General features: G+C 43.5%; 1 protein-coding gene across 1 annotated transcript; it reads right to left on the bottom strand.

Annotated features, from left to right (window-relative positions):
* Positions 1-49,186: 49,186 nt before the first annotated feature.
* Positions 49,187-138,694, bottom strand: PAMR1 (peptidase domain containing associated with muscle regeneration 1). The gene is made up of 11 exons (XM_080931662.1): positions 138,583-138,694; positions 106,949-107,125; positions 100,947-101,075; positions 84,756-84,870; positions 82,941-83,158; positions 79,091-79,198; positions 57,535-57,747; positions 55,806-55,872; positions 52,585-52,817; positions 51,071-51,363; positions 49,187-50,121 (listed from the first exon to the last, which is right to left on the bottom strand). The coding sequence occupies exons 1-11, from the start codon at positions 138,653-138,655 to the stop codon at positions 49,585-49,587; spliced, it is 2,163 nt and encodes a 720-aa protein (XP_080787788.1). The 5' UTR covers positions 138,656-138,694; the 3' UTR covers positions 49,187-49,584.
* Positions 138,695-144,179: the final 5,485 nt, after the last annotated feature.

The following is a 144,179-nucleotide window of genomic DNA, read 5'->3' as shown; positions in this document are numbered from 1 at the left end:
AAAGCTCAGGTGGGAGTTACCCACCTGTGGGAATTTCTGAGTAGTAGCTACATACATTTCTCCTTTCTGCCACCCATCCATTTTGTCCTCTCGGAATCTCTTTGGAGAAACACATTATGTGCTCCACAGATAGCTATAATCCATAGCAAGTCAATCAAAATGAACTTTTCCTCACTGGTCACACCAAGAGTGAATGAAGCTGGAGTTCACCCAACTAGAGTCTTCCCTGGGGGCCCTTCCTGGAAGCATCAGAGGAAAATAAAAGGCAGTTTTTGTTGCTGTGATTACTGTGAAGGCATGGTATGCCTTGAGCTGTCAGGATCCATCATTGCCTGAAACAAAACTCAGAACCAAGCTCAGCTAAGAGACTCGGTAATGCAGATCAGCCCTCATTCCTGCTACATCCAAATCTGCGGAATCCCTGAACACCTCAGCCTCAGTTACATCCACCAATAAGATTCCCTCCTCTTTACCTTTTGTGTGGCACCAAGAATACTTGAAGGAATTTGGGTACAGGGCTGCCATTCAATGTTTTGAGTTTTAAAAATCGTTAGAGCAGAGAGCCAATAAGTAACACACAAACCTGTGCACTGATACCCACTGTGCTGGTTCAGAGGTCCCTATATCGCCTTTATCTCCTACAGAAAATGTGAGACCTTAAGCCCCCTTTTGTACTTCCAGAAAACAACAGGCTCCACAGTTCATTGGCTGCCTGTCTAAGAAAAGCCAAGCATCCACGGTGGTCTTCAGGCGCTACACATAGAGGGTAAAAATGAGACTTAGCAAACATTTCCTTCAGGGAGGGGAGATGACAAGCGGAACAACGTAACCAATGACAGTGGCCTGCACGCATCCACCCGCAGACTCACATCCTCTTAATGTTAAATGCTCACCGTGACCTTGTGAAGCAGGTATCTCAACAGGACCACTTGACAGATGGAGACACTGGAACTCAGAAGGATTGGCCAACGTGTGCAAGATTCCACAGCAAGTAGGATGTGAGCCAGGCTAAGATGTGCCACAAAGGATGTGTTCAGCCACCGTGTTGACCTTTCTACGGATTCACCTGCTGATTGTGGACCTTTATAGTCTTCCTGTCACACTGCCCTCCTCGCCCTTAGCAACGTTTAAAGTTTTCACAACAGAGAATCAGCGACTCATAAAAATGTGCTTAATATTTGTGAAAGTACAAATTATGCAGCTTCACGTTTATCCTAAAACATCGAGGACTCGGACTTTGTTTCAAACATTTGAAACATCAGTTTCCCATGATGCAGTACTGAAAGTAACTTAAAAGGTTTGGTACAGGGGATTAGACTCAGCACATAGTAGGGCAAGCACTGTTCCACCCAGCTATATCCCCAGTCCTCAAATATTCCCTCTGAACCTTAGTCTTTGGTCTGATTTCGCTTTTGCTGCCAGAATACCACAAAAGCTAAAAATCTACAACCAGCTGAGTAAATCATCAAACACATAGAGGAACGTGCACAAAGAGATTCATCCAAGTGTCGAGCAGTTAATGAGGTCTTAGAAGTTACAAAAATGTCTAACAGTAGAGCACTGACAAACTCTATTGTAACAACACAAGAGTTCAGCAAAGACCTATGCTTTTTTCCTCTTTTCTAGTCAATACTTTCTTCAGTTGCTTGAAGAATAAACATTCCTGGGTATGAAGAAGAGCGTGGCATTGCTAAGCATAGCCATCTCATGGGATTCCAGAACATGAAACAGAATGATAGCAGAATCTGTCTTGTCAAATGCGATCTGCAGCTGTGGTTGGACTATAATCAACAGTTAGAGCTGGGAATAATTTTTTGATGATATCATAATTTTATAGATATTTAAACTCCAAAGCAGGAGAATGACTCTTGCCAAACTTAGGATGAACGTGGATGTCACAGGGGACATGGAAAATAACCATTCTGCTCTGATCTCATCCTTGAGTTCCATGAGAAGGAATGTATAGATAATGTGCCTCCACCCTTTCAAATAAAAAAGACCCACTTAGAGGACATCTGTACAACACATGGACATAAATCAAACCAGCAAGCACACATTGGACCCAAGAATCCTAAAGGAGTCTCAGACAGCTTTGGTTTTCTGATCCATGGATTAAGGAGATCAGCTCATCAGACCATTGAAGACACTTGTCGGCTGGCTGGAGATGCCTGGTCACATGCCAAGGATGTGACCAGGCATCTTCATTTCCAAGTCTCCAGAAAGGAAAGAAATACCATCATAAAAGCTTAGGCCCTTGTATGTTGGTTCCACTGGACATCTAGCTATACAGAAACTTTCAGTCATGGGACTGGGAACTTAAGATGATTTTAGAAATTCAAGGTTCACTCTCCCACAAGAAGACTAGAGAAGAGGTTGTTGGAGGTCTTAAGAATAAGGAGTTGACAGTTTCAGAGTTCCAGTCAATGGTTTTCCTATGATACCACCTCAACCACCCCACGTATAGATGGCATGATCTGCTAGGTTGGAGGCATTAGCTTAGAGATCTCAGAAATATGTAGTTCATGCAAAGTTAAGGTCAAGCAGTGTGGTGCTGATGATTTACCCTCTGCCCTCCATGGCCAGCTCAGACTCCATCTGAACAACATGACTTCTAGAGACCCCACAGGGAGAAAGGAAGTGAGACACAAATCTCCTAGTTGCTTTCTGAGTTGAAAGACCAGTCAATCTCCCAGTCAAATTAGGAAAATGGGCAACTTTTTCAGAACAGAAGGAAGACAGCAGGTGCTCAAATTTCCTACCACAATAGGCTCATGTGACAGGAGTTCTCACTGCAAGGAAAAATGCATTGTTTGCCTTTTCCAATAGGGCAGAAAGCGGATCAGAAAGACTGAGAGGTTGAGCCATTTGCCCAAGGTCCCAGCTCCTGGGCATCCAGGTCTAAAGCAAACGTGCTTTGACCTCCTCTGCTGCTTGCTCTCCCTCCAGCAAGCAGTGATGCAGAGAGTAGCAAGAGCAGATCGGTCCAGAAAGCCATAGAGAGACATGGGCCCGACCCACTGGGGTCAGAATGCCAGGTCTGCAGGAAGCTAGGGCAGCCACATGCTGGGCTACTTAATTCTCCCTAAACTTGTTCTTCAACGCTGAGTCTTCTTTTTCAGGGTTTCCTGGATTACCAGGCAATTCCTCAGTACATAGCAGAACTAACTACAAGCCTCTTTTTATAGTTTTCTCTTTTAACATGGGGTCCACTAGTAGCCTGGGTTGGCCCTAAACTCACTCTGAAGCCATAGCCGATCTTGAACTTTCTATCTCCTTGCTTCCACTTCCAAATCTCTGGGATAGCAGACCTGTAACAGCAGGCTGACCTCAGACTCACTACATGGCTGAAGATGACCATCAACTTCTGACCTTCCTGCCTCTACTTTGCAAGTTCTGAGATCACAGATGTGCACCATCACACTCAAGGACTTTTTTAAATCTTGGAACCTGCAGGTCCTGTGCTTGAAGCTCTATGTAAAACTGGTTTTAGCGTAATATTTTTAAACGGCAATAAAAAGCAAGCACACTTAAGCCTTAAAATAACGTTTTTATTTGCTTTATCTCCGAAGCTTAGTCTCTTCTTTAATTCTTTCTGAAAGCAAGGTTGCCTCTTCAATACAGGGTCTGCAGTCTAAGGCTGCCACCTTCCCATCTCTCATCCTTACTCTTATGCTGCATCCGAAATAAAGAGAAAACATGCCTTCTATATTAGAGGCTAGAGAGATGGCTCAGTGGTTGGGGGCACTGACTGTTCTTGCAGAGGACCCGGGTTCAAATCTTAGCACCCACATGGAAGCTCATAAGTGTCTGTAACTCCAAGATCTGACACTCTTACAGAGACATACATGCAGGCAAAATACCAATGCCCATAAAATAAAGCTAAATAAATAAAAATGTACATATATATTAGTATAGATTCATTCTGTGAAATAATAGATCTTGCTTTTTAAACTAGTTACTTATTCCAGATACCTTCAGACATTTTTACCAACAAAGTGCAGTACAAGCCAGAATTCAATCTTGAAGAAACTGTAGAAGAAAGGGCGATCAAAGGCTGTTCCTTGGTTGACAGCTCCAAGTACGCTCTTTGGCAAGAACAGAAAAGAAAATTAGTATTTATTTGTAAAAAATGGAAGATGTACGGTGAGGAAATGAGTCAAGCAGTAGAGTACTTTGATGAACACCTGAGTGAGATGCTCAGTACCACAGTCAAACAATATAAAATAAAGAAACAGACCTGAGGAAGCAAAGACAGCTGACCCCAAGGCTCTGTATGCAGGAGCCGAGCTTAGCGGGTGAACTGCAGGATCCGTAAGAGATACTGTTTCCAAAAAAGAGAAAAGGGCGGGAAAGAATTGAGGAAGACATCTAATGTGGACCTATGCCCTCCAAATACACATGCATACTCATGTGCTTGCTCCTGTGCATGAGCCCACCTGCTCGTGCGTGTGCACCCACACACACATACACACACAAAGGAAACCAAAGTTGTACTCTATACTTTGAATATCAGCAGAAGTGGGAGGATTGTCATGAGTCCAGGGCCAGCCTGGGCTACATAGGGAGTTACAGACCAGCCTAAGATACAGTGAACTCCTGTGTCAAAGCCCTACCTCAAAAGACAGTTCTAGCCTAAGAGATTTCAGGAGCTCAATACCAGAGAAATGTGAGGAATTGCCCAGGGAAAAGTCATCTGAACAGCTAATGCAGGCACACAGAGGGGCTTATGGGTGTGAGCCTTCAAGTTCCTCACCACCACTAATAAACGTTTCAACTTAAACCCACCTTACACGTGTGAAAACAGAGGCTTGGAAAGCTTAAGAAGACTGTGGTAAAATTCTCTTATCTGCGATACTTAACCCCTCACTAAAGTCCAATCCCTTTTATTGTTAGATCAAAATGAGGAGTAGGAATTTATAACTCAATCTGTTGCACAAACACAGAGGTTTTCCCCTTCTATCATCTTTCAGAGCTAGAACGTGAGCATGGTTCTGGTCAGCCCGTTACCGGAAATGAGGCCTTCATCTGTGGGAGAGGGTTATCTAAGCAGGGGTGAGTCAAGTCTTCAGGAGGACAGAGAAAGCAGCGGGTAGATCTGGGGCCAGTTTAAACAATCTACTTCTAAAATCAGGGGTCACTCTTTTGTGCAACTCTCAAATGCCAGGGGAATAAGGCCCTTGCTGGTGAACAGGACCCAAGGTGAACAGCTGGTCCCTGCAGACCCCTCCCCATTAGATGGAACAGCAAGGAACACTGCCCAGCACAGTGACCACATTTTACCTCCTCATGAAAACACCCAGTGTGCTTACCAACTGTGTGCTCGACAAAGCTCATTAATAATTCACTTAGGATGATTGACAGGGGAGTGTTTGGCTGCCATAGTAACAACAGTGAGAAGGCCTGTTTGAGTGCTTTAAAACAACTGTGTGGAGTATCTGGGAGACGCTTTTGTTTTGTTTGGTTTTTCATGAGTGTTGAATTCCTAAAGCAACTGTGCATGGCATGCGTGGATGTGATAGGAGATGTGGAGAAGAGATGTCTTTACACTGTAGTCTCTGAGCTACTAAATGGCAGGCCATTACGACGGAGGAGGAGGCAAGTGTCTTTCTCAGCTTCACACTGCACCCTCCTGGAAGGAAAAGGAAACAACAGAAATACATCCTATCACTGGATATAATTAGCTTGTTATTATGAAACTTTAATCATATTTTTTTAAAACACATATAAAGCATACTTAATCTTTTCCTTCATTTACTTAATACTTATTTATTTCCAGTTCTATAACTGCATGTGTTTGTGTGTGACTGTGCACATGGGCGTTGATGTCCATGGGAGCCAGTGACATCAGACATCCTGGAGCAGGTGGCCGAGAGCCTCCTGAGAAAGGTGCTGGGAACCAAACTGATTATATTCTAGCTGTTTCTGACATTTTTGCTTATGGAACTGCAAGATGACATCAAAAGCTTTTTCTTTGCTCCATCGTGGGTCCCTCTGCCCTCCCTCCGACTGATGGCTTCTTCAGGATATGAACTGTTTGTGCTTCCTAGCACAGGACATGCCTGACACTCCACACATGTTTCCCAGCTAATGACTCTCCCAAGATGCTCAGAAATCAGTATCTCTTCACCCTCGGCTCTCCAGGATCAATACATCAAGCCACATCTTCAAGTGCATGAAAGTCACTGGTTGACTCGGTTTCCCCTTAGGGTGCCTAGGAAGATAGGGAAGTTTAGAGGAAGGAGTTATCCTGACTGAGCACATGGACTTCCTTCTGGTAAAGTATCTTCCAGAGGTTCATGTTTCTCTTATGCCATCAGCTGTCCAGTTTGTGTTCTGTCAAGTGACGATTTGTTTTCTCAGGGAGTGACATTCACAGCTAGTGATGTTGATTTGTAATTGTAAATGACCACCATTACACTCAATAGCTGGTTTAGTTATACACATTCATTTGGACAGTGGGAAACTTTGCCCGTACCGCAGCAGAGCTTGGAGTACAGAGGTGGGGGACGGAGAGCAACCCAGTCTCACGTGGAACTCAGTAAACAATGCAGAAACAACTTAGCACTGAATTTCACATGTTTGGCCACAGGAAGAATACATGTGATCTCTTTCCCACTGTGACCTAGACCACACATACTAACACACATACAAACACACACACACACACACACACACACACACACGCACCACGGATGTGCAGAAAGCAACCCCTCCCCTTTCCACACATGGACATATGGGATCCACCGGTATTTCCTTGTCCCTCATCCAGAGGCACTTGCTGCCGGTTTAGATATGCTGTGCTCCTCCTGAACAACCCTGTGACTGATAAAATGTAACTTCCAGTCAAACACACTACAAGATCCACAACAATAACTAACAATAAAATAGAACAACCAAAAACAACATTCTATAATAAAGTGGTTCTTCCCCCACCCCCAGTCTGCAGGACAACTGGACTCTGATAGTTCATTAATGGCTTGTTTTGCTTTTTGTTTTTGTAAGAAAATCAGTCCTATCACTCTATTCCACAGTCTTGGGACCTGCATTGTGAGAAGCATACGCCGTAGCATGTTCTCGGACGTACAGCTATGTAAGGAGACCAAATATGCTAGAGGTCAAAAGCACACGCAAGATTTTTGAAAATGATCCCAAAAACAGGTAAGGGGCTGGGGAGGTGGCTTGGTGGGTAGAGCACTTGCTGTGTAAGCATGAGGGTCAGACGCTGGATCCCCAGAATCCACACAAAAGCCAGGAGGGTGTAGCCATCCTACAACCCCAGCTCTGGAGACAGAGACAAGGAGCATCTGGGGCGGGAGCATTCAGGCCGGTCCGACTATCCAAAGAACAAGCTCCACGCTCAGGGAGAGACCAACCTCAATATAGAAGATGAAGTAGAGGAAGAGACTCAAGCATCCACACATGGGCATACACAGTTGCACGGGTGTGTGCCCACACACAAGCAAATACTCATACACATATTAAAAGGTAAAGCAAATAAAAAGTAAAAATAAAATATCTAGCCATTGGCTTTTCATATTTGCTGCATGTGTGGAGCAACAGGAATTTGTGTGCTTTGAGGTAAACACACTCTTAGCACTAAATTCATCTCTTCTTTCATTTATTTTTATTACTGTGGTTGTGAGAAAATCGGCATTATGTATGTGACTCAATTATTTATCTATGAGACAGGATGATGTTTGAATTGTCATTTTTATACTCTGTGTTCACAGTACTGGGTTACAGAATGACATTTGATGCAAGTCTATGTTATATGTTGAGTGTGTGCACTTCCTGCTCCTTCTGCCCCACCCTCCTGTCACTTCCCTTTCTTTTCCTACGTCGTTTTATTTCTACTTTTATGTTATGCACACAAACAAAAATGTGTCTTTATAAATCTAGAAACTACACTTTAGAGAAAATACTCTGTCTTTCTGAGACTGAATAGGTTTGCTTAGCAAGATTATCTCCATTTGTATCCAAAGCATCAGCCTACCATGGTCCACTGGTCCAATATGCCCTGTCAACTGTGTATGTAAATAAAGTTTTATTGAAACAAAGCCACACCCATTCACTGACATCTTGGCATCCATGCTGCAATGGCAGAGTCCAATGGAACCAGCACAGACTGTACTTCCATTCACAAACTCTAAAATGTTCACAAGCCCTTTGAGGAGAAATAGTCACCTCTTGAATGGAACTGGGTGGCTCCAGGTTCTTCCATGAATGTTGAAATCTGCAAATGCTCAGATGCCTCCAATACAACTGTGAGTACAGTATTTTCACATAACCTGTGAACACCTTCCTGGGCAATCTAACCCACCTGCTAATAACACCCACTACAGTCTAAATCCTGAGCTGTGATACTTAATTATAATGGTTGCTAAGTCGTGTTGCTTGGGGGATAATGACAGGAAAACATCGGTATAAGTTTGGTGCAGATGAGACGGAGTGTTTTTCAAATATCAAGAGATATGTTTGGTTGAATCCATGCACATTGTACACATTGTTACCCACTTGGGAAACAGGAAACAGAACCAGAACTGGTTTCAACACATACATGTTCAGGTACATGCACAGGAACACACGTGGTTACTCAGTTACACATACAAATAAAACATTAGTCAATCTTGGGAAGGCCTGAGTCACCATCTCTGCCACATGCACACTTTCTCCAAGCTCAAAGCACTCATCCAATCTAGACATCAGTACAAAAAAAAAGTCCACTTCTGTAATACCACCCACATAAGCTCCAGTCGGCCCAGAAAGAAGGGGAGACAGGTGTAGATTCCCCTGAAAGGATCTTCCAGAAAACTGAAGGGTTTAAATTGTTCTTCCATTTCAGATAAACTGTCAGCATGCTTTCTCCTGGGCATGCCAGAAAATGCTGTCCTTTGTAGCACCTTCTGTCCCCCTTTTCGCTTCTGCCCCGCTTGGTCAAAGTGGAAGGTGTCTACACCTGTCCTGGACTCCACATTCAACCCTCAGATGTCTCAATTATTCAAAGTATCTTTGACAACAATGTATGGAAAAGGTTTTCTGGGTTGTTTTGTTTTTTTTAAGGCACACGGAAAATAATGAAACTGTAGAATGATACCTCATCTCAGCGACCAGGTACCAATTACTCATAACAGGTGTGTGTGTGTGTGTGTGTGTCTATGTGTGTGTGTGTGTGTGTGTGTACCTGTACATGTATGCACTGAACACCTTTCTCAAAGAGTGAATGAGATTCTTTTTGCTTACATCCACTTTCAACTTTTTTCTATTGTGAAAAGTCATTTACTTGTATAATTTTTTGTTCCTGGTTGGGAAGAGCACTGTGAAAAGAGTCTGGGGAAGGTAGAGGTAGGCATTGAACCCATTGCCAGGCTCCCACTGACTTCTATAGGAAGACACACAACATGACTTCAGGCTAGTATAGAGGAAAACTGATGATAAACAAATTCAGCAAAGTGGCAGAATATAAAATTAACTCATACAAATTAGTAGCCTTCCTCTACTCAAAAGTCAAACACGCTGAGAAAGAAATTAGGGAAAAGATACCCTTCACAATAGTCACAAACAATATAAAATACCTTGGTGTGACTCTAACTAAGCAAGTGAAGGACCTGTATGACAAGAACTTCAAATCTATGAAGAAGGAAATCGAGAAAGATCTCAGAAAATGGAAAGATCTCCCGTGCTCATGGATTGGAAGGATCAACATTGTAAAAATGGCCATCTTACCAAAAGCAATCTACAGATTCAATGCAATCCTCATCAAAATTCCAACTCAATTCTTCATAGAGTTGGAAAGAGCAATTTGTAAATTCTTCTGGAATAACAAAAGACCTAGAATACTGAAATCTATTCTCAACAACAAGAAAACATCTGTGGGAATCACCATCCCTGACCTCAAGCTATATTACAAGGCAATTGTGTTAAAAACCACATGGTACTGGTACAGAGATAGGTAGACAGATCAATGGAACAGAATAGAAGATCCAGAAATAAACTCTCACACATATGGTCACTTGATCTTTGACAAAGGAGCTGAAAATATTCAATGGAAAAAGGACAGCCTCTTCAACAAATGGTGTTGGCTCAACTGGCACTCAGCATGCAGAAGAATGAAAATAGACCCTTTCTTATCTCTTAATATGCAGTCACTGATAATTGGATACTAGCCCCAGAAAGTTCTGAATACCCCAGAAACAACTCACAGGCCATATGAATATCAAAAAAAAGACCAAAAAGTGAAAGCCACAGTCCTTCTTAGGAAAAATAAATAAGTAAATAAGTGTATAGCACCCTCTCAGAGTGTGGTACACCTAGACCTTAAATCATTAATAATCCAAAAGCTAGAAATATAGTCTTGTGGCAATTTTTGGTATTCAAAAATCATTATGTTTAATCTATACACACCAAGAAAACTCTGTTTTTATGTTACATTCTGTTCTTCATGTACTTTATGCTTATGGTAACTAGTAAGATTTCAATGCATACTATCAAATCTTTAAAAGAATCAAGTACTGACAAAAATAAATTCATATAGTTTTATGCCAAAATGCTTTTAAAACTTTGTACGTGTATCTCTCTTTTTTAAATAAAGTTGTAAGGGAAAAAAAAGGTTCAGTTGGAGAGGATAGCCAGCCAGCTTTGAGCAAAAGAGAGGCTGCAGCGCCCCCCTGTGTCAGGGCAGTGGAAGTCCCAGGCGCAAGCAGAAGAAGCCGGCTTCTTTGCATCTCATGAGAGCCGGCCCTGTGGGGCAATCCTGTACAAGCTGTGGTTTCCAGAGCCAAAAAGCACTTAAAGCCTTCTTGAGTTTGTTGTTCATATTTCTTCTTACCTGATAAGACATCTGAAAAGCCCAAGGCCTGTCCTTTGGCCGCTCACAGAAAAGTACCAATGTTCCCACATTCATTTTTCCCCCAAGGGAGCATAGGGTTTTGGGAAAGCCTACTGAGGAGCTACCCTGGTCCCTTCAGTGTTTGGACAGCCTTGGCGTCTGCAGGACCTCCTTTTCGAGAAGATCCAGAACCAGTGAGGTACACACGTTTGCTTGGAGGGAGAGAGTAATAAATACATCATTGACACGGGGTGACAGATGTTTACTTCCGGAGGGCTCAGTTTTCTGTGTTTTAGGAAAATATATACATCACTAGACTTAAGCAGTAATAATCGATAAGTTAAATCAGCCACCTTTCCTAAGCATCTTTGTGTTCCAGCACAAGCCCAAATGTCCCCCAAGGCATCTGCCATTATTCTGAATGTATAGTAACCTTGTATGAGGAGCCTGCGTTTCCATGAGGCTAAATCACATGTTCAGGAAGTAGCTTTCACTAAATTCAAACACCTTGAGGTTCACCATTGGTGCTACGTGTCTTACACTAAGGCCAAGGTAACATGTTCTGGAGCGGAAAACACAGACTGAGTTCTCTCAGCACAGAGGCTGTTCTCTGTGTGGATGGCAGATGTCAAGTCACCCAGAAGGCCATCTCTAGCACCTAGCAGAGGGCCAGCGGATCTGCAAGCATCTGTCAAGTGAATGACTGGGAAGTTAAGTTAACTCCCAAACCTGGGTTCATTATTAAGTCTTGAGTCAGACTGGAATTTGGCAATGAGCAGGGGGCATCCAGACAACAGCTGAAAGGACCATTTACAAACACGGAAAAAAGTCACCCACCGCTCCCATTTCCGATTTGAGCATGTGCTCCTGGATTTTACATCTTCCCTAGAAAAGTTACCAAATAAAATTTATGAGTAAATCAAAAAAAAAAGAAAATAAAGAAAGAAAGAAAGAAATGGAGGTCACCTGATCATTCCGTTGATACACCTGATAAATGCACACCACAGCTTCAACAAGACTTGTGTGTGCGCTGAGACCTTCTACAGTGGCCTACATTTGAGCAAACTCGTCTGAAATGAGGCGTATTCTAAAATGGCATTGAATATCTTACACAACGTTCTGCCTACTGTATTAAAAAGGAATAGCAAAATCAGCATTTGAGTGTACTCTTACCATCATGAAGCCAAAACCACAAGTCGAGACATCTTAAGTCAGGGACCATCTGGTTACCTAAAGTGGACCAAGCAACCCTCCCCTTCACGTGACTGAGAACCTTCTGTGTTTGAGTGTTTCCTCCCTTAGCTTCACTCTCACTCTGTTTCCAACACCTCTTCTTGACCCACTGAACAAGCATCACTTCCATTCCAAGATCCATGTTCTTCTTCCTTAAAAGGGCAGACCTTCTCACTTCCCCTGCGCAGGTAGCCTCGTTGTCCTCTTAGGACATTTGCTGCGCATGTATTAGATAGATACCCTGTCCCTGATGTAATGTCAGCTGGCTATAGGGGGACCAAAGTCACATTTAGGTCCCCAAAGCCTCTGTTTGCTGTGCCAATGCCACAGGAACAGGAACAGACTCCTTGTTATCAGCATCCATAGCCTTGGTCCTACGGATGGTGGATATGCAGATAGGAGAGCTTGAACTTGAACATGCTGATGTGAAATGATACCTTGCAAATACACCAAATACATGAAAGTTCCAATAGCTGATTGAATTCTCCTGGTTGGAAACAACAATAAACCTAAGTTCTGCTCAAAGAATGGTAAACACTGTCCTATTTAAAACATCGGTGTGATCCAGTAATGACTGACCAGATGTGCAGATACCTGCTTGTCCCTGGAAAATGCATCCCATAGTCTCACCTTCCCTTAATTCCACAGATGCTGCAAGTTTTGCCAATCCACTGGCCACGAGGAGATGGAAAGCCAGAGATTGTGTCAGTCCATTAGGACTGACCAGGGCCATTTGCCCCTTGACTTGGAGAGCCTCAATACCGTGTTTCATTTCTATCACAGAGGAGACTATTGATAAAGGAAGAAAGGGCTTTATCCAAAAGCCTGGGTCCTCTTTGTGATGCCCAAGTAACTCAGATGCAAACTGCATTATCTGAGAAAAGTATTCCTCCCCTTTGTGGGCTTGGACAGTACCCAGGCCCTAAGGACCACTGACTGCCCTCGAAACCTGGCACCATGAGGAAAGTGAGGGTTCATTCAGAGAGGGGGAAGCTTTCACAGGGAGCAAAGGCAGCCTGTGCCTCTGCATCTCTCACAGGGATTAGCCCTGACTACAAGAGCAGCCCACACTGAACAAGTATGGGTGTCCTGTGGGGAGGAAAGGGTTCAAGCCAGGCACTCATATTAAGTTATCTCTCAGGAGATCACCCATATAAAGCTTCTGAGGTTTTTTTTTTTTTAAACGCTGAAAACAGCCACATTTATATTTACCATTATGATGTTATTTTATTTGTCTTTAGTAGAATCTGTACGTTGGCATCAAAGCTATATGTGAGAGGCTGAAACCAAAAGGGTCGGGGAAAACAAAGGGAACCTGAACTTTCCCATCTCACTCAGGAGGAGCCTACATCCAGCCTCTGGGGGGGGGGGGACAGCCTCACCCTCACGGGAAAGGAGAGGCCAGGGCACAAACTGCCCAGGTAAGGGATCTACGAAAGTGTGTATGCTGGACAGAGAAAGAGAAGGTTCATAGCCTTTCTGAACCACAGCTGGAAGCTTTGGGCACAGTACTGTGATTCTGTGTATGTGTCCCCCAGAGTGTACATGTTGAAACACGAGTCTCTTAAGGGACAGATAGTATTCGGTACTGGGTCACTGAATAGCCATGGGTTCACATGAGTAAGTCCTTGGGAGTAGGATTAGCACCATAATGAAAGAAGCCAAAGGAGCCTGTCCTTCCTTTCCTGTGGACACAGGTAAAAAATGTCATCTGCCTTACCAGACCCTAAATCTGCCACCTCCATTACTCAGCCTCCAGAAGCCCAGAAATCTGTATTATTCCTTAGCCACCCAGTTTATGGAAACTTTTGAAAGTGGTCCAAATAAAATAAAATGTTGGAGAAGCTAATTTTTTTTTATCTTTTCCCCAGTCTTCAAAACTCAGAAGGCATACTGTGAGACAGACAGCACATCATAAAGGCTGTTTGGTCCAGCAGCCAGGGAGACGAGGATCAAAACACTAGCCTTTCCTCTCACTTTGACCTTGAACTTCAGGATCATAAAGAGACAGGCCAAGTGTTCCGGAACATTCTGAGTCCATGGTGACCACCATTAGAAGCCTTGTAGTATCCCTAACAGTGTATACATCAGTTGGGCATCCACTTTCTACTCTCACATGCACTGAACACTCTTAGTTTGGGAAGGTGGAAACCAGAAGATGATGTAGCACGAGGAAACATAACCTAATGTCCGGCCAGCATGGCCATTCCATTTCCAAAAGCCCACTGTTTAGTCTACGGCATCACCACACTGTTAACTGGAGGCTGTTCCAGTAGGTGTTTGGATCTCTCCAGTCTGACTCAGATTCGTAAATCAGCCCACAGTCTGACTATCTCGGAGGTGATGTGAATGACTTAATCCCCCCTGTGTGTGTGAGTGTATACACACGTGTGTTTGTGTGTATGTGTGTGTGTGTTTGTGTGTGTGAGGGTTTGTGTGTGTATGTACACACATGTGGGGGGGTTGTGTGTGTGTCTGTGGGTCTGTGTGTGAGTGTACACACAAGTGTGTGTGAGGGGGTGGGGGCAGAGGACAACCTTCAGTGTCATCCCCCAGACACGATCCACCTTATTTATTACAATGGTATTTCACTGAACTCACCAAATAGGCTAAGTTGATTGGCCAACAGAGACCTGCATGTTTCTGTCTCTCTAACTCTGGGATTACTCCAAACTTTTGACAAGGATGCTGTGTCCTTGGACAAGGCACACATTCTACCGACCTCACCTCAGAAGTGCTGAACCGAGGCATTGGGAGGCAGAAGCCACTTTATTTACTCAGCTCTCACCCCTGTGAGTGTAAGGGGGTCTTTCCGAAGAGTCACCCAGCAACACCTAGGAAGGGACACCTCACTAGGCCTGCAGCATCTGTCTGTAGTTGGGCCACCTTGTTGTTCATGGAGACACACCATTTATGCAAGTGTATTTCCATCAGCCTAGAAGTTGCTTCCAAAATAAAAATGCTTGGCTTGCAATCTGTTCCTACAGTGTGGAAAGGGCAGGCCCACCCACATTTGCCTTTAGCATGTCCTTATGTTTCCTCTCCTCCTTCTCCTACCCCTCATCCTGCCATCTGACCAGTTTAGGCTCCTTTCATCCCTAAGAAAGCCAACAGTTGACTTTTAACAGACTAAGGCTTCCCACAGACATGTCCTAAATCACAAGGGAAAGTACGGTAAGTATTTTCAATCATTCAGTCTAGTCACCTTGCCTTTGACCTACCCAGACACTGCACTGAACTGACCTCTTTCTTCTGCTTACCCTATAGACTTGGCACAAAATCTTGACAGCCATCACAGGAGGCAGTGAGGTGACTGGGGAGGGGCGGGGCTAGGCCTTAAGGCTTGGTGACAGTGGTTAGGTGATGGTGGCTGTACTGTGGAAGAAGCAGTTCCTTCAGCAGCATATTCCCACTCATAAGGATAACTGGATGGATGGATGGATGGATAGATGGATGGATGGATGGATGGATGGATGGATAGATGGATGGATAGATGGATGGATGGGAGGATGGATGGATGGGTGGGTGGATGGATGGATGGATGGATGGATGGGTGGGTGGGTGGGTGGGTGGGTGGGTGAATGGATGGATGGATGGATGGGTGGGTGGTGGGTGGGTGGGTGGGTGGGTGGATGGATGGATGGGTGGGTGGGTGGGTGGGTGGATGGACGGTACAGACAGACAGATGGATGAGAAGTACAGAATTCCTTGCTTGAAGGGACTCTGAGAATACAAGGAGTTTATATAATTTTTAAAAAGTATTTATTCTTTGTCTCTAGTTCCTGGCACACAATCCTAAAATCTTTAGAATCCCATTGGGATGATAAGTGCTATGGGTCTGCTAACTGTCTGTATATGCTGAGGAGATAACTGGCAGCCAAGGATCTCTTAGATAGTTTCAGGTAATGGCCATTCACTAGAAAGATCCAAGACTGGAAGTTTTAGCACTACCCCAAGCTCCCAAGGGCCTACGATTCAGTCAGTGGTACCTACACAGCTAAACCTCCCTAAGAGAACACACGAGAAGTTTTATGGTAGAGGGCTAACGTGTGGGAGGGGTACCGCCAAAGGCCAGGGCATCCTCCTCTGCACCTGGCCTATGCTTCTTTCTTTGGCTGTTCATAGTTTTCCATCCTCTGACCTGCTCTAGTTATGAAGTATAAGGAGGAGCTTGGGACCCACCAGACACTGAACCAAACTGATCATCTATAAGCATCTACGGTTATAATGGAGGTCCCTAACTGGATACTAACTTCTCAGTGTATGGCGTCAGGATAAAACTGTCTGTCTGGTGTTGGAAAAGAAACCTGTATATTTGGAATGAGGTGTGTACTAATTAAAACAAATGAGGAGCTGAAAGCACAGGAAAGGGGGGATATGTTCTGGCCGCTCACAAGTGCAAACACACCACTCACACCATCAAAGACGCCGGGGCCGGCTTTTCTAATCTTATCACCAATAACTTTATGGAAAAGGCCTAGCAAACATACTTAAGGGTGCAGAGTATGTGCTACCAAGTAATCTAGAAAGTCAGGAGGCAGGTGATAAAACCCAAGCTAAGCACAGCAGGCTACAGGTAACCAGAGAGTTACAATTCCAAAAACAATGAAGTTACCATTACTGGGAGATGCCCATAACCCCGGCCCAGAGTGTTTCACATATACTTTCTAGGCCAAACCCTGTTGAGCAGGTGGCATTGCTCCTTTAAAAAAAAAAAAAAAAGACACCCAACCTTAAAGAGGTTCATTAACTTTCCTGAAGTCTTGAGCTAAAAGACAGGTTTTTCTTAGTTTTAAGTGAGGATTCAAATTTCCTCCTAACTGCAATGCTGGCTCCTAGAAGCTCTTTTATGCAAAGCATCTGGCTGTCAGCTACTCTAGCATACCCTGAAGTGGCAGGTGAGGCCTATTCTCATCTTTTAGCTTCACCATGAGGTCGAGCAAGACTGCACATACGCTGTGGCTCCCTGAAGTGGGGGGACACCAACTGTGGGCTACAGAGCAAAGTCACAAGTGGAAGCCACTTGTTATTCAAAGGTTCAGCCAAGCACTGCAGCAATGCCTGTGATGTTGGAAGGCCCTACTTCTCCGGTCCTCTCTGTTCCCAAGTAACCCGAGATGCTCTTGATGAAGAAGTCTGAAGTCCTTATGATAAAGCCTCCTCTAACCAGCGTCCTCTCCAGAGACTCCTGCTCACTTACCCATTCAGCAAACATCCTGCGAGCCCGCGGCAGAAGCATCCGAAGCTACACTTAGAATGCCTTCAGTGAGACATTGAAGCTACATCTAGGGCAGAACAATGTCTTTCCTGCTTTCAGAATGTGGGCAAGTCTCCCCCTCACTGGCTTGTCTCCTTAACTTAGCCACGGGCAAAGGGGGAAAGCCCTTGAGAGGACATATGGAAGTTGACCCCTACGGGAGAGTACCCTTTAACTAAAACAGTGTTTCCATGCCCACTTTAATCTTGTTGCCAACTGGCTTGAAACCCAAGTGAGCCCTCAGGGGTGCCTGGTTAGTCATTTTGAAAAGAATATCTGCTTCCATGCCTCCTTTCTCGAACTATTTATTCTGGGGCTCCTCCAAGAGTACAAATGTCTTTATTTCCTCAAGTCCCTTTCCCTTTCGGGTCAGCTTTAGAGCAGACTCCTGTTCTATTCTGCGCTCGCCCCTTCACCTTACACGAGTTTGTCAAGAACCCAGACAGAAACATATTGCACATACCTGTCCGGAACTAAGGATCTTTCTTGAGTTTTGCTGAGGAGAATCCAGGAGGGTGAGAGCAAGATGAAAAAGAGGATCTAGAGCCAAATGGGTAAAAAAAAAAAAACAAGGCTGCCAACTCTCTTCCCAGTCTAAGGTTCTATCAGTTGGCTGTAGTCCCCGAAGAATTCTGGATCTCTCTGGCTGATTTGACAACTCAGAGTAGCTTGGAATGCATGAAAATCAAAGTATCGGGGTTTTTCTTCTTTAGAATCTAGGGGTCAGCTGGTGCAGGACTGAGAAAGAAGGATTCACCCTCTGGTTTTTGCTTCAGAGTGGCAGGAAAATCCCATTGCCCGGCTGTGGTCATGCAGCCCCACAGCGCCCCCTGCTGGGAGCAAAGGTTGGGTTCGTTTGTGGAACAGTGGTGGATGTCCTGGACACTGGTTTGACTAGGCATGTACAAGAGTCTTCCAAGGAAGAAGACAATATGTGATGTGTGCTTGGTTCGTGGGACTTAAATGGCCTCTGTGTCAGAGGAAACTAGAAATGAAGAGTTTACACTTTGATTCTATTTTCATTTCACAAGCTGCAGACTTGGATTTGAATCTAGCACCTATCAACCATGAGGAAGTCTGCTGCTAAAGACTTCCCTAGGAGGCTCATATGCTGGCTCGTCTTTCATAATCCAAAAGAACAAATACCACCAAACACAGCTAAACACCAGAAAAGTAAATCAAAGGACTATTCCACAGGAGAAATGAGAGAGACAGACAGACAGACATCCTTCTTTGACTTAGCAGCAAACACACATACTTAAATACGTCATTTCTTTACCTGCAGGAAGTCACATAAGGAGACTCCATTGGGAATGATTAAATGCTCTAAGAAGCTCCTTAGTAATCAGAATCAACAATTTAGCCACGGTACTGGCAGCTTCTAGTAACTGTTCTTCTTCTAAATCGGCTTTATAAGCAGTTAAACTGTCAAGCCCCAAGTTTTATTCACTGATGCAATTTAAGTACCAACTTTGACTCAGATCACTTCTTTGTCTCTGAATGTCTAATTCATTCCAGTTTCTTGTCTTGTTTTGCAGAGAACAAGGAAAGAGAAAAGACAAGATTGTGAAGGGAGACAGGCAGTCTCGGGAAAGACGAGGGCTCAGTGATACTCATCTGACCAGAATCTGCTGCATTCTGTGAGGAGTGCAGAGAGAGGAATTTGGGATTTCCCAGGCAGTAGAGCAGGGGCACAATGGACCATGGCAAATCTATTTTTGGCTTCAGGAGATGAGCTGCTGCCCATAGGATGGCTTGGTAACCTACTTGAACCCTGATAACTCTTAACAACCAGAAGGCTGGGTATTAGTGCTGGGCAGGGATATTTCACTGGCCACCAGCACCCTATAAAGATCACCTCTTAAGAAGCACAAAGACACATCTTCCCAACCCTGGCCATATCACTGGCTTAAGCCTGTTTCTTCTCTCCCCTCTATGTCCTTGTGAGTCTCTTTCCCAAAGTAGACAATTTAATTACACCGACATTCCCTGGGATAGAGATAGTAAGAGAAACTGAAAATAAATTAAGATAGTCCTGATCCTTGGAGAGATCTGAAAGACAGTGAGCAGGCGGACCAGAAAACACTTGGCACTATCTAATCTAATGACATGCTAAGCGAGGTCTGAACAAAGCATAGCAGGACAGCCTCCCTGAAAGAAGGAAGCCCAACTAAGATGTCACCCTCTTAAGAATCTATCCCTGTTCCCCTCAGACTGGTATAACCATCTATTTACTCATGGGTGATTGCTAAGTGCACTGTGTTAATCCTAACATAGAATTTTGCAAAAATCAACTGGTCCTCGATTTTCTTACAGCCCATGGGTGAAATACAAAGAAGAGGATAAATAATCAAGATATTTGAAAGCAGTAATTGTTGCCATGAAGAAAGGAAATATGAGGCCTGGGGTAGGATTGAGAAAGGGAGACCCATTCTATATGGAGTGGGGAGGGCAGGGAGAGAAGCCACTCTAGAAAATGACCTTGAAGCTGAACATCAAAGCATGCTCTAGAAGAAGGCGCCAACTAGCTGAGGACTGGCAGGAGAACAAAGGTCTTGTGAGGAAGATGGGTAGGCAAGATGCAGGTATGGGGAGATCTGGAAGGTTGGAAGCTATGCAGCCTCCAAAAAAGCAATGGCCACTGCCTGGGCTAAAGCCATACCTGTGACAATGTGGAGAATGGGTGAGGCTTAAGAAACCATTTGCAGAGAAGGATTTACCTGCTGAGCTGGCAGATCAGAGCTGTGAGGAGACAAAGCCAGAGACAAAGCTTGACTTCAGTGTTGTGGCAGCCCTGTTGGCTGAGATGGGGTGGAGAGGAAGGCACGAAGCTTGTAAGGAAGTGGGGGTGAGTAGACAGGGAAAATATCAGCAGCTCCACTACATTATGTTCATTCCCATGCATCCAGACATTAAACAAATAGGAACACCAAGTACGCCACGAGATCTGCCGGTCTACGGGTAGGAAAAGACCTGAGAGAGTAACATTCTTCTGAAGGTATCAAGGGGACAGCGGCATGGGAATGTTCCAGAAAGAATCCAAAGAGAATGCAGAGCCCAAAGGGTGACTGAAATAAGACTGAACCCAGGAGGCTGGGAGATGGCTCAGTGGTTAAACTTCTTGCTGTATAAGCATGAGAACCAGAACACAAACCCTGAGCATGCGCGTTAAGACCCAAGTGTGGCAGGCAGCATGTCTGCAACTCTGGCACTTAGATGAATGGGGTGGGGGGTGGGGGGACAGGAGGATCCTGGGACCTGCTACTTGCTAGACAAGCAATCTAGCAACGTGGTGATCTCTGTGTTCAGTGGGAGATTCTGCTTCAAAAAATAAGTTTGAGAGTGGTAGAGGAAGATGTCTGATGCTAACTTACAGTCTCCACATGCACATAAAGGGGTTTCAGTATTCACATATGTATATACTACACACAGAGAGACACAGACACCCACAGACACACAGACACACACACACACACACACACACACACACACACACATGACTAAGTCTAAGAAAGTCTTCTACACAAATGTTACATAATGACCTGGATCTACGGGGAGAAAAAGAACTACTCCAGCATAGGAGATATAAGAAGTTGTGTAGGGGTGGGTGTAGAAGAAAATATCAACCACTGCCCAATAAGGCTATCGTAGCCAGACTTTTGACAATGATAGTACAAAGGCCGGATGAACTGACTGCCTACATCTTCAGGACATTCATTGACTACATGGGTTTGTCAACTTAGGTAATGTTTCCCTTCTTCTCCACTGTGAGTCATTCTCCCTGTGTGTGCTGGCTGGTCTTATGTCAACGTGACACAAGCTAGTGTTATCTGAAATGAGGGAGCCTCAATTGAGAGGATGCTTCCATAAGATCCAGCTGTAAGTCAGCGTCTTAATTGGTGATAAATGGAGGAGGTCCCAGCCTAGTGTGGTTGGTGGCATCCCTGGGCTGGGGGTCCTGAGTTATATAGGTTAACTAAGCTATAAGGAGCAAGCCAATAAGCAGGGCTTCTCCATGGCTTCTGCATCAGCTCCTGGCCCCAGGTTCCTGTCTTGTCTTTGTTCCTTTCCTGACTTCCTTGGATGAGTAACAGTGATGTGGACATGTGAGCCAGATAAATCCTTTCCGCCCCAACTTGCTTTTTGGTCCTGGTGTTTTGCCATAGCAGTAGATTGGGATTGGCTAAGCATGCTGTAGGAAGCCTCATCTGAGAATTCCCTGGAGACACCGGGCTCTCCCCTACAGAAAGCCCAAAGCAAGCAATAAGCTGATTTCAGTTCTGATTCCTTGCTTCAACCTAATCTTCCATGAAGATTAATCTAAATGCCTTCCCTGACCCAGCATTTCCCTCCCCATAGGAACATGCTGCACGCACTCACTCTCAAGCTCACACAGAGACTCCAAGGTGCAACTGTGTCCAGTGCATCAAATTCCCTATTCACACCCTCTTCTTGATCACCACTCAAAATAATGAGTATGATAATGTCAAGGTGGAGGGGTGTCTCACAGGTTAAAAGCATTTCATATACTTGCAGAGGATCCAAGTGCCCAGCACCCATCTCTGGCCCCTAACAACCACCCAGAATTTGAGCCCCAGAGGACTTAATGACCTCTTCTGGAGGCACCTATGACACCTGTGACACACTTGTGCACACATCCCCAACACACACACATGCACATAAATAAAAACAGACGAAAACCCTGTTCATTTTTGCTCTACCCATTCACAACCTACACCAGCAGCAGGATGGGAACCACGTCACTGGTTCTGGTCTGGCAAAGGCAGCCTCAAGACTGATTCATCTAATGACCACTTGGCAAAATCACACATTTCAGTGTGTCCCTAAAAGGTGCTCTGAGACACCTGTCCCTTCTGATCCCTCTCCTCATGTCCCCACGCGTCACCGTTTTAATTACACTCACCAGCAACCTTTGCAGACGTGACAGCGCCCAGGATCCTTTCTCGGCCCCATCCTTTCCTTGTTTCATGACCAGTGAGAACGTGTTTATTGCCTCTACCAGTACAGGATCCCTCCATAAAGACTCAATGCTCACGTGAGCATCTCTGACTGGTCTCCTGAAAACTGAACATTTTAGCCCAGCACATGAGATAAATTCTTTATCTTCTGCCTTTCAGGGACCATTCCTGCCCTGGATTTCTTCTCTGCACTCATCCTACCCCTGATTTGCTTAAACCAGAAATCTGAGAGCGGCCTCTATGCTCTGCTGGCCTCTGTAGACACCTGGTCATCCAGTACCCCTGACAACCCCGGGCATTCACCTCCTGTTCTAATTCTTCCCAAGATCTTCTCAGCATGTTCACCTGCATTATCCCTCTTGTCTTCCCATTGGTCTCAATGACCCTGCCTCATGCTTCCCTTCACCCAGATCCCACCAACTTTAAAATAACAAAGACTCAGCAATAACCACAGGTCTGGAAAAGGCCGGTTACATTGATTGCTAAATAACCCTACTGTGATTTACTATTAGGAATTGAAATATGTGTTTTATATGTAGTACAGATTACACATAAGTAATATCCCACAAACTTATACACTTGAAGTATTGGGTAAATAAACAACTAGTTACAATAGTCTGTATAGAACATCCTAATTTGCATATTAAAATTAAGATGTTTACATGTGCACAGAAAAATGTTCCAAACATAAAGAGAATTTCAAGGGAGCAGGATCAGAGCTGGAGATATGCTTGGCCTTTATGCCTGTCTATAAAATACGTTTGTTTTTAAGAATGCCCATATTTTGTCTTATGTGGGAGAATGGCAAAATATTTATTAAAAACAATGTCAGTGGCTACCAAGTTCTTCAGACCAATGTATTATTTCTATAAGCAAAATATAGTAAGTATATATTGAGTCTATTCCATGACCTCTTTTCCCAGACCCTGGAAAAAATACATTATATCTATCTTCCTTGGCAAATAGTGGGTGTTATTTATTTCTTTAAAATGGGTGTAAAAAGGAAGAAAAATAATTTCTAATAAAATTGGCTAGCTTGCTTTACTCGCCACTGCCCTGCAGTTGAGCTCCTTGAACTGAGCTTGACTGCTAAAAACACAAACACAGTGACCACCAGCGTCATGGACTCAGAACAGAGCCGGGGGATGTGAGAAAATGAAGTAACACCCGAGAAAGTATCATCTCAAAGACTTGGATTACGTGCAAACATGTCTTTCCATCTCAGAACACATCTTCATCTCCACCAGTGGAGCAGAGGCGGAAATGCACAGGGGGCCTTGAGGATGCTGACAAAGTGCTTGACCTGGGTCACCAGAGCAGCACAGCAGATGCTCCAGAAGGGGCTCGTCCAGTTTATTGCTTACTTTCCCCGTAGTAAGGGATCCGGGGATTACAGCAGTAGAAAGAGAGAAACAGCTGCTGTCAAGCCTGCGAGAATCAACAGCGGTTATACCCTGGCTCACCTCATTAAACTCACTGTGCCTGACAGGAGTCGGACACATGTAACCAGAGTTGATTTCCCTCTCTACAACATTTCAGATTGCATCTCCTCGCTGGGCTAGGCTTCCTTGGAAGGACTTGAGCTGACAGCTCTGTGGGTTGTAGCTAAAACTTAGGAGGATGAGAACTTCTAATCTTCTCTATTTCCCCCAATAAGGATCCATTCCCCTTCTATTTTCTCCTACTACACCCTCATTTAAGACTTGATTAAATAATTGGCTTACCTCTAATTGTAATGTACTTGTGGGTTACAATATATATATGAGACTATAGTCCCAGTAATTTTTAAATATACAATAAAGTGCTGTTAGCTGTGGTGCTCATGTTGTGATCTGGGAATTTGAGCAAGAAAGAGAGAATAGCAGATGAAGTGGTTGCCATATAAGCCCCGGGGCAGGAGCCTGGACTCCCAGCACACAGACAAATGGAGAGCAGAGAGGTTATGGCAGCTGCCTGTATACCCAGCACTCGGCGAGCCTAGCCAGGGGACCTTTGGGATGAACTGACTACTGAAGTGAGTGAATATGTGCATTCTGGGTTCAGATGAAGAGACCCCATATTATACAAGGTGGAAAGCAGCTAAGAAACACACCCAACACCAACTTTGGAACAGCACACACATGGGAACACACGCACACACCTTTGACTTTATGCATCCTGTCGGCCTGCCTGACGTTTTGGATGCTCTGTTGTCATTGGCTGGCATAGCTCATCCTTTTGCTGCAGAGGACAGCACTGGGAAGGCTGAAGGAGGCTGTGATGGTCACATCACTGTTTCTCAGACACATGAGGAAGAAAATGGCTACTGTAGCTCACTACCTAGATGTCTTCAACTTCAGAAAAGAAAGATTCCTTAGCTTAGCTGTTAGAACTGGACTGACAGCTCTTGGTTATTGCTTTTTCTAAAACGTTACATTTATCCATCTAGAGCTGTGACTCTGTCCCAGACGAATGGTTCATCAAAGCAGGAGTCGAATCATATCTTTCCCTCTCAGGGACACCCCATGTGCCTTCCTCATCCTGAGGTGGGCTGAGGTGGTGGCTGAGTTTCTCCATCTGTCCATCCCTGCTTCCTTTACTCCAACCGCCCAGACTTGCAATAAGCCTCACACACATCCACCTCCAGCTCAGACTAAGCTCCCTGGGAGCTACCAGCACCACAGCGAATAACAATCCAAACTTATGGTTTCCTTCAGGTAAACTCCAGCAGCGATCCGTTCTTGATTTAAAATGTTCGCATTTGATCTATGAGCATACCACCCCGAGCACACCGATCTCATCTGAAATGCTTATGGTCATGACCCTAAAATCGATGGTTAGCTCAGTTTTATGACTCCACAAGGATCTAAGAAATGTTGGCTAATGGATGACTTTGAATTCCAAGAAAATGCTGGGAATTAGATCCCGTCTACAGTTCCATCACTCCTGACTCCATCCTTAGACCTTAGTCCAGTTTTTGTTGTGGCATTTGTTTTCTTGAGCTCATTCTGCATACGGATATAAACCGCGAGACTGCAGCCACCTCCAGCACCATCCATCGGTCCCTACGGAACATCTCAGTGCCCGCCCATTTCAGCCCTAAGCACTTCTCTTAGAGCGGCTTCCCCCCACTTTCCTATGTAATCTGGCCATCGAATCCCAACTGGCCATTTAGATAAAGACTGAGATAGAAACAAGCAAAAACAACAATCCCGGAGGTTTAGAAGGCTGACTTCCCCTGGTACTTAACAGGGGTCGCTGCCCTTCCTTCGTGTGTCCCTCTTTCTTATCTCCCCTTAGCATGGCTGAAATTCCTCCGTCTCGATGTCTACAGACTGGGAAATGACAATGGTTTGCCATTACCTAAACTTCCTCTGACGTGGTTTTACAGTGCCATTTTCTCTGAGGCATCCTCATTCAGAGATAAGCTAATTTCTTTCCTTCTTGGGCATAGCTTGTGACATTTGTCATAATCTTGTTTCTCCAGGGACACTTGCTTTCTTTTATCCAAACGACTGGGGACATGCACTCACCAAAATGAAAAAAAAAGAATAGGAAGGAAGGTTTATTAAAGTTGAAGGAAATGTGGAATAACTGTAAAATGTAGAAAATGCTACAATTAGATGACAAAGGGTGGAGGGTGGGGGCTAGGAACCCAGTAACTGCATTTAATCGAAGTTTCCGTGTCTATATATAAAATAAACATAATATTATGAGCTTTTCAAAGATATAGTTAAGTCACAGACATGCAGTCATGTGAAGTTGACATCTTCCAACATTACTATCAGACTGTGTGTGTGTGTGTGTGTGTGTGTGTGTGTGTGTGTGTGTGTGTGTGTGTGTGTTGGAGAAACTCTGTTTAACCAAAAGCGAATGGGATGCTGTGCTGTGCTGTACCGTGGGACTTGAGGTTTCCTCAGGGTGAAGGGCTTGCTAAGGGAGACACATTTCCATTGACATTCACTGCTCTCTACTGCCCCCTGTTGGGTGATCAGCAAACTGCAGGTATAGTGAGCACAGCACTTGTTTTTTCAGAGGACCAGAATTCAGATCCTATACTGGGCAGCTCACAACAGCTTGTGACTCTACCTCCAGGGAACCCAGTGCCCTTTTCTGTCTTCCTCCAGTATGGGCAGACCCCCTTCCCCCACACACAAATACAGATAAATAAAAGTAAATCTTAAAACTACGTCACACAGATCTAGATTCAGAAGGTATCTGAGGTCATCACCATCTGCACTATGGAAAAATATTGAGTCACTGCCCTGAGTTAACTACATTTGATGACCCTGAAGGCTCAGCTTCATTTGCCACAGAGAAGCAGAGAAGCACAGCTCGGCAGTCAGCCCACGTGATCATCCCAGTGCTGTTCTAAGTCACTGTGTAGAGATGAGACAGAGCCATTAGCTTTGTAGAAATCAATAATTATGAAGGGTCCCTATTAAGTGCAACCCAGAGCAAAGGTAAAGGAAACAAGGAGTGGTTGGGGAAGGAGTGGTTACGGGTTTAAAAGAAAAACGGGGGCTGTGGGGATGGCTCCAAGGTCTTCAGCCTTCCTATTGCTCCTTTATGTTGTGGTGGGTGACCCTCAGCCAGAAGATTATTTTTGGTGCTTCTTCATACATGTAATTTTGCTACTGTTATGAATCATAATGTAAATATTTTTTGGAGATAAAGGTTTACCAAATGGGTCATGGCCCACGGGTTGAGAACCACTGGCTTACAAGTTTCTGTTCTTGCAATGAACCTGGGTTCTGTATCCTGCATTTACACGATCACTTACACCATCTCTATCGATTTCCAGTCCCAGGGTGTCAAAAGACCTCTTCTGACTTCTGTGGGCACCAAGCACATGTGTGACACACACATGTATGCAGACAGGCATTTGAACACATAAAAATAAATAAATCGTTTGAAGCTTCTTGAATTACATAGCATGCTGACAAAGGCTTGTAAGCTTGAACTGTGAAAGCACTAAAGCAACAGAATGCAGTAGCAATGCGGAACCAAGCTTGCCTGCTCGGATGCTGCCCCAGAGATCGGGGTAAGCGGGTACTCATAGGGTATTCATAGCGGGTACTCATGGCCTCCCAACGGCTGTGCCCACCATGAATGGCACGTGTTCTGCCTTAGGGTCCCACCAGTCCTGATCTCCAGCTAACCACTGCCACAGAGAGAAAGGAGCGTGGCCCACTAGTTAAGGGCACAGCTCCGTGACTTCACAGAGCTGAATTTAAGATCTAAGACATTTGGGGTTAATTACTAAATTATCTTATGCCACACTTGCTATTTCTAGAAAAACAGGACCAATCGTAATGCTGTATCATATATTATAAGAATTAAGTTGCTTTGCAGCTACTAAAGCTGTAGGACCCGGTGGATGGCACAGGCCTGTAATCCTGGTTTTCTCAAGAGGCTAAGGCAGGAGGGATAGCAAGTTCAAGGCCTGCCTGGGCTGAGTGTGAGTTCAAGGCCAGCCTGATTACCTTACAGAAACTTTGTCTGGACATTGAGCCAGGGGGTCAGGTGAGGTGGAGCAGACGTGAAAACGGAATGGTTTGTAGTTCAAAGGTAGAATCCTGCCCTACTGGGTGAAATCTGTAGTACGAAACACATATTCATACATGTATGAATGCATACCTACACACGCCCACACACAAGACACTGACTTGTAATCACATAAATGTATTGACAGAAAAGTTAGTTCTATTGGCTTGTTATCACATGATAAATGTATTAAGGCAGAAAATCAAGTTCTCTGTAACCAGATCTCCAATTTTCTAGAGAAGTAAAGTCAGGAATTTGGGACTGGAAAGATGGCTCGACCATTAAGAGAGCTGGCTGCTCCTAGAAGACCTGGGTTCGATTCTGAGCACCCACATGACAACTCACAACCACCTGTAACTACAGTTCCAGGGGCTTTGACACCCTCTTCTGGCCTCCATGGGAGCCAACGCAAGCATATGGCACTCAGACACACCTGCAGGCAAAACACCCAAAGACATAAAAACAAACAAACAAACAGAAGAAAAACGCAAGAAAAAAGATCTGCACTGGGAATTGTTTTCCAAGGAGGCAAATAATTCTGACATCTTCAAGATCCTCTGAGATCCAAAAGGACGCACTTCTGGGCCACACGTGATCTGTGCTGTCCACCACTTCACTTTCAAGGTTACACGGAAAGCCACGCCAAGGCAGATAGGGGCTCTGACTCTGGCTCCAGTTCTGTGATGCTAAGAGAAAGCAGAGGCCAGAGACAGGAATGGGAGCTCAGGATTCAAAGTCCCATGCCAGACTAGGGACTGTAAGGACAGATGGTCGTCTGGACCAATGTAACAAAAGAAAACCCCGCCAGTCATTAAAATGAATTCTTTAATAGACATGACGCACCGCACCGCATCTACAGCTTTGTCCCTGAGGACTTCCTTATGATCTTTGCCACCATCTATCCTAGCGGGGACTGGGGTTGACACAGATCAAGTCCAGCTGCCCAAGTGGAGTTCATTCCCTTCCTTCTCTTTTCAAAGGCCAGTCCTTGCTCAATGAGTCTATAATCCAAGGCAGCTGGCGACATCACTGAGAGCTCCAGATGACAGTTCAGCAGACAGTCACCCCATCTGCTGGTCTCAGTGACACATCAAGTGCACAAATGAAAGAAAATTTAAAAAAAAAAAAGCGATGCCTTTGAGAAATAATCTTGAAAACGCAACAAAACACTATGGGGAAAAAAAGGTACATCCTTTAAAAGATTTAGACCCTGCCTTTCGATGACTGGGGCCCATTGTCTTCTCTGATGTCATATGAAGCCAACCAGACAGGTTCTTGGTGAGATATCAGTCCTTTCCTCTTCTGCTGGCAAATAGGCAGCCCATCTGCCTCCAATCAATAACAAAGCACGTGGAGACGGAGCCAGGAGATATTTTTAAACACTCCCCCTAATTAATTCATTCTAAGGACTTGGCACTTGGAAAGCTGGGGTGAAAGGCGGGCAGAGGGAGGGAAGAGCAATCCCACAACCTTGGTAAATAAAGAGATTTGCTATAATCTGGATTCCAAACCCTTTCAGGGAAGCATGCCTCCTGCCCTCACTCCCTCCCCCGCCCCCACCTTCAACAAGCTGTTAAGGGCAGAGAAGGGGCAACTGTAAGCAAGCCTGACATGGGTCAGATGTATTGTTCGGACTCTGCAGACAAGTTCTTGAAATGCAAACCTAAATGAGATTTTTTTTAAATCCCAAGGACTGTGCTTCTGCCTACTAAGGCTAGGCGATTTTAAGTTATCTATGTTTCATTAGATTCAAATAATAATAGCAGCCAATTGAAATGACGATTTAATTCATTCCAAGAGGCGAGGCAATCCAGTGAGAGAAACAATTTACTCTAGAAACCAATTTACTTTGCCTTTAAAGGGAGGAAACTCAGACATCTTTACAATGATGCAGCCATAGGAGAAAGTGCACAGGGAATTGTCAAGGAATTAGCTTGTGCCTAGCTTCGGACTGTGAGGAAGCCAAGCAGATCTGGAACTGAAGGCTCCATGGAGCACTACCCCAGAGCATGCTGGAGCACCGCTTGCTTTCGTGGCCAGGGTCTCCTCTCTTAAGGACCCTGCCAGGTCTGACACATTACCTAGTGCAGAAGCCAAAGGAGAGGGCACCTCGTCATCCAATGGGAGGGGTAAACAAGGGACTCAGACCCTCCACTTGGTTTGTAATGAGATGCCATTTCTACTTCACAAGTCCCGTTTGGATTTAGAAATTATTTCTGGAGAATTAAGTTCTCAACTGCTCACAGGAGACTGCCTTGGTAAGCACGGACTGGTTTCATCACAGCTCTGCTCCTGTCCATTTTAGCCAAGGAAGACAATTTTAATATTCTTGAGAAACAGAAATGAATTCCAGAGGAGCCTGAGTCATGCAATGTGCAAGTGCTTCTAGTCCCCCACCTCCCCTGCCCTCCACTCACCCTCTACTGAGCCCACTCCACGTGCTCAGGCTCCTCCTCCCTCCAGTTTCATTCTTGGAGGGGGGCTGTGGGGGGGGTAAGGCAAACGCTGTGCTTATCCTCATGCACTGGGAATCATAAATTCAGGGGTCTCCCTTGGCAGGGCATTTTTGCTGTCAGCAGTTTTCAGCTTCACTAGCTCTCTACGTCAGCCTGAAACCCAAGCCTTCCTGATTGGCGCAGCCCTGACCCCTTGGCTCCTGGGAGCTGATCAGAAGACGGATTGCCAGGAGTCTCTGATGAATGTGGAGACCTGGCCATCCCTAGCCCCTAGAAACATATTTCTAAAATGGTTGTCTCTTCAGTATCTGGTCACTCGGCTGTAACCCAGTCAGTAACAGACACCACCCTGCCTGTCACTGGCGACTCATAATCTCTTTGTAATTTGGGTCAGGAACCTAAAAGCCATCTATCATGGTGATTCCAGTCATGCCCAGGGCTCAGCAGCAAAAACAACACAAAGCAAAAGACACTCGACTGTCAAACCGATTCTTGCTTTTATAGGAAAACACTTCTCAGAACCGGGAAGCTATAAGAACCACTGCTGTGTTTTACGAAAGCCATGCTGATATTCCTAGTGAAACACAACCAGAAACGTCAGCTAACTGAGCGGTGGTTGGCATGCTCCGTCAGACGGCAAAGATCAAACACAGAAGCTATGAAGATATTCTAAACGGCCACTTGCTGCAGAGAGAGAGAGAGAGAGAGAGAGAGAGAGAGAGAGAGAGAGAGAGAAAGCCGACAATAGGCACCAGCCATGGCTGACAAGCTCATTACTGACAACTGATATTTCCAGATGAAATCCCAAAGCTATGCCAAATCCCAGAATTGTCCTGGAAAGACTACATTTTGTTGCGCACAGTTTTGAGCCTCCAAGTCTATTTCATTGGATCACCTACTTCATGGAGCTATTGAAAGGACTGAATGTAAAAATATACAAACAAGCTTTGAAGGGTGCTGAGCAAATGTATCTATTGCCTCTAATAACTCTATAAGAGGGGTAATTAGCATATGCTGTGGGTGACAACTTGAATAAACATTCACCAGATCAATTGGTTTAATATACCATCCCATTGCCCCAGCATTCTGGAGCTGAGTTGAGCTGAACATGTATAAACCAAAAGCATATAATTACACTGCTATTTCAGTAACCTTCTAAGTAATGTATATTTCAGGAAAAAAAATAAACAGCTTTAATATTGTTAGAAGACAAAGACTAACAAAAGAAACCATCCTGGGGATGCTTCCTGAATTTCTGTTACAAGGTGCATTACCCAAAGATATCAGAAGGGGCCAACAGATCTCACCAGCCCAGGACAACAATTTAGTCCTAAAAGTCTCCACTGAGACAGCCTTCAGAAAGCCCTCTGCAACGCTGTTTGTGCCTCTTTATCTTCACCAGAAAGCCTAGCGGGTGCATTCTACCCAACAGAGACTCTGCAAAGGCTTCTGGGAAAAAAGAAGAATGTTTCCAGGTAACTGATGGTTGCACTTAAATAATATATTTTCCTGCATTTGTTTCCGAGTTTTCAGATTTTTTTCCAATTCTCCCATCTCTTAAATACATGTTCCTTTGACAATCATTTTCTAACCCTGCACAATGCACAAAGATGGCACTAGCTGGACTAGAAATGCTTCCGGTCCTGAAAATCGAATCTGCTTTGTTTTGAATTCCAAACCATTTGGCAGCTCTCACTTAGGACAAGGGCAAAAAAAAAAAAAAAAAAACCCAGCACAGAGTTTGGGGAGGTTTGTTGTCCTCTCTTTTCTCTTTCTGCCATCAGAATAGACAGTAAGTTGGATGCGGTATTTGGAAGACAATATTTTTTCGAAGATGTTTTCCAACTGTTGATTTTGAAGGCAGAAGTAATCCTGGAGAGGTCTTGTAGATAGCCAGAAATACCTTTATACCTATTCTAAGATGAAAGCCTTCTAAACCAAACACAGGAGTGCTGACATTATTAAGTCATGTGGGTTCCTAATATGTGTTTCTAGAGATGTGTTTGAGCACAATACTGCCTTCCTTGCAAACAAGCACCAAATTAGGGCACCTTTTCAAATAAGAACTACTCCAAAGGTCCACATTGGTTTAAAAAAAATTTTTTAAAGCAATGTAAAGAAATTTTGTTAGACAAGATGCTAGGCACCTTTGGAAAGATTCGGAAGATGAGAGAAATAGACAGATAGGGTCTTTCTCTTGGATGTAGATGGGCAGGTGTGGAAGTATTTTCTTTGTCTGAGTTTGGAATCTCAAAGTCAGGCTCTAACCAGCATCTCTTCAGTCCTGATTAAATGAACACCACCCACCAAAGTTGGTGGAGTTTGATTTCTATAAAACATGTTCCAGAAAATGCCAGAACCAAAGACTCAAGTACATAGTCGGAGAAGCCCCCATCCTTGTTTTTGAGGTCACATGTGGGCCCACTGATCTCTTGAAAGTAGCTAGTGCCATTTGTGGAATAACCCAAAAGCTGGGGTCCCTCAATTATCCTTTATTCCGCTCTAGGTTCCAAAAAGCTTGAGAAGTGTTTTTGGGAGACAGGACCAGGATGCCTTGGAGTGAGTATTCAAGGGACTCTTACATCCTCCATGCTCCCCTTGCTAAGTACAGTTGTCCTTCTACCACAGAAGTGACCAGCATGCCAACTGCAGCCTCAAGAGGCAAGGGGCGACCCCAAGGCCACAGGCAAAATAAAAAAGCCAGTGATAGCCCAGATAGAGTTTGGAAACTCTTGTCTTGCTCCGAGCTACAGGTTTTCTCCCCTCTCTCGGGAAGCACCCAAATCTCTTCCATTCTTCCTTGCAGCTAGCCAGGGAGATTCCGATGTTCAAAGGCAAAGATCTCTTGGGCTGGGGGCTTGTCCTAGCATTGTCCTCCCAAAGCTAGCATTCAGGGCTGTGCGCTTCTCTTCGCCCCGCCCAGGCTCTGTGCTGGTTCATTCATTCTGACTGGTCCCCACCTTGCAGCCCAGTCAGTCTCCTGCAGGCTCCATGGACAATCCTTTATTATTTTTAAATCTCTGAAGTAACCACTACGGTTTCTTTTGACACTTTTTTTCACACCCTGACAGTAATTCACCCCTTTCATTAGATCCTCCCGCATCCTCAAAGGACAACTAGACCACCAAAGAAACCAGACCCCTTCCCCACCACCTCCAGCCTGGCGGGCGCTCTGCTAGGGTTTCAGAGGTCCGGGTCACACAGTTCTCTGTCCCCTTCTCGGATAGGGCAGCACCACCCAGCGCGAGGCTCCCGCTTCCCCACAGGTACCCAGAAAAGCTCTCACCCCTCCGTTGATGCCATGGCGTGGGGAACGCCCCCTCCTCCCGGGCAGGGTCTGGAGACAGTGGCGGCGAGCTGGGTGAGCCCGGAGTGCGGCGGGGAGCGGTATTTAACGGGCAGCCTCTCTCCGCCCTCGCACCCCCCTCCTGGGTAAGCCCTTTAGCGCCTCAGCGCGCGCGGGAGGCTGCTGCGGGCGCTAATCCACGTCCCGGCTTTCCACCGCGCGCGGTCCGCGTTCCCGAGAACGGCTCGCGGCTAGCGCTCCGAGGGGCGCTGCGGGGATCCTACACCGGCTCCGGCGAGGTCGCGCTGGCCGCAGGGCTGCAGGAACACGCACCCCGCCTTCCAGCCGCCACCTGTGTGTACGTGTGTGCTTCGCCGCGGGGCAGACCGGTGCCGCGTCTGGCCCTCACGGAGCAATATGGGGGAAGACCGGGAGAGCGAGTGCGGGGGAGTGTGTGCGTGCGTGCGCGTGTGCTGGTGTGTGCGCGCCGGGGGAGGCGGTGGAGACCGCTGCGCCCTGGCTCGGCGCCGGCCGAAGAAGGATTGCAAGGTTTAGTCCCGCCGGAGCTGGGGATTTGCAGGCGATCCCTCTCTATTTTTGTCCAGAGCTGACATCACCCGCGCCGCAGCCTGGGGCGACTTCTTTAACCGTCGCCCCTGCCCCCCATCTTTAGACGCTGTCCCTCTCCTGTTGTCCCTCCCCCACCAGTCTCCAGCCATAAATTAGCCAAAAAAAAAAAAAAAAAAAAAAAAAAAAAAAAAAAAAAAAGGCCCTGCTGGTAGTCCGGGAACGCTTTGGACAGCCAGTGGCAGGATCCCAGGGTCTAAGGAGTCGCTATTGTTTCCTCTCGAGTGGCCCCGGGTCACCCTGTGCTGGGCCAAGCGCGCTGAGACCCGGGATGCCCCTCCGTCCCCAATCCTTGGAGAAGCCTTGGCGCTCCCCATCACTCCCTGGACATCTGCTCGGGCTCACATCACACAGACCGGCACACCCACCCTCATCCTACCACTTCTGGGATGGGGAGTCCCACAGAATCTGAGCTGCAGAAACACTCAGGTGGCCGGAAGGAACTGCGACCCAGCTGCGGGTCCTTCTTCGCCGAGGCCCGAATAAATCCCGAACATTTAATCATTTGTCTAGATTAATATTAATGTGGTTCCCCGAGGGCGGGCAGGGTGTAAGGGAGGTCGTAATCCTCCCTCCCTCCCTCCCTCCGTCCCTCCCTCTCTCTCTTTCTCTCCTCTGGGCCAAGGGCTGGAGATGCTTCTCTTCTCACCCGGGGCTCAGTTCTCTGCAGGCCTTCGAGCGTGGGGGAGGCGCGCAAAGACAGATGGGCTCTTGCAAAGGAGAGTCCAAGCCTCCTGCCCAGCTTTGCATAATAATGACAAGTTCTGCTCAGCTTTTATTATCTCGGAGACTGGGACGCAGCAGACACCTACAGGTCCTCCACCTGCTAACCCCGTGGCCACCCGAAAGGCAAAACCTTCTTTTCCTCTGCTGGACAATGGAACTCAAAACCACCATCCTTGCAGGACACTGATGAGAATTAAACAGACTCGTCTGAGAGGTTTGCAAAGTGTAAACAAAGATGTCAAAAGGTGTGAGCTGGGACCTGCCAGGCTCCACTAAGCAGCATCTCAGAACTCCAGCATTCTTTTCCTCTTGTGGTCCCCTCCAGGATCCTAGCCCATAGGCATTCTCACCCTCATCCACGATCCACATCTTTGCTACTTTGCATCCACAGCAACTGGAGGTATCACCTTCATTCTCAATAACTAAATGAAAACATTCAAAAACTGTTCTGTCAAACCAGGTGTATGCTTGTAATCCCAAGCTGAAGTAGGAGCCTCAAGTTCAAGACTCATGTGGGCTACAGGATTAGCGCATGCCTCAGAAACCAAAAGAAAAAAAAATTTTTTTTACTTAATTTTAAGGCATCTTCAGAGGATTGTTTCCTGGGCAAAGGAAGACTAGGCAGATGAAAAATAGGAAGAAATACGTGGGGTGGGGCTAACCAAGGTTAGCTCCCCTCTCCTGTTTTTGTTTTGGGGGGTCTGGTTTTTGTTTGTTCGGTTTTTTGTTGTTGTTTCTTTTTTTTTTTTTCTTTTTTTTTCTTTTTCCTTTTCCTTTTTTTTTTTTTTTTTTTTTTTTCCTGCCAAATACGTTGTGTTCCCTTCAGCCAGAGAGTATAAAGAATCTGACTCCAATTTAGAGATGGCCATTACAGAGGGCCTTGGTTAGATCCTAGTGCCCACTTGGCAGCTCATAACTGTCTGCAACTCCCTTCTGACACCTCCCGACCTCCACACGTTCCTGTATGTGCACTGCTCCTAGTGCACAGACACAGAACGTAAGAATAAAAGTCAAAAAAAGATGAATCAGAATTACCTTAACTTGTACTTTCTTTAAAGAATAAAACCTTTAATTGTCCCTTCATACTTGGGATTTTAACTTTCAATAATAATAATAATAATAATAATAATAATAATAATAATAATAATAATGTGTGTGTGTGTGTGTGTGTGTGTGTGTGTGTGTGTAAAACTGGTGTTTTGAAATTTGGCAATGGCCTTGATATCACCCACTCAGAAGCCCTGCAGACTGTGACTTTGTATCTGAGATTGTCACTTACTATTTAGGGGTTTTCCTGGTTTTTCTGCTGGGTTGGCAGCTGGAGAACAAAGCCACAAGACTCTCATAGGCTGGGTACTAAGAACCCCAGGAGCATGCCTCTGTTGCCAGCATCCCCTTTAGGCAGAGCCTAATGAACTGCAGTATAATAGCAACCCCTCAGCATCCACAGAGCCCCAGAGGGCTCAGCTGCTCCATTCACCAGCTAGCAGCAGGCTCCTGACTCCCCTGATGCAAAACAAGTTAAAAGATAGGGAAAGAAACACAATGGTTTCCATTAAAAACAAACTCATTGCATTGAAAATTATTCTTAATCATGTTGTTCATGGTGAGGACCTCAGAGGATTCAGGTGATTGAATCATTAAGTATGCAGGATTAGATAGGTAGTCATTCTGACTTGCAAACTTCCCAGTTAATGGTTGTATCTGGGTGTCCTGCCACCACCTGCTGTGTCAGAGAAAGCATTTGCATTTGGTTGTCTGGGAGATTATGTCTATCAGTCCTGAGGACTAGCCACAAATGACTCTGGCTCAGAAGAAACTGGTTCTCTGTTGACCGCCCACCCCCACCCACCACAGACCTGTGAACATTCAGTGTTGTTCCAGCATTGAGTTGCAAACGTAATATTCTGGCAAAGTCTTAATTTGGTTTGGTTTGGTTTAAACTAGAATATTCAGGTTGCTTTCTTGAGATTTGGTTCTGTCAGTCTAGAAAAGGTGTTTGGTATCTTCCCCCACCCCCAGGTAAAAACTGAATAGTCACATATAAAAAATTAAACCCACATCTCCGTCTCTCAAATTTAATCAGAAAGGACCAGAGACATTTAGTGCAGAAGCCGAACATGGGAAACTGCCAGTGGAAAACACTCCAACATCTTGGCATAAGCAAGACCCCAACATCTCAGGAAGTAGCAAGAAGACCTGGCAGATAAGATCGCATGAAGTTAAAAAATTCAGAGTGAAGAAAAGCCTACAGAGTGGAGGAAATTCTTTGCCAGCAACACATCTGGCACAGGAATGTCTAGAATCTATAAAGAACTTAAAACACCAAAAACAGTCATGAAATGAATAAATGGGCAAATGGATTGAATAGTTTTCTAAAGAAGCACAGAGAGCCAATAAATATGTGACAAGAAGTCTGACATCTAACCCATTATAAGAATTCAAAACTACCTTGAAACTCATAATGGCTTCCATGAAGAAAACAAATGAATATCCATACTGTTGGGGATGTTGCAGAAGAGAAACACATGCAAGTTAGTGGGTTCACTATAGAGACTGGCATGAAGGCTCCTCAAAAAGTAAAACTAGAACAACCTTACAATTCCCCTGTATCAGTCCTGGATACATACATACACATGCACGCACACATGCACATATTGATGAACTACTTAAAATAGCCAAGATATGGAAACAGCAGAGAGGTCGATCAACAGATGAATGGATAATGAAAATGGGGCACATATTCACAATGAAATTTTGTTCAGCCATAAAAAAGAATGAAGTCACATAGTTGTCAGGAAAACGATGTAATGTAACCAGAGATCATTATGTTAAGCAAAATAAGCCAGACTCAGAAAAGCAAATATTGCGTAACCTCTTTCACATACAGATTCTAGAAAATATATGTGAATCTAGAGTGGTGATAACCTTCTCGGTAGTCCACTTTTCCCAGCCAGCCTCTACCGTGTGAGCGCCCCACAGTCTCCAAAGTGAGGGACTTCGTATTGACAAACACGAGCTTATGAGGAGCATTTTAGAATCGAGCACAGCCACAGAGGCCACCGAAGATTGTCCTGAAGATTAGATAGGATAACATGTAGGATGATCTCAGCCTTACACATCAAGAGGTCTCTCAGACACGTGCACAAAGGCGCACACACCGAACTGTCTTTACTAGTCAACTCAATTATGAAGCCAGTCTCCCCAACCCAAAGTATGACCTGCTGTCTCCTTTAACCCTGATGGCAGTCCCTACAAAGTAAGCAGATAGAGCCTCGATTCTGAGAACAAGGTTACCCTTCCAGGTACTGGGGTCATTTTTTAAGCGTCTGTCTCCTTGGGATTCCGTACTGCACCGTGGTAGAATGCTCTGACATTTGCACACACACTTATCTTCCTAAGTCAAGCTCACGTATCCGCCAGTGTCAACTTAAAACTATTCTCAGAGCTGAATAAAAAAAATCAACTATATGCTCTCTGATAGGTGACTGGAGAGATTTTTTTTTAAGTAAAGAGTATTTTCTTTTTGTTTTATTGACTTGTGACTTTAAAAACTTGCCAGTGTTGTAGGAAGTGACTTAAAGATGCATTAAGGTCGTGTTTGAACATCTTCCTGATAGTCAGAGCATTACAATAACATTTACTGAGGGCTTACAATGTAAGGGAAGGCCCTCATGTTTAAAGGCTGTTTTATTCTCAAAATAACCTTCTACAAAAGACATTAAAATTGTTCCCAGTTCACAGAGCAGGAAATTGAGACCAAAGAGATTAACTGAGTTCTTAAAGCTACATAATCATTAGTTGTCTTAGCCTTCAGAGACCATTTTGAAGGTACAAGGAGAGTGTTGGAGAAATTCTTAGAGCTAGGACAGGTCAGTGCTAGTAACAATGTAACACAATTATCTCTGCAGAGTGGGGAAAAGAGATTGCCTACCAGTTTTCAGAACCCCAAAGAAAGTGTGGAGAAGGCCACCTGAGAGAGTCTGAGGCCTTGGGACTACAGCAGTTCACTGGAAGGGGACACTTCTACCATGTCCTTTCTTCCTCCATCCTTCCCTCTCCACAGGGCTTCTCAGTGCCTGGAAGGTGGAGAGTGAGACCCAGCAACAGCTTACAAAACATCCTTGTATTTCCTCCTTCCAGACAACAAGAGAGGAAAAGAACAGTACAGGAGATATTCAGGGTGACAGAAGAGGCTGGAGTTTGAGCACAAACTGTCTTCTTGAAGAACCTGTTTTTGTCCCCTCGGTGCTGTAATACTTATTGTGGCAACAGTGTCGTTCACTGTCTTAGGTAGCGTTTCACTGCTGTGAACAGACACCATGACCAAGGCAAGTCTTATAAAGGACAACATATATTTAGGGCTAGCTTACAGGTTCAGAGGTTCAGTCTATTATCATTAAGGTGGGAACATGGCAGCATCCAGGCAGGCATGGTGCAGCAGAGCTGAGAGTTCTACATCTTTATCTGAAAGCTGTTAGCAGAATGCTGGCTTTCAGGACACTAGCACAAGAGTCTTAAAGTCCACACCCAGAGTGACACACCTACTCCAACAAAGCCACCTCTACTTCAACAGGACCTCACCCCCTATAGTGTTACTCCCTGGACTGAGCAAACACATATTCACTATTCGGGGTAGTACAGGCTGCCCCTATAATATTCAGGGACGCCCTAAATTGTTGGCAGAGAAACTGATTTAGTCAGATCATTTGTTAGAGACCAGAAAAATGTACATTTGTATCATGAGATGATTTGCTAAAGGGCCCCAGAGGATCCAGCCCTAAATTCCACGATCTCCAAGGTCTTCTCCAATGATTATGGGGAGCTTAGTTAAACCAAGGAAGTAACAAAGATTATATTTCTACCTTGCTTTTCATCCTAAGTGTTTGAGAGCTAGGCCAGAAAGGTGGGTCTCCTAAGACAGGAAAGAAAAACATCCTGTGTGGCTTTCCCATAAAAGACTGGTGAATTACACCATTCTCCTCATGGAGACAAAAGAGAAGAAATGTTTTAAACTTCAAAGCTTATCAGAATAAAATGACCTAAAGAGAGAAGTAAACACCAGGGTACTCCAAGGTTATTCATTACAGAAAGACTATGGGACTTGCTCTCCCATAGACATGCATGTTCGCACACTTGGTCTCTAGGGACGTTATAGGACCTTTATAGGGAGAGAGTCGGAACTAGAGAAGGTTGGTCACTAGGGGTGGACTTTAAATGCTGTTGCTCTCTCTGCTGGCCCCATCTCTGCTTTCTGGACAGTGTCACCTTGGTACATGAAGTAGCACCTTCCTGCCACCATGGAGAGAGTATATCAAGCCATTGCCCCTGCAATGGACTCTACTATCATGAACTGTCAGTCCAAATAAACCCTCCTTGTCTAATATAACTTCCGTCAGGTATTTAGTTACATGAGAAAGATAACTGACACACCCTGTCAATGGGACTGCCCTTTGTCATGTTTGAGAAATATGCATTCAGTTCTTCCCCCAATACAATTACTGTTTTCTCTACACTGTTCTTTCTAATGATGCATGCTCTTCAAAACTTAGTAACTAGAAAATCGCCCACCACCAGCTCATTAAACAACAGTGTTTGCAGTTCTTCACAAAGTCAGAGCCACCCAGAGAACAAATTTAGTCTTTCTCAAGTGTCTCGGTAGGTGCTATTAGAAAGCAAGACTGTGTTTGAATCCCAACACCTCCACAAATAACGCCGAGCACGGCACTGAATGTATTACCCAACTCCTTTGATTCTAAGCTCTGGCCTTTGTAAAATAGAAGTTATTCTTGTAGCTCTAAAATTATACTTGTAAAATGGCTGCCATAGGACCTGGCATATACTATAAACCCATTAAATGTCTGTGCTTTGACCTCCATACATACTTGATAAATTATAAGCTGTGTCAGTTTGATCCAAGCTGAGCAAGGTGGCACACCCCTGTAACCTCAACTCTCACGAGGCTGAGGCAGGAGGATTGCCACCCTGAGTCATGTGATGAGACCCTTATTTCAAAGAACCCCAAAATATAAACAAGATTACCAAACTAATTACAGCTGTAGATATTTGCAGGTTTTTATAAATTAATAAAACATAAGTTTCTCTCATAAATGAACAGAAGTAATAAAGATCAGTGTAGGGTTTCTATTTTGGGAAAAGGAGATGTTAAACTCTTCTTTACAACATTGGCTCAGAAACCATGTGCAGTTAAGATAGGAACCAGAAATGCCTGACGGTCTTAGAGAAGGGTGATGGGGTGATAAAAGGCAGGAGGAGGATTTCTGCTGATGGTCCCTGCTCACCCCCAGAGCAAGATTGGAAAGAATGAGCCCTGATGCTGTAATGTGACTCTCAGAATTAAAATTAGCCTGGGGAACCATCCACCCCAAGTATGCTTGGAGCCCTGAGACACAGCTGATTTTACCATCTTCTCTTTCTATTTTGAATGACCATGAATACGTCCCTGAGTCCTGTGGCCATCCATGAGTGTAGTAATTACTGTCACACAAAGCTCTTGGCACAGTCCCAGGCACATGGAAGTAACAATTGTCACCTCTATTATGCCATCTTCCCGGGTTCACCATTCAGAAAGTCAGTAATAGACCTTTGAATCCAACCACACAGTGCCACCAACAGTCCCACAGCCTTGTCTATCCAATGTGGCTACTGAACAGAAAAGAAAGGAGGTTATTCTGTCGTAAATGTGTGGAGCTTCAAGATACAATTTGAGTTCATTCATTCTTTTTTCCTTGTGAGCACACATTAGCAAACGACAAATGAAGACATTCTATTTTCGTCTCACTCTCCAAGCTAATGAGAAAAGAGATGTTATTTCAGTGTAGCTTCAGTTCAGATTGAAAGCTTGGTCTAAATATAATCTCCACAGGCTTAAACCCTCTCATTAAATACCCAGAAGGTTGCAACATTCCACATCTACACTTATTGCCTAATGAATTCTAATAGAAACACTGAATTCATTCTTGCTTAGACAGAGGAGGTGGGAGGGAAGATACTGCAAAAAGGTGAATTGTGAGGTCTCTGCCTGTCATTCCCAAATCAGCACTTTTAGTACAAGATCTCTTGGGGCCCAGTGTCAAGGTTAGCTCAGATTCACTTGTGTGCACTATAAAAATCACAGCCTTTTGAATTAGAGTGTCTGTCTCTTTCTTGGTAAGTTGATATTATATAAAATGGGGAGAGATTTTGAGACTGAGTGTTGGTATTTGGATCTCTACACTCAGTTTCTCCCCATTCATGGCAAAGGTATAACATTCCCTCATGTCATGCCCTCCCAAACAGTAAGAGGAGAAAAGAACTGTCTTGTCTTCCAGGGGATTTACTTGACACCGGTTCCTTATGACCAAATGCTATATGAAATAGAAAAAGACTGGACCAAAAACCTAGGCCTGGTCCTGGTACCTCCAGAAAACTTAAAGATGTTCTGTTTGCTCTATTTACTTCTTACAGAACTCCCTAATAATTATGGAGAAGCTGTGTAGCTCATCCCAAAACATTTTTTCTTAAAAGATGACTTCCATTAATAAGAGAGAACTAGATCCTAGACTCACACATAATGTTTAGACACTAAAGGCGGAAGACCTACATTGTGCCTTGGCATACTCCAGCAGGCCAGTACTTGCCACCCCAGTTTGCTTCAAAGATCTGTCATTCATACCTGGACACCATGTCCCCTTCAACTTCAAATAAACTTCCTGAGTCCAATTAGTAGCTTTTTTTTCTTTCTCTCCTGTGTTAAATTACATTCCTAGAAACCGTAAGCACAAGGACATAACCAGCTGTGGTTTTTATTTTCCTCAAAGAATTCAATGTGGAATTTTTTTCTTCATTTGAAAACATTGTCCCCCAACTTGATGTCCTTGTTTTGTTTACTTGGTTAACAGCAGTCTTGCTCCCAAGCCTAGACCAAGTCCCTGGATAAACACTGAGCGAATTGGGTTACAAACGTGAAGTGAGCCCTTAAAAAACTCAGCCATTGAGACAGTCTTCTTAAAATGCTGGGCCTCAACTGCACATCCGGGCAGAGCCCTGCCAGGGAAAGCAAGGGCATCTGCCAAGAAAAGCAGAGGCAGACCACAAACCAAACCAAATGTTCTCTCTCCAACAGTGCAGAAAACATAAACTTCCCCAAGCCCCAGGGATCCAAAGTATCTCAAGCAGGATCCCAAAGAAGGTGAATCTGGTGGGGGTGACTAGTGGCCTCCTTCCTCTCACCTGCCACAGTTGTCAGCTTTCCTCATGAACTTATCTCTCTCATGTAAGATAATTCTATATTACAACAGGTCAGTGCTGTGGCCAGCTTAGTTCACACCGGGGCTGAACAACAGAAAAATCCAGAGCCAGGGGATATGCCTGATTTAAGGCCTCATTACTAACCCCCAGAGCACGTTCTAGGAATTAATAGGATTCAGTGGGTACAGTTCCCCTACCCCGGTGTGCACAGTGCTCTCTGATTCAATCCTCCCAGCTCCCAGATCTGATCTTTCCAGTATGGCTCCATGTCCTGTGATTCGACCTCTAGCCTCACACTCCACCAGTCTGCCTGCCTTATTTTACTCTAAAGCCTTTCTGACGTTCCATTCTGTTCTGAAAATAAGTCAGAAGTCTACCTCAAGATTTCTGCCCATGTTCTTCTCTCCTTCTGGAATGTTCTTTCTAGTACTTACATCGTCAGCTCAGCTTACTTACTTACTTACTTACAGCTCAGCTTCAGGAAGGCAAGGCTATTTCCTGCAGTCCTACCAGGTTAAATCAACGCCTTCAAGCCCAAACTATTTATCTTTAAAGCATGCTGCCTTTTCCTCTCCGGTACTGACAGTGTCTTTCTGTCTCTGTCAATAGATTGGAGAAAACTGATTTTCTTCTGCTAACAAGTACCAATTGTTGATAGCTTCTTGGTTAAGGGTGGGACTTTATGCCTAATTTCTGTTCTCTAGGAGATTTTTGTCTGGATTGAACTCCCTCTTGATCCACAGGCAGCAAAAAGAAGACTGTCACACTGGGTGTGGCCTGAGCCTACCCCATAGTGGCACACTTCCTCCAACACAGCCACACATTCTAATAGTGCCACCACCATGGGCCTATGGGGACCACTTTTGTTAAAAACCACCTCAGTGGGTACCATACTGTAAAGAAGGTTTGATGACTGTAAACTCTGAATCAGCTGAGTCTAGTCCCTCTTAATAAGTCCAGTATATACCACTCTGGTCCCACCCTACCTCTTCACAGAGAGGAATGTTTTCAAAATCCCTGTAAGCCCTGGCTGCTTGTCGCAGGAACTCATCTAGATGACTCGTAACTCTTAAGACTCTTTGACCCTTGACCTCATGAGTTTCCATTCATCTTTTCTAGTGATTAACCCTACTCTAAGCTTACTTCCATATGCTCAGACCTCAAATACATTCTAAATCTTCCTTTCCCCTGAGCATCCCCTGCCCCCCACATCCTTTTTACACTTCTCATAAATGGTTTCTTGAATTCCAGTCTTTTCCTCTTGGGGAAGAGAAACAAAACAACCACTGCTTTAATAGCAGATAATATTTTTAGAGTGCAATAGGTCGGGTGCTGGTCACATCCTTAGCCCTTAGAAGCATTGTCTCACTGACCTAAAATTATGTCACTCCTGTGCAGATGAGTGGGCTAGATAGACATGTGTCCTGCGCAGGGTCTCCTCATGTAAATGACAGAGCTGGGACTTGAGCTCAGGCCAGATTTTCTAGCCCCAGTCCATAAAGACCTTTCTAGAGCCAAGCTTCTGTCTTTTTACCCCTCTAACAAAAGGAATGCTGAACAAAGATACAAGAAGCACATTACTGTTGGAGATGGCCCAGTGACTGAAGTGGCCACCCTGGAAGTACAAGGACCTGAGTTCAGATCTCAGAGCCTACCTTAAAAGCTGAGCCAGCTTTGTCTGCTAGGGAGGCTAAGGCAGGAGGATTCCTGGCACTCCTTGGCCAGATATTCTTGCTGCACTGTGAACTCTATATCAAAATACAAGATGAAGGGGTTGAGGATGGTGCCACATGCCTCCAACGCAGCATTCCAGAGACAGAGGTAGATGGAGTTCTCTGGGTGTGAGGCCAACTTAATCTCCATAACTAGTTTCAGACATGTCTTGGAAAGAGGAAGATCGTGACAGAAGAAGATACCCAATGCCAATGTTTGTCATCACACAAGGTGCAGAGTGAAATTGATTGTTATCTTCATCCACCATGCTTACAGAATGGCCCTTCATGTATAGTCATTCTTGGACATGACTTTAAAACATAACACCCCAGCCTTTCTAATAAAGACCCCCAACCACTATACACACAAGCCTAGCCAATAGAATACTTAATATAAGGAATTACACATGTATTTAAGGACTAGAACGAAGCCTATGAGGCGGCTCTGTGATGAAGGCACTTGCTGCTAAGCCTGACAACCTAAATTCCATTCCTGGAGCCCACATGGTAGGAAAAAGGATTGACTCCCACTAGTTGTCCTCTGACCTCCAGATGCACGCCACAGCATGTGTGCACTTGGGCAGCACATGCATACACAGGCACATACACCCAAAAGTAAATAATAAATAAATGTTCGGCATATTGAAAAATAAACAGAAGGAACTATTGAAAATGCGGACCAAACTGCTGTAGATAAAACAGAGGTATCTTGGCCTTTCCCTATGATACCCTGAGTTGAGTGCCATTTTCCAGGGCTAGCAATCCACAACTTGTCCTGGCTTTATACTATGCCAACCCAAGGAAAGTGCAGCTATGCTGCAGAGTTCTTTGTCCTATATGGGTCCATATTAGAGTAGGCATAAGAGAAACATGGGGTCTGAAAAGAAGGACATGACTATCTTCACACTGGGAAAGTTGATACAGTCCAAGTGATACTGTAACACTTGTCACTGTAAGCTCATCTTGCAAGGGTGGGAAAGCACCCAGATACTGGATCCTCCAGCACCTATTGTAAATCTTCTTCTGCCTTCTGTGAATTCTGGACCATGTGAGAAGGACTGTATTCTCCAGCAGGTCACTTACCATAGTCAGCAAAAGACAAACAGAGTTCTTATTTGATTACGTAAAATTCAGTTTGTCTTTATTCTGCAAAATTCATATCATTTTTCCCAAGTGCTGGCCCAATTGATTTGGATCAATCATCAGAAACAAAGGCAATGGCCTTGTACATACATCTTGGCATGTCACTAATGCTGCATATGGTGATCAAAAACCTTTATTTTAGATGACACTTAAGAGGTCTGGTTTTTAAAGAAGACTCTGGGTGATGGAAACTCCAAATTTTCAGTTTAGAGGAACCTCTCAGCCTTGGAGTCCAGTTGGAGAATTCTACACCCAAGACTGAGAATATTCTAGCAGCATCCAGATATGGCCAACAGAGAGGCTGTCTCTGAGTCTCAAATCCTGATTTGAGTCATAGTGTTGTGGATGCAGAGACATAGCTGTTACCTTGAAGATGGCAAGAGATAATTTATTTTAAGTCAAGTACATGAGTATGTTCCTTTGTGGAAATAATTAGGAGATATTTTACTACGTATAGAACAAGAAAGCCATAAATCCAGGCACTTCCTGAATATGTTGATGGGCCACACCAATAGGTGAGTCACAGCAAATCAGGGAAACTCTGCTAGAGGTTTCTGATGACATCTGATGACATTCTTAGCTTTTGAATTAGTGGACAATGATTGTTTGCTAAAAATACATTTTAAAGGTTCTGCTCATCACAAGGATGTTAGGTCAGACACAGAGGTGAACAATAAATGTCTTTCAAAGGGACTAAAAATAGCCCAAGATCATTGGTTTTGGCCTGTAACAGTTTAACTCCATGGTTGTGATTTTCACTCACTTGGCCTTGTAGAATATTTAATTAATATTTGTCCTTTTTTCCTGGAAACTTCAGTTTGCAGTGCAACTGCATACTTACAAGAGTCTACAAGAGCAGTGCTAGGTAGAGAGGTCTGGGAGTAGGCACTGCTGGGGATGTCTGTGGCCAGGAACCATGAGCCAAGCACTTGGTTGATATGGTGTTTGTGACCTCATGGGAAGAGTCTATTCATCTCAGACAGAGCACTGACAACAAACGAAAGAAACTATGACACCATGTCTAGTCTAGTGAACCAGTGGGTTTATAGGGCTACTTTCAGGAGCATGGCTGAGGGGTTACTAACAGGTACGTGGGTGGCTCAGAGGCAACTGAGTTAACCAAAAGCCCATTCCTACCTCAGATGAAACTATTCTCCAATTTCTAACATGTCCAGACTGAGTGAGAATAAATGGGTCTTCTTTTTAAGTCACCAAATGTCGGTTAACTTGTAATAAGTAATCAATATGTTGCCCTTTGATTAAGCCATGATGAGGAAGAGAAGGATTGTACGAAGGAGTTGGAGTGAGGGGTGACTCATAAGAAGTCTCAGGAAGGTATGATAAAAGAGAAAGCAGATAAAAGAGAAAGCAGATGTCATTCTTTTCTGGCTCAGAGAAATGTTTAGAGGCCCAAAGGTGAGGCTGGAGAACCTGACTACAATGTATCTTAGGATGGAAGTCATTTAGGTTAAAGTTCTCTGACACAGATAGAGGGAGAATAATGCTCCAGATGGAGAGATAGGAAGCTAAGTCTTCTAGGATGATCTGTAACGGGTCTGGGTTCTCCCTTCTTGTATGAAACAAAAAAATAATTATAAGGCCCCACAAGCTCCCAAAGTAAGAAAAGGATACCACTGGGAATGTGGCCGAGAAGTCTCTACCGAAGATGTCACTGTGGCCAGGAAGTTGAGTTACCCAGATCAAGGTCAAATAATAATCCACAGCAGATCTAGAAATGCCAGTCCCCACTAGGGCTGAGGAGAAGCTGGGTCACCAGGAAGAACCACAGAGCCACATGGAAACCAAACAGACCCTATACTAAATATTAGGAAAACACCGGAGAATTGGAAAGACCCACCACACACACCCAAGAACCAGCATGAACTCAGGAGTTCCCCCATTGTCTCAATGCTTAGTGATGCAAGCCTCTAAGACACTCTGTGGGCAAGAAAACTTATGACGAGAAAAGAGGGCAAACCATCACAAGTGTTAGCCCCTAAGAGAAATCATACTGGGAGGATCAGAGAAGGTATTTTTCAGATTGAATTTGCTTTTTTCTCCATTCTAGTAGGAAATGATGGGGTCTTTCAAGGACACTCACATGCATTGTAAAAAACCGTGAAGCCTTGGACTTTTGACAGATCAACTCGGCTGTAAGAAAACATGGGATTCTAATTCAAATGCCACCAAGCCCGATGATTTGAGTTTGATCCCTGGGCCCACAGGATGAGAAAACTCACCTTTAAAGTTTTCTTCTGACCACACACACACACACACACACACACACACACACACACACACAGGCACACTAAATAAATAAAAACATACACACAATAATAAACATACATACATACAATACATATACATACAAAGATACATACATACATATATACATACATACATACTTGTATAAAAATGTTTAAAGATTTTTGGGCGATCAAGGCAGTTTTACACAGAATCAGGGAGACACTTGGAATTAGCTACACTACATTAAGCATTCTTGTGCTGTAATCTGAGAGAAATAATGGAAGACAAGGTTCTTTTTGATCATGGTCTCAGAGGTTTCATTTCATCATGATGGGAATTACATGGGAAAAGGTAGCAGCTTGCACCATGGATGCCAGGAAGCAGAGAGAAAATGCCTGCATTGGCTGGCTTTCTGCTTCTTCACATTCGTTCCACCTGAGCTAAGAATGTAGGAAACTTCCCACTCTCGGAATAAGTCTTCTTAATTAATCTTCCCGGGAAACAGCTTTACAGACACCTAGAGCTGTGCTTTACCAATCCACGCACCTCTGGTCCAACTGAGATTGTCGTCAAGATCAACCAACACATAACTCATATTTTGCTCCCTATGTGTTATCTGACTTGCTTGTCTGTCCCACGACCTTCCAGGTTCCAATGACTGCATAGAAAAGACTGCACTTGACAGACACATTGGAAAATTATACCCATTTTTGTTAAAGTGCCCTCACCAAATCATTAACCCAAATGCATGGAACTCATGAAAACAGCATGCAAACAATTGAGAGCAGCACTTTTGTTTTGTAGGTCAGAAGCCAGACCTTGTTTTATTGGAATGTGTACAGAAGATTGGAAAGAAAACGTATCGGAAAATCTTGTGACACTGTACACAGGGGCACATGCCACATCCACGCTTCTCTGCCCTGGGATGTCACGAAAGCTGTTCTTTGGAACTTGGACTGAAGCGGGTTGCAGCCCAGGCCTCCCCAAGTCAACCTTCTCCACCCAAACTGATTGACAGTCACATCTCTCTGAGTGAAGAAGGAGCAAGAGGCTGTCGTCCTATTCACATGGTCTTTTTGAAGAAATCCAGTTCTTGCAAGACCTGACATCTTTTCAATGATCGCCAAGCAGTCAGGAAGACAATTCCCTGACAGAAAGTAAACTCTATTTACCCCCCATTGAGATAAATCCTTGAAGCCAGAAGCCTTTCAATAGCCAAGGTCATGGGCAACGTTACACTTCAGGTCCACACTGTTCCATACACCTTATGTACAGATGGGTGCGAGGAAAAAGCTTCTCAGTGGCCTTGTGGTTGGTTCATTTCATATTTCTCTCAATCCAGTCCTTGAAAGGCAACACCTTTGTGAAGGCTGTAGATAGGCCGTTGCTACATGTCTTGTCATAGCTCCAGCTGACCAGCCCCACCAAATGCCAACGCGGCTCAGGGGATGCTCGGCCTGGGAAAGACAAAGCAGCGATGCCCCCTGTCTCTGCAGTGCAGATGTCAGAAGGGGTACTGGGCTCCTTGCTGGCACAGAACATGTTGTCAGTGACACTAACCGGGATGCCATGGTCTTCATGTTGTTCCTCACAAAGCATTGAGTCTACCACCCTGACCGTTCCATAATGTAGGGTGTCATTCTTAAAGCCAGGACTCCTTACATCTGCCAAGATGTTCCAGCCAGCCACAGTGATGTGGGATTCCTGAAAAGACATGCTGAGGTCCCGAGTGGTAGCCAGGCAGATGGGTTGGACACGGGTACTGATGCGGGCCTTGTCTAGGAGCTTCAGAACAGCGATGTCAGTGTCAAGCAGGATAGGGTCATAGTTGGGGTGCAGAATGATAGCAGAAATCTACAAATGTAAAGAAGAGATACCATGGTAAACAGCCAGCTCTGGTGTGGTCAAGTTAGGGGTCAAATTATTGAAAGAAGCTGTCTAAGTAACAGCCACAAATTTTAGGAAGACACTTTATTCAAGGAATCCTAGGAAGTAATTGTTGTATTTCCATAGTTGTCAACTCAAATGCCTACTGGACCCCAGAAGGTGGTATCAAATAAGTAGAGTCCTTAAGAAGGCCACAGAAGTGGGTGTCAATGTCCCATCTAAAGGGCAGATGGCAATTTGTACTCTACTGTACGGAGATGTGGCAAGCTTTCTGACTTTACCAGAAGATGGACTCCAAGGCTTTCTCAGAAATCCCTTAAATGTTTAATGTCTGATCAACTGACTAAGCACACATAAGTTAGTTAGCAGGATTCATGCACCAGCCCTACAAGTAACTGGTTTACCATCTGTATCCCACTGCAAGCACTTCATGTTCCTTTAAGGATGTATAAGAAGAATGGATAGGCAGGTGGAAAGAATAACAGGGTAGAATTACAGATGGACAGATGGACGAATGGAAGGAGGGCACATCACAAGTGAGAAGTATATTGTAGTCAAGAGTAACTTTGAGGTCTTGGATAAAATTTGTGTCCTCACAGCCTACTTGTGATAAATTCCCAAATCCAAATATGATAGGCAGTTACTTCCCTTTTGTATTCAAGAAACAGCCATTAATCTATCTTGACTTGGGTCCCTAGAACAAACAATTTCAAACAGAAATATCCAAACGCATAGCTTCATCAGTGAATAGCATACTGTAGTCTACAGTGCATGGTTATAGATAAAGTGACGAGCCCCTGCCAGGCATCGGGATGGATAGTGACATCTAAAGTGGCGGGGCTAACACAGGCCCTGTTCTTCTGTCCTCTTGACTGGTTCATTCAAAGCTCCAGTTTCCAAGGAAGCCCTTTCTTACCCGTAAATTCTGGATGGTCTTCTCATCCCGATCATCATCCCTGTAGAATTTTCCCAAGACAACTTTGAGGTCTGCCGTCTTGATTATGGTGACCTTCCCCAGCTCAGTCACACAGTGGGCAGCCACAACCACAGTACGCTCATTCACCAGGGCACCACTGCAGACCAAGAACCATGCACCTTTGTGCAGACCACCATCATGTGCACCACTGGTCCTCCGGTAGATGGCTGCCTGCCACGGCCAGCGGGTCCCTTGGGTCTTTGGAGAAGCAACATTCTCGATTTTCCCACAGACTGTGGAGAAAACATCGGTTTGATAGGATTAACTCAGACCGTAATTATCTGAACACAAGTGGGTCACTCAACCAAGACAGTACAGATCTGAAAAAGAGAACGCACTAAGTAAGCCTGCTTTGTTTTCTTTTCGGTTTAGTTAGTGTGTGTACTGTATCCACACACATACATACAAACTCTTGTTTATGTGTGTACTCATGTGAGTACTAATACGCAGATATATGTGTGCATATGTATGTGAAGGTAGGTGGTGAATGTAGGTCTTAATCACTTTCTTGATTTCTTGTCACATAATTTTGAGACAGGGTCTCTCACTGACTCTGAAGCTCACCAATTTGGCTGAGCTGACTAGGGTCCTTCTTCCTCTGTCACTCACAGATCACAGACACATGTCCCTGTACCCAGCCAAACTCATGACCCTCATAGTTGTACAGCAAGTCCTGACCTGCCAGGTTATCTCCTTAGCAACCCTCCTTTGGTATTCATCAGCCACCTCACATGTCATTGGCTATAAAGTCTACAGTTACAAGTGAACGGTTTTTAGTTCAGTGAAACCATAGGACTTTGAAGAAATTGTCTGGCACCTTAGAACCTTGGCTTCTTTGTCTAGAAAATGTACAGGGAAATAATAATGACTTCAGGGGCTTTTTGAGTGGCCTAAATGGGATGATGTAACAGACAAAAATCCCACAACTGTTTCCATAAACACAGCTACAACAAACTTAGTCACACTCTTCCCTTTTCTCAAAGAGGATGAGGAGGGTTGTTGAAAATGTGCAAGCCTCTAATAAAGAACTCCCACATACTGTCTCATGTTATCTACCATCACATCACTATTTAATTTGTGTCAGTTAATTAATTGATTGGAGATTGAGTGTGAAAGTGGAGCTTTGTCGGGGTGGAGTCCTCTTCCAGTTTTAGCTTTGTCCCCACTTGGTATTAATCACTGGACCTTTCTTTTTCTAGATACGATGAATCGTGTACAAGAAACAATTCTTCTAAGATCTTATGAGTCAATTTCTTCTGAATAGTAAGTTTAAGCCAAAAGGAGGGTGCTTTAATTGCAGAATTCCAAAGGTTCCTAAACTAAGGGAATCGACGGGAGAAAATCCCCTTGCTCAACTAAGCTTTCCGTAAAAGCCTTCCACAATACTAGCAGCAGTTCTCAAGTGGCTGTGGAAAAGGAAAGAGGTTCAAACTCAAAGATAAGCCTTGACTCACTTGGGATACAGGATGGGGCTCGTCCACTCCACTTCCCAGTCCTCAGGCATGTTCTCCTGCTGCTTCCCAGGCGGCGGTAGAAGGGCGAGAGGCATTCATACTGGACCTGGGTGTGCACATGCTGGTACCCAGGGGGCAGCTCTCCAAACGGAAGGGCTGGCTTTTTGGTAGACGCATCCTGCAGTTTCTGCTTGCTGAAAGCCGTAGAATAAAGCTGGTGTAATGGTGTCTCTCTGGATCAAGGCACACAGGACCAGGGAAAGAACAAAAGCAAGGCTTTAGCATCCAGTTCCCATGCTGATGTTGGTTATAGGAGAGAAAACCACCTCCCGTCTCCATTTTCTCTCTCTGTCCTTTCCTGCTTGTCTTTGTCTAGCCACGTTTTCTTGCTCTTCTCTGTTTTTTTCCCTCCCCCTTTCTCTCCTTCTCTCCTTCTCTCTTTCTCCTTCCCCCTTTCTCATTCTTTCTTCTTTTGCAACTGAATAAATTTTCTTTATGTCACTCAATATTGTAGTCCTTTGCACCTGGCATTCTTCCAACTACCTAAGATTTTTAAACCAAACAGAATAAAGTCTGACATAATATTATGACCCAAACGTATGCTTTGTGTAGACACACACTGAGGGCTGAGGGGAGAGAATAGAGAAAGGGGGTGCATTTAATTGCAAAGATAAACAGGAAAATGAGTTAATTTGAGTGAGAGAAAGCCAGGCACGTTCTTTTCTCCAAACATTACCATAATGTGGCAATATTAGGAATTGACTTGAACTAAGTTGTGTTGGTACAGTAGCTTGATTTGCCAATTAGAAAATGTAATTAGTTCACCTCAGAGATTAGAACTTTCTCTCAGGCAACACTGCTTGGGAGAAATACAAAAACTTGCATGTAAATGGGAAGAGAGGCATTAATGAGCTTGAAGTTGACCCCCTAGAGACTGTCTGTGGGGGACACCCATCCTGCAGCTTGGGATGCTTTACGTGGGTACATAATGACTGTCAGGCAGCAGACTGGGGTTCCTTCAGGAATTGATATCTTCATCCCCGTGTAATAATGAACGGGGACATGAAGCCCAGAGAGACACTTGTGGGGGAGGGGTGCTTTGGGGCACAGTAAAGAAAGATGACACCCAAGATAGCATTTAACAGTCCCCATTTCCATCCTAGTGTTTCTATCATATCAATTTCATGTTGTTTAAGATTAAATCCATTTCTTGTATCTCTCTATGGTGTTTGGCTCAGGAAACATTCAGTCCATGGTGACTTCATTCAACAGATATCCTTGCGATGTTTATAGCCAGGTCTAGGAACTTCTTGATGTACAGAGTACTTACCTTTTGGTCACTGAAGTTGATACTTGTTTCCGAAAGCTACAGAACCTAAGAATCCCTCCATGTCAGCAGCTTGTCTTCCAGAAAGCTACTTCAACTAGATTTTAGGCTTGCTTTCTCAATTATAGGACTCACCTAGCACCTTGCTACCCAATCTCCCACTAAAACTGCTACATCTGTAGGAAGCCCTATTGTCTCTTTGTGAAGTTCAGGGTTCCTGTACAGGTGGCATCGCCTAAACAGAAAAAGCTTTGTACTTAGCAGAGAGCCCACTTCAGGGAAGCCACAGAAACAGAGATGAGTCAGAGTCTGTATTCTATGGCCCTTGTTTCCAAGGGAACACCTCAACTGGAGAAAGGCAAACATGGCTGAGAACCTGAGCAGGGGTGAGGTGTGGTTAGCAACCTTCACCGAAGGACAATCCAAGTCAGTTCTGCTTTAGACTGACATCTTGTTCTAGAAATCACTTAACTTCTTAGAACCTCAGTTCTCACAAATTCAAGGATATGTTAATAAGATGCAAATAATAATGTGCCCAGCTTCTGAGGTACTGTGAGAACTAAGTAAACTGATCTATGTAAAGTGACAAGAGCAGCAGCTGCCATTCAGCTTCAGTGTTATCTGTCAGTGTGGTTTCAATCCTTACAGCAATCCTCAGGGACCATTATTAATCACCCCTGCTTTTTCAAAAGAGAAGACAAAGGCCCATTTAACATCATGAAATTGTTTAAACATAACTAGGATTAAAGAGAGGCAGAAGCAAGTTTTGGACCTTTGATTATCAGTTCAGTTAACTCATTCAAGAACTATTTACTGATTGGCTTCTATGTGGCAGTCATGGTGGCAGGGGAGAGAGAGGGGGAGGGGGATGAAGGGAGGAAGGTAGGGAGAGAGAAGGAGGAGGAAAGGGAGGGAGAGAGAAGGAGGAGGAGGGAGAGAGAGAGAGGGAGAGAGAAAGAGGGGGGAGGGAGGGAGGAAGAGAGGGAGGGAGGGAGAAAGAGAGAGAGAGAGAGAGAGAGAGAGAGAGAGAGAGAGAGAGAGAGAGAACAAAGGATAATGGAAACAGCTCTATGTGGTGTCAGGGCACATGTGATGTTACCAGTTTTATTTAAAATGATACCTGAAGGGGCTGGGGACATAGTAGAGTATTTATCTAGCACAAAGGGGCAGTCAGAGATGATCTCTTTGCTAGGTGAAAAAGCAGAGGACTGAACGGTGGGGTGGCGTAAGGCTCCGTGAGATCCAGTAGAAAGTTTTCAGACTGAAGGAGCCGCAAGTTTAACATTTCTTAAGCAGAATTATGCTTGGCCTGGTAGAAAAAAAGCAAGGAAATCTGTGGAACCACAGTAGAGACTGATGATGAGGTTGTGTGAGAGAGTGGACGTGGCCTCCTTTCTCACTAGCAGGCAGGACTCATCTTTCTTCCCAAGAGCAACATTGAGTATACGCAAGAGTTCACGTCTCTCTTATTTATCATCTCCAACTCTTGGGTTCCATCAGTCTGCCCCCATCTGACCATCTTCCTAAATCCTAGCAGGCTGCATGATTTATCAGGATTGCCAGCTCCTAGAAGCTGCCACAATAAAGAAACTATCATTTCGGGAAGACTAAAGTATTAAAACCCAACTCCTCAAAGATCATCAGGGAAGCCTCGCTTCTTCTCACCAACCATCTGCTTTCCCACGATCCAATAAAACTTGTACTTCTTCCAATAGTAGTTTTCTCTTAGCCAAAAGCAGCTGGCTAATAAGCCTCCATTTAACAAGCCCCATTCTTTCATGACCAGTTAGCACTAAATGTCCCTTAGAAATGCCAGGCTGTCTTTGGCCAAATGCAAGTGGAGAAGGGAAATAACCATTAGCCTTCAAAGAGGAGTTCAGGTGCTTGGCCTCACCTTGACTGAACTTGCATGGAAAGGACTCTCCTTCTCACCAGGTCTGAGATCTTCGGTTCCCGACAGGCTAGAAACAAATAAATCACGCTGTATGACGTTTTTCCATCCATGAGTGACTGGTCACATCACTCCATCCAGAATAACACCCCACTCCCATCCTCCCAAGCATCCACAGGTCTCAGGGGCTGCCTGGGTTAGAAACATTTCAACAGTGTACTTAGCAAGATTCCAACTGCCTTGCACCTGGGAGATGCTTCTGTAGGACCTAGGAGTCCCCTCTGAAAAACTGTTCTTTCGAGGGGACTTGGGACCAGTGGCAGTTAATAGATTAGGGCCATCTGTTCATGGGAATGGTGTCAGCAAACTAGATCAGAGTGGAATAAAACTCAGAGTGAAGGATCCAAAATAGAGCCCACAGAGGGAATTAGGAAGTCCTTGTTTGAAACAAGACTTGCAGTGCCAATTATAAAGGAGTCTTGAGTAACCAACCACTCCTTGTCCCGTCTCTGCAATGAAGGTCCCTAGCAGTCACCAGAGGACAACTCAGAGCCCAGTTTCAATACACTGAAATCTTTTTTTTTTCTTCCAGGGAAAACGAATCCTTCCCATCTCTCTTTTCCAATCTAGCGGCCAACATTTGTCTAATTAGCAACTTAGAGTACTTTGGTTGTATTAATTTGTAAGAGAAAAGTTGACAAAAAACTCTCCAAGGACATATGCAACACCGTTCCCATACTTAATGAAATAAAACATCAGGCCTTGTGCTGGGAGGATGAAAGTTGCTTCTGGCAAAAGTCTAAAGTGATTTATCCCTTTCATATTTATCCCTTTTTTCCCTTTCATTCCTTTCCCTGTGATTCAGGTTGTTGACAAACACCCAGCAGAGAGGGTGACTGGTAGGGCCAATGGTCTTGACAATCTAGGACACAAGCACACTTTCCTTCTCAGTAAAGAAGGTGTCAGCCTGAAACAACCAACGAATAAAGCCAGGGCAAAGCTGCACCTGCACTGTGGAGGGCTCTAACTCCCTACACAATGGTCCAGGGTTTTTTGCTTCCAACCTATATTTTAGATGTTACTTCCGAAATGGCTTGCCTTGAGCTTACCATAAGACAGATGTTTCCACTTCCGCCTATACCTACTTCTTTATCCTGTCTTTCATCTGGAATATCATCCCAGCTCTTCCTAGCATCCTTAAGTCCCTCCTGACTACGGCCAGTCCTACCAACCTCACACTATCACCTCTATTCTGGGAACACTGATCTCTCTCTGTTTTCCAAAATACTCATTCATTTATTAGAGGTTTGAAGGTCTCTTACCTTTGGTTCTAGCCATCTACATCTGTAGAATCCCCTCATATAGGTGACCAGGTAGGTACATGAGCTTGTTGGCTCTTTTATTAAAGACAATACAAAAACAAATGTTGCAAACATTTTGGCTTGCAACGTCTGTCACTGGATTTCCATATCTAAAACCCAGCCTCTGCATCTTCCCCAAAGATGCTCTTCTCCATCATCTTAGATAAGATGAGAGTGAGGTCGTTTTGGGATCCAGGAAACAAGACATTGTGTTTTGAAAAGATATTCTCCAAGCCAGGAGTTACATATAGTTTAAGGATGAGCCTACATGAAAACATTATTCCAGAGATTTAAAGCAAGCATCCATGGGAGCTGTCAAAAATTACAAATGCTATGCACATCTGTAGAATCCAGAAATGACTGTGAGTTACCTTTCATGCACACAGGCTGCTTTCCTGACCACTCTCCATTCTGCTGGCAAGTTCTTTTCTCGTTGCCACTTAGAACATATGAGCCATTACAAAAGAAAGACACAACTGTGCCAATTTTTACTTGGTGCTCATTGAGAAGTCCAGGGCCTCCTGTGATTTTCTTGTACCCATTGACTGGGTCCCCAAGGTCTGAGCAGTTTCTTTCTTCAAGGACTAGAAGAGAAAGGATAAGAGGGGAGGGAAGAACTGTTAAAAGTCTGAGTCATCCAGTTTTAGAATAGATTCTTTTCACATTTCATTGAATTAAAAATACACTGACAGGGAGCCTGCTAACAGCAGTGCTTAGAAGAGTCTCCCAGAGAAAATTCATTGTGAAGAAGCATGTGTTAGGCATGTCATCTGCTTGTTTCATGACTTATTCTTAAATGGAGAAACCATTCATTGGAAATATAATTAAGTCTGACACTAAATCTGGGCCCTAGATGATATTTGTTTATTTCTTTCTCAAACTGCAGAAACCGGGCAAGTCTGAACAAATGTAAATATGGCACCCAGATTTCTCAATCAGTATATGGTTATTATTTTTGATGGTGGTGTTCTATATGTTTCATCTCCTAACACTTAGGCAATTAGCCCACACTCCACCATTTTTCTACTTATGGTGGTGTGTTCTCAGGAAGTAGAATTGATTTGAAACAAGAGTGTATATCTAAAATGGATTTAGACTTTCAATTTCAACTCCACAAGAAAGAAAATGGTTTGCTGAAACTTTTAGTTAAAAAAAAAAAAAAAGCAACCAAACAACAACAAAACAGCCAGAGTACAGGGTTTGGGGTGCTGCAGGAGAGATAACTCAGGAATTGAGAGCACTGGCTGTTCTTCCAGAGGACTGGGGTTCCCAGCATCCACATGGTAGCTCCCAACTGTCTGTAACCTCTATTCCAGGAGCCCTCAGCAATCAGGCATGGAAATGGTTCACAGGCATAGATGCAGTCAAAGCACCACAACACAAAATAAAATCAAACAAAACAACACTATGCAATTGTAGCTCTAACAGCCTTCCCCCATCTCCAAACAGTCTTTTACCTGCACACTTAGCAATCATTACAAAGAAATTTCTATTCTTTTGTTACGGCCGGACAGAGACTTAAAGTCAAACAGGGCATCAGCAGCTATTCAGAAAGTGTTACCTGCAGCCTGGAAGTATCTCATTAATCGTCTTAGACTATGGCAGAACAATGAATATAAGCAAGGATGTGTGTGTGCCACATGAGTGCCTTCTGCAAGCCATGTGAGAAGAAGGGGATCAAATAACTACATTTTTGAGAGCCACCCACAGAACCTAGGTTCACTGTAAAACAAAACATGAGCCATCTCTCCAGCATCTATCCCTTCTTTTCTGTCATTTCTTCCCAGGCACAGACTCACTCCCCTGGAACAGTCTCCAAGCAATTGTACACTCAACAGGCCTTGTTCCCTAGAACCTCCCCAATCACCTTCCCAGCAACAAGCTTATATGCGCCCACACACGAAGAGGATTTCCATTTGGACAACACCTCTAAATTATTCAAAAATCAAAAATCAAATACGTATTGTTTTTACATGCCACTTGGGAAGATTTCTAGAGCTAGGCAAATGAGTGTCTTGACCTTCTTGGAAGACTGTCCATGGGCCATATGGTAATAGGTCAGGCACAGGCTGTGTGCCTTGGGGGTTATGTGATACAATCGAGTCCTCTTGTGAGCAAATCCTAAGCTCCTATTATGAATGGAAGGAACGGGACCTCACTGAGTGAGCTGTTCAAAAATGCTAAGATGCCGTAACAAGGACATGCAGTTCTAACCGTCAAGTGGACTCAGCAAACCTCAGTGATGTGTTTTGGGGATGGCACTGGTGTGGGATAAACAGGCAGAGGAAGCATCAAGCGAGGCCACCTTCATCCAGTACGAATGCTTTAGCTCTGAACGCACAGCAGAAAGTCCACTGCTGGGGCTTGGAGGCTCTAATGAAGGCAGTGTATCCCACACCCATGTTCAAACCTGTGGACTTAGTCATAGCATGGAAACTGGGAGATCTTAAGTCAAGTTACTGACCTTTAAAATGACTCAAGACTGAGATGCTTAGATCTGTGCTTCCATATAATAACATTTAGAGTTTGGAGTTGACAAGTACTGCTTTGCCTACATGGGACAGTTATTTATTTGGCCCTGACCCATGACAACTAGACAGTAGCTTTTACCTAAATCTATGCCCAATTTGTTGATGTAGGAGCTGGAGTTTTGTAAGAGCATTTACAAGTGCTATTCTTCATCTATTTTGAGCTTTGCTTGTGGCTGAGAGAGAAAGAGGGTGGTATTAAGGCTAGTCCTGAAACACAGAGAACTAAACATCTAAACTGTAGCCACATCAGCTTCATCAGAAAGTAAAAAATCCTTCCTGCTGATGGTTTGGACAGGTAAGCCTGAGAGCTGGCTTTTCTTACTTTGGAAGAAGGCATTTTCATGGTCTGATACTCTTGCATCCTGATTTGTCATGGGCTAGGCCCTCAGGGTGTGCACAGCTGTTACATTTACTGTGGGTTTGAACATGGAGAAGTTCTTGAACTTTTGGAGAAAATATAGATTTATGGTTTTCAAGTCATTTGCTTCTCTCACTGGGAAAGCTTTAAAATAAGAATGAAAGAGAAGCTAATTTGGAATATATCGCCACCTCTACCCAGGATGTGAGAGTGTGACTCTTTTCCCATAATTTTTCAGTGTATACATTTTCCCAAATAACATTTGTCAAATCAGATCATATGTAATATTTACATATAGCACACCTTGCTTCTGAACTAAGAAAAGCCACAGGTACCAGAGCAGCTGAAACTTGGTGAGACCTTAAGATGGAGAATTCTGAGATCATGTGGTATATTTTTTCTATATATAATGTCACCAGGATGGAGCTAAGCATACTTCTAAGTGAAGTTTCACTGAAGTGAACGGTTGGTGCCTCCCTCAAAATTCTTCTGTAGAGATCTTAACTACTTCCGTGTGCAATACTCAAAGGTGGGATGCTGAGAAATAATTGGATTGTGAGGATAGAACCCTTGAGTGATAGTATTGCCTCCCTAAAATGGAATCCAGAGCGTTGTTTCCCCTCAATCCCTTCATGTAAGGAGATGATTGAACAACAAGATTGAACACCTATAAATTAGAAAGTGGGTCTTTACTAGACAAATCATCTAGATGCTAGTGTCTTGATCTTGGACTTCCTAGCCTCTATAACTATGAGAAATAAACATTAGTCAGTGTGTGCCATTCCATTAGCAGCCTCAACTGACCAAATTGAAAGACAAGACCATGTTACTGAAAATCAAGAGAAACACAGACCAAAGAAGGAGAGTCATAAAGCTCTAGATAATGTTGTTACTTTAAAATGTAACTATGCCAAATATTCTCAAGGAAACTAAGGACAAGATGGATAAGTTTAGCAGAAAACTATAAGCCTAAAAATATAACCACAGGAAACGTCTAAAATGGAAAAGTACAATGATGAAATAAAAGATTCAGTGGATAATTTAATAGGAAATCTGATGAGGCTGACAAGTACTAATAAGCTGAAAGAATACTTACATGAAAAGAATCATAAGGAAGCCTAAATGGCCAAAAAGGTGAAAATGGATAGGAAAATAAATAAATATGTATGTAAATTGATGTCCCTGCATGAGAGGAAATGGAGACTGGGACAGAAGCAATAATGAGCTTCCAAAAGCCAGTAGACTCAGACTTCCGGGTACCACATGCAGTGTCTCTTCTCTTTAACCGCTTTAATCCTGCATACTGAAGCCTTAAATTCTCACTCCTATACCAAACAATACCTGGACATTGTCTCCTCTCTCCTGTTCCCTGCATTTTCCAAAACTGCATTCCTACTTAAGATGCTTTTGAAGAGAGTCTTAAGACTTGGTCTGTCGACCATTGTTTCTCCTCATTTAGACATCCCCCTGGTGGGTACACAGACCTTAGCATCTCATGCAGTTTCAAAGCAATCTCCAATCCTCCATGTGTTCTCTTTTTAGAAACCTTTGTATCTCCCCAATTGGACAGATTCATGAGTCTTTTCTGTTTGATTTTTTTCTAAGGGCTTTATGTTTCATTTCACCCCAGTGCTACAAATACTTCAGACAAAGCCAATAGAGAATTTAAAATATCTCTATCTCTGGCATAAAGGAGCTAGAAGTCCTGCTTTGCTAAGTAGAACACCCCATGATTAATAGTAAATAGCACATTGCCTTGTTCTTTTTGATACCCAGCCTGAGAACAGAAACACATTAAATTGAGCATGTCCTTATATGCTAATTCATGAACAAAACTGTCACCAGAGGGGCACTTCTCTGGAATATTGTTTCAGATGAACATTTAATGACCTTCTATATTCTTAGCCTCTACGTCCCCAAAGAGCACTGTATGAGGTGGTTTGTTATGGGGCCATTTTACCAGCACACATGTTACAGCTTTGTAACTACTCTCATCTTGAATTCTACAGGTTCTTTGTATTCCTGTACCAATACAAAGGACCTGCCTTGGGTTCTCCAGGTGTGTCATGCTGCTTATAGCTGTCACCTGCATCCTTCATTGAACTGTCTTTGGGGGTGAGAACTAGCTTGCCCAACTGAAGAGAGATGAAAATTTCCTTGATTTTGTCTCATTTTTTACTCAAACAAAGGTTTGCCAATGGATGGGCATATCCTTTGAAGTGTAATTTTTGCCTCTCAGACCCCTGTGGGATCAGGCCAAACTTGTAAACGCTCTTGGCTGAGTTCTTCACCTTCTGTCTTCTTTGGTTCCCTTATTGTCTGATCCTGGGAATGCTTCATTTAACAAAAAAACAAGTCCCAAATGCTTGCTCCAGGATAAACTAGCCTGAGGTGGCATTGCTGTTTTCTAAGCCCCTGGTACCAGGGCTTCTCATGCCTTCCTTTCTTAGCTCCTTATCTTATCAATGATAGGAGCCCAATAAGGCAATGTCACAGAGCCATCAGCATGGCTATGTAATGAAGAATACAGATAGGAAAACAACAGGTAGACCCTTAGAGAAGGGCTTCTGTCTCCAAAAACAATCTCATGCTCAAAGCCAGATCCATTCCAGCCAAGCTATTGTCTATGAAGAGACCAGGTAGTGCAGACAATGGGATTTCTCAAGATGAATAACAAGGACTTGCTCAGGATTCTCCCTGATGGCTTCATGCTGTCTACCTCACGTGATTCTGTATAGCCTGTGGCATGAAGAAGCCTCCTGCAATGACCAATACTGAAGTTCCAATTATAGATCTGAGTGCTGTATTTAAGTTGATGTAAAGCAGATACAGTTACACTGTTTTTCTCCCTTCTGATTAGTACAGTAAGAATCACCACTGAGAGCCGAGATGACCAAGGTCAGAGATCTAGTGGACATGAAGATGGCAGCATTATACAGAATGCCACAACCTTATGGTGTTGTCTCCAGGAAGAGTGGTTCTTTGCTACACACTAACAACAGCACTTTCTGGTGTCCTCTGGGCCAAGTCTATGACAGAAGTTCACACTGCAACTGCCTCACCGTTCCCTGATAGTTAGCAGGCCCTGAGGCAGAGCTTGGAAAGACAACCTGCCCTCTCCCCTTATATCATTATCAAATGATATTCCTGTCCATAAAGTAAATATATTTTATGAATGAATCTAAATTTTTAATGTGACATACTAATCTTCTATGAATATTCATTTATCACTTTCCTTTGGCTTAAATCTCCAAGCTGTGAGTTCAGATTTTTAAGAAAAACTGGTTAGAAAGCTGCTCAAGAACAAAGAGCCACTTAGTTTGTCTTTGCAAACTCTGTCATGTCCATCTTTGGAGGACTGAGGAAGTGCTGATTGATCACATAATGTTTAACAAGTGACCGCACCCAGGTATCCTTTAAAAATAGTTTTACTGTCTCAAAAATAAATAATGAATATAATGCATTGTGATGAGTCTACTTCATTCCCTCCCTCCATTTTCTTCCCTATTCCCTAACCCCACCATTTCCCTCCTATTTTATTCTCCCCCTCCTCCTCCTCCCCTCCCTCTCTTCCCCCCTCCCTTTCCCTCCCTCCCTCTGTCCACTCCTCCTCTCAAAGCTAGATAGTGCTACTTGTATGTGCCCAAGTACAGAGCCATCTACTGAAGCATGGGTAGCCTTTCAGGGGCTGCATCCCTGGATAAAACTGATTTTTCTCTAACCAAACAAGTGAAAGATCTCTATAACAAGAACTTCAAGTCTCTCAAGAAAGAAATGGAAGAAGACCTCTATAAATGGAGAGATTTCCCATGCTCGTGGATTGGTAAGACTTAGTAAAAATGGTCATTCTACCAAAAGCAATCTATAGATTCAACTCAACCGCCATCAAAATTCCAACACAGTTCTTTAAAGACATGGAAAAAACAATTCTCAATTTTATATGGAAAAGCATAAAATCCAGGATAGCAAAAAAATCTTTTTTTTAAAGATTTATTTAATGTATATGTGTACACTGTAGCTGTCAGACACACCAGAATAGGTGTCAGATCGCATAACAGATGGTTGTTAGCCACCATGCAGTTTCTGGGAATTGAACTCAGGGCCTTTGGAAGATCAGTAAGTGCTCTTAACCAGCCCCAGCATATGCAATTCTTAATAAAGGAAATTCTGGGGGAATGATTTTCTCCGATCTCCATCTGTACTACAGAGCAATAGTGACAGAAACTGCATGGTATTGGTACAGAAACAGACATGGTGATCAATGCAATGAAATTGAAAACCCAGAAATAAAACTTACACACTTACAGTCACTTGATCTTTGACAAAAAATCCAAAATATACAATGGAAAATAGAAAACATCTTCAATAAATGATGCTGGTCTAACTGGCTGTCTGTATTAAAAAAATGAAAATACACTTGTATTTGTCACCTTGCACAAAGCTCAAGTCCAAGTGGATTAAGGACCCCAACATAAAGCCAGATACACTGAATCTAACAGAAGAGAAAGTGGGAAAGAGCCTGGAACTCATTGATGAAGGAGAATTTTCTAAGCAGAACTCCAATGGTTCAGGCTCTAGGATCAAGAACTGATAAATGGGACCTCATGAAACCCAAAAGCTTCTGGAAGGCAAAGGACATAGTGAATAAGACAAATTGGCAACCTACAAATTGGGAAGAAAATCATCACTCACTTCACATCTGCTAGAGGGCTAATATCCAAAATATATAAAGAACTCAAGAAGCTAACTTCCTAAAAACCAAACAACTAAATTAAAAAGTTGGGCATAGAACTAAACAGAGGATTCACAACAGAGGAAACTCAAATGGACAAGACGCACTTAAAGAAATGTTCAAAGTCCTTAGTGATCGGGGAAATGCAAATCAAAACAGTTTTGATATTCCGCCATACACTAATCAGAATGGCTAAGATCAAAAACCCAGGTGACAGCACATGCTGGCAAGGATGTAGAGAAAGAGGAACACTCTTCCATTGATGGTAGGACTGCAAACTGCTACAACCACACTGGAAATCAATCTGGAGGTTCCTCAGAAAATTGGAAATAGCTCTACCTGAAGACCCAACTATACCATTCTTGGGTATATACTCTAAAGATGCCCCGTTATACCACAGGGGCATGTGCTCTACTATGTTCATAACAGCCTTATCTGTGATAGCCATCAGCTGGGAACAACCCAGATGTCCCACAACAGAAGAATGGATACAGAAAATGTGGTTCGTTTACACAATAGAATACTATTACAAAGACATCATGAGTTTTGCACACAAATTGATGGAGCTAGAAAAATATCATCCTGAGTAAAGTAACTCAGATCTAAAAGGACCCAAATGCTATGTACTCATTAATGAGTATTAGCCAGAAAAGTACAGAATGCCCAGGATACAGTTCACAGAACTCAAGGTTAACAAGCTAAAGAGAACAAGTGAGGATTCCTCAATCCCACTTGGGTAGGAGAAGAAAGCAACCACAAGGGCGAAGGGAAGAAAAGAGCTGAGTGGGTGTGGGAGGGAAACAGGAGAGAAGACCTGAGGGCCAGCAGAAAGAATGAAAATATATAACCCGAGGGGATTGGAGGGGGATTCTCTAGAAGGTACCAGAGACCTAGGAGGTGAAAGACTCTCAGGACTCAAAGGGAGGGACCTTAGATGAAATGCCCAACAATGGGAAGAGGGGACTGGTAGAGTCCATCTCCAATAGAAAGACAGTGGAGGCATCAAGTAGAAGAGTTAGGCTGCCATCCCTCAGCCAAAAGCTTGACCCAGAATTGTATCTGTCTAAAACAACTGCACGAACAAAAATGGAGAAGAGACTGAGATAAAAGATGTCCAGTGACAGGCCAAAATTAGAATCCAGCTCAAGGGGAGGCTCCAAGACACTGATGCTATGGTGGGCTTACAGACAGGAGCCTAGCCTGGCTGTCCTCTGAGAGGCCCAGAAAGCAGCTGACTGTGACAGATGCAGATACTTACACCCAACCAGTGGACTGAAGTTGGGGACCTCTGTAATTGAACTAGGGAAAGGCTGGAAAAAGTTGAGGAAGAGGGCAACTCCATAAGAAGACCAGCATCCTCAACTAACCTGGACCGCTGAGATCTCTCAGACACTGAGCCACCAACAAGGCAGCACACACCAGTTGATCTGAGGCCCTGGACACATATGCAGCAGAAAACTGCCTGGTCTGGTCTCAGTGAAAGAAGATGTGCCTAACTCTCAACAGACTCGAGGCCCCAAGGAGGGTAAGGGGGAGATATCCTCTTGGAGACAAGGGGACCATCAGCCATCGATAGCTTCTCAGCTGGGGTAGAACTTCATGAGCACTTCTCCCATCCATGCTGGGCATTGACCAGCTTGATTTTGTGCAGGTCCCATGTAACTGCTGTGAGTTCATGTGTAAAGACAGACTTTTTTTTTTCACTTCAAAACCAGACATACAAGTGGTGTTGGTTCCAGCTTATTCTAAAGGCACGTGTGCCCAGTCTCTCCTCAGCCTCACTTAAGCACTTGCAAATAAAAAGGATTCACGGCATCCACCAAGTTATTCTTTGTGATAGCCATCGCACATTCTCTGGGTCTGAATTTTACCAAGCAAAATCTTTGTCAGTGAAGTAAATCCTAAGCCAGGCCTGGTAGATTCCCAGGGACTGAATAGGGGAACACTAAACGTCCAAGACTAGCCTGGGCTATAGCAGAGGTTCAGTGTCAGCCCAACGTAAACCCTGCCTCAAAATTAAAAATGAAAGTGTCTGGCCATATGGTCTAGTAGCAAAGTGCTTCCCCAAGCACATATGAGATCCTACATTTAACCCCCAGTCCTGTAAAAATAAAGAAAAATTTCAGTAGTTCAATAAGATGTTAAAGGGCTGTCACTGTAAGAAACTCAGTATCATGTCTTTAATCTAACTGACTCCACTCCTTCTGACAGAGAAAAACAAGATACAAGTGAGGATGGAGAAGTAAATATACATACCTTTCTCATTAGCGCCAGGTTGCCTGTGACTGATGCTTTTATTCTAAAATCGCATCAAAAGATAGCATGCTATCTTTTAGGTAAGGTAGCCATGGAGGCTTTAGGTCAACTTGAATAGGGTGCAAAGGACTTCAGGAAGTACTAGCTAATAACAGAAGTTGTTATTTGGGAGCAACAAAGACTCACTGCATTCGGTAAAATTGCTGGAACTGCCTTGATACCACGTAGCCAGCTGTGTGGTGTGAAAGGAAGCTTCTGAATCTACAGATAGAGAGCCAAATAAAATGAACGCAGATTCGAAGTTGGATGCTCTGCCCAGAATGAGTACTGGAGACTGGTCATTAGAATTTCCAGTTTTATCACATTTGTGTCATCTCTAAGGTACTGGACAGTGGCAGCCACTTAGCCAGGGCATGTGCTGTAAGCAGTGCAGTGTGACCAGTGTATCAGGCACAAGTCCACAGTGCAAAGATGAGACATTGAGAAAAGACTTAGAAACTCTTCCCTGTGAGAGAAGCACCTATGTACCACACTGTCCGGCATTTTGAATAATCTTTAAGATGCTATCAAGTCCATTGAGAGACAATATTGACTCTCTCCACGAGTATTGCTGTGGCCTCTACTCATTCCTATGACCTTAAAAGTCTGTGTGTATCTACCTATCTTAATATCTACATACCTACCTATCTACTTCATCTGTCTATGTATCTATCTGTCTGTCTATCATCTATCTATCTATCATATATCTATAATCCATCATCTATCTGTGTGCTTGCCTGTCACATGTGTATATGTGCACACATTAAAAAAATCTCAAATCTAATAGGTCTTTTTAATCAACAATACAGATGTTTCATGTTTTGAGTACCCTTCAAATAACAAAACCCCAAAACACATACAACCACTTAACATTCATTAAAGGTTATCCAATATTTTAGAAGCCTAAACAGATGATGATCTATCTAATTTACTAACCATCATAATTCTATCCCTTATCAACTGACACCCAAACATCACTTTTAAACCACACAATGTCACTCCTTCCCCCTAAATGATTCATGTCCATTTCATAACACAAAACAAACTCACTTTATTCCTTAAGTCCCAATAATCTTTACATTGTCACTACTGTTCAAGAACTCAAAGTATCTTCTGAGACTAATACAACATATGAGCCACTGTGCAATCAAAAGGTTCTATACATCTAATATCAGCATAGAGTAAACATTTCCATGGAAAAGAGAGGTGGAACCAGAGCAAGACCAAAACCCAGTACAGCAAAAGTCAACCACTGTAGTTTTGTGTAGTATCTGGGGAATGTTCTTTATGAGCTCCAAGAGGCTTAAGAAGGCCTGGTCCTGTAGCCTTCTGGTTTATAGCTCTCATGGCCACATGATTGGCTCTCCGTCCTCCAAACTTCATCACCAGATGGGGTTCCCAGTTGCAGTCATTTAAATGTGTGTGTGTGTGTGTGTGTGTGTGTGTGTGTGTGTGTGTGTGTGTGTGTATTACATAAAGAGAGAAAGAGTGTGTTTGTATGTAAAACACACACATGTATACACACACACAGGATATAGAGCAGAAAGAAATTCAGGTCAGAATAAAATAAATGTTTACATCTCTAGATAAACTTGTGGTGACTTGTGGCTAATCTCTCCTCACCATCTTTTTCTAATTTTTATCCTAGTTTGCATTCTACTTATTATCTTAAACTAATTATTATGTATATTCTTCTTGATTTCACAAATGGTCTATAGTGAATCACAATATAATGTAGGAAGAAGTGCATTTGCCTTTTGGAAAATATTAGTCATAAAATATTTGTGAAAGCCAGGTTACCCACTGAGGAAATTTGGAGGTGGTATTCATTCTCCACAAGAGTTCCTGAGCATTAAACAACAAAGGACTCGGGCCCAACATTACTAGAAGTCATTATCCTGTGATCTTGCTGTGATCAGAGCTGGGTCAGCAGGGTATTCGTTTTAGTTCTTAGCATCCTCTTCAAATCTGCCCAATCTCATCATCACCAAAAGCAAGGAGACAGCTTGTGACAGTTTGGATTGTGTTTGGGAAAAGCATAATGTTCTCACTGAGGCTTTGTGAATTCTGAAACCCAACTTAACACAAAGCCAGTGCTCACAGACAAGTGGGTGGTGGCCTCTTTCTTTCTACACTTTTTCTTGTTGAGTTCACGCTTGACTTTGGTGCTTCTGGGCTAAAGCACATGTGTTGTACTCTCAAAGGTCATCATTAACCAGAAATAATGGCACCAACTGATTAAGAGACTTCACCAAAGTCTCTTTTTAATCCTTTCCAGCCAATAGAATTCTGTTTTTCATCCCTCTGTGGGTGTGAATGAGGTGCTACCCATGTGAAGTTATGCTTGGATGGCACACACTGCTGTTTCTTCATCCAGCAGCAATTTGGAGACTGGGGTTTAATTGGCTATTTGATCTTAATCAACATTGTCCTGGGCCTCTGGGACACTGTGTCTTTCAAATAGCTCTTTCCGGTGCTTGGATGGCCTATTTAAAAACTGCCCATGTCCAAGAACAGTCAACATTGACCAATTTTTCAGAACATCTTAGTTTAATTTCTTATTCCAAGTCAACCTGTCATAGAGTAAGTATTACTTACATGATCTGAGAAGCTCAATAGATCTGTTACTGTATCTGCTTATAGTTATAGTCTTTTTTAGTTTTTCCCAAATTTTAGAGATTATATTTTTTAGTCATCATTAAGATGTATATAGACCAGGAAAGATAGCTCAGTAAGATATTTGTTATGCAAGTGTGAGGACCTGAGTTCAAGCCTCAGACTAGCAAAGTCAGTGAGAGACACTCTGAAAAAGAAGGTAGATATCTCCTGGAGAAGATACCTAAGGTTGACCTCTGACCCCTACAGGTACATCTGAACATGTCATATGTGCACAGACATATAAACACCACAGGTACACAGCATGCACACACAGAGAGAGAGAGAGAGAGAGAGAGAGAGAGAGAGAGAGAGAGAGAGAGAGAGAGAGAGAGAGAAAGAGAGAGAGAGAGAGAGAGATTCTACTGGGTGAAATATCTCCCAGTAGTTAGTAGTGCCAACCTTTCAAAGTACAAGAAATAATGAACATCCCTGGACAATTCTGGTGCTTAGCCGTGAGTGTGATGGGAATTATCTTGAAAAATGGTCCTGAGTTGCCTAGCACATTCAGTCCTTGGAGATTCTAGCCAGTGTCTGACATATAAGAGGCATTCAGTGCCCAATGTATTATGTTAGCACTGGGGATTCTGAAGTGGGAGGATCTTGAGCTCAAGGCCATCTTGGGATAGCTAGTGAGACTCCCATTCATTAGTCTTCACCACCACTACCAAACTTCTTGCTAGTGAAAGTCCTTGCCAGGAAATCTACATGTACCCTTTCCTCTGTACTAGGAAAGTGCTAAGGTTAAGAGTGTCTTATGGCTTTGTCAAAGGAGGAGACAACATGCATTATATCCCTCTGTCTTCCCCAGTATCCAGTTTAATGGGCACCCAAAATATTTCTAAATTAATCAGTAAAGGGACAGTTATCCAAGTATCTATTGTGCTGTAATGTTGATAAAATTGAGGGGATAAAATTACATGAAGCCCAGAGGCTGGGCTATGTTAAGAATAGACATGCTGAGTATAGAATTATACTCATTATAGATGCTGACATCTGTAATCCTAGTGCTTAGAAGCCAAAGGCAGGACTTCTGAGATTTATACATCACCCTGGGATATAGAATGAGTTCTAGGACCAGCCTGGGCTACAGAGTGAAATCTATCTAAGAAAATAGAATCTTAAAATATATAGAAAAAGTGAGGAAGTTCAGGAGCTAGTTTAGCCAGTTAAAGTGCCTGCCACAAAGGCATGCAGACCTAAGTTTGGATCCTCAGCACCCACTTACCATCTGAATATGGTAATGCACTTTGCAAACTCAGTACTTAGTGGGTGGAGATAGGCAGATCCCCAACATTCACAGGCTAGTCGATCTAGTCAAGAAGTGAGCTATTTCCATGACAAACCTTGTCTCAAATATATAAAGTGGAGAGGGATTGAGAAAGACACCAGATGTTGACTTCTGGACTCCACAGGTACATGTTCACCCATGCATATACTACATGAACATGCACACAGACACACAGACACAGACACAGACACACACACACACACACACACACAGAGAGAGAGAGAGAGAGAGAGAGAGAGAGAGAGAGAGAGAGAGAATGACACTTTTACCTTTTGATGTTGGGCAAAGAATGTTCTCACAGGCCGGCCTTCAAGAAAGACAGGAGTTTTGTGGCCTATGTCTAGGGCTGGAGTTCATCTGAGGTTGTGGCCACAGAAATATTTGTCTCCATTTCAGGTTAATTCTTTGGTGCCTCTGCTCTCAGTGGGCAGGCAGCCCATCCCAGCCCTAATGGATTACCTCTTAACCCAGGACCTACAGAAAATCTGCTCCTGCATTAAGTCCTGCCTCAGTGACCTCATATGCCAAAACAAAAGCCAAAGGACCAGGACAAGGAACAGGCAAATGGATACAGCCCAAGCAGCCTTCCCACGTGGTCTGTTCCATCCCATGTTTGTGGGAAGAGTTCATCTAGTGAGTAATTTCTATGTGGTCCCCCAGGCTTTGGGGGAACTCTGTTTGCTAAGTTCTGACTAACAAAATACTTTCCCCCCATCACATGAACTCTCCAGAACTTTACCCTGCATGAAACAAGAGACAGAAGGGAGGAAGAGCGGGGATGCAGAGTAGATGGGCATAATCAATGAATGATCAATGATCTATCTATGCATGTATAGACATATCACGTACTAGTACATTAACTATATTTTAAGAGGGGGGAAAAGGGGAGGGAAAACTGTGGTCAGGATGTATTAAATGAAAGAAGAATCTGGTTTCAGTAAAAATTTTCAAAAATCTTTTAGATCTATAGGCAAGAACATTTAATTTAAAAATAAAATATTAGATTATAAAATGAAAAGAGAAAGGTCTATAGTATAGCCATTCTTTCCTTCATGTACCAAATCTTAGTAAGATTCTACCCCAATGCATCATTTACATTACTGTCATTACTCGTCATTATAAATAACGAGGAATATTTTAGTGATTTATTTACTGTAACTTTATAATAAATTTTAAATGGCATTTTAGTTAAATGGGGGTGTTGATAATCATAATTTGAAAATAATTGCTCCTCATACTCTGACTTACATGAATCACTAAGCTTCATCCCCGCAATAACCTAACATTATTTTTCTATGATTTCTAACTGGAAAATAGAAGCTCATAAATGTTAAATCACTCATTCAAGGCTGAGAAATGCAGACACACAGTCTGTCCAAAGCCATTCACCTTACACCTTTACCCTGGTGCGCACCATCTCCCATTAGAAAAGAATGTACCTATTTCCCATATTTCAGGAATAGAGACGTCTTTAGAATTGAGAAAAGGGTGGTGATTCTATTTTTAAGTTGCTCCACCTGCTTGTCTCTAGATATCTATATCAATCTCACCATATTCATTTACTTATCTAAGATGGGAGACACTGCTGCTGCCCTTGTCCATCTATGATGGAAGACATGGCTGCTGCCCACTGGGGTCTCCTACGTTCTCTTTGCATCAACACTCTTGTTTCCATGGACCCTCCCAAAGTTCCCAGTGGCTCATTCTGATGAGAAACTCTGGTTGCTGCTTTGAAGCTCAGGAATAATGTGAGCTTCTCATCCTGCCCTTTCTCCCTGGTCCTTGGGACAGACCAGTGGGAAACCTTCTGAGACTCCAAAATCCCCAATGAGTCTAGATTCACCGTTTTACTTTAATTGGGGAAGACCGATTCGTTTTGTTCCAAGCAGCGTCAGAACTTGCAGTGTGAACATTGTGACTGAGGATTTAGCCCATTTCATTGGCCTTCATTAGGATGCAGGGGGAGAGCCCAGCTCTGTCAACTGGGCCAGAGGAACAAAGGCAACATGGAAATTGGAGCAGGCGATGAATCTCTTACTCTCCACTTTTTCAAAACAAGATTCGGACCATTTACTAGAAGACCTGCTTTGTCCTTGTGCTCTATACAATGAAACAGGAACCCTCAGAGGAAAGAAAGGGCCTTGGTTTCTCACACGGTGGCCCAGGGATCCTGGAGGTCATTGAGGGTGTTGGCAGGAGGCTAGCTGGGCCTGAGGTCTAAGGAGGGGCCATTCCTCCCAGTTAGGTTTCTGAGAAGGTCACTGGGGAGTAGGGGAAACATTGCCATCTTGGGAAAAGGTTTGGGAAGGTGAGACTGGGAGGGTAACATCTACAGGCTACTCTGTCCGAAGCTTTGGCATCCTCCAGACCACTGGAGTGAAGTCAAACCTGATGAATCTAATCAGGAACTCTCCTCAGACCAAGGGGTTCCTTTGAGTAGGAATCCATTTCCAGTCTGAGGAGAACAGCATCTTGTTTCTGAGACACAGGGCCCAGTTGGTATTCTGAAGAGCGGTGGTTGCACGAACAGATCATCCTGTAGACTTGGTGCAACAGTGGGAAAGGCCCATTAAAGGAAAACTAGTGACTTATGGTCAAGGCAATGACATGTCAAGCCGGGTGGAACCACAGCATTCCAAGCTACCCCAAGTATAAAGATTTAATCTCGATGGATTGGCCAATCTGCTGGCTAAGGACCATTTTAGGAATGCATATTTCCTAAAGGCAGGCTCACTTTAAACTGTGCTAAAGAAATAGGGAACAATTACCCCTGTAATGAGTGTTTATACTTTTTCCTTCCCAGAACCCTAGCATACTCTGTAGAAGAGCACACAGTCTGCCTGCTTTTCTGAATCACTCACAAAGCCCGGCCTCTATTTAATGCCTTTTCCAACCATGCTTTCCCTAACACTGGGGCTTCATTCTCTCTCTAACCCCACTCTGTACTGTGTCTACTGCCAGGGCTGCCTCCATGCTGGCTGGCTTAACTCTCTCTCTCTCTCTCTCTCTCTCTCTCTTTCTATCTCTATCTCTATCTCTATCTCTATCTATCTATCTATCTATCTATCTATCTATCTCTGTGTCTCTCTGTCTCTCTGTGTCTCTCTCTATCTCTATGTCTCTCTGTATCTCTTTGTCTCTCCATCTCTCTCTGTCTCTGTCTCTTTCTGTCTCTCTCTCTCTCTCTCTCTCTCTCTCTCTCTCTCTCTCTCTCTCGCTTGCTCTCTCTCTCTCTCCTTTCTTTTGTTTTTCTCTTCTCCATTCTCCTCCTCTTGCCTGATCTGGAATTTTTTCTTTTAAACTCTAATAAAATTGTCCTCTTTGAATAAATATTGGCTTTGCTTGACTTTCAAACTTCTCCTGGCTTTTAATTCTTTAATCAACAGAGAAAAGGAGTCCATTCCTACAACTCTAGATAATATCAGATTGGCTAAAAGCAAATCTTCTAGTGCCCTTTTGGCAATGTCTCTCAAAAATATAACTATGTATGCTCTCTGAACAAACAGTACAGCATCTGGGAATCAGATCACAGGTGAACAACAAAATAATGTAAGGATATGGATTATGGCCCCCTTCATAATAACAAAATATTTAGAACAATATTAATTCCATCTAAGGAATTAAATGAATGCATATTTTCATATTCACTGTAGAATAGTCAGCAATTATTTTGTATGGGGAAAAGCCTATAACACGGTCACTGGCAACTTATTGAAAGTTCATATGCGTGCTTTAGTCTGCTTTTTTAAAATTAGGGTCTCCCCATTTTGTTACTGCTGACACTGGGACCAGATAACAGCAGCAGGATGTTTCCTGTGTCTTGAAGGATGATCAGCAGCATCCCTCTGCCCACAGGATGCATCATCACCAGTTTGCATCCAAGTTACCTTCTTCCAATGTTACCAAATGCCATCTATATGTGAAGATGGAGGGCAACTTCACCCCAGTTGAGAATCACTGATTTAAAGTATGATTTAAGTAACTAACTTATCTTTGCATATCTTAGAAAAATGCTGAGATAGACCTAGTGTTCCTCAAAGGGGATCCTCTGAAAACAAAGATGGCTGAGGGGAAAAAAATGCATTATTTTCATTTTATGCTTCTGAGATGTTCAACTACTTAAAATTAAAGGTGTATGATGTATGTATGTGTATTAATGTGCATACTAATGTGTATGCACAGGTCATGGGCACATGTGTAGAAAACAAAACATACCACCATCACCACCACCACATACGCAGACTGCATATACCAGGCCCACCAGCTTTCAGAAATTCTTCTGTCTCTACCTCTGATATCCTCTCAGGAGCACAGAGATTACAGAAATACACACTAATGCGTCTGGCTTTTTGTGAGTACTGGGGCATTAAACTGAGGTCCTTGCACTTGGGTAGGAAACACCTTATCCATGGAGCTACCTTGCAAGCCCCCATTTGACTTTGTACATCTATGTTTCTTCTGGTGTTGGGTGGAAGAAAATCTATTCTTATTCCACTGTCATTCATAGACCTAAGAGATGAGGACAATGACTAATGTCAAGGACTGTGTTTGGAGTAGTGGCATAGATGAACCTCATTTAGGGGAAAGGACTCAGAGGTTATCAATCACCTGGACTCTCACCACACTACCTGGTAATACCTGCATCTGAAATAACACGAACTATGTGAGAAATGTGTGATTTTGCCTCCTGGCTCTGAATTTGCTGAGGACCAGGTTTAAAGACACATCCATAAAGGACAGGACTCTCGTGCACGAGGGCTTTGAGGATCCTTGAAGCTGCTTTGAAAAACAGGTTTCTGGTCCAATTTGGGTATTTCGGGATTTGAAAGTTCTCCAAACGTTTGCTTGTGTTTCTTGTTAATTTTGGAAAGAATTCCCTCTGGGGAGATAGTTCCAGCCCAATGATAACCTCAGGGGGAAACAGAAGTGCCACCCCAATGGTTCTTGCTCTCCTTTTGCGCAGACTGGCATGAACAGTGCCTTTCTGTTCATAAACAAGGTAAACTGCCACGGCTGGAGTTTTGTGATGTCTCCCTAACTGAATGAGTTAGAATTCACCCCGAACTTCCTATCAAAAAAAAGCAGACCTAGATCTTCCTGAAAATAATAAAAATTTAACTTCCCTTACTGTTGTTAGCAAGTGACAGATGAGATGCCCACACTCAGCTCTTCACCCAGTTGCGACTACATGGTAGTGGGGGAGGGGGATGGGGAGGGGTTACAGTTTCTGAGCTGTATTGTGAAAATTGGAAATGGAGAATTAATTCCTTTGACCATCTCCCTAAGTGGCCGTGTTTTGCTTTCTGGCTTTTATCTATCTGTGGCTTTGTTGTTTGCAGTGCTGGGGGTCCATCCCCAAGCCTTTCACAGCTGGCAAATGCTCCATCACAGAGCTATGCCCCAGTCCGGCCTGGTATTTAATGCAATTTGGCATCATGTGTGAATCAAGCTACAATCCATGTGCCTTATGCTACAATATCACTTCATGATTCTTGTTTTCCTTTTGATAGAATAACTTTACTGAGAAATCCAGTTTTGACTCACAAGTTACCCATGCATAGTTTAGTCATAACTGTGGAACAATTTACTTTTCTCTCTGGATTTGAAACAGGCTTTTTAGAGGCTTCTCTGGTTTCTATGGTCATGTTTTTGCTTTTTCCTAGTGCTCCCTCTGTTTATCCAAACTCTAGCTAGTCATTCAGAAATAGAGCTTTCTTTCTTTTCTTTATTTCCCTTTCTGAATATTTCAGAGTTGGCCGTTGTGGAGATTCTAGACTGTATATAAAGATCCTTAAAACAAGGAAGGCGTCCACTCCTCTCAGCTGCCCCATGTAACACAGAAGCCTCAAATGAAGGAGGGTCCATGAGTTCCCATAACATTTTCTAAGCCTCTTACATTCAGGCCAGCTGTGCCAAACCAGGGTTTTTAGCAGGACACAAGGGCATGCTCAGAGACCCACTGTTGAAACCGCTTTCCCCATCTACGCTGTTTGTAAGGAATGATTACTGTAGTACCTGAAAGACGTATCAGCTTTCCAGACAGCAGAGGACAGGGCGTGCACGTGCTGGTTAGAAATGAGTAGAGCAGGCACTGTCGATTCCCTGCCCTGGAAGTCCTTCCTCCAGTTCTGATGCCCACCCCCTTTCGTTGTGTGGCCTGTATGTTTGCAGGAAACTGATCCTGGGTCCCTGTAACTGTACTGCACATCTGCTCAGGAAGCTAGGCATATGTTCTGGTTTCCTTCCCGTTGCTGGGATAAAGCACTCTGACCAAAAATAACTTAGGGAGGAAAGCTTTTATATATCTTACAGTTTTCGGGTCGCAGTATATCACGGAGGAAAGTCAAGACAGGAACTCAAGTCAGGAACCTGAAAGCAGGGTAGTTTGTTGTTCCACTTGGCATTACCTCCATGCAGGGACCTCACTTGAGGCTAAGGAAGTGCATCAGCAACCATGGAAGAGGCTACCTGCTGGCTCATGTGTATGCTCATGCCTGGCTAGCTTTTCTTAGCCCAGGAACAGCCCAGAGAATGGTGTCAAGCATAGTAGGCTGGGCTCTGCTACATGGATTAGCAATGGAAGCAATCCCCCCCTCCAGATATGCCCATAGAGCTATTTGATCTGGGTAATCCCTCTACTGAGACTCCCTTCTCAGGAGGTTCTAGGCTTTGTCAAGTTGACAGTCAAGCTGAGACAGCATGTCTGAGTCACATTTCCTTCCCTCCCCAAGGCAGCCTTGGCTACTGACTAATTGCTATGTTGCTAGACAAGCCCAGTGCCCATGCCTTTACTTCATTGGCATTTCCTATTTCACCATCACCAAGCACTGGGCTTCTGATTTTTCTTGAAATTGCTTTTCACCTGACTTCTTTCCATTTCCAGGCCAGTTCTCTCAAGCCAGAACAGCACCTCTGGGAAGCTTGTCCTTACAGCCTTACTTCCACACATCCACCTCTGGATCCTTGCCTAGGACGTCCTGCTTCTCTGCTTGTCCTCAAGCCTCTATTCTTGCTCTGCTCCTCTCATCCTGCGTGTTTCTCATCACAGGGTGATAGATGTAAACAGTGTCTCTATAATTTTAGGTCTCAAATGTTTGTTAGAAAACACATTGTACACATCTTGGTTACCAGAAACCATAACGCATAATTTCTGATCATGCTAGTGAAGTTCTTCTCTGTCAATGGCATGATCTTCAGCACCACACAGCAGGGCTGGGCAGTTGTGGTGTCATTGTACACATGATACTTCCCAAGACAAAGGACATGCCCTGCTAAATGTATGCTTAAACTTAGTGGGTTCAAGTTTCTCTCTCCTCTGGCAAAAACTCAAATCTAATATCAAAAGGGAACTGTTTGCAGCCCCATCCCTTATTTTTGTGTACATCATATTTTCAAGTTGGTTTCTTCTGGTTTACATTATTTGGAGGGCCCCAGGTAACTGGGGACTGTTATTACTCTGCTTTTGTCTGTCCATAAAACCCAAAGATCTAGTGATTGAACTGTCAGGCCAAGACATGCCACCAGGATTTAAACTGTACCTCCGTAGAAAGACATGTGCTTTGCATGCATGAAACCTGGATTCAGGCTCTAGCATGCAAATCAAGAGAAAGGCATGAGGAGGGAAAAGGAAAGAGAGGAAGGAGGATGAATGTGGCTTATGGGGCTGGGAGGGTGGCTCTGTGGTTGGACTGCTTGCTCTACAGGCATGATGACATGAACTTAGCATCCATTTATTTAAAAGTCTCCATGACAGTGCACATCTACAGGGCCAGCACTCTGAGAAGCAAACAGGAAGATGGCCATGTTGTCTAGCCGTAGTAGCCAATCAGTGAGTCCCAGAGTCAATGGAGAAAATTGAGAGGGATAGAGGAAAATACCCAACATCCCTGGTCACACGTGTGCAGAAGCACACACAAACACCATGATGGTGACTACCACCCAGCCACCCATGTGATGTTTCATCTCAGGCACACCACTGAAGACACCAAACACCCACAGTGCTGTGAGCCCCCAACTCTCTTTGCATCCCACTAACACCTTTAATCCTACCAATAAGCATACTCACGGTTTTCACAGCGTGGCCCAGTGTAGCCAGACAGACAGGCACACTTGAAAGACCCAGCTGTGTCAAGGAGGCATGTGCCATCGTGGAAACAAGGGGATGAGGAACACGCTGAAATAGAAGGTATCTGTCAGTGTCACCACCCAAAATGCATCCACCTCTCCAAGCCTGTAATCTAGACCAATACATTTTCCCCAACTTCTTACAATGTTTTTGTTTCTTTTACTGAATTCGTGCTGCTGCGATTTTACAATGCAAAAAAACACATAGCTATTAAATGCCAAATGATGCTGATACTATTTGATATGTCTGAAGCAGCCAAAAGTGTGCTCAAGGCATCCACATGTGGTCTGAGAAACATAAGGCAACCCACAGGAGCACTGCACCAGTGAAAGCAGCATCATGAAACGTCTCTCCCACAGGGACTCAGTAGCTTCTTCCTCTAGGTTATACAATCAGCAAACAAATGCTGGAAAAAAAGAAAATCTTCAGTGGTGTAGCTGCCTGCAAATTGCAAAGGCGGCTCCAGTGGAGCCTTTGGGAAGCAATCATCCATGCTGGCAGATGCTATCAGAGCGGCACTCACTAATGCTCCTGCAAGAACCCTAAATAACTCACTGTTTCACTAAGCCAGAACCAAATGGGATATACTTTAGACTCCCCAAGACTCAATAGATAATGGCTTAGATTTCATTTCTGCACAACTTCTTAGTTCAGTGGCCCACTGTGCGTACAAAGTTCTAACAACACACATAATATTTGCTCTTTCCAAATCTTACTGAAACTCAATCTGTGGTTTACTGAGCATCTTAGGGTGTAGGTTCCTGTTAAGGCGATACATAATTGGACATGAGATAGGCAGAAAAGGTCTAGGAACAGAAAGTGGAAGCAGGATGAGGAGATAGAGATAGAGATAGAAATAGAGATATAGATAGATAGATAGATAGATAGATAGATAGATAGATAGATAGATAGAGAGAAAGAGAGAGAGAGAGAGAGAGAGAGAGAGAGAGAGAGAGTGGATTTCAGGGAGGAACAAATATAGAGGCAGATGTTTTTGTCTCTCTTGGTGCATCTCTTCATATACAAGGTTGTTATAAATGTTTTATAAGGAATAGAATTGTACAAGATCATTTGACTTAGAAAGGTTAGCAAACTATACTATATCTATTGGATCAGGGTAGTTTTGTGTGTTCTTTGATGTGACTACTTGAGTTCAAAGGATGTAGTGGCAGAACACATAAAGCATACCACAGAGTTGGGATGTGTGTGTCTAAAGTTTGGCAACAACACACTAAGGGGAAGTGAGTGAGAACAACATGACAGGGCGGTCATATGCACCTGGGACAGAAACAACAAGGGCGGTGGAGAGAAGCACACCAGAATTCATAGAGGCTGTGTAAGGCCACCAATTTAGAGAGCCCCCAAGTACCAGATGGACCTGAGCAGGAATCAGCAAAGTGCGGGTTGAAAGGTTAAAACAATTTTAATATGTACTGCAACATTAGGGACTTTTTTTTCTGCAAAAGCCAATGAGAAACATTAGTGTATGTGTTAGCCATCATTCCTGATTAATTTTTGCTTTGTATAAGAATTGTTTCCTTTGACCTGGTTCAGTGAAGAAGTAATAAGGGCCCTGGAGAAATACAGAGATACACAGGACTTCCTATTTACAAAATCAAGGCTTTAGAAAGAAAAAATAGACAATGATTTCAACCTGAAGCATAATGTAGCTAGTTTACTGTGGACAAGAGAAGAGCTGCAGGACAGTCAACAAAAGGAAAAAAACAGAGCTCAATGGGGAAAGAGAAGGGTAGCAGAGGAGAGAGAATTTGATGATGCAGAGCCTGCAGGATTTTGAAGTGTGGGTTTGGGACCTGTGAGCTTAGCCAGAGGGAATAACTGAAGGATCAGCACATAGTTGGGAGTGCTTGAGGACAGGAGGTGGTACTATCTGCTGTTGGCCAATGCTCCTCAGAGGTGAAAGATGCTTCTTCAGTCACAGGGCCATAGACTAATGAGCTGCTACTTTCCACACTGACTACCTCAACAGCCAGCTCTGGCTGCTTGTTCCAAATACCCACAGATGCCTCCTGCTTGTCTTTTCAGTCTATTCTGAGGGGCTATTACTGAATGGGGGGTCTAGCCACAGGCTGACCATCCTCCACTCTGGCAATAAAGCATATTTCCCTGCAGAGCACCATGGGACATAGCATGGGAGGAAGCCAGACACTTGGACAATCAGGTACAACTGTGCAAAGCTGCTGTGAGAACCACCTTTAAGGAAGGGAAGACTGGGCAGCCAGGATGCTGACCTTGGTGGAAGGGCATGGCTGAAGGACCTCTAATCCTAACCCCTCACCTTCTCTTTCCCTGAGACTCTCACAGTAGATATCCCTCCCAAGGCCTTCTGGGTAACCAGACTGCCACTTTCTATTAGTCTCCTATTCTCACTCAGTAGCTTTGAAAAATGACCTTAAAGCAGAAGCTTGTTGTGGAAAACGTGAGCAATTCAGACTCACAACAGGAAGAGCTGAAGCTATACCTTAGGTTCAGTGTTTTGTCCCAGAAGGTCAAATCCTATCTCAAGACAGGACCAGATGGGAGCAGAAAGAACAGGATCGAAGTTGATCTTGCAGTAATCAGTAAATGATATTTAGTACTGTAGTTTAAGCCTTTTTTTTTTCTGAGCCTGGAGAGATGACTTAGAGGCTCAGAGAACTCGTTGCTCTTCCAGAGGACCCAGGGTCAATTTCTAGCACCCATGTGGCAGTTCACAACTGTCTGTCACTCCATCCCAGGTGATCTGATGCCCTCTGTGAGCACCAGGAACAAATGCTGTACACACGTGTTCAGACCAAACACCCGTACACGTAAAATAAGTAACTTTTTAAAATTTTAAAGATTTATCGATGTATTTTATGTATATGAGTATGCTGTCTCTGTCTTTAGACACATCAAAAGAAGACATCGAATCCCATTATATTACAGATGGTTGTGAGCCCTTACGTGGTTCTTGGGAATTGAACTCAGGACCTCTGGAAGAGCTCTCAGTGCTCTTAGCCACTGAGCTATCTCTCCAGCCCCAAATAAATATTTTTAAATCTTTACTTTTTGACAATTCCGCACATAGACATGATATATTTTGATTATGTTTGCACCCCCATCAGCCTTTCATGCCCCCTCCTAGTCTTACTAAACCCCTTTCTACTTTCCTGTCTTGTTGTGTTCATTTTTGTGACCTTCTGAGTTTAATTAGGATTTCCTGAACACAAGTGGGAGTTATTACCGGAGCATGGCCTGGTACTTACAGTTTTTGATACCTGTTTACAGACTCCTGGTTTAGGAAGTAACTGCATATTTAAATTGTACGAGCTTTTTCCTCTAGAATTTCTTTACAGATCAGCCTATCTTTTTGTTGCTGTTGTTATTTCTTAGAAAACTGAGACTCAAAAAGGCAGAAGAATCTTTCCAAAGTCATGAAGCTCGCATCACAATGCTTCCACAAGTGATTTCTTCACATGATTGTTAAAGTCCAAAGCTTTAATTAAGAAAAAAAAAAAATCCTAGGCTCCACCGTTATACCTGTGGGTTCCCAGTATATAACACAGCCCTTCTGAGCTCCGGCCATCTCTTCTACATGAAGGAGGCATAATTCCTGGTTCTAGTTTTGGATGAGCTTTGATGAAGAAATAAAAGAAAAGTCCTTATCATTCCTCTTTTGTCCTCACTTTGTGAGCTGCTTCTGAGAGTTGGGCATCCTAACTTTGAAATAAAGACGAACAAGAAGACATAGAAAGGTGCTTTTATAAAGCAAGCCATCCACAGCTAAATTTGTCTCTGTGCTCTTTACCTGTGATCTCCTCAAAGACAGCATGGAAGCCATCGAAGTTCTTGGAGCCATCAGAATGGAAAAGGACATGGAGTGAAGAGCCAGTGCTCCTGATGGGAGCTGGCCTCTCGTTGCCACAGAAACGCTTGATAATGGGGCTGTCCCTGTTATCCCCATCACGGACCTCAACGTAGTCATATTGGCACATGTAGTCAAACTCCAGGCTCAACATGCCAAACCTGCATGGGAAAAGGATGATAGAAGGAGCAGGTGGGCCCAGGTCTATCCTGGAGGTGAGTTCAAGGTCAGATGATGGCTTCACAGAGATACTCAATATAGAAAAGAGATGATAAAGAAAGAGACATGTCACAGGTGCCAAATAAACTGGATAAGAGTAGAAATTAACTCTAGTGGAGAAAAAGAAAAGTCTACCATCAAGTAAGGCCTTTCTGAAAACCTGATTTTTGAGCCAAGATTCAAGTATTGCAAAAGAGTCAGACTCATGACGGTCATGAGCAAGTGTGGTCCAGGGAGGAGAATCTCTGGGTGTAGACGTCCTGGTGGCAGGAACGAGTGTTGCATGGATGAGGACCTGAAAAAACGTCAAGACTACTGCAAGGCTGTGAGTGAAGGAACAGTGCTGAGGCCAACCATGAGAGCCAGAGTTTTATCCTGCATTCTGGGGAGACCCAGTTTCCTTGGGTATCTAGTAGTTGGGCACTGGCAGGTTTCAACAAGAGTGTGATGGCTAGATTTCCACTGTATAAAGACCATGGTAGCCCTATGTGGAGGGAAATGGTAGCATTGGTCAAAGTAGAAGCAAGAAGACTAGGCAGGATCCAGGATCCATCACCAGGAGAATTGGTGATGCTTGTGGTAAAATTGTGACAGTGGACACAAAGGTTTGTGGGTAGCCTTGAGATTATTTTATGGCCAGGGAGACAGACTTCCATAGCCGTGTGGCTCTGGTGGGGTGCTGGAAATAGAGTGTTGGGGATGAGCTTTGCGGAAAGCATTCTACATATGTCCCCAAATGTCTTCACTGTTTCAGCTGTCCCTGGCCAGGAGGCCCATATTTAAATAAGAGAAAAGAGCTCCCATGATTCAGTGCTTCTCTGGAACTCCTGAATAGCTGACACATTTCTAGATCTTATATTTTATTCTAGGAGAAGTTTATTTTTGTGCCCTGAGTCTTGGAGACACCCTCGGAGGCTCTGAAATAACCATTTGTCTTGGTCCCTGAACTACTGAAATATTAACTTGTGGCATTTAGCACCTCTTGCTCATCTCCACAGATCCAGTTCAGAACCCATTAAACAGGAAGACTATGGGCTCTCACTGGCTCCTTGGACCAGCTTTCCTCTAGGAAACCCCAATCACTGAACCTTGTTTCCAAGCACAAGTCCTCCAGCTGAGGAGGCACCAGATACCAAGTATTTGGTTCTAGAGAGGATTTAGAAAGGGATCTAGCTTGCTTCTCCCTTTCAGTGATTGGTACCACATTGCTCCTATGATGGGCAGGAAGACATCTAAGAAGCTAGATAGCATGAATTGGTTCACTTGGAAAATACTGAAAGCTCATAACTCAGAGGACCAGGGGTTTTAACCTCCTCCACCTTCCCTCACCACTTGTTAGAGAAGAACAACATCCTCAGATATGCTATGAGTGATAGAATCATCCACTCCCCTGGGAAGGAAAAAAAGAAGTGCTTCTAGGAGGCAGAATGGAGGAGAATGATGTCTGTGTCTTATCCCTGGTCACTGGGTCACAGGACTTTCCAGCCTACCAGTGTCCTTATAGGCTCGTATGCTTTATATTTGGGTCCAGCTTCTTACCTCAGCTGGATGATAAACCCAGGACTGGCATGAATGGTCCATTCACAGTGAGCATTTAAGGGATAGCTCTCCAACAAGATCTGACCCTTTGAAGCTCGAAGAACCTGGCCACATCCTGAAAAGAGAAAAAAAATATTGACACACAGATAATGAGGTCAACAGAAAAACTGTGGGAGAAGTATGTTTTAGTCACATTTATCAAAGGACACTAAAGGTCAACAAATGAAAGGACAAAAGGAAGGAGAATGTTAATAGGTCTTAGTCAAGAAGATTTACATAATTTAACCCATTCATTCCACTTAATCATATGGGATAGGTGGCACCATTCCAGTTTTTCAGTCTCACCACTGAGAGACTAAGGCTGAGCTACACCTGATGTAAAGTCCACACACAGGATCTGCTGCCTCCCCGTGACTCCACTCATTCTCCTGTTACCTCCACATGAGACCCAGACTGCCCCACATCACCTCTGTCCCCTTCCCACATGGTTAGACCATATATGTGTTTCCATGCTCTGTGACCAGTTGTGAATCCGTTCTGTGACAAACTATGTTATAAATTCTTCTTTAATGCCTAACACTGGAAAGGACAAATGATCTTCCACCAAGGAAACCAGATTAATGATTTTCACTTTTTCCTCACCTCCAAGTTCACTTGTTCAAGCTCTCATTAAGTCTAACTACTAAAAATGCAAACTATAGATAAAAAGCAAGTTCCTGGCTAGAGCCAGAAGCATCCCACTGCCTGCTTCCCTGGTCCCATAAACTTCTTCAAAAGGTAGCACTAAGGTTTAGAAGTCCCTAACAGAGGAGTTCTTCCAGTTCCATGTTAACATAGTGTTAAAATGCACCCTGTTTTTGAAAGTTGGTTTGTGATAAACATTTTCAGTTGACTTTATAGAAAAAAAAATCACATGAATAATATAAATAAATGGTTTTCTTCATCTGATCTTGGCAAATTGTGACTCAATGAGCCAAATGGAATCTATTTCCTGTTGCTATAAATGAAGTCTCATAGGGCTGGGTGTGGGTGTGCACACCTGTAATCTCAGTACCCAAGGAGACTGAGGCAAGAAGAATGTACATTTAAGGATAGCCTAAGTTTCAAAGCAAAACATCATAAAAGGCAACACATTTTCTTGCCCACAACCATGTTCATCCACTGGTATATTGTATTTGGTTCTTTGGCCAAATTCACAATAGTAGCAGAGTTGAGAAGTCATGAGCTATAGTCGGATCTCAACAAATGAAAATACTATCTAGACTCCCATAGGAAAAAGTTATTTACTCCAGTTCTAGACAGAGATCAAAATCTAGAAACTAGATATACAGTAGGTCCATTCCAGAGCCAATCCTCTGAAAAGCGACTAAGAAAAATGGTAACATCAGTAGGTGTTATCCATGGCCATATGACAGTAGAAATGTATCCTAGGAAAAGAGCCTAAACCCTGCTTTTGTCAAGGATGAGGCCCAAGGCTTTTGTGAATGACTAAGATGTCTAATTTGTCTCTTCACTGAGATGTGTAGCACTACCTTGCTCTACCATAAAAAGTGGTAGACTCCTGAGAAGGCCCAGTCTCCTCCAAGCCGTCCTGCATGTATCTTTAACACCCAGCATTCTATTCTCCCCATAGCTGCCAGATGTGTCTTCACCATCTTAAATTATGATAATAATGATAATGATGATGATGATGATGATGATGATGATGATGATGATAATAATAATAATAATAATAATAATAATAATAAACTACTCATATGGTTGTACTCTTGGTTTAAGCTGACCAAGGGCCATCCCCTGTGGGAGCATCTTCTCATGTGTTGTATAGCATTGAAACGTCCTGTCTGGAAAGAAAAGGATGATAAGTCAAATGAAAAAAAGGGAAGCATGTATGATGCAAGAAGTTAACGAAACTTACAAGGCTGAGGATGCTCCAGAAATTTACAAGGCCCCTTATAAAAGCACTAACAATTGCTGAGCAGAGGACACTCTCCAATGAGTGAAGCTGCCTATAACTTGTGCAGCATGTGGTTGCCTACTCTAGGACCTTTATTTATTTTATATTTAATTTTAATTTTATTTTTATGATGCAGCTGTCTTTGAGTCAGTTATCCGCATTCCTATAAATAATTCCACATATGTACTCCTCCCGTAAGTAACCCAGGCAAACTCACTGACTCATCCATGACCTGTCTGGAGTGGACAGACATTTGTTCACATCTCCCCAGGGAAAATCACACAACACAGTGACGTCACAGCCTTGCCTTGATGACTGTGTAATGTCACCTCTTAATCACAGCCATCTGCCTGCCCGTTCGGCGCCAATCACACTAACCTTCCTAATGTCTGGCCTTGAGCTTGCTTCAAGTTCAACCTAAGAAGATCATGGTCTCCCTCCTTCTGCCCAGTAGCCTCAGCTGTCACTTATTCAACAAGCCTCTTTTCAGTTACCCATGGAGACACCTGCCCCCTGTCCTACAGTCCAACTTCACTATGTTTTGTCTTCATTATAACACACATCACAACGTTGAAATTTTTGGCTTCTCTTTCCATCACATGGTGCTGAATACTGTGGGTAAGAGGGTAATGCTCCCAAGCTCTGATGGCCAACAGAGGACCCTGCAAGGCTCTCAGTGAGGACAGAACTGTCCCTTGAGACTCAGCTTCAGCTTTACTAGCTGTGCAGCTTTGGATAGGTTACTTCACCTCTGCAAACCTCAGTCAACCCCAGTCCCGTGTAAATAAAGTATACTTAGGCTGTATGGTTCCTGAGGCTTCAGGCAGATTATGCGTGAAAGTGGTAACAGAAAAAAAAAAATCAGTGAAAATCAGCGGTTGCTACTGAGTGGCGGAACAGGGATTTGGATGTGGATCTGTAATTGTCTTGAATGAGACATTGCTCTACCTTAGGGACTTTCTGATCTAAGCCTCTGTCACTGCATCAGGAAGCAGAAAGACCTTTCCTCCTCTTCCAGAGTCCCACACGTGAAGTGTCTCCCACCCGAAGCACACATTCTTCCTGCACACCTCACTCTCTCGCCCACATCTGCCCATCTGTTACAAGACTAAGGAAGTGCTACGTGCTACCCTGGGTGTGAGAGACAAAATAGAAGCTTCCCTCCCTGTACAGCCTCAGCCCTCTAGAGCCTGGCAGCTTCCTAGCCTAGGTGTTAAGTCTCAGCTCCCCCTACAAATCTCCTGCTGGGAGCCCCCCAGTCCCTGGAGGAGAAGCAGCTTGAAGGCTGCCAGCCTGTTTCTGGTTGCATCCTTCCTCCTTTCTCTGTGTGGAAGCTGGAGTCAGACAGCCTGTGTCTGAAGGTCCTCTCATCTTGGTCTCCTTCATGAAGCTAGGAAGCTCCAGGGTTTCATGCAGACTCTGGACTGCTTGGAGCCCCCAGTCCCACCCAGGGTAGGCTGGACCACTAATGTCTGCCCTAGAGTTGGCCTCCAGAGGTAGCCAGCATTGCAAAACATATGCAGGGGCTGGGCTTTTCAGCCTGCTCTTCCCTCTTACTCTGAAGGGGAGGGACTATTTGGCTTCAAGAGGAGGAAATTTCCAGCCACCCAAAGACAAAGAGGCCAATTTCTGAAAATGTGCTTGGAGAAGGGGCACTGGGCAGAAAGGAAGAGACCCACTCTCTCCTCTATTAGGGGCTCCCTCTGCTCTTTCCCACTTCTGCCTCTCCTCTGGAGGTGGCTGATCTGGGTGCAGAGACAAACTAATACACCTCTCTGCCCAGGACAGAACAGTGAATAGAGCCAGAGTCCCTGCCAAGGAAGTGCCACTGGCCAACCAGGCAGGTGGTCCTGAGTTAAAAGACCAGAGCAGGCTCAGGGCCCAGAAGATGTGCTTAAGTTCCCTAATGATGTTTTACAGTGCATCGTGTGTGTGTGTGTGTGTGTGTGTGTGTGTGTGTGTGTGTGTATACCTGTGTCTGTGTGTAGGTGTCTCTGTGTGTATGTCTCTGTCTCTCTCTTTTTCTCTCTGTCTCTCTGTGTGAAGGTGTCTATGTGTGTATCTCTGTTTCTCTTTCTGTATTTCTGTCTCCGTTTCTCTGTGTGTGTGTGTATGTGTACGTCTCTGTCTCTGTTTCTCTGTATTTTTCTTTCTTTGTCTCTCTGTCTCTCTCTGTCTCTGTTTCTCTGTCTCTCTCTGTTTCTCTGTATTTCTCTCTTTGTCTCTCTGTCTCTCTCTGGTTCTCTCTGTGTATTTCTCTCTGTCTCTCTCTTTGTCTTTATGTCTCTCTGTGTATTTCTCTCTGTCTCTGTCTGTATCTGCCTGTGTGTGTATCTGTTTCTCTCTCTGTATTTCTCTCTGTCTCTGTCTCTCTCTTTGTCTCTCTGTCTCTCTCTCTGTTTCTCTGTCTGTGTCTGTGCGTGTTGTGTGTATGTGTGTGTGCATGCTTGTTTGTGTGTGTGTGTGTGTGTGTGTGTGTGTGTGTGTGTGTCTAGACCATGCCCCAATTCTTCCAAACCCTGGACTCACCTCTGTTCTGCTGCAGCCCAACATGAACAGAACAGGCAGACAGACAGACAGACCTTTGCTTCCGTTTACAGAGTTAAAAGGAAGTCTTTCTCAAATTCCAAACTAGTGAGAGAACTGGAAGGTTCTCACAGAAACGAGCACCTCCAACACTCACACATGTCTCATCATCGCCGGCATTGGGGGTGGGGTAGCAAGAGAGACACACGCTTCTGAGAAGTGGTTTGATTTTGTTATTTTTCATCTTCCCTCTTGGGGAAGCAGGTACTCTTTCAACTGAGCTCTAACTCCAGTCCAGCACAGCACCCGCTTCCTATAGATGCTCTGTAAATGACAATCATTTTGTTCTTTCTATTGAGCCCTGTGTGGGTCACAGACACACTCTTAGTGTAAGATTCCCAGGGAAGCTCAGGTTCTGCCCTATAGTTCAGATCCTATAGAGCCAAATGATGACACTGCCTATAACCCAGCAGACTCAGTGGGTCCACAGTTGACAGAGACAAGGCCTAATGGTGGTATGCTAATTTACCAGCACCCTAGGTCAGGGGCAGAAAAGCCTGAGCCCTCTGTGTGACTCCAGTTATCCCACCATCACCTTCTAGGTCCTCAGACGGTCCCTCAGAGCCGTGACCTCGGCTGTGAGAAAGGTAGCACCGGTTCTGGTGCCAGGCTTCTGCACTCATATATGGGTCCACTCACAGCTCCCTGAGCACATCAGTGTTCCTGTCTATAAAATGGTTCTAATGAGGACCATAGAGCAGGCTAAAGGAGACTGAGCATGGTGTTTAGAACAGCACCTCTTCAGCACAACACAGCAAGGAGCAGGAGAAGGCACTGAGTTGAGTGGAACTCTTGTCTTCACCAGGGACACTAGACCTTCCAAGCTGGGATTTGGCCTAAAAAAGCAGCCAGCCTGGCACTTTATGAAGACTGCTGATCGAATTATTTCTGTACTTAATAGCACAGCTTTGCGAGGGCAGGGACATTGCCTTGTTCACCTCTTTGTAAGTATCAAGCTGAAGCTCCATGAACTGTTAACCAAATGGGTGACTATATCAAATAATTCAATAGGTCGCTGCCAAATCAAAGCATTTCAAAGCCCTGTCTCCCTAGACCACATGTGTCATGCCTTTAGTTAAAAATAACTGTTGAGCAAAAAACATATATACCACTCTGAGGCAGCAGATATTTCCACTCTGAAACTTCAAGGGTCCTCTCCAAAAATGCACACTATCAGCTTGCTAATCCAGCCAAAAAGATAGGAACTGGAGGGGGTTGAAAAGAAAGCTGGATTGACTGTATTCCACCCCCATTATTCTATTTTGCCACCTCCACTAGGTCCCTCCCTCAATCTACTTCTTGCATATATATATATATATATATATATATATATATATATATATATATATATATATCACAGTGAAACTAGTATTTTTTACAACTAATATATACTAATAAAAATTAACATAGATGATTTTGTATATATTGTCTCTATACTTTATTTTGGCTGATATTTTTCATTTTCTTTTTATTAGATACTCTGTATTAACATTTGAGATGTTATCCCTTTCCTTTCACCCTGCTTCAATTCCCCCTCCCCCTCCATTTGCCTTTACAAAGGCGCACTCCCTCCTGATCCCCCTCTCCACCCCTTTGCCTTGGCATTCCCCTAAACCTGGAAAACATGCCCTCCCTGGACAAAAAGCCTCTTCTCACACTGATGCCAGACACTGGTATCTTCAGCTACATATGCAACTGGATCAACAGGTCTCTCAAAGTGCACACAAAGGTTGGTGTTTTAGTCCATGAGAGTTTTGGAGGGTTTTGTTGGTTGATAATGTTGTTATCTTCCCATGAGGTTGCAACCTCTTTCAGCTCCCTTAGGTCCTTTCTTTAGCAACCTCATTGGGGTCCCCTAATTCAGACCAATGGTTAGCTGCAAGCATGCTCAGCTGTATCTATATGACTCTAACATAGTCGCTGAGGGGGCATCTCTACTGGTTCCTGCCAATAAGTCTTCTTGGGATCAGCTATAGTGCTTGGATTTAGTGGCTGCATATATAGTGGATCCCAAGGTGAGGTGGCTTCTAAGTGATCTTTTCTTCAATCCTTGCTCCTATATTTGACCTTGCATTTCCTTCCGTGGGTGTTTTGTTCTCCCTTCTAAGAAATACTAAGACATCCCCATTTTGGCCTTCCTTTTTTTTTTTTTTTTTTTTTTTTTTTAGCTTTATAATGTCTATGAATTTTTTCTTGGGTATTCAGAGCTTTCTGGGGCTAGTATCCGCCTTATCAGTGGGAGCATACCATGTGTGTTCTTTTGTGACTGGGTTACCTCACTCAGGATGATAGTCTCTAGTTCCATCCATTTATTTTGGCTGACTTTTGTTAGCCTATTTTTAATTATCTGATTCTTCCTTCTCCTTGATTTCTTGACCTTTTTTTGTTGTTAATTTCAAATATGGTGTTCATAGTTCTTGCATGTTTGCTTTGTTCTTTAATTTTTTAAATCTCAATTGACATTTCTCATGTTTATTCATAAGAACCATATTTTCTTATAGATCCTTTAATATAATTTATTTAAAGTTATTCACAGTTCTGATCTGGAAGTTCCACAACTAGATTATCTAGAAACTATTTCATTTGGCTAATTGTTCTCTTTACTGTGGTTTTGTTTGTTTTACAACAGTAAAACACAAAAGGTCCATCACTTCTTTCAAGCAGGAATTCGATCACCTTTATTAGCTATGTAAGATGAAGATTGTTTAGCTTAACTTGATCAGGTCGGGAGTTAGTGTCTGGGTCAGGACTAAGGCTAGAATCCCACCAGAGAGCATTTGAAATCCAAGCACCAGAAGCCCTATAAAATCTCCTCTTTCTGACTCGCACCACTTTCTAGACTACAAAACTAAGACACTGTGGAAGTAAGAGGTCGTGAGACCACAGGGTTGTGAACTTGCAATGGCAACATCCTTTAGAGATCTGCTGTCTCACCTAACTCTGCTCAACTAGCAGAACTCTGTTTCAGAAAACAGACAGCTTGTATTTGCTTTAGATTTCTGCTCCAACGTGCTGGCTTGTTGGATCACCAAAAGCCTGGCTTCTGGTTTTTCTCTGGAAGACATGGCAACCTAAGGGAGAAAGATTCCTTTGGCTTACAGTTCCACGTTGCAGAGCATCATAACAGAAAAGTCACAGTGCGGGGGCTTGGGGCAGCTATTCACATCCACAGACAAAACCAGAGAAAAGCTACTCATACACACACGCTTGCTTGCTAGCTTTCTCCTCTCTTATATTGTTCAGGATCCACTGCCTAAAGAATGGTACCACCCATGATAGGCTGGTCTTCCTATGCTACTTAACAATCAAGGCAATCTTTCACAGATGTGCCTATAAGCCAATCTGATCTAGATACATTCTCTTTAAGACTTTGTCCCCTGGATGATTCTAAGGTGTATCAAGTGGATAGTTAAAACTAATCAGCATAATCATTAACTATGTATTGAGTATTTATTATTTCTTAAACTAAGGGATTTATAGGCAGCATATGATTTGACTGTTTTACACACACACACACACACACACACACACACACACACACACACACACAAATTCTCTAAGGACCATTCTTGTTTTGTCTCTATTCATAAAAGAGAAATCATGATTTCCAATTTTGTAAGGTTCAAGTCCAGGCTGTTAGACATTTCACAATGCCCTCCTCACTGTAAACCCAACTGCACATTGTTCTTTCCCTAAAGTCAGGACACAGATGATCTGGTTTTCAATGAGTGATCCCTGAAGTGGAAACTCAAGGGTTCTTTAGAGACTCAGGTTTGTTGGGTCATGTTTTGCTGGGGCAAACACGTGGAGTGTTTTCCTGAAGTGGACAGAGGTGTGAAAGGCAAAGGCAGACTTGTGAAACAGACACAGGATGCTCTTCTAAAGCAAGCCTGTGTAAAGACACTGGATGAAGGATTCTTTGCTAACAACATGCAAGTATTGGTTCGCCTGACATTTATAGTTGAATTCCATTTGTTAGGAATCCGATGATTCGGGCTAATTGGATGTACATGCTAAGGCAAGACATGTGATGTTTGGAGGGTATAAATAGGACTCCACGGAGTGATGGGACAGAACTTGGCTTGCTAGTACAGCTAGCTGTGTAATGCTTGTGGGTCTTCGATGATCTTCGCTTCCCCAAGTGAGGTACAGACAAGAATTTCTGGTGTTCTGGCTGGTCCCTACTGCTGACTCAAGCCAAGGCTGAGGCCTGGCTGTCTCAGGTCATGTCACCGCTGTTGCTAACCCAACTCAACTGAACCAGACTGCTGGTGTTTGTGGGAGGTGTTTGTGAATGGACCAAGCTGCTGCCGCCTGCCAGCCTGTAAACTGATGGGAGTTGCTCCAAAGAACCTTTCTAAATAGGTCCACTTCCCCCGTATCCTTTCTTTTCTACTACCTGGTAGGTGGTGGGCTACAAGAGAGATTAAAGCATTTAACAACCATCATTAAAAATAAGATTTGAAAAAATTAAAGTTACAGATCCCTGTCTCCCTTGTCTCTGTTCCTGGCTCCCACCCAACCCTTCTTTCTTCCTCTGATCCTTCCCATCTCAATTTTTCTTAATCTTATCTGAATATGGCTCATGCATTCACCTGCACACACATCATCTCAGATATTCTAGCTCTCAAACATTTTGGGGCATGGCTCACAGCCAAGTCTTCTGTTCCTCTGACTTTGTCCAAAACACAAGTAAGAAGATAAACGTATTAGGGGAACATAATCTCTCCCCATAAATCCTCTCATATGGGTTGCTTTCCTAACCTCCTTAGATCCCCAGTATCCTTCAGAGGTTGAAGCCTTGGGATCCATGTAGTTTTGGCTACAATATCACACAGTAATATCCTCAGGGCTTCAGGTCTTCCTGAAGCTCACATGTGTGGGTGAGCAAGGAGCAGGCTGGGGGTCAAGTTAAGTAAATACCATTCTAAGATGAAACTAGATCCATGTCCCTTGTCCTGTATAAAAATCAACACAAAATGGATTTAAGATCTTAATGTAGAACCTGAATACTCTGAATGTATTAGGGAAAGTAGGGAAATGATTCAAGACACAGGAATAGGCAAAGACTTTCTGAATAAGACTTAAGTCAACTGAGGAAATGACAGTTGAGAAACAGCACCTTGTGAGATTACAGATTCTTGCACAGCAAAGTATGCATATGATCAAATGGGAAAGGATTCACAGAATTGTAGGAAAATCGTCAGTAGCTCCATATCTGAGATAAGATTAATATGTAGAATATACAAGGAACTAAAAAAATTAAACAGCAAGAAACTGAACAATGCAGTCAATAAATGGGCTAATGAAATGGACAGTGTGCAAAAGATAAAACAAAAAGAGCCAACAAACACGTGAAAAACTGTTTGAGTCTATTGGCCACCAAAGAAATATAAGTTGAAACTATATTAGGATTCCATCACCTCCCAATTAGAATGGCAGCCACAAAAAAAAAAAAAAAAAAAAAAAAAAAAAAAAAAAAAAAAAAAAAAAAACAAAACAAAACAAAACAAAACAAAACAAAACAAAAAACCCTCAATGAATATTGGCAAGGGTGTGAGTAAAATGGAACCCTTATACACTACTGGAGGGGAAATAAGCAAATCCAATTATTATAAAGTTTCCTCAAAAAATATCAAGCTAGAACCACATGACCCAATCCTATCACTCCTGGGTGCTGCCCTGAAGGACTCCAAGACAACAAGAACTGCCGTGTATTGCAGCACTACCCACTTGCACACTGCTGTGTATTGCAGCACTACCCACTTGCACACTGCCGTGTATTGCAGCACTACCCACAGTGTCTGTGTTATGAAACCAGCCTACATGTCTAAGAACGTGGCAATGGATAAACAAGTGTGGCCTATATACATGGCATGTTTCAGCCCTAGAGAAGAACGAAGTCATATTTGCAAGAAAATGGATACAGTTGGAGGTGATGATGTTAAGCAAAGTAGGCCAGTCTGATAAAGACAAACATATGCTTTCTCTAACACGTGCTTGGTTCCTACATTTCATATAAATATATAAAAGTCATGCACATACATGGAAGTAGAAAGGAAAGGAGGCTAATGGAAGATGGAGGTGAGAAAGAGGGGGGGCTGTGGAGAAAATATGTTCACTGTATAAATATCGACTGTGTACAATTGTCCTTAGGTAACATGGTACTATATACAGTGAATACATACAATAAAAATTAAATTTAAAAGAAGAACCAAAACATCTGACCTCCTCCCATCCCCCACCCCCTCCCAAAAAAATCCCATTCCAGAAACCAGCCCTGGAGGTCATTAGGATGGTTCTACTTAGGAAGCCATCTTCTTTCATGTGGCTTCAGGTGTCACTGTGAGGAATGACTGTGGTGGAGGTGGGGAAGGTGGCAGAGCCGTGCATGCACCGTGGAGCAAGACAACACTGGAGTTGCAATGACAGCGGCAGGTGTGAAACAGGGCGGGGTTGACAGTGGACCAGGTCGCTGCCCAGTGGGGCCTGCAGGATGGCATACAGAAGCCTGGAGCTTTCACAGATGCAGACTCGGGCCTGGGGCATGCCACCCAGCTGCAGGATCTCCCTAGCTCTAAGCAGTGATGGAGGCCCAAGGTGAAGAATGGTTCACTTTCTGGGTTCGACCTCCTCCGGGGGTCAAGTGTGGGTTCTACGGCATCCAGGGGCCATGCCTATGTTCAATGCTGTCACTAGAAACCACAAGGAAGCCTATGATCTCAGCTCCAGATCAAAGAGCAAGGAAGCTACGTTGGCAGTGATGATGATGGCTACGGGCACACAATTAAAGAAGAGGGATATGGAGGGCTTCCGGGATATGGAGGGCTTCCGGGATATGGAGGGCTTCCGGGATATGGAGGGCTTCCGGGATATGGAGGGCTTCCGGGATATGGAGGGCTTCCAGGATATGGAGGGCTTCCGGGATATAGAGGGCTTTCAGGATATGAAGGGCTTCCGGGACAACCACTACTCTGACGCCAATACCTTCCCCAAAACATGGCAGACTAAAAAGAAAGCCACCAAGAGAGCTTTTTAAAATGTGATAGGGATGCTGGAGAGTTGCTCCCCACAATCATAGCTTCTGGTTGAGGGACAGGCGGAAAGGTCTCGGCTTTCTTTATGGAGTAGGCCCCTGGGATATTGATAAGGGTATGGACAACACAAATTGGACTTGATTTTTGTTGCTACTGCTGTTGGGAGTAGTTACAATGGGGGACAGATGGACAGACATGGAAGGACTGGGAAGCGAGTGTGGTTGGGGACTATGATGTGAAATTCTCAAAGAATCAGCAAAGAAGCCAACTTTCCAGTCTAAGGAGCTCTGGTAACATCCTTGCTCTTGACATTAGATACCAGGCCTCCAATAGGTGGCACTTAGTCACAGCCCTGATGCCCCCACTGAAAGAAACCCGAGTCACAGAGAAGCGGCTGGTTTCAGGACCTGGGGGAGAAGTGCTTGTGGAGCGGAAATGCTTCCAACTGAAAAAGGAAGGGATACTCAAAAAAAAAAAAAAAAAAAAAAAAAAAAAAAAAAAAAAAAGTGTGTGGAGATGGTTTTAAAATCCTTCACGTGCCAAATTTTAGGTTCAAAAGGAAAAACAATTAGGCATCATGAAATACAGCTGTCATTCCAGCCCTTGGAAGGATGAATGAAGCAGGAAAACAGGGAGAGCTCCAGGTCACTGTGGGCTACATGCTGAGAACCTGTCTCAAGAGGAAAACAAAAGAATGGAAGATTGTGCTAACCTTATAAATCACAAATATTAACATTAGTAGTATAAAAAAGGATAAATGATGTCACGTTTTATAAAATGATGATGGGTGTGTCCAGGTAGACAACACGGATGCAGAGAATTCTTTCAGCCCTGTAGACTTGAAATTATTCTAACTTAAACATTGAGAAAAATACAAAGAAATAGATCTTGCTTTTAGTAGGATAGCACCTCTGGCTCCCAGCAAAGATAGTTTTGAGCCCACCCACCTGTCTTTCTCGGGCAGGAAGATGGAAAACTTCAGGCTTTCTGGGCTCTAGACTTTGGCGTGGAGGCACTCTCCTGGGGACTAGCATCTAGCAGTAGCTTAACTTAACACATACTGAGGGTTAAGATTGTTAGGAGGTGGGCTAATATCAGTATGGACGCTCACAAATTGAGGTGCTGTCCCGCCCCACCAGCATCAAATGCCTGATGTCTCTCAGTGCTGACCTGCCTTTCCTTTTTCCTGTTAAGATGGTCCATGTTACTCAGGAAGGAAAATGGGAAGTTTCCCTACAGGAAGAAGCAAGCCCTCCTCTTTCAGGAGAAAGGACAGACCGAAAGGATTGTTTGAGCGCCATCTACTGGCAAAATAGCGGTACAGCCTCGTCGCTCCTGTATTGTGCCCCAGCCAGAATAGGACCACCCAAGCATGGGGTCCCCTCTTTGCCTTCTTCATACAATAGCCGTCTCCAGATAAGCATTCGGCAGACAGACAAATACATTGCTTCTTCCTTTGGATTTGCTTTGAATTTATGCAAGGACAGAATGAAACATAGGCTACAAGAGCCTAGGAACATGAAACTGGCGTCTCCTTTGGTTTTGACCTTGTTTCCACAGATGGAATTCATTCTCTGAGTGCTCATGTAATCCGTGACGACCAGACTGGGCTTCCCTCAGAAATGCTCCATTTGTGCTTGCGGCTGTGATGGCATACACGGTGTGAAATGAGGCTTTCAAAACAGGCAGAATGTAGTTACAGCCTCCCAATGTGTCCCAGACAGAATCGGATTCGGAAAGGAATCCAGTCCTTCTTCTATTTGATTACTTCACAGAATGAACCGCTCCCCACGTTTGTTTCTGCTCCCCCTTGATTGTATCTTCCTTTGCCGAGTGGCAGCCTCTACAGTGAAGAGACCACGTCTGTCTGCTGGTCCTTATGCGTCCAGCACCTGGGGTGCATTCTTTCGGATGAATCTACCATTCTTTCGGATGAATCATAGCACAAACTTCCTACTTAATCTGTCTCCTGGGGTTACTATCTTCCCTGAGACAGCTCTGCCGTTCTGCAGAAAGCCTAGAGTAATATCATTGGCAACCCAACCAGACAGACTCTGCGGCCAGCTCTCCTCCTGAAGCTCAGCCCAGCACATAACCAACAGAGACATCGGGAAAGGCTATGCACGGGGATATCTCTGGATACCTGCTGTTCAGACAAGCTTGAGATCCCTCATTACTCTTCCCGTATGTCAGTGAGCACTGTCTTGCTCTTTAAGCTCCTCTCATATCTTGTTCTTTGCTCTCCACCGAGACACTGAAGCAGTTTTTCTAACTATGACCTTTGCACACGGCACTGTCTCCACCTCAGCGAGCCTTTGAAATGTTGCTAGAATTCCCTGTCAGGTGTCCCTCCTCTGACTTCCTGGGTCAGTTTTTGTCAACCTGACACATAAGGAAGCCAGTTCCCCTAACTTCGCCAACAGAGCCCACTGCAAAAAACACAGCCAATCAGAATGCAGTTCCAATAGATCAGTTTACACAATATTCCTGTGCCTAAAGCTCAGAAACATTACAGAGAGGCTGGCAGAAAAATTATAACTACAGGAAGATCAGGGAGTTTGTTCTGAAATTGTGTCTCCCAGTTATATTAGAAGTTACTATTAAGTCTCATGCATGAAGGATGACGTCTGTGAACATGCTAGGCTGGATGAAGAAAGGTCCAGCAGGCCTCAGCCATACAGAAGGAACTATTTTAAAAAATGGAGGAATGGGAGAGGGGTCTTCCCTGGGGAAGAGCACACCAACTGGCTGGCCAAATGGTCATAAACACACCAGCAACATTATCCAGACTGAACAGGTTATGTTTAGAAATTAGGTGTGTGTGTGCATGTGAGCATGAGTGAACACGCGTGTACTCTTTATCTTTGTCTGTCTGTCTGTCTGTTAGTTTTTTAGTCTACGCTTGGCCTTACACTCACCGAGGTGATCAAGCTTGGCCATCTACAATCTCTGGTGATCCACTTGTCCCCAGCTCCCTAAAACTGCTATGCCCAGCTCTTTACAAAGGTGCTAAAGATCAACCTTGAGTCCTGCCTACGTGGCCCACACCTCACTGACTGAGCTGTATTTCCAGGACCCCATGACTTCTCTAATCTATTACTGAAAGCAGTTCTGTATTTGGACTTACCATCTCGTCAACTAGAGGCATATGGAAAACAAGTCACTCATACGCACGGCGCTGAGCTCTCACTATCTCCAGGAAAAGCACCAAATACTTCAGATGTGCTTGTCATCCTTAGTAAGACAGACAGCATTCTTTCCTACTCAGAGACAGCACTCTCATTGAGGCTAATGGCCCGCCCAAAGCTATATGCAGTAGCATACAGTCATTGCTTCGGCCCAGGTCGGTACAGTCTGTACCCTGATCATTGTTTTCCCCACCAGCTCATAGAATAGCAGCAAAGCAGGTTACATCCCACAGCTGCTGGTAAAAAAAAAAAAAAAAAAAAAAAAAAATCTACAAAGCCCAGATTACATTTCCAATTAAAGTGGCACAGAAATTTTAAATCAACAACAGAGACCAGCATTTTAAAATTTACCCGCCTTCTAGAACTGTTAGGTTCACTCTGGAATATAAGCAAAGCCCTCTCTCCCTCTGGCTTTGCTGGAGTTATCTTTTTTATAAAATAACTGGCGAGTCAGGTTATCATCACTCTAAACAAAACCTCTGTAAACTAGGAATGTCATTCGTAGAAGTAAAGCCGATCATCCCGACAGCTTCTGAGTCCACTAAGAAACAAATAGAGCAGATTAGCTGAAATTCCACTACAGGGGCATTGACGTCCAAGGCTGGCCATGAAGAGCGTCCTGGACTGAGAGGTATCAGGTTCCCTTCTACTTTCCAAGAGCTTTGAGGCTCAGAGCAGAACATCAATGACTGATCCTCGGAGATCAAATACTTTGCAGAAGAATCCCCTTCCCAGGTAAAATGGTGTGTCAGTGGTTTACTGCGGTTTCAAGACCGTAACCCAGTAGTTAAGAAATGTATCAGAGAAATTCCCATTTAAATACACTACACATGATGACAGTGGTGCCTACTTCACTGTCTGCTGATCAAAGCCACCTCAAAAGTTCACCTGGTTTGGAGATCCACTGTGCCGTGTGTGTGTGTGTGTGTGTGTGTGTGTGTGTGTGTGTGTGTGTATGTGTGTATGTGTGTGTATGTGTGTATGTGTGTGTATGTATGTATGTGTGTATGTATGTGTGTGTATGTGTGTGTATGTAAATGTGTGTATGTGTGTGTGTGTGTATGTGTGTGTATATGTGTGTATGTGTGTATGTGTGTGTATGTAAATGTGTGTATGTGTGTGTATGTAAATGTGTGTATGTGTGTGTATGTGTGTGTGTGTGTGTGTTGGCTTTTTTTGAGCAAAAGGTGAACTTGAGAACCAGATAAGGAAGCTTCTGGAAACACAATCCCATAAACATGTCCACTATCCGCCCACCTGGATAGATGGAGATAACCTTTGTTTTGATAGTCCAGTTTCTAGCCACAGGCTTTCCAAAACTGAGATTCCATCAAGATTAATGTGAGTTGTGTCTTAAGCTGAGACTTGGAAACCAAACTAAGGAAAGACAGCACTTGCGCATGCGCACAGGGGATGTACTTACGCATACAGTCTCCTCCGTACCAGCCTGCCCTGCACTCTGCGCAGTAGAGACCTTTCACGTAGAAGTCATCCAGAGTTCCGCCCCACGAGCCATTCCGGCAGCTTTTGCAGTTTTCAAAGATGGTACAACCTGAAACATCCCAAAATATTAGTCTACACATTTGCAGATTTTGAGTCTTCTTGAGTGGCAAATTGTACGTCTCCCTGCACAGCCTCATCCCTGCCCCGTTTCTAGACCTGAGAAAATGCCGATGATCTTAGGTGAACCTGCTCACACCATAGCACAGCAGATGCACAAGATTCAGAAAGGAGTATGGGAAGGGTTGGAGCATGGGTGGTCCCTTGTTGTGTTATAGAAAGTAATGTAAATTAGTTTGTAGTGAACTAGTTTCGTTCTTAACAATTTTATTTCATGTGTGTTGTATAATAAAAAATTCAGACAAAGAATTTACTTTTTAAAAATGGTATCTGGAGGATTCTGTTAACACTCTGTCTTATACCTGGTGGCTGGGAACACAGTCCAGACCGGTGTTCAACCCCCAGAACCCAGGTTTTTTTGTTGTTTTTTTTTTTTTTAAGCTAGGTATAATGGCATAAATTTCTAATCCCAGTTTTGCGGAGGCATAGACAAGTGAACCACGGAATCCCTGGCTGACGAACATAAACTACATGGCAAGGTCCAAGCTAGCGAGAGACCAACTGGTCATGTCTGGGGAATGACAGCCAGTGTTGTCCTCTGGCCTCCACACACATATGCTCACGTGTATACACACACACACACACCACCTGCATATAAATATACATACAAAATTAGTCTTCTGCTATATACTCTGCATCTTGTTTTTGTTTTAATCATTTATTTTCATTTACTAATGACAAATGTGTTTCCAATAGGCATTTGTCGATGTCACACACTCTCATAAGAAAAGTGCAGCATGAAATCAGCGCCAGTGACTGGCTCCTGTCTTGCTCTAGGAAAACCAGGCAGGCAGAGCCGACCAGGAGAGCCGGGGCGCTGTCTGGGTGTGGTTCATCTCCACAGCAAGGTCTCTTGAAGAGTTGAGGAAGTGAGAGACAGCAGAAATGATTTCTTCCCATTTCTCAAAACCTAATAAAGACCTAAGCCCTGCCCTAATGCCCTCACCTGTTGAGATGTGATTAAATGGTATCTACCGCTTGGCACTGTTTAAAGGCACATTAACGTGTTGAAGGTGACATATGAGTAGAAAGGACTGTCAGATCACAAACTATTACTGTCCTGCATCCCCACCTGGCTTATCCTTATCGCTGAATATTCCATGCCTAATGTCACCTGCTTGTTACCATTTTTCTCTAGCAGATGCAAGCTAAGGTCTGTGTCCTGGTCTGCATGAAATCTTCAGAACCCAGTATAGCTCTGAATAAAAATTATTCCAGAGAATGAATGGCTAATGACCTGCTGGAGATGGCCACCATTTGCTTGGGTTGATGACAGGCTTCTTTGCCTGCTGTCTCTCTCCCTCTTCCTCTCCCTCTCCCTCCTTTGCTCCCTCCCATCCCCCCATGTGTGTGCGTGTGTGTTTGTGTTCTATAACAGAGTGATTGACAAGTCTCTTTCCGTTTCCTCATGGTTTTGCTTTCCCTACTATCAGAGAAGCTGAGCTGATATGATTGATGAGGTTAGCCCATCCTGTGCCCCATAACTGAGTCCCAGGGGGCTCCCTGAGCCTTGCGAAGACCAGTCTCACCCCTATGACACTGAAGAGACAAACGGACTCAGAGACTGCCCTCAACAGCCCTGCTAATGCTGTTCCTTGGCACAGCTTCATATTAGGGCCTTCAGCTTCCAGCCACAAAACCCAGCCTAGAGATGAAGATGGGCAAAGCTCTGCAGGAAACAAAACAGGGTTGTCAGAGGAGATATTGCAGATCCTATTTGCTTTTACCGTAGAGTTCAGGGATTTGTTAGAGGACACACACGGAGCTCATACAGTGCTAGGGACCAAACCCAGGGCTTGCACTCAATCAATTGAACCATATCCACACATACATCCAAAACAAAGACTATCACCCTCTTTCATGACCGAAATGTAAACTGAAGTCATAATGGTGTTCCATTTTCCACGTATTGATAAAAACCTAGGTGCCATATTTTCTTACAGTGGTTGACAAAATAATACCCTCATCATGACTGCTAAAGGCATTGCAAAGAAGTAGACAAAGGCTAGAAAACTACATACATACTCCCTTTGACCCCTGACCCCTGACCTCACTTCTAGGATTCTTTCTTAAAGACATACTATAAAAATTGTAATTTATATTTATTTATGAGCATTCACTGTAGTGATGTTAAATAGGTTGGGCATCCCTAATCTGAGAATTTTTAGTTCAATATAGGATTCTCTCTCTCTGTCTCTCTCTCTCTCTGTCTCTGTCTCTCTCTCTCTCTCCCTCTCTCTCTCTTCCCCCTCCCTCCCCCTGCTTCCCTCCCTCTCTCTCTCCCTCTCTCTCTTCCCCCTCCCTCCCCCTTCTACCCTCCCTCCTCTCTTTGTGTGTGTGTTCATATGCATGAACACGTGCATGCATCACCACAGTAGAAAATAACATAAAAAGCCTTATGTGGCAGATAATATCCAAAACAAAAATATATTTAAAAATACTGCCTAAAAGTGCCTCAAACTATGAATATAAGTTGTATAAGAAATAAGAAGGGAATTTCACATTTAGCCTTGGGTGCTCCCTTTCAAGACATCTCATTGCTTATAGATGCAACACTCCCTAAACTTTGAAATACTAAATATGTTGGGTCGCAAACACTGTAGCTAGTAATATTTAATTTATAACAGCAAAGGGCTGGAAGCAATCCAGCGACAATTAACTATAGTAATTCATGAATGCAGTCACATGTAAAAAGAAAGGAAGTAAACAGAGCTATCTGATATGAAACATCTCCAGTACACGTTGTTAAGAATAACAATCTTGTAAAATAGTTAGCAGTGCTTGTTGTCTGTGTGTGAAATGGGGAAAGAAAAATAAATGCATGTGCCCGTTCCCTTGCATTTTCAGATGTAGGAAACAATTAACCTATCTCGATATTAGATAGGCGGCATAACAGCAAAACAGAGGCCACATCCATTGATTTTACAGTGTAGCGTTTGATTATGCACATCTGCCAGCATGTAATGTAAAGTCAGCAGTAACCATGAAGAGTCATGACTGCATGCTTCAGACTGTTGGTGTTCGTTTGCACATTTATAGTATGCTATATGAGACGATAAGGGGTTGCATTAATATTAATAAGAAATGGTTTTTCAGCATCAGAGGAAAAAATCAAAGTAAATAACCTTGTACTGTTATGTTTGGACTTGAGTGTTTGCATGCATTTTTTAAAAAGAAGAGTAGAGAATAGATAATAAATAGATGAAAGATAAATAGGTGATAGACAGACAGACAGACAGATAGATAGATAGATAGATAGTTAGATAGACAGACAGACACACCACATCTTTAATAGAAGTACTCAAGAGGCTGAGTCAGAAAGATTTTAAGTTCAAGAACAGCCTGAACTACACAGAAGAATCCTGTCTCAAAATCACCAGGGTCTGGGCATGTAGAAAAATAGTAACATGAATCCTGAGCTTGATTCCCTCACTGTGTGTGTGCACGCGTGCACATTTTCATGTGTGCACAAATATCATACAAAGGGAGAAATTAAAAGATGATTACCAATTAACAATGACATCCAAAAGCCAGGAACACCCCCTGTACCCAGACTGTCCTCTGAGAATAAGAGTTTCTTGGAGAAACAGCTGACTATAGATCTGGGGCTGGAATTATCTATGAAATCTGAACTACTTGTTCATGGTAGAAACCCAAGAAACCTTTCAAAGCTAATGTGATCATCCCAGTAGTTATGTCTGCAGGATAAGAAGTAAAGAACATGAAGAGACTCTGTGCCCTAAAATGTGCTCATGTATATGCTAAAGAAGGGAATGACTAAAACGGCAAAGACAAAGTGCAGGTCCCCAGTGATACCCACCGAGACCCCTCTGGTCCATGCAGGTCCCAGTGATACCCACCGAGACCCCTCCGGTCCATGCAGGTCCCCACTGATACCCACCGAGACCCCTCTGGTTCATGCAGGTCCCCAGTGATACCCACCGAGACCCCTCTGGTCCATGCAGGTCCCCAATGATACCCACCGAGACCCCTTCGGTCCATGCAGGTCCCAGTGATACCCACCGAGACCCCTCCAGTCCCCACTGGTAGCTGCCTGGGCATCATCAGCTCACTGCTCTGAGGAGTTTCAACTCAGCCCCTTTTCTTGTCCTTGGCTGCCTTTCAGGGTAGCCAACTGATGAGTATGGGAGAGCCCTTCACTCACCATAGCCAATCATCACCACCAGCACCCTGAAGGAGGAATCCTGAGTGCTGCCTGTAGATTGCACCTTTCTTGCCTATCATATGACCTTATAACAGCTGAGGCTACCCTGTGGTTACCCAACAGTAAACAAATGTCTCCCTTAAACTGTTCAAGATCAGGCAGATTGTGGCTAGTGTCCTTTCATAGAGGAATCTTGGGGTACTGTTCAGTCATTTCTCTGCAAGCTGCTCCTGCCTGTCAGGAAGCTGGGTGCTAAGCCTTCCTGAAATCAAACGTGCAGCTGGACTGGTTTCATTTTAAGTGCTGCTCTCTGTTTTAAAAGAAGGGAGAAGACGGAAATGAGACATTCAGCCAGCACGGTTTTGATCTTTCGTTCTCCAGCCTTCGGAAATCCCACTGGGCAGTCTCTGTTTCCCATCTGATGTCCCGGGGGAGTCAGCATGTAAGGCAGTAATAGTTCCGGGTTTTTCATACTGGAAACCACTCAGTGCCAGCCACAATGGAAGCGTGCCGAGAAGCGAGATGTCCATCATGATTTCCCCTCTTCCCTCCCTTCACTCTTCCCCTCCAGCCAATCCCACTCCCCAGTGGCTCTCAGCCCTTCCCCCACTCTATCCATTACAGCCCTCACAAATTCCCTCTTGCCCCCCATCCTGCCCTCCTCCAGTCTTTTCCCCAACTGTATCTAAAGAGAATTTATTTTTAACCCTTTACCAAAAGATCTTCTAAAACCTGACCCTCATAGCAGGACTTTGGAAAAAGCTCTTCCTAATCTGACTCCCGTTCCTTCCTTTAAATTTCTCTCCCTTAACACCTCTTGTTTGTCTCTCTTTCCCCACATCTCACAGCACGAATTTGCTTTTCCTCCCAGAAGGGGCTCCTTGGAATTCTCAAAGCCTCATGCTTCCTCTTGACATAGGTCCTTTCACCTTCTGTCAACAGCTGAGCCCCTCTAGTGTCCTAGACCCTCCTGAGTCTGCGGGTTCCATCTTCAGTAGACACATCACTGTTTGCACTGACCTCTCCTCTGCCTCACCCCGTTCTCATCTCCTGCCTCTCTCTCACAGCACTCACACAGCACCAATCACAGCTACCTGCTTCCACCTCCCCTAGGGTGTGGGCTCTGGCAATGCTGGGAATGTGTCTTTGCGCAGAATGCCTGGAGAGATGGCTCAGTGGCCAAGCGTACATACTGCTCTCCTTGATTCCAGTTCTGAAACCCACGGTAGTCAGGCAGCTTGTACCTGCCTGGAGCTCCGGCTCTGAGGATGGATACAACACACTCCTCTGACCTCTTCGGATGCATGCACACGCATGTGCACACACTGGCAGGAACACGGACACACATACACAAATAAATATTTAAAAATCTTAAAAACAAAAACAAAATACCACCTTGTCCTCCCCGAGACTGCCTAAGAGCTACAGAGCTACTCGGTCTGCTTGCCGAGTGGGTGGATGGGTGGACGGACTCTCAGATTTACAGCTCGATGGTTGGAAAGAGCGCTAACTCCTCTACTCTTTGTCCTGCAGTCAGACTTGGCTGAGTTCTGTCAGTCTTTAATAACCATGGCACCGCAGCCCTGGATGGCTGCCTGCGATAATGTGACAGCCACTTTGGTGTCCCGTCGCACACTGACCTGGGTGAATTAGGCAGGAGTCACACTCGTTGTCCTCATTTCTGCAGCATGGGATGGTGTAACCCACCACTTCCTTCTTTCCTGGGCAGACGCACTCAATTTGATCGTATTCACAGCACTCTCTGCACATGATGTTCCACTCAGCCCCGGGGCAGGCTTCGTTAATGACCGTGTACTCTGCAATGGAAAACAAGCAGGTGAGGCTAGGGCCTGGAAGGCATGGGCAGACACACAAACACACCACCATTCAGGAGCAACTCGCCCTACTAGAGTGTCATCTTTTCTGAATGAGAGGCCAGTATCTCCAAAGTGAGTTGACAACCCCAGGGGCTATTCAAAGATATTTATCAAGATACATATAAAATATATTCTGCTGGTCATCTTGGTTTTGATCTTTAAAGAATCATACTTCAGATGCTGTGGCTGTGGCTCACTTGGGAGAGCATTCGCTTCGGTAATCTGCATGAAGCTATTGTTTTGATCCTCAACCTCACATAAACTGGGAGTGGTGGTGCATGACTGTAATATTCAGTGTTTAGATGTGGAGGCAGGAGAGTCATGAGTCCTATTGGTGGTTTATATAGCAAGCTCTAGGCCAGCCTGAACTACCAGAAGATTTTACACACACACACACACACACACACACACACACACACACACAGCTTTTAAAATGCTTCACCAAATACAAACAGACAAGCAGTAGCATGACTGCATAATCAACACAACTTGCACTCTATATTTGTTTGCTTTAGCTGTACTGGAGATTGAAACCAAAGTACTCATCACCAACTGTTGCCTCTCATTTCTGCTTTTCTTGAGATATGGCTGGTCACTCTTTATAGCTGCATGAGTTGCCCACTGCATTTCACCAAGAAAGACTCAATAGGGGCCTCCATAGGGACCTCCATAGGGACCTCCATAGGGACCTCTATAGGGGCCTCCATAGGAACCTCCATAGGAACCTCCATAGGGAACTCCATAGGGGCCTCCATAGGAACCTCCATAGGAACCTCCATAGGGGCCTCCATAGGAACCTCCATAGGGGCCTCCATAGGAACCTCCATAGGGGCCTCCATAGGGGCCTCCATAGGGAACTCCATAGGGGCCTCTATAGGGCTTCGGCAACGGGGCCCATCGGAAAATCCCAGAGGCCACTCTCTAGATGGAGCCATTCAAATTAAAGGCTTGTGGCCAAGTAGAGACTACGTCATTGCTTCCAAACTTGGTTCTTCGGTGTTGTGCCATGCTATAGTCATAGTATCTTCAAAGATAAAGCCAACAGAGAAGACAAAAGTACCTTCATTAGTATGTTTGGGAGAATGTCAAGGGTGTACTCATTAGCCCAACTTAGTACAACCAAGAATTCTTTCCCAGAAAAGAAAGTGTTTGTTTGTGGGTAGGATTTTTTTCCCTCTCTTTTTTTTCCATTTCCTTTTTATAAATGCAAAAACATACCTTGAGTAAAAAAAGAAAACCATCTGGTGAAATCTATAAGAGGAATCAGCTGGAGGCTGCACAGAGAAACTCAGTCTAAAAAACAACCCTGCTGGCTGTATTTGGCCTTCTTGTTTTTCTTTCTTCCCGCTTTCTATTTCTAAAATTGTTGCATAAGAACATGAAGGCAGAAGTGGGTCAGGTATTTGTGGAAGAAAGTGTGTCTGTCTGGGCAAGGTCCATGAAGCCTTCCCTAGGACTCTGCAGGGACTCCCCAGCACACACCATGCTTAGCATCTGTGATGGCTTCCAGACCTCTGAATTTCATAGTTAGCTCTCCATTTTCTTCCCTCAAATTTGTAAATCCCAGCACTAAGTTGGTCACTATTAATTTACCAAATAGAACCATGAAAAAAAAAAATCACCATCTATTCTCCAGCTCAGGTTAAGAGTGTAGAACCGAGCAAAAGAACTTTTTGCATATCATGGGACACTTCATTGAATTGGGTTTCATGTCATGAAAGTTTGGTTAAGAAAGACTAGCTTTCTTTCATCATTTTGTACAAATATCAATGGACCAGCAATTGTTGCCTTGGTACTAGATTGGCATGAGGTTTTGATTTGGGGACTCTACGCTCTGCACTCAGCTGTGCCTATGTGCTGTTAGCCCAGCTTTTCAAATCTAGATGGGAAAGGAAGACGATAACACGCGGGGTCAAAGCACATGATTCTGGCTTCAGCGGTGAATTATATCATTATCATCATCATCATCATCATCATCATCATTACTATTATTTCTTTGAGAATTTTATACAATATAATTTTATCATATTTTTCCTGTCCCTTAACTGTTCTGCCTCTCTACCCACCCAGTTTCATGTTCTTTCTCTGTCTTAAAAGAAAAAGCCACTATAAACCATGGTATCCAGTTTGTCTTGGCCAATTACTCCTGAGCACAGGGCCCGTCCTGGAGTGTGGCGGAATTTTCCAGTGTCACTCCTTCAGACAATGATTTTTCCCTTTTCCATCAGGTATCAATTGTGTAGCTTCTGTCTAGAAGTAAAAATTTGTACCAATTTCCCTTTCGTCCTGCTAGGATTGTGTCTGACTTAAACTTAGGCAGGTCTTCCACATAATGTAACAGTCTCTGTGAGCTCATATGCGCACCTGCCCTGTTGTGTCGGGAAAATGCTCCTTTTTAAAAAGCCTCCACCACCTCTGGCTCTTACAGCCTTTGTGCCTTTTCTTTATCATGTGGGGGAGGGGCATGACAAAGACATGCCATTCAGGGCTGAGCACTCCAAAATCTCTCATTTTCTATATATTTCAATATATATATTTTCTATATATATTGTCCAGTTGTGAGTCTCTATTAATTTGCCATCTACTGTAAGAAGCCACATCTCTGATGAAGGCTGAACAATGATCCATGAGGATAGCAATATGCCATTAAGATTATTTTTGATATAAATATCATTTGACATAAATATTATTTATGTAATTTTTATCTACAGAATATAACTTTTCCTTAGAACAAGAAAATTTACAAAAGACTGAGACTGCTTTTCTTTTGCATAAAATGGTTCAAACAAGATACTATACACAGTTACTTGCATTTAGAATAATGTGGTGGTAAACAGTGGATATTAATATTTTATCTGTGCCTCAATAATTTACCAACAATAAAACTTTTAAGCTATGATTAATCACCTGCTAAGATGCAAGTGATTAGGAGAAAACAAATCAAGAAATAGAAAGACCTCACATCTCCTAAAAAATTTATAAAAACAAATTATTTGCAACATCTTTACATCCTCACAGATCCTTCCTCCTTCTAAGCTAAGTACACTCACTGAGCATGAATCTCTTTTTCAAACATCTGTTTGGGGGCTATAACAGTGTGACAATTTGTTGACTAATTTGATTCTCTGCACAATAAATGCCTTTGTATTCTTAATACAATAAATTACATCTTCCATAAAATTGGTAGATTACAAGACAGAGGTTTTCAAAAAATAAATAGTATACAGAGATAAAATAGAAGCTTCTCAGTCGCAGTAATTTAACCCAAGTAACATTAAGCAAAAATCTTTTTCAGAATATAAAAATTTTAAATGTACAAAAATGGCATTGAAATAGCAGCGTAAATTATTCCAATGATTTTGTGACATTAGTCATATAAAATAGATGCAGACTTTTGAGAATTCCCATCTAATTTATAGATCTTCCTTCATAACATAGATATTAAATCATAAATTTTACTCTAAGCCACAGAATGAGAAATGCACCCACAGCAAGTTTCGGTTAATTAACATCACTCTTAGACTCACTGAAGCCTATCCTTTTGCTTAGGAACTTAAAAAATGGCCACCATTTTGTCAATATACAAAGATAAAAATTGCCTAGATGTAAAAATATTTTTCCAGTTGAAATGCATACAAAATACTAAGAAGAAAGCTTGTGATATTAAAATGCCTACATTTTTTTTAAAATGAAGAGATCTCACACTAACACCATATTAACAGCACACCTGAATGCTCTAGAATAAAAAGAAGTAAACACACCCAAGAGAAAGAGACTTCAAGAAAAATAATGAAACTGAGGACTCAAATTAACAAAACAAAAACAAAGAGAACAGTATGAACAATCTATGAAATAAAAAGAATAAAGAGTTGGTTTGAGAAAAGCAACAAGCTAGACAAACCTTTATCCAAAGTAACTAAAAGATGGAAAGAGAATATCCAAAGAAAAAAACTCAAAAATAAAAAGGACTACAGAACAGAACAGACACTGGTGAAATCCAGAGAATCCCAAGGACACACCTGAAAATCTTATACTCCAGCAAATTGGAAAATGTAAAACAAAGGGGCAATTTTCTCAATAGCTACCACTTACCAAGTAAAATCAAGATTAGATAAACAATTGCAATAGAAATATAACCCCTAGTGAAATAGAAGCAATCAACAAAAAATCCCCAATCAAAAAAAGTCCAAAGACAGAATGGTTTTGTGCAGAATTCTACCAAAATTTCAAAGACAAATTAACACTAATACTCTTCAAATTACTCCATAAAATAGAAACAAAGGAAAATTGTCAAATTCATTTTATGAGGCCACAGTTACACTGATATCTGAATCACACAAAGACCCAAAAAGACAAATTACTCTTATGAACATAGATAGAAAAATATTAAATAAAATACTTGCAAACTGAATCCAAGAGTACATCACAAATATCATTCACAGTTATCAAGTAAGCTTCATCCCAGAGATTCAGAGGTGGTTCAACATATGAAAAGCTGTCAATGTAATACACCATATAAACAAACTGAAAAAAAATATGATTATCTCATTAGATGCTTTAAAAACCTTTTTAAAAATCCATCATCCCTTCATAATTAAAGTCTTGGATAGATCAGGAATACCATGTACATGCCTAAACACTTTACAGAAAAAACACAGCAAGTCTATAGCCAGCATCAAGTTAAATAGAGAGAAATTTAAGCAATTCCACTAAAATCATGGGCAAGGCATAACTGTCTACTCTCTCCATATCTCTTTAATTTAGTGCGTGAAGTTTTGCAAAGAGCAATAAGACAACTAAATGAAATCAAGGGGACACAAGTTGAAAAGGAAAAAGCCAAAGTATTGCTATTCACACATGGTATGATAGTATATATAAGAGATCCCAAAAATTCTACCAGGAAACTCCTACAGTTAATAAACATCTTCAGGAAAGAGGCTGAATGGAAGAGTAACTCTAAAAACCTTCAGTAGCCCTCCTATGACAAACAGGCTGAAAAAGAAATCAGGAAAACAACACCTTTCACTATTCCTACAAATAATATAAAACATCTTAGATTAACTCTAACCAAGCAAGAGAAAGACCTGTGAGACAACAACTTCAAGTCTTGAGAAAAGAAATGATTAGAAGATGGAAAGATCTAATGGATTGGTGGGATTAACATAGTAAGAATGGTCATTTAGCAAAATCAATTTGCAGATTCTCCATAAAATTTTTGACAGCATTCTTTACAGACCTTGAAAGGATAATTATCAACTTCATATGAAAAGCAACAACAAACATGGGTTTATCTTTTAAACCCAAGATATTTAGAACAATCCCGAACAACAAAATAACTTCTGGAGGTATCACCATTGCCGATTTCAAGTTGTATCCGAGCTATGGTAAAAGAAAAAAAAAAAAAAAAAACATGGTATTGTGATAAAAACAGACATGTTGGTCAATAGAGTCAAGTTGAAGCACATAAATTCAAGCACCTAATTTTTTTTATAAAGAAGCGAGAAATTTATAATAGGAAACAAACAGTATCCTTAATAAATGGTGCTGATCAAACTGAATCTTTGCATATTGAGGAATGAAAAAAGACCCCTACTTAATACTCTACACAAAAGTCAAGTTCTTTGGATCAAAAACCTCAAAATGAAATCAGATGCACTAAACCTGATAGAAGAGAAAGTGTGGCTAAGACTGAAAGCTCAAGTGACAGCACATGCTGGTAAGGATGTGGAGCAAGGGTCACACTCCTCCACTGCTGATGAGAGTGCAAACTTCTACAACCACTTCAGAAATCCATGTGTCGGTTCCTCAGACAAGTGGAGATCCATCCATCTTAAGTCCCTGCTATACCATTCTTGGGCATATGCCCAAAGGATGTTTCATCCTACAAATACACTTGCTCAATTGTATTTATTGCTATTCTATTAATAATATCCAGACTCTGGAAACAACCCTTAACAGAAGAAAAGGTAGAGAAAATATGTTGTCTTTACACATGGAGTATTGCTCAGTGCTAAAAACAAAAAACAAACAAAACAAAAAAAAAAACTGACATCATGAAATTTGCAGGCAAATGGATGGAACCAGAAAATATCATCCTGAGTGAGGTAACCCAGATCCAGAAAGGTAAATATGGTATGTATTCACTTATAAATTAATATTAGCCATTAAATTAAATAAATGCCAGCCAACTGTATAATTTGTAGATTCTGAGAGGGTGGGTATAGAAGAAGAGAGTGGAGCTAGAAACACATGGATCTCCCTGGGAGGGAAAAATAAAATAGATTTCATGGGTAGAGCTGGGGTGGGTTGGGACAAGAACAGGAGTGTCAGGGAGAAAATATGTTTGAAGTAGAGACTGTGGGAAGAGTCAGCTTCAGTTGAGGAGTATTTGGGAGTTAGTGTAGAAACCTAGTATAGTGAAAACTACCTAAATATATAAAGATACCCCCAATGAAGTCTCCTAATAATGGATGATATGGAGACCCAACTGGCCATCTCTTATCACCAAACAAGGCTCTCAGTACTGGGGTTGGGTTGCATGCAGTTGAGTTGTTGGCCAAGGGGGTCCCATAGAAATCCCCAAGCAACTGAGGCTGTTGCTAAAACAATGGGCTGCTCTTCACTTACTGACAGCAGGGCTCCATTGCTGAGAACAACATTCACTCAACTCATTGACCATGGAGAAGTCAAACTGGTTCTCACATGGATCCTTCACCCTTACATTCTAATGTCTTTGGTGTGAGAAAGATTACCAAAAGAAAAGCAGCCACAAAACTTTTTACTAACAATCTGTCCTAACTCCAAGATATACCAGGGCAATATTGGCACAGAACCTGTGGGTGTCACTAACCAATGTCTCATTTGACTTAAAGTCCAATCCACAATACTGACCCATACACAACACTGAGTGACCAAGAACCAGAAACTAGATAGGTTAGAGACCTAACAGAAAACCAAATAATACTAGTCTAAAAAGAATCAACAAATTGACACCTAATGGTATTTGCTATACTCATAGATCAATGACTAATTCAGTCATCATCAGAGAAGCTTCCTCTCTGATTGTGAAGCTTCCTCAGCAGATAGGAACAGATACAGAGACCCCATGGCCAGACATTACATGGAGAGAGAATCCTTAGAGCACATAGCCCTAATGTCTCCATCAAATCTCTCCCTCTGAGTTCAGAGGAACCCTGCAGAAGAGGGAGTAGAAAGAGTATAAGATCTAGAAAGGATGGAAGACAGCAGGAGAACAAGGACCACTCTATCAATTAAGCAAGGTTCTTAATTCACAGAGATAGAAGTAGTAAGCACGGGGCCAAGACAAGTCTGCACCAAGTCCTCGGCATATACATTACTGCTTTCAGCTTACTGTCATTATGAATGTGTGAACTCATGGCTCTCTGACTCTTTTGACTGATCTTGAGACTCTTTTCCTCCTGTTGGGTTGCCTTGTCCAACCTCAATATGATGGTTTTAGTTTTATCTTCTAATATTTTATTTTATCATGGTTGGTTGTTATCTCTCGGATGCTCATTCTTTTCTAATAGGAGACAAAAGGGGAGTGAATCTGGAAGGGAGGGGAAATGGAGAGGAACTGGGAGGAGTAGAGGGAGGGGAAACTGAAGTCAGAATATACTGTGTGTGAAAAAAAAAAAATCCATTCTGAAAAGAAACACAAATAAAATCAAGAGGCCAAATACAAAATGCCCTGCTATGATTCCCAGAGCTATGAAGAGCCTGCTTTCCCTTCCTTTCCCCCCCCCCCCACCCCCCGTAGTCTTTATTTGGCCACTATTTCCCATCTTCTCTGCTTCTCTGACAACCCCCTCCCCCAAGCTCTTGCCCATTGCAGGCCCTGCCTCTTTGCTCTTCCCACAGCCTGTGCCCCAGCTCTGTATCACACTGAACAGAGAGGGTCTCCCTGGACTCATGAGAAGCACACCGTGCAAGCCTCCCACTCAACTGCCTCTAACACATACCGCATCCTGTGGGTTGTCTTTCAGTGTTTAGAGCTGTTTTTATGACAGCCAGTCCTCTCTATCCACAGGTTCAACATTCTCAGATTCAAACACCTCCCAGTCACATTTTGTAATGAAAAAGAAACTATATTAAGCATTGTATAGACTTTTTAAAAATATGTTTGGTTCTGTTCCATTGAGGGTGCCATTTTACATTTTTTACATTCCCTTTTAGGTCAATGATCTTGAATTCTGTATTTTAGATCTGGAATGTTAGGGTTTGATGCAGCCAGTCAAACTGCCTGGCAGGGTTATACTTTTGTTTTTTCAAGTGGTTTTTCTATTAAACAAAAGCAAAAGAAAAAAACTCATTGAAAGGATAAAATCATTACCTTGACACTACACCAACTGCTTATATGGCATTATACTTTAGTAGGTCTGACTAGCTAGACATGCTTTAAAGTGTATAGGAGAATGTGTGGTGTGTTACACAAACACTGTGATTTTATGTGAGAGACTAGACCAGACATAGATTCTGCATAACCATAAGGGTCCTTGAACCAATCTCCATAAATACAGTGTCAACATGGCTGTCCTGCCTCATTTCCTGTCTCCTTTACATGACTCAAACACCTAGGATTTGCAGCTAACTCAGTCACAGCGGCCAGCCAGACCCATGGGCAGTGTAGAAGAAGCTCATCAAACTAGAACCAGCATCCCCTCACTACTCAAATCCACAGGATCCAGCTTGGAGCACCGAGCCAGGAGAGTCAGCTTTGCTCTGCTGGATGGTATCAAGCTGGGACATGCTTTTCCCCCTGGGGAAGTTCCAGAGGACTTCCACTATGGGTCTGTCTTCCTCCAATACTACCAGTGCCTTGCCAGACAGCATATTTTTTGCACTTTCTGCACAGAAAATGTGCTTCCAAGGTGTGAACTCAGATCTTAACATCCTCCATCTCTTCACCCTAGATTATCATCCCCTCCCAGGTTTCCAAAACTTTCTAGATCCTGATAACTCCTTGAGTTGGGTTACTACACGATGACTCATTTGCAAATTTGTAAAATTAGTTTCTAAGACTTTTTATTTCAACATGGAAGGCAAAATAAGGTTTGTCCTGTTTTGGTAGCTGCTGCATCCTTGTTTCCAAGCAGCAGATTGGTTTGTTTCCAGCCTGGATGCCTCCATTTTAACCAAGAATTAGTTCCCTGATGTAATTTCACTAGCATGCCTTTACTTCTGTAAGCAAGCCCAGCTCTGCCCTGCTGGCCCGTTTTATTAATAGAGCCATCTTGGTCACAGAGAATGACCCCAAGGGAATCTAACAGAAGGGATTTTGCAGACACAACTTATTTAAGAATCCAGGGATAAGAGAAGGGTGCTGGATTGTCAGAGTGTGACCAGTATAACCACACCAAGGGTGTAAGAAGGACAACAGAGGGTGAGAGTCTGAAAAGGAGGTACAATGAAGTGGAGAAGGAGTGAGGGTCTTTGAAAATAGAGGAGGGGGCATGTGGAAAGTGGGAGGAAGGATTTGTAGGAACTAGAGAGGAGAAAGCAGTTTATCTAACACCCTGGTTTTGCCTAAGATTCATTTCAGATATAGCTGACTTCCACAAGTAGAAAGTGATCAATGTGGGCTATTCGAAATTGCTAAGTTTGTAGTCCTCTGTTGGCAAATCAATAAGGAACTAATTCACTGCGCCCACTCAGAGACAGGCTAACCCACAGCAAGTCACATGACCACCCTGTGCCTCACTTTCCCACTAGGCTCAGTAGCAAAAGCGTGGGTGAACCGAAGGATTAACTCTATCCTTCAACAAGCAGTTACTGAGGGTCAGATCTGCTCCAGGAAAGAGACAAACTGCTGAATAAAACAGAGCAATACATCCACATTCCTGACCTCAAGGAGATCACAGTTGAGCCGAGGAATAGATGTTGTTCAGATGACCCGCAGGGTCATAAACTGTGATGGGAGAAACATGAAAATAAATAGTCATGAAAGTTCTTTTCGATAAAACAGGCTGGGGTGATTTAAATGAAAACATAGAAACTGGTCTATTTGTAACGATGAGACCATTTTCAGGAACATAGGACGTAACGGTTGCAGGTCGTGGTTTAAAGATCTTTTCCTCATGGTCTAAGTCTGTGGCTCTTCTCTCAGCCTGAAAGATACAGCAACGCGGCCTCTGAAACAGACTCAGAAAACAAGCGGACAGCAGGCTGTGCGCTTGCAGCTGTCGCACAGGACATGAGTTAGGTTCCTAACACCATGCTGAGGGACTCACAACCACCTCTACCTCCACCTCCAGAAGACCCAGTGCCTCGCCCAACTTCTACACATATGCATGTGTCTCTGTGTGCAGGCATGTGCTTCTATGTGTGTTCATGCACACAGAAAATAATTCACATAATGGAAAACAAAGCAAATCATAGAAAGATAGGTAGACACACGAAACATTGTATGGTGACTTGAGCTGACCGGCTGAGGTCTGAAGGCGTGAGAAGCGGACGAGGGAAGTATCGTGGGGTTCCTCTCTATTTTTTGGAATTACATTTGTGGGAAGAGCAAACTGACAGCTGACTTCAGCTGTTCAAATCTAAGAAGCTTCAGGGCAATGATAAGGGATGTTGGCTTCAGAACCTGAGACCAACAGAAGCAACAAGAGCAGTAGACATTTGGGGTATTTCCTATACATATCCTAAAGACATTAGCATTCCCATGGCTTTGGAGGTACGTCTGTGTTCTTATGCATTGTCTCCATAGTGCGTTTTCTTGTCAGAATCATTCAGTCCAGCCTTTCCTTTACAGGAAGCATGAGACTGAACGGAGACCTTAGTTACCTTATTTATGGAAGCACAGAGCAACACCCAAGCACCTTTTCTAAGGAATTCATTCTAAGAAGCAAAAATATCCAGGGCTGGCAGAAGCTAAACAAGCTGCTCTTAAGCAGGAAACAAGCTCCTGGGATGTTGATACTTTGTATCTGCCCCACATTTAAAAATAATCTTCTCAAAGCTGCAGATATGTTTGTGTGGGGGTTGTGCATGCATGGTGTATGCAGATAAGTGTGTGGGTAGGAGGGTCCCTGTGCCCACATATGGAAGCCAGAGGGAAATATCGGTATCTTGATCTATCACTGATCATCTTACTGCCTTGATTCAAGGGCTGTCACTAAAACAGAAGCTCGCCATTTTGTCTGGAGAACTCTGGGGGTGTCCCTCTCTGCCCTCCTCGGTGCTGGGGTGAGCATGCCTAGTCATGCCTGGCTTTTTACATGTATGATGAGGACTAAACTCCGGTACTTGTGTTTGCCTCTGCTCGGGGGTTCTCTGCGTATAAATTCATTCCCCGCCTTTTTATTGGGTAAAATAAGTTTTCATTTCAAAATACTTGTTAAGATTTCACTTTTGGAGCCATTTTAAGTTCAGAAGAAGATTCGAGAACAGTTAAAGAGATGGCTGTCCGTGCGGTTTGTAGTCCCTCACTGAGAACACCCCCTCCGGGGTGATAACTTGGGACAATCCACTAATTATCACCCAGTTTTCTTTCATATTCAGCTCACTTCCTGTGATGTACACATCTCACCTCCTCATTTCCCTGAAAAATAGTATGTTTTGGCAGTAAAAAGAAAGAGGGTGATATTCTTGTGAAAGCCTTGAGAAGTGACGAAAATTGTGAATAAAACTTAATAAATGTTCAGAAATAGCCTCAACATTTTGGTGAGCATCTCTCCCATCATGCTTACACACACACTCACACTCACACGCACACACACACACACATACACACACACATCCGCATGTCAGTATTGATTGTGTAACCGTGGAGTCCTCCAACCTTCCAAAATTGACCACAGACTTTGTCTCAGAAACCTCTTTATTTATTTTCTAAGGTTTTTCTTTTGACATGGAAAGGTCAATGATCGTTAGAAATTGCTGCATAATTATCCTATATGCACAAGGGTCCTTCTATGCTCCCTTTAAAAAAAATCAGAGTTAACCAATACCAGGGGTCCTAATGTCTTAGCTCTGTCTTATTGAGGGAATGCCAAGGCAATCTAGACAAGGATGTCCAGTCAGCACAGCGTCCACATCCATGAATACGGTGAAGCAAATGAGGAGGACAGGAAAGACAGCTGGCTGCTGTCACCATTGTCACCACTGCTGGTCTGCAGCACTTCCGCTGTCCTGGAATGTCCTGGCAGTTTGCTTTAGAGTTATCTGGCTCTGGTTAGATGGAGAAGCAATTCCTTCAGCAGATCGTGCGTGCATGTGCAGAGGGGAATCACAGCCCCTTAAATTTTCACCACTACTGAAGACATAAGTGGACACTTATGTGGGTCTGAAGACAGGACTCTGAGTGGAAACAGGAATCTTTCTGTCCCATACTGTTGAAGTGCCGCATCATTTGTTACCCAGAGGTGTCAAGCAAAGCCATTTTACCACATGCTGCCACCTCTACGTGCTGACTCCTCCTAGCTGTCAGAGGTTGCTTCTGAGTCCACCAAAGCTTCCATAGCCGTCCCACCTAGCCTCATTTGATTAAAACCTCTGAGGTTTTTTTTTTAAACTATATTTCATTTATAAGTCTTCTGAAACAAAATGGAAGGAGACGTGCAGGCGTGCGGGCGATACACAATTAACATACTCAAGCTCCTCACTCACCACCGCTCTCTGCGTCGCTCCACAGAGGCTGTCTGGCTGCTCTAGTGCCTCTTCACACTGCATGACCTTCCTCCCTGCTGGAAGGTCTGGTCAACAGCTGGAGCCAGGGTAGAAGAATCTACTCTAGGTCACACTGACAGAATGCTTCCTGGGCCTTGAGTGACTTTATCCGTCCTCTGGAGACTTGAGCATTCTGTCTCCCAGCATTCCTCAGTCCTAGCCTGCTGAATCTCACACTCAGCGACTCGGGCTTTCTTTCTCACAGCTCCCCTTTCACTGGTCAGTGACAGTTACAAAGCCAAGTCCTTCATTAGCTCACTGTGCATAGCATGAAGTTGAATGAATTCTTTAGAAATCTAGTATTCGGCATTATGTGTGCTTGGGAGGGGAAGGAGAGTAAGAACTGGGCTTATTGCTTGCTTCTCTTCTTCCTTCCTCTTTACTTTATTGCACACTGCAGTTCTGCATCAATCCCTGTTTAAGTCACACCAGCTTAGCAGCCCAGTCTACACAAGCACTACTTAAAGTGAATGCTGCTTCCTTCATTGAACAGGTAAGGAGACAGACAGTAAATAGGACATCTCATGTTGTAACAGGTCAGAACCCCACTCTTACCAGCACGGTAAACTGGTTCCCCCAGAGTCTCAACCTCCAACTTTACCACTTAAGAAGAAAGCAAAGTACTGGGGAGATAAATCAGTTGATAAAGTACTTTGCATACAACTGTGAGGACCAGAGTTCTAATCCTCAGTCCCTATATAGCAGCACATATCTAATCTGACTCTTGGAAGGCAGAGACAGGGGATCCCCAGGGCAAATTGAGTAGTTAGATTATCCAGATCAATGGGTTCCAGGGTCAAAAAGAAACCCTACCTCAATAAGTAAAACGGAGAGTGACCAGAGAAGACCCCTGAAGTCAACACATAACATACATGTGTAGTCATACGCAAGCAGACATATACATAAGCATGCACACCACTCACACATAAACACAAAAATGTATCAGAACAGACTTTAGGGAGAAAGCATCAGCATTATTGGTAAAATAGGAACAGTTGAGTCTCATTCTGCCAGATTTTACTCTTGGCTCCATCTGTTAGTGAGGCTTTGGATGAATCTTCAGCTTCCTTGTGTCTCACTTCACTCCTCTGTAAAGTATTGGAATTGATAGTACTTCATGATTGGGAGATAGAACCCGGAGGACTCAGGAAATGCTCTGCATATTACCTGGAGGATGCAGGTCAGCAGCCATGCTCTGGGCCATATCAGTAAGTGAGTCATGCAAAAGAGAGCTTTGCTTCAAGTCATGACAAAGGCAAACTCGGGGAAGGCACTGTTATACTGAGGGCACTAGAAATGGTTGGTGTGTACTCTGTTCAAGATGATAGTACCATTGAGACCTGACCTAGTTTTAAGCCATTCACCTATATATATTAGCTCATTTATCTCTCACAACAATCCACTCATATGAATGTCACTGCAGTTGAAGATGGCGGTGACCATGAAGAAACACCCCATCTTATAGATGTGAACCTGGAGTCACACATAACTAGTAAGTGTCAGAGACAGAGTTCAAATACAGGTAGCCTGTTTCTAGAGTCAGAGCATTTAACCAGTATGCTGGTCTGGCTCACAGATATTATTCCTGATTTTGAATGGCAGCAACAACCTTAACATGTATTGGAGCTTGCTCTAGGCTGGGCACATGCTCCTTATGCACATATGTGCACATACCCCTTATGCCCATATGTGCACCATGCTTCCCTTGTGATTCCATGTGTCCATTCATTCTCAATGGCCTAATGAGCTCCCATTTTATGGATGAAGAATTGAGACAATAAAAGTTCAAATAGCTTGGCCAAAGATACACAGCACCACATCTGCAATCTCATTCCTTGGAAGGCAGAGACAGTAGATCTCTTGGGCAAGTTGACGAGTTAGATTATCCAGATCAATAAATTCCAGGATCAAAAAGAACCCCTATCTTATTAAAGCTGGGACCCTTTCTGCACCTGTGCTAAAAATACTTGGCTGTCTGGAGCCCAATTCAGACCCATCCTATTAACATCACTAGATGGGATCGAGATTTCTACCTTTCAGACAAAACGAACACTCCATTTAGAATTGCATCTCTATCTTGATGCTTCAACCAGCATCCATCCAGTCCATGAGAAGTTAGACTTCTATGGGTTCTCCCTTTCCACTTGCCTGAAAACCCAGGAGGATATCCCTGACTCCTCAGCAAAGAGAACCTTGAGGGGACCCTACACTCTAGACCCCCACATCCATTGAATCTGTTCCTCTTTTGTGCTGACAGACAACCATAGACAGGACACCTCACCACAGTGTCGACGGCCATTCAGGGGGAATGACAAATGGCTTAAAAACTCATGGATTGCCACCCAGTAGTAACCACAGCTACATGGGTGACTTCAGTGTGTCATGGCCCCAAGAACCATGTGTCCTGAAGACTTCATGCTGTTATAGAATTCTGCTCTGCTTGCTGCCCTCACTTCCCTATGTATCAAGAATTTGAAAACTCCAAGGAGGCTTCCAGTCCCTCACTGGGCAGTATTTCTAGCACTCACAATAATAAGACTTGATCTCTTTCAGGCATTGCTGCTGGAGCAGAGTAATGATTCAATCACCACCCTAGGGAAGAACTTAGAGATGTAGATTGTCAGCAATGACTACCACTTTCAGAAAAGATTTGGAAAAATAAAGTGGTTAGTGAAGCTAGGTTGAGATGTTTTTACTACTGGTTCTGATGTGAAAAAAAACTAGGCAACAATATGAAGTTAAGGACAGCACACTCTTATTAGTTACACTAAGGACCTTTTATGGACAGGAGCAAGAACAATGGTAGCACTGTCTGACGTGACTCTCGCTGAGGCTGGTGAGGACTGGTTTCTTACACCCATCTTTGTCCTCAGCTTCCTGATATGATTTATTAAGAGTTGCTGATGAGTATATGTGCATTCTGAGGATTTAAGGTAAATATGACTAATATTTATATAAAAGTTTAAATTTCTGGTTCTTTTAAGATTCTTACAAAATTACTTTTAAAGATAAATGATAAAATAATTACTCCTTTTCTTGTAGCCACAAATTCTGCCTGCCAGTAAGAGAAACTGGCTGAAAAAACTACCTTGCTTGCTCACATGTTGTTAACCTATAACCAGTTGCTTAGTTATGAATGTACATAAGTTTGGGAAAAGAATTTGTTTCCTTTACCTGTACTACATAATAATGTTATTTATTGTATTAGGGAACACACTGTGTTTTTCATAATCATTTACTAGAAGAAAATCACATTGTAATTTTAGACTCCATGGAAGATTTTGCTGGATATATAAGCTATGAAAGAAAGAATAAAGTGTGGAGGACTGGGACATTGTCCCTTCCACCTATCAACTATGTGTATGCATGTATGTATGTATGTATGTATGTATGTATGTATGTATGTATGTATGTATGTATGTATATAAAGCTTGTCTGGGTATGTGTTGTAGCTTGCAAATTGTGTGTATTTATGTATTATGTATGTGCAAAATTCTTGCAGCTTGCTAGCGGGAGCTTTGTTCTAATCATTCAATGTGTGACTGTGTATGTGTCTGTCTGTAGTTATGTATGTGTGTATATATCTATGCATTTGTGTGTATGAAGTTATTAAACTCTGCTTTTTGTTTTATACACAGTGTGTGTGTGTGTGTGTGTGTGTGTGTGTGAATTTTCTTCACTTCTCTAACTGCTGCAGCCCCTGTAAGTATCAGGATCCACCGTGTCAACTGCTCTCAACACTGTCCTCTCATCAGTTTATCCTCAGTTTACTCTCTTGTGACAAAGCTGATCTTTGGCACCATAACCTTTCTCCAGAGCCACAAATGTGTCATTGCACTCAAAGGTGACAATAACCATGAAGGTCTTTTCCTTCAAATAACATCTTTGTATAAATCACAGAGAAGGGAGTGTGGGAAACTGTGTCCTCCATGGGGCCACACATGCACAGCAGTTCAAGCAGTGTCTTCATGTTCTTTGAGCCACTCTGGATCCTTCCCACCTGCCTTTTAGGTCTTCTTCACTCTCCTCTAATACTTCCTGTCTAAGTCTGATATTTTGTTCCTATAACAAACACACAAGAATGGAGAATGTATAAACTATAGCTTTATTTAGCTCATGTTTCTGGACACTGGGAAGTCTAAGACCATACTATTTGGAATTTCCCATCTAATGATGAGGGTCCTCTTTTTATATAACGTAGTGGAGGACTTCATGATCTGATACAGTGCAAGCAACCTAGAGAAAACTCCCTTTTATATAACAAAGCCACTGTCTCCAAAGCTCAAAAGCTATTCCATTCATTAATAGACCAAATAACCTTCCAAAAGCCCCATCCCTATTTAGTATATGAACTTGGGGGTTAACTTCCCTATGTATAAAACTAGGGGACACATTCAAACCATAGTGCCTCCCATTCATATAGTGCTCAATAGGGCATAACTCACCCTATGCTGCTTCTCTTTAGAGAGAAAATTCTACATCCACAGCCAAAGATAACTCAAGACCTACAATCTTGGAGAAACCCCTGTTGCCTTTATCATCAACAACTGTAGTTCCAAAAACCTCAATGTGTGCTTCTGGGCTATTTTGAATTTGAGAATATAAAATGAACAGATGTTCTTCATTTTTATTAACATTGGTTACCGGGGGTAAATGTTCAGGGCTAGAGAGATAGCTTAGTTGTCGAGAGCACTATCTGTTTCTATAGAGGACAATTTCCAGCACCTATTTACAAAGATCTATAACTCTAGCTCCAGGGAATCTGAGACTTGGGACCTCTATGGGCATTTCCACTCACATGCACACGACCCACACTCAGACATACACCTACACATAATTAAAAGTAATAAAAAAAAATCTTAAAACCAACTGCATAATGTACTCAAATGCACTTGTCAATAGAATACACTAAAAGTTATATCAGCTGAAGAATACAAATGACCTTATTAAAGGGGATGAAATTTAAAGTGTACCTTTAACATTCAATCTGGATTTCTCTAGACCTAGAAATCTTGGTCTTCCACAGACTTTAATCAGGTATGCCCAACCCAAAGTCCACTGAAAGACAGCTATGAATGCAGCCTTGTGGGACCTGGTGCTAGGAATCCCACACAGCCGCTGCTTCTGCCACCTATGCCATTGAGTCTGGCCAGCATGCAGAAATCCAAGCTTGAGCCAGTGAGACCAGCGTTTCACTGGTGGTCTTGGTGGGATGCACATTCCTGCTGTTGCCACAGGGTCCAGGCCAAACTGAACCAAGCCAGCGATAGGCTCCAGTGCAGGATGCAAGAAGCTCCGGGAGAGAAAATCTCTTCCCAATTGGAGGTGTTACCAGCTCTTTAGAACAAAGGAACTCAGGTGGAGGAATGGTTTCTACATGGGTCTCACTCTACTTTCATGCCTAGCTCCTATATAAATACAGTTTTGAAATGGTTTGGAATCTGACAACCAGCACTAACTATTGTCCTGGCCTGAGAGCTTGGGAAGACCTTGTCTACATATTTGGGAGTGGTCATGCTTCTGCCTAGAAGTAGTCACATCTCTGTGCAGGGGAGGAACTTGGGGCATGGCCGATCCAGCTGAGGTTCATGTCACATCCTCCTGCAGAAGCAGAACTTGAGGCATGGCCAATGCCCTGGGGGAACATGCACTGCTTATGGAAGCATAAAGACTCCTGATTCTCAAGAGTTTGGGAAGCTTTCCTGCCATCTCAGTAACCACTCCCAGGGCTTCAACCAGTTTCAACCAAGAATCAGGGTTCCTAATTATGGCCTGAGTCCATGTCTAGCAGGGTAGTCTGAGTCCCACACAGACCAATATAAAAAACATAAAAGTACTTAAGCATTATAGTTTTTTTTAAAAAAAAAAAAAAACTTTATTTTAAAAAACAAAGATAAAAGAAAAAAATTAAACATTTTTACATAAATGTATGCAAATACAATCGTGTGAGTGCTTGGCTTTTTTTCTCTTTTTTTAAAGGTCTGATACTCTGCATTAAGGTCTTACTAGTTACAATGAGCAAAACATACATGTAAAACAGGATGTAACCCGGAATTAGGCAACGTTTTCTTGGTGTGTAAGGATTGAGCATGACTGGTTTTTTTTGTTTGTTTGTTTGTTTTTGTTTTGTTTTTTTTTTTTTGTTTTGTTTTGTTCTCTTTTTTTCTTGAACTTCGCACAGTCTGTGAGTTGTTTCTGGGGCAGTCCGAGCCTCTGGGGTTAGCATCCCACTATCAGTGACTGCATATTATGTCTGTTCTTTTGTGACTGGGTTATCTCACTCAGGATGATCTTCTCTAGATGCAGCCATTTTCTTGAGAATTTGGTTAAGTCATTGTTTCTGGTGGCTGAGTAGTATTCCATTGTGTAAATGTACCACAATTTTTGTATCCATTCATCTACTGAAGGACATCTGGGTTCTTTCCAGCTTCTGGCTATTATAAATAGAGCTGCTATGAACATTGTGGTACATGTATCTTTGTTGTATATTGGAGTGTCTCTGGGGTATATGCCCAGAAGTGGAATAGCTGGATCTTCAGGTAGTACTATGTCCAATTTTCTGAGGAATCGCCAGACTGATTTCCAGAGTGGTTGTATCAGTTTACAACCCCACCAACAGTGGAGAAGTGTTCCTCTTTCTCTGCAACCTCGCCAGCATCTACTGTCATATGAGTTTTGGATCTTGGCCAATCTGACTGGTGTGAGGTGGAATCTCAGGGTTGTTTTGATTTGCATTTCCCTGATGGCTAAGGATGTCGAGCACTTCCTTAGATGTTTCTCAGCCATTCAATATTCCTCAATTGAAAATGTTTTGTTTAGCTCTGTACCCCATTTTTTAATAGGGCTGTTTGATTCTCTGGTGTCTAGCTTTTTGAGTTCTTTGTATACCTTGGATATTGGGCCTCTATCTGATGTGGAGTTGGTAAAGATTTTTTCCCATTCTGTTGGTTGCCGTTTTGTTTTCTTGACAATGTCTTTAGCCTTACAGAAACTTTGCAATCTCATTAAGTTCCATTTGTTAATCTTTGACCTTAGAGCTTGAGCCATTGGTGTTTTGTTCAGAAAATTTTCTCCTGTGCCTATGTGTTCTAAGGTTTTCCCTACTTTCTCATCTAATAGTTTCAGTGTATCTGGTTTAATGTGGAGATCATTAATCCACTTACACTGAGCTTTGCACAAGAAGATAAGAAAGGGTCTATTTTCATTCTTTTGCATGCTAAGTGCCAGTTGGACCAGCACCATTTATTGAATAGGCTGTCCTTTTTCCACTGAATGTTTACAGCTCCTTTGTCAAAAATCAGGTGACCATATACTTGAGGGCTCATTTCTGGATCTTCTATTCTATTCCATTGATCCACGTGCCTATTTCTGTACCAGCACCATGCAGTTTTCAGCACAATTGCCTTGTAATATAGCTTGAGGTCAGGGATAGTGATTCCCGCAGATGTTTTCTTGTTGTTGAGGATGTATTTCGCTATTCTAGGTCTTTTGTTATTCCAGATGAAATTGCACATTGATCTTTCCAACTCAATGAAGAACTGGGTTGGAATTTTGATAGGGATTGCATTGAATCTGTAGATTGCAACTTCAAACCTCTAAAGAAGGAAATCGAGGAAGATCTCAGAAAATGGAAATATCTCCCATGCTCATGGATTGGAAGGATCAACATTTTAAAAATGGCCATCCTACCAAAGCATTATAGTTTTTTATTAACTATACTAAACCATTTTTTGAGGCAAACTTCGTATATCACAACAATGTGTTGCAATACCAAAAGGTTGGACATGTCTGGAATCATTGTGTCATTGCCAAGAGCTCACAGAATTATGGTTGCAGATTCATAACCAAATTTCATCAATGCCAGGGGAAGCCAGATGCTCCTGGTACTAAAGACAGCTGACTAGTAATGAATGTCACATGCAGGGTGACAAGAAAGGGAGATGGTTTGCAGCTGCAACAGTGTGTCCCATCAGTCCTTAACCCCTGGGGATCATGGCTACTCAGGTAGTCTAGCCCTTGCTGTAGTGATCTCCCTCAACTCTGCAAGGGCAGAATAAGATGAAGAAAGCCTTTCACTAAGGTTGTCTGGCTGCTATGCAGTGGAAAGTCTTCAGCAGCATCTCTCCCCAGACTATGATGGGAACCTCCGTGATTATACCACAGCATAACTCTCCCAGAATTACTTCTGCTAAACACTGTCTCCATCATCCCTGAAAACTCCTGCCATTGGCCCCATTCCAAAAAGACCTTAAGGCACTGAGCGTGAAAATCCATTTTCTCTAAGCCTGGGGAATGCATGGATGGCAAAACCAAGGGAAGAGAACAAGTTTCGTAAGATAAATGTCTGTTGAGCCTTTGGGAACTTTTCTTTTCTTACAGGGTCACAGATGAAGAGAATGAAGCTAAGGACTGATGAAATGAGCCATGTGTATTTCCATACTGCCATAGATGAGGAGATTGTTACTGCTGCTTCTCTATTCTCCATTGGGAAATATACACCCCCAAGGCAAGCAAGGCTGGATAGGGAAAAGGGCAATGAAACACCATTCTCTAGTCTCAGCACAATTGCTGTCATTAACACACACAACTCTGGCTACACACACTAGGGCCTCACAAAACCAGGCCTGCCAACAATCAATTAAGGATAGGTAGGGACGCGCAAGTCTATTGGCTGTCAAGAGAGGTGGTAAAAACCACTGTCTTTAATTGTTCATTCTGCTGAATTTACCAGGCTCTGATGGATATTTCAAACTTGTGGTCACACAGATGGCTCTGGATAATCATGTTAAAATAAAACACATTTACATGAACATGAGAGGAAGACTTGTGGAGAGGAAGATAGGGTGTTAGGGAGGTGAGGAGTGAGAAGGGTCAGTATGTATGGCATATGTGATTATTTTTAAAAGAAAGGGCTTATTTTTTAAAGTCCTTATTTTAAAAAACCTTAAACACCAGAATATTTTCTATCTACCTGGAATTGTTGCAACTACTTTAAATTGTTTTATTTAAACCCTTCAACCAGCTCAGACTGTGGCCATCATGATCCTTAGAAGGGATATGTATACTGTCTTAGTTGGGGTATTACTGATGTGAACAGACACCAGAACCAAGGCAACTCTTTTAAGGACATTTATTTGGCACTGGATTAAAGGCTCAGAGGTTCAATCCATTATCATCAAGGCAAGAGCAGAGCAGCACCCAGACAAACATGGAAGAGGAGCTGAGAGTTCAACATCTTGTTTTGAAGGCAAACAGGGGAAGACTAGTTTTCAGGCAGCTAGGGTGAGGTTTTTAAAGTTTACTTTCTCAGTGACAAACTTCCTTCACCCAGGTCACACCTACGACAACAAGGCCACACCTTCTAATAGTGCCAATCCCTGGGACAAGCATATTCAAACCACCACAGTCACCCAAGAAAGGTAAAACCAAGAGGGAAGTGGATGACAGATCTGAGATTTGATCCTAGCCTGTGCTTGTTTGTTACATCATAGCACATCACATATGTATCGCCTATTCATGAATACATAAGCACTCGAATCTACACTTGTATTCTGTGTACATGCATAAACAAATGTGAATATACCATTTCATCTACAGCATACCAAGACATCTACATCAAAGGTAAACCTCATATACAGTGAGTGGGAGCAGAATCCTTATTGAGAAGATCATGTGTTCCCAAGTCTGCTCAGACAAGATGCCTTTAATGAGAACAGCTGCTTTTGTTCCTCACCCATGGCCACTGCTGTCATTGCATCTGAAACAAGTCTGGGCAGAGAGGGGAGGCAGGCAACGGTGAGAGCCAAGACAGAAAACATGTTGCATGACAACAAGAACAATATTTTGTAAAGGGAGAGAAGAAGGTCACAGAAATAACAAAGAGTCAATGAAAAACTGAGATGCATGTGCTCTCTCCACGGAATACAGCCCAAGTGCTAACAACCACACTACTTCTGGGCCATACAAATTAGTTATTGTGTGTCAACTATTCCAGAAGTAATGAGGAATTGACTTGAGACTGGGGTCGAGAAGAATAGGAAGGGGTCTTGTGGTGGTGATCAGTGTAGACCCTGGACCCTGTGCTCCCCAAAATTCAAAAGTTGCTCGATTTTTTTTCTGCTGTTTCTAAAGGGGAGCTGCATCTAGTTGGGAAGGCAAGTCACAAGACTTATTAGTCTTCAGAACTATCACATCACTATGAGTGTACATCAGTCCGATTAACACCCCAGAATGCCCAATGACCCTGGGCCAATCATGTTGCTTAAAACAACTTGAATGCAAGAAGTGAATTTTCTCAGCGAGCCGTGCAGCTCGATGCTGGCCAGATTTTCTTACAGTGCCATGGATGCATCATCCTCTGTAGCAACCTTTCAACATCTTGGCAAGTACTAGTAGCAACAACATCAGATTCTGCCCATACTTTAAAAATGTCTATTAAAAAAGCCCGTACTTGTTTGGACTTTAAGATTGCCTTCTTGCTCTTTCTTCTGTAGTGGTATGATATTCTTCAATGGTTTACTCCTTTAGAGTAAGAGACTAGAAGTTTTACAACTGTATTTTATAGAGCACTAACTCTATCTGGGAGTATAAGATCTTATATCAAAAAAGGCTCTGTGACCAAACAACTTTGTTATATACTAATGATGGCTTTCTTTGCTGCTGAACTCTGCAAATCTATAATGTACTCTTTATATAATTAATCTCTGCATCCCCTGACTTATTTTATCATAGCTTTCTGGAATCTCTCTTTTGTTATTAAATATCAAGCTGGACTTGCATTTTGTGAAACTTACTTTGCAAGGGAATTGCTAGGGTGGACCTAAAATTCTCTCAACAGGTTGCAAATGTCTTAAAGAAAGGGACTTTCTTTGTCTCATTTACCATGGCATCCCAGTGCCTAGAAACATTCTTGGTGCCTGACGGGTGCTTGATAAACACTGCTGAACAGATACGTGAACATGAACATAAGAGGCGGGAGTAATTCCTGAAGTGAAGGCTATTCGTGACAAAGACAAATGCTATACTCTTCTCTGGCTATAATTCCATCTTTATTGTGGAGTCTGGTGATCCATCACATTCACCAATCTGGACATTTCTTGTCTATTAAAGTGTGTGTCTTTAAGGCTTGTGACACTTAGTAATATGTTCTGACACATGAGCCGAGGGAACCAAGCTTACCCAGAAGAGATTCTAGGCGCCATTTTGGAAAAGGGCAGTATATCCCCTAGAGGCAGAAAGCCAGGTCAAAGAGACCTGAATGAAGACACTTTGCTGACAGCTATGTCTTCCCTTAAATTCAGGTAAGACGAGGAGATGTTGGAAATATGAGATTAGAAGCTCCCAGCCATAATCTAAGCTCAGTTGGCATGTCCTAGGACACCTAAGACATTACTCCACTTTATTTTTAACTCATGGTCAGAGGAGTTTACTGGTCACCTCTAGTGAAATCTTTTGAAGGAATGAGAAGGGACAGTTTGGGCTTGAAAATGCCGGTATTTTAGTTTCTCAGAGTCCTACAACAATTTCATCTATCGAGGTAGATTGGACAGAGATGCCTTCTCCACTCAGTGGTTTTGCATTAAAGTAGCTGGCTTTTGTTTTTGTTTTGTTGTTATTTCCAAGCCAATGTTTAGGGTATGAAGACAACCACTGAATCTCCTTGTGAGCTACAGTTGGCTGGATGTGTTCCCCACTCCATTTTGGCAACAGCCGTACTCATGGTTTTCCGATCAAAAAACCAGCTGACCAGACATCTACTTATGTAGACACACACTGCCAAACCACTAACCCAGCCCTCTGAGACAGCCAGGACCTCTGTGAGAGCAGAGATGAGAACACCAAGCCTGCAGGATTAAAGCTGATTTCTCTCTTTTCCTCGCATCCCCCTCCCTCAGAGGAGAGCAGATGACCTCATTAAAGCAGGTGTATCGGCTCCCAAGGCTGAAGGGTGACAGAAATAGGTGTTTTTACTCTATGTGACACAACCCCACGATGATGGTGTCTGGCAGACACTGGATTTTCCAGGTTAAAATGACTTAGTTAAAGGACATCCTGGTAGTTATGGGAAAAAGACCTTCTGCAATATCCATCAATTATGTTATGCCGAAAAAAGAAAAGAAGCTCACAGACTTGCTCCACCTATGGCTTACAAGTGTTCAAATAATGACTCTGGCAGAACAAATCCATAAGAAAACAGGAATACATAGTGTCCAGGCCACACTGGAAATCTATCTCACACTCAGTTCTCTTCCCCTGCAAACACACTCATGATTCAGATTATAAAGACTAACCATGGAACAAAGCCATGCCCCATGTCCAGTCAGAGTGGGATCCATGACCCTGGACAGCCCTCCCTGAAGCTAGTTGGGTTTTCAGTTTGCTTAGCAGCTATTTGCTCTATAAAATGGCTCCTGTCAGGATCCGTGTGGTTCCACTGGAGATGATTTTCTGTTTTCTCCAAATCCCCCTCCCACAGGGGTGAGCAGATGACCTCAGTTGGGTCAGGCTGAGTTGTAGCATCTAAAGGATAGTCAGACATCACAGTCTTCCATCATCAGCCCAGCTGGACATACTGCTTGGGTGGTCCTCTTGTGGACTATTACAGTCCACACCTTATGCAGTCAGACTGTCGAATTCAAGACACTCAGTAGTTAACCTGGACAAGGATGGCCACTTTGCCTAAGTTCTTCCACATTTAAACTTCTTATGTTTGATGCAAGGACTGAGAAAATATATAGAAAGCATATAGCCAACATAAACTTAGACAATTGTTTAGATAACTAAACTTAAAATTAAATCCCTCAGGTATGATAGAAGCCACGTCAGAGTTGCCCCATTTTTGCTATTTCACCAACAGTGAAGAATTTGATGTAGAACCCCTACTTATTCTCAACCTACAGGAGCTAAGACTATCTCACTGGTCATCGCTGCCTGAAAAACAAAAGAAGTGGAGTCGGATCTCAGTCAGCTTTAATTTTCTCCCTTTCTTGAGAGCTGCTGTTTACAGTTATGAGGCTTAGCTTATCATACTTTTTTTTTAAGATATTTCTTTTTCTCTTTAAGAAACTTACATACAGCTTTGGCTCAGATCTAATGGTAACTGACAAACAGAATTCCTTCAGTGGGGACCAGGCTTGAAATCTCTTGGGCTATCACTGATCTAGAAGCTTCCAGTTCTGCAGCTAGCCTCTGAGTTCTTTATTTTGGAATTTGGGAACTGGAATAGGTAGCATTTCATTTCCTCTGAAAACATAAGAGGGGGGCTTGGGGCCTGTAACTATAAAATAGCCATGCAGTGAGTCTGACAGTCCCTTCCCCCTAATGAGGAAGAGATCCCAACCTTATTCATTTATCACGGAAATGACACTTCCCCAACATGCACACATCTCCAGTCAGTTGCATTGTCTAGAGCCAGCCGAGGGGGAGGCAGGTAGATAACCTTTCTTTTGTATCAGGAATCTTCTGTCCCCTAATGGGACAGATGGAAATAATTTTCTAACTTAAGGCCTGTCATAGGTCCCTTAGACACCATGGTCTCTGCTAATTCTGTCTCCAGTATAGCTCAGATGTAGGCAAGACTGAGTCAAACTCATATTCTATGCCAGGGACATTAAAAAGCCTCCCCAAGACTGAGCACTTACAAGGGCCTTATGTGCTCTATAACACTTCTGCTTCTGAGATTCTATGCTCCAAAGTACTTCAGCCACAGCTTATGGCCTAGCCTTACCCTCAGTCTCTACCACAAGCTCATGCACAAGGGAATTCGAGAGAGATAAATACTATAACAAAGTGTTAGGAGGTCACAGAGAGAAGCAAGACCAGGTCCTATAAAATATGTGGGTTTGTTGTACTTCTTCCTGCCTCTCCACAGGATGGGGCTGGCTGGCACCTCCAGCATACAGCTGGTAGGAAGCAGGGCAAGGTTATAAACATGGTCCACAGTGGTTCCAGGTCTCCTCTCTGGGTACCTAAGTGCCAGTGGTATACAGCTCAGAGAGGGCGGTCTGGAACCTGGGGTGCAAGGTCTACCTTTCCCCTCAAATGGCATCTACACAGGTGGGGCCCAGAACAAGAAAAATCCAGCCTGACTGAGAGCAAGAGAAGGACTTCCTGGAGAGTCTTAAGCATTTGGTTGAAGGCCTTCCCAGCCGCTATCCTTAATGTAGCTGCTCTCTGAGATGATCTTTTTTTGTTCATTCTGGTTAATTTGATGGTGGATGTGACTTATTCAGGGTGAACCAGGGATTAAATACCTTCTGCAGGAAGAGAAGCTCATTGTCTGAAGGTTCAGGGCTCTCTAGATAACTGATTAGCATGGAGAAGAACTCCAGGTGTTATGCTAGGTGACTCAGTGCCCATGGTCCTCAGTGGTCTGTCTTGGTTATGTATTCCAAAGCGGTACACAGACAGATAAGGAGAGACCCACTCCTACTGGTCTCAGATTTCTGAGATTCCTAGAGTCTGAGCTCATTCAACGTTGCCATTTCTTACTTCTACCTGGTAACAAAGTCCCACATGCCCTACATGGGTTGAAACACAGCTAAGGATTATGCATATATAGAGCAGGTGCTTTTAAAATACTTCCGTTAGCCAACCAATAAGTCCATAGTAGTTTGAACTTGAACTTCTAATTCAGTGTCCAGCCGGCGATGATCTTTCTTCCCACCTGTCCTTCTGGCTCTGGCTCTTCAAGAACGCAGACCACAAACTCAAGTGCTGGCAACCAGTGTCAGACACAAGAAGGTTAGGGATGCCAACTGCAGAGAGGAGCCAGTGCTTCTCAGGAAATTCAGGTTCAAACGTCCTATTAGATACTTTAGGCAAGTGGCCTCTGGGTGATCAATTTGCAGTCCTTAGATCTGTGACCTCTCTCAGCACCTCAACTACCCAAGATGGAGAAACAGTACCCTCCAAACAAGAACAGCAAGGGATCTCCTCTCGTTTTGGGTGCCTTAGTCCTTGCCAGGGTTAGATGTGCTAGATAGAATGCTACAAAGTAGTGTGATCTTGAAAATTATGCACCCAAGGTTAACCTAAGGCTCCACTACTTTGTGTTTTTTTAATTTATTTATTTATTTATTTATTTATTTATAGGAAGGGGGGCTATCTCATGATATAGCCTAGGCTAGCCTCAAACTTGCGGTCCTTCTTCAAAGTGCTAGGATTATAAGCACAAGCCACTGGCCATGCCCTGAAAGCATTTTTTTGTAGAAAAAAATATGTATATTACTATTACCTTTATAACTCATTAACTGCATGCATGTGCACACATTCGTTCGCACACACACTTATAGATCATTGCCATCAATATTTACATTGTTGATGTCACATAGTCACCAACATATATTGATTGCCAAAACCTTTCCATCATAATAAACCATAACTCTGTATTCATAAAATCACTAACTCCCAATTACTTCCTGCAGGCTCTGGCAACTGACATCTTAATTTCCATTTTAATGAATTTTACCGTATCTCATTGTGGTAGTTTGAATGACAATGACCCCTATAAGCTCATACATTTGAATATTTGGTCCCAAGTTGGTAGAACTGTTTCAGAAAGAAAAGAGGTGTGGCCTTGTTGGAGGAGGTATGGCATTAGAGGAGGGCTTTGAGGTTATGAAAGACTAGCACCATTCCCAGTTTTCTCTCTCTGCCTGCTGCTTGGGGTTCAAGATGTAAGCTCAGAGCCACCTACCTCCGTGCCCTTCTCTGTCATCATAAACTCTAATCTCCTCTGGAACTATAAACCCAATTAAACTATTTCTCCTGTTAGTTGCCTTGCTGGTAGTATTTCATCACACTAATAGAAAAGTAACCATGACACTCACAAACAGAATCAGACACTGTCTTCCCTCCTTTTGAGTGGGTCTTAAGCCCAACTAGAGAGTGCTTGGTTACCACTAATGTATGTGTGCCACTATTGCACCGTAAGGGTGATTGTACCATGCTCATCATTGTGGTTCACAGGTCATATAACCGGGTAGGACTACTGGCTGTTGCCCTCCTTTGGAAGTCTTATGGTACCATCTGAGAAGCTAGTGCTCAGGGAGAAAGCTTTCAGCTCAGATTCAGCTCAGGGGACTCCAGGTTCTGTGTCTGAAGTGCATCCACCATGAAGTTATTTTCCTGCTAGGATACTAGGCATCCTCAGAGTAGATGCTGAGGGAACACCCTCTTTATGCTCCTCACACAACCCCACCCCGGCCATGAGGCCAATTTTCATAGCTCTCCTCGGAATGTGTTAACGGATCCTTTATAAGGAACCTCCCATTTTTCTGGCCACTCCTTCTCCACATTCCCTTTCTCAGCTGCTCCCACTGGCTGAATATCTGCGCTTCCAATTATCCTCCCTGGTTGGTTTGTGTTCATTCCCTACAAGCTAACGTCTGTTGGAAGCGACACTTGTGAACTGATCCGTGCTAAGATTTCATTTCCCCAGAGCCCCATATTTTCAGAGAGGTTTCCGCTGGCAGCGCTTGCCGCTCCAGTCTGGTAGAGTCTGCGGCGTTGGGTTTCCCCTCACATGCTGTTTATGTTAGGTTTATCACTTGGCCCCATGTTTAGATTCTCCTCCTCCGATGTGAATCACATGTCTACGAACAATAACAACTTCCCGGACCAACCCACGGGGCGTTTACATACCAGATACTCCTTTTAGAAAAGTAATTAAAGAAAATGTCCTTCCAAGCTTTTGACAGGCCCAGGGAGTGGACTCATTCCCTGCAGGAAGAAATATTTTTCCTTCTCCGTTTTCTGTCTTGAGTTCAACAATGGATAGTCGTGCTAAACGCATAAAGCTGCTATTTGGTTCAGTCAGCAGCTTGGTTGACAGCTCACCTCACACCCTCCTCTGAGCTTGTTCATAGAAAAAGGTAAAAAGAGATTCCTAGGTCAACACTAAATGAGTTTTTCAGCCCCTGGGCACGTTGAGCTGTTTCCTTGCTTGTGTAGAGTGATGTTGTCTCATTTGCCAAAGCACAGAAGCTAAGGGGGGGGGGGGGAATTCATGCCACCCTGGAAGCTGGAACACTGAGCCCTGGAACTGAGAGGAAGCAAGATCCTCTAGCGTGGGTGTAGGCCACCCAGCACACCCTAGAGATGTGCATTCAAAGGGCACACCTTCAAGTGGGGATGAATCAATACAGAGTTCTCAAGTCACCCCAAGTGTTTAGGCTTTGGGATGATAAGCCCTCCTCAGAGGGATCTTCCTTCCTTCATATCTAGGCTGCAAAAGATGTCAGTGAGGTTAAATTTGGATGAGACAAGCATCTTCAGGCAAGCTCTGTGCCACTGAGATATATAACCAGCCCAAACACTCCCACCACTTGGGCAGTAAATCATTAAGGGGAGATTTAGCTGAACACAGGCAGGCTCCTGTATGTGGAAAATTTTAACCAAACATGGGGAGGGAAGTCTCACGTTTCTAGACTCTGTGTTGACATAAAGAGATGCTGCTGACAGCTGTGGTCTTTCTCTCTCTCTCTCTCTCTCTCTCTCTCTCTCTCTCTCTCTCTCTCTCTCTCTCTCTCTCTCTCTCCCCGCCCCCCCCCCGCCGGCCATTGCATTCAACAACACCCCACTCCCATCCATGTCTTTCTTGGGTCCTTGCCACCCACCTGCTAGAGCAAAATCCCTTCCTTTGGTCTGGAGCACAGGTACAGCCATCCAGCACAGAAAGGCTACTAGGGGGACAGAAACTAGAAAGGGGGGGGCTCACAGGTGCTCTTCTCTAAGCAATGGTTCCCCTCCCAGGCAAATCTCAGCTGTGCTCATCTGGAGAGGTCTTACCTTCTCTCCTCCCATCTGACCTCTCCAACTCCATGTCTCAACTCTTGGAACCTCTAGCCTTGCACCTCACCCCTTCTGAAAGACATCTTAATCCTCCCACTTCTGCTAGCTTCCTTCACCGCGCACCTCCTCACACCTCACCCTTGCAGCCACCTAAGACGGATGCAGACATAAGTCCCTGCTCCCTGACTACTAAGGACCTCTTCTGAGACCTGCCATTCCCTGGCTTCTGCTCCACGGATCTATCAAGGGGATGCCTAAAGTACTGTCATGTCCCAGCCTCTCTTGTGCCGCTAGTTCCCTCCTGGGAACTGTGGGTTACAAATACCACATGCGAGGAAACAAAGAAGCCAAGACTCGTTCAAAACAAACGCTGCACACCCAGAAACAGACTGCCCATTTCCTCTCCGCTTCTGCTTCCCACTCCCCAGGATGTGTGCTCTTTTCTGAGTGAGCAGAGCTTCTGTGCTGGGGGGGGGGGGGTCTGTTTTGAGGAGCTCCCACATTAAAACTTTATCAAGTAGGCTTCATTGGAGGAATGTCCACCCAATCCCTGTTCTTTACCCCAGCGGGACTCCTTTCCCAGGAAACTTTGAGTTTGCAAATCAGAGCCAGAAACTCACAGGGAATGGACTTCCCGGGGCATTGTGGTCCTTTAAAAAGACTAGATAGATAGATAGATAGATAGATAGATAGATAGATAGATAGATAGATAGACAGACAGACAGACAGACAGACAGACAGACAGACAGATAAACACTAGTCCCACAATTAGGAGTATCATCCTGTTCTTAGGGTGGGCAACAGAAGCATCAGGACCCCGAGCCAGGAACCCCAGGTTAATCACTGGAACAACCCCCAACCTTTCCAGCTCCCCCAATCAGGCCCCGCAGAGGGCTCCCAGTCACTAATAGTACCTCTTGGCAAGGAGGAGATGAGAAGGAGCTGAAGGAACGCGAGCCCCAACTGCACCCATCGGTCCAGCTCCATCGTTCCTGCTGCTGCGCTGCCGCTGGTGACTGGAGTGACGCCTTGGCGAGAACAGGACAGCGGACTCCACTCCTGCCGGGACCTCCCCAAGCCCCAGCTGAAACAGAGCTCCGGTTTCAGCTCGCCGGGCTCTCCCACCCACAGCTAGGGGAACCACCTTCGGCCAGAGCGACGTCAGCCCAAAGCTCTCCTCTTAACCCTTGCGAGGCCCGGGGAGTCGTGACCACGCCTGGCGGCCGGTGCGCCGCGACCTGAGGGGCAGCAGCGGGATACCAGAGCCCGCTCAGTCTCCCTGGACTTCTGTGGTCAACCTTTGGTGATGGTGAAGCACCTGGCTAGGAACGGAAGTAGAAATGGTTGTGGGGCTTGTAAGATGAAGCTAGGAACGACGCTGACTTGAACATCCTGCACCTGAGTTAGAAAGCTGAGCAGAGAAAGGAGGATTGGAGGCTGGGATGGCGGTTCGCATGGCACTGATGAGAGGCTGAGACCGCCTGATGGTAGTAGAACCTGAGATGAGAGGCTTATAGAAGGAGCCGAGAAAGACGGCACAGAAGGCTGGAATGGGACTCTGGCACAGGTGTTGGTTGTAATCCCCTCAATGAGCCAGACAGAGCCAGATTAGAAGTGTGGCCTGGGGACGGGCTGGGTAACAGAACTGTTTACTGTTCAAGCGCTTAGGACCAGAGTTTATTCCCTGAAATACATGGAAGAAGAGACTCCTAAATATTGCCCCTCCCATCTCCATGGGAAGCCAAGTATGTCCTTCCCCCAACAGGTGATGGGAGGATAAAGGAAACCTCTTGAGATTCTATAAACCCTATCCCACAGTTACCTGGCAACAGCCAGGTATACCCCACCTCACAGTTACCTGATAATCCGCCCCAGTTACCTGGCACTATAAAAAGGGCTGCTAGCCCCCTCCTCTCTATATTGCTTTCTTGTCCCCCCCCCCCCCGTCTCTTCTCTCACCATTCTCCCCCCCCCCCCCCGTCTCTCTCCACCTGCTCATGCCTGGCCTCTACTCCTCTCTTCTCTCTCCTCTCTTCTCCCTCCTCCCTCCTCCTTCCTCCCCCCTACCCCCTACCCCCTACCCCTACCCCCCTCCCCGTCCCCCCTCCTCCCTCTCCTCTCTCCTCCCTCCTCCCTCCTCCCCCCTCCCCCTTCCCCCTCCCCCTCTCCCCTCTCCCCTCTCCCCTCTCCTTCTCGCTCTCTCTCTCCCCCTCTCTACCTCTACTACCCTCTTAACTCTCCCCATGACCTTAATAATCTCTATTCTGTATTATACCTTACTGTGGCAGGTCCCTCAGGGGGAAAGGATTCCCAACATGGGTCCTCCAGAGGCTCCCTTGCCCCCAAGCCTCGAGGTACCTCCATGGGCCATATCTCCCCTCCCACTGTCTTCATTCTTTTCCTAACAAAACTCACCTGCACTCCCCCTCTCCACACTCCTCTGCCTCGAAGCTCTTTTTTCCCCTTTTCTGCTCTGAGCAATTGCAGTTGAGAAATGCTGCCCTTTGTATACACTACTGGGAAATCTTGATCTGAGTTCATGGTGGTGCTGAGCGCAGCAGCGCAAGATACTTCCGAAGAGCAGACAGGTAGGACTCTGGTGTCTCTTTCCCACAAACAGGGAAAATGAGCCCTTGAGGGTTAACTCATCTAAGGTCACACAAGTAAGGGGCACAGCTGGGATTGAGCTGTAGTCCTAACCACTGTGCTATATAGCTTCAAAGGTAACACCCATATAAAAGTAAGTGCAACCCTGTATGATCAAGATGTACAATTGGCACCATTTCCTATAAATTCTGGAATCAGAAATAAAGATTTAGATTTTAAGCCACATGCGTAAGACACTGAGCTACAAATGGCATGACATAATTTGGACCTGGGGATCTGGGATATGCCAATACTGTTTGTGGTGTTACATTAAATCCCAAAGTTATGAGACACGGATGATTCTTCAGGCCAAGGCTAGTGAGAAAAGCAGTATCTCCGTCCATGGAAGAGAAGGGTGAGAAATTCCTAGAAGGAAGGCTGAAACTGACCAGTACCCTTGAGAAACTGCATATATATGAGTCAGTCTCTAAATTGTTTTTATTTACTTTTTTTTTTTTTTTTTTTTTTTTTTTTTTGCTCAAAGTATGTATGGCAATGTTAACCAACAAAATGCACTTTAAATGGTTTATGTAGATGATGAATGGATGGATGGATGGATAAATGGATAAATGGATGGATGGATGGATGGATGGATGGATGGATGGATGGTAGGCAGACAGTTAAGTGACAAATGACAGATACATAGTGGATGGATAAATGATAGATAAATAGATAGATAGATAGATAGATAGATAGATAGATAGATAGATAGACAGATGCATACAAATAGAGTAATGGTAAATAATTGAGGATATATATTATGATATAGTTTTTATATATGTATATATATATATATATATCATCTGTGGTGTGTAAGAGGATGTGTGTGGAGCTTGGGTGTGGCAATGAGCAAGAACATAATATGAGTGTGGCAGGGTTTCTACATTTTATCCTCTAGTTCTTGGGGTACTTTGGTGATTTTGAAAAGCAAAATCCCAAGAAGACCATCACCCTGGTCTATCCATGGAGGCCTGGAACAGAGAGCAGACCATGGAGGTGGAAGGAACAAGATGACACAGTTTGGGGAAGGGCGCGCAGCACTCTCGGGACAGTTTGGAAAGGCAGGAACTATGACACAGGGCTCTCTTTCTGCGCTCAGTGCGATGTGGTTGATCACTGGAGGCCAGGGCTAGTGAGAATGGCTGGCCCTCTGTTCACCATTCCACGACATGTGTCCAAGCCCTTGCTTCACTCGCTAGCTGCATGACACTAAGCGAGCTAATCAACTCTCTCAGCTTGTCTTCAGTATACAGTGGACATAATGATCAAAACTGTTTTAGAGACTCTCAGAAAGATATAAGATTATTCACGTAAAGATACTGCACAACTAGCACAAACTGGCTGCTGTGAATAAATATTAGGCACCATCCTTGTCTGTCCTGAGACTGACCTTTAGGACACTCAGTGTGAGCGTTCTTCTGCATTGTCAACTTCTCCAACCAGGAGACATTTGTATGAACAAGCATCAAGAATGGCACTGAAGCCAGCTGGTGGTGGCACACACCTTTAATCCCAGCTACATGAGGAAAGACACAAGTTAGTTATTATAACTCTAATGAGTCTAGAGGAATCAATATACAAACCCTACTACATAGTGCTTGGCTCCCACTAGGTCCCTTATATATTTATGACTTCTCACAATTGTGCCCCTGGAAACTCATCATCCTTGTCCTTGGCCACTTCTCCACAAGTGAATTGCTCTAGTAAGATGCCCTAAAAGCACTAGGTGTGCTGGTGCACTCTCCTGATACAGCCCCAGGAGAACTGCCTTGGTTTGGTGGCTAGCCAGTCTTGTCTAATGGGTGAGCTCCTGGTCAATGAGAGATCCTACCTCAAAGGAGATGAACAGCATTCCTGAAGAGGGCCAAGGCTGTCCTCCAGTCATTATATACAGATACACATGCATGTATGCTTATTGTACTTTCATGTGCACAAGAGTGCATGCAAACATGCATACACATGTGTACTCCCAAGCATACGGATCATGAATATATTTGAATTTCTTTTTATTGATCTGTTTTCTACTAGTCTAACTGACAGAACTCAGTCAATGACTGCAAAATGGTTACAGAAAATAATAAAACTTCCCCTTATTTATAAACCTAATTGGGTACATCCTAAGAAAGTTTCTGGTTTCAGGTCTTAGCTTCTTTAGAACTAAGAACTACAAACACAGCCCCTTCTGTCTGAAATCCTCACAGGGCTTTGCATGCTAGTTTGAGCCGCTAATTTGAGCTTCCTGGTTTTACTAGACAAGGAAACTTAGAAAGCATGCTGAAAAAGAAAATACTCTGCTATATAAGGGAGTGTGAACATCTATGTAGGTGATGGAAAGCAGTGGTCATCAGAGAGTGTTTCCTTAAGCTTCACAGAAGCTGCTGGGCTGCGAGAGGACCAGCAAGGCTGTGATGATGGGACCGGAAAGTCCGTTTATCAAAGGCTGTGCAGCTCTGGTGAATCCCCGTTCTCCCATCTACATACAGTGTTGCTGCCTGTGCTCCCACTGACAACAGTACCATTTCTAAATATTGTTCTAAATAAGGTCTTCTAAAAAGGGATGGCTCGTGGAGAAGGGGGACTTTGGAGGAGCTCTGAGAGTCTCAAAAAACGAAGACTTTGTCCACCATTTAGTCGGAGGAAGAAAAAGTCACAACCCTCTTCCAAGTCTCAATTAAAAACTTTTCTTGACGAGTTTTTTTTTTTTTTTAATTTTGACTAAATATTGTTTTTAGATTTATGGAAAATAGTTCTGTACATTTAAGCAGTTTTTGAGTTCAAGCTATAAACAATGAGATATTTGCAAGGCCTGCACTCCAACTTTAAGAGAGTACTCTTGGGGAGGTAGGGATGGGTCAGAGATTAAGTTGCTATTGCAAAGGACCTTAGTTCTGATTCAGTACCCACCTAGTGGGTCTCACAACTATTTGTAGCCCCAGTTTCAGAGGATCTAACACCCTCGCCTCTGTGGGCACCTATTACATGGCATGCACACACACACACACACACACACACACACACACACACGCACACACACACACACACACACACACACACACACATAGATAGATAAAGAATCTTAAAGAAAATAATATTCTTGACTTAGCACTTGCCCTAGATCATGCTCCTGGTGTTGGCTCTACTGACTGACCCCTTGTGAACTATGAACTTATGGTAGTCTTACTTTACCCCCATTTATGAAGTGAGAAAAAAAACAGTACTATCTCCCATAGGACTGAAACAAAAACCTCAGAACGGTGACTAAAATCTAATACTTATTTGATGTTATACTAGTGACATCCAAGATTTTTTTCTTAAACTTTCTGCAGTCATATGTGTGTGTGTGTGTCTGTGTGTGTGCATCGGGGTGTGTGTGTGTGTGTGTGTGTGTGTGTGTGTGTGTGTGTGTGTGTGTGTAAGTCGGAGGACATCTTCTGGGAGTTTGGTGCTTCCACCATGTAGGTTCTGAGAACCAAACTGGAGTTCTCATCCTTGGCACCAAGTCCCTTTACACAGCAAGCCATCTTGTTCACTAGACATCCATACTTCCTATACAATGCTCCAGGGAGGAATAAATCCCAAGTAGGAGGCTCTGTATGAAAAAGAGTGATCTGCCAGGAAATGGAAATGTCACTCAAGGTGAAAAGTAGCCTCCTGCCCAATATGGTGGCATGTACTATTAATCTCAACACCCAGGAGACAGATACAGAAGGGTCTCTGTGAATTCAAGGCCAGCTTGGTCTACACAGTGAGTTTCCTAGACAGTCAGTGCCACATAGTGAGACACTGTCTCAAAGTCTGGGGTGGGGGGAGATGAGAAAAAAAGAGAAAGAAAAAATTCAAAACATTATCTCCATATTATCAACAC

The sequence above is a fragment of the Micromys minutus genome, assembly GCF_963924665.1.
Source record: "Micromys minutus genome assembly, chromosome: 17".
NCBI lineage: Eukaryota > Metazoa > Chordata > Mammalia > Rodentia > Muridae > Micromys > Micromys minutus.
This window is presented reverse-complemented; position numbering and strand designations above follow the sequence as displayed.

Bases quoted from the DNA above. Each gene is read 5' to 3' on its own strand.
- PAMR1 (XM_080931662.1), bottom strand. From the start codon at position 138,655: ATGGAGCTGGACCGATGGGTGCAGTTGGGGCTCGCGTTCCTTCAGCTC. The intron at 79,199-82,940 runs GTAAAGAGCACA...CTTCTATTTCAG, and splicing joins TGTCTTTGAGGAGATCACAG to CGTGTTCCTCATCCCCTTGT. The intron at 55,873-57,534 runs GTAACTCACAGT...ATTTGTTTCTAG, and splicing joins GCAGCCTGTGTGCATGAAAG to CCTGTCGGGAACCGAAGATC.